Here is a 122,062-nt window from a genome sequence, read left to right on the forward strand (position 1 = left end):
AGGAAAGCCGAAGAATACTGGAGTGGGTAGCCTATCCCTTCTCCAGCAGATCTTTCTGACCCAGGAATCGAACCAGGGTCTCCTGCATTACAGGCAGATTCTTTACCAACTGAGCTATCAGGGAAGCCTCAGCTCTTCAGGGGCTTTCTCCAAAACTCAGTCCTAGAGAGGAACATTCTCTGCCTCCCTGTCCCCCAGGTTCCAGTGTTCTTGCAGCAAGTCCAGTGGGCATGGCCAGGCCAGGGGAGTGAGGCCTCCCTCTGCCCTATGCCTTGTCCCTCTGTCACCCTCACCAGCCTGCGTGCTCCCCTGGGTGGCGGGGAGCACAGCCATTCACAGGCAGGGTTTGAGGGGTGCACACGTATGTGTGCACTGTGTCCACCCCTGTGTGTCCAGCCTCACATCCTCCCCCAGGACTTGAACCTGCCTGGCTCCTTCCTTGGCCCATGGTGTGGACACAAATGCTCAGGCTGGAAGAGCCTGGCCATGCCCCAGAAGCACCAGCAGAGCGACAGCCGTGGAGCAGAGCTGTATGCAGTGCCTGCCCTGGGTCCAAAAGGCAGCCACTCCAGCCCTGGAGCCTCTCCTCTGGCTGTGTTCATGCCAAAGCACTGCTCCGAGAGGCTGTGGAGGAACCAACTGTAGGCTGGAACCACATCACACAGGCAGGCCCCTCACTCTGTGCCCCTCTCAGAGGGTGCCCAGGGCTAAAACAGGAGCCAACATAGAGGAGCTGGGAGAGGGTGGAGGCCCCACAGGGAAGAAGCAAGAGGCAGCCTCCTGTGGTCTGGGAGGAGCTAAAGAGTAAAAATAAAACCCCCAAACCACCTCCTGAGGTCATGGCTGGGGCCCAGGGCACCCAAACCACAGTGGGGACAAGGTCTGCACGTGAGCCAGGCGGGGCGGCGGCTGCCAAGTCCAGGCCCAACAGGGCAAGGGAGGGGATGGACTAAGGAGACCAGCAGGGCTGGGCCAGCTCAGGAGAAAACCCGAAAGGATCAGTGACATCAGGAGCAGGGGCCTGGACAGCAGTCCCACTCACACATCCAGGCTACCTGCTCTAGGTCAGGGGCTGCTCTGTGCGTTGTAGGGCATTTCACAGCATCCCCAGCCTCGTCCACTGTGATCCCACCATGACAACCAAAACTGTCTCCAAACGCGGCCAAATGTCCACTTAAGAACCACTGCTCTGGAGGAATGGTGAGGTTGTGCAGTCTGGAGCCCCCGGGCAGCCTGCCTTCTAGGGGTGCCCCAGCTGGCACCCCCCCAGCGTGGAGGAGGCGGGGGTCCTGCGGCACTCTGCCAGGTGGCTGCCTCCTGGCATCTGGGTCTGTGCCTCTTTGCACAGGCAGCCAGTTGCACCTCCGGCACTCACTGCCCCAGCTGAGCTTCTGACGGACAGAGGCCTTGTCTCCAGGCTCAGCATCTATTTCTCCCCCGCCAGTCAGGGAAGGGTGGGGTGAGCAGCGGGCAGCTCTGCAGCAGGGCTGGAAGGAAACACCGGGAGCAGCTGCTCAGCAGCCATGGGTATCAGCCAAGGGCGGCACTGGCAAATGGAGGCCCTGCTGAGCAGACTGGTGGAGCTGGGGCCAGACTGACTACCAGAAGAGCCTGGTCCACTCCACCCCAGGGAGGCCCCACTGCTGAAGCCCTGGACCTGGGAGCCCTGCCCCACCGGCAGCTGAGGAAACTGAGAGGGAAGGATGCTAGTGTCCTGGTGCTCAGCAAAAACCCCTAGGGCTGGCAGGAGCCCAACCAGTGCCCCCTAGTGGTTACTGGTGGAAGCAGTCCTGCGCTCCCAAAGGCCTCAGGTCCCCTCAAAGTCAGGGCCAGCTTCACCTTCCTGACATCCAACATGTGCATTTGCTCCATAAGCCCATCCCACTGACAGGCAGGGACCCAGATGGGCCCCTTGGCTAGAAGCCTGCTCACCTGGCTGGCGGGCACACACAGGACAGGGCCCACCAGGCTCACTGAAGCATTGGAGTCATCAGTGCCCTTCCAGGGGAACTTCTAGGAAGCTTGTGTCCAAGCACAACCCCTCCCTCCAGATCTGCAGGGAACCCAACCCAGGCCCCAGACACATCTCCATAGCCCTAGTGCGAAGCAGGACAGGGGCATTTCCAGGGCTCAGGAGAGGTGCACCTTCCCCTCCTTGCACATGGCAGTCAGGAGCAAGGCAGACACCTCACCTATGCTCACCTGAGCTCAGACTCTGACCAGGCTCCATGCCTGCAACCCAATCCCCCAAGCCTGGATATGAGAGGCCCAGGCTCCCCGCCTAATCCCCTACTATTAGACAAAACATGTTCCTCTCCACGCAAACAGAATCTGGAATCCCTGGGGGCAACTGGTTCATGATAAGGCTCCAGGCTTCCCCAGCTCCACAAAGGGCCCCCTTTCAGCCAGTCCAACCCTGAACCTGCCAGAGCAGGCCATCCCTTCCTGATGAGCCCCCCAAAGTGGCAGAGGCCAAGGAGCTCACAGCACGCTAGGGGTCCCCTGCTGTAGCTGAGCAGGACCTGCCCACCATCCCTGAGGACAGGCGCCTTTGCTGCCTCCCACCCGTCTGTCCAGTGAGGGCCTCCCTGACCCCTCAACTGTGCAAGTCCACTCTTTTTTTTTTTTTTTTCAATCATCAGGTCCTATAGCAACACACGAGCCACAGCTGGTTGATCCCAAAACCGAAGAAATGGAGTGCTGACTATAAGCTCTGCTCAGGTTTTCGACTGCAAAAAGGGTCAACGGTATACTCACTCTCTAACCCCCAGATGGTCCCCGTGCCATGCTCCCTGATTGTGTGCTCACCAGGGGCAGGGCTGTGACTCTTCACAGATGTCCCACAGCACTGGCTTTCCCTCCTGCAGCCAGGGCACCAGGACAGGGCCCGCTGGGGGAAGGGGCTCTCAATCTGCCCCAGTGGCCTTGGGCTCCTGTAATACCAGAAGCTGGTACCAGCCTTCATCCCAGAACAGCTCACACCAAGCAGAAGAAGGTCCCGGCCAGTAGGGACAGCCGAGTCCCCAGAGCATTTATTATCGTTGGGCATCAGCAGTCACGGGGGAGGAGGACAGAGACAGAAGACTCATTTGCCCTTCAGGTAGATCTTGGGGGTCTGCCAGCCTGGAGGGGCTTCCTTCAGGCCTGCCTTCTGCCAGATGCGCCTCAGGTCTCTCTCGAACTTCATCTGCGAGGGCAGAGGGAGTGACCACCAACAGGTCTGTGGCATAACCACGCACTCCAGCCACCCCACATAGTTACAGCCAAGGGCCATGCTCACCTGCTTCCGTTTCAGACGTGCTTCCCTGACTTTCCGCCGCAGGAACCGGGTCCTCTTGACCAGCTTGCGGTACTTGTGATGATTCATCTTCCGCCGGCGAATCTTGAGCACATTTCTACACTGCATCTGGGGCGCATCAAAGACATCCTTACCACCCTGCTCGACCCCTTCGCCCACCTGACTGGGCGGACACTCATAGAGTTGGGCTGGAGACACAGTCCCTGGGGCCCCAGTGTCCAGTCTGGGTAGGAGGTAGCGAATGGTCAGCCAGCTCTCCAGGGGGCTGATGGACATCTTCCTTGGGACCAGCATCTCCTCAAGTTCCATGTGGACCCGCCTGCCAGGGAGAGAGGCAACCCCACTTGGGCCTGTTGGCTTCGTGCTATAGCAAGGCCTGCAGGCATGCCTGCCCAGCACCCCTAAGACAGGCCAGGGTCCATTGCAGCCTGCAGGAGACAAGAGAGCACAGTTAATTACTGCTCGTGGGGCTACACAACCTACACAGCCATGGGGCCTGTGGAGCAGAACCCCCTGAAGCCCTGCTAACATTCTTAGGCCAAGACTCACCTTCTGTGACATCTGGATGACTACAGGGTTGTCTGTTCTCATCCATCAGAGGGCAGATAGAATGAAAACTACAAGCACAGAAAACTAACCAAACTGATCACATGGATCACAGACTTGTCTAATGCAGTGAAACTATGAGCCATGCCATGTAGGGCCACCCAAGATGGACGGGTCATGGTAGAAAGTTCTGACAAAACATGGTCACTGAAGGGAATGGCAAACTACTTCACTATTCTTGCCTTAAGAACCCCATGAACAGTATGAAAAGACAAAAAGATATGACACTGAAAAATGAACTCCCCAGGTCAGAAGATGCCTGATATGCTACTGGAGAAAAGCAGAGAAAAAGCTCCAGAAGGAATGAAGAAGCTAAGCCAAAGTGGAAACAACGCCCAGGTATGGATATATCTGGTGATGAAAGTTAAAGTCCAATGCTATAAAGAACAATACTGCACAGGAACCTGGAATATTAGGTCCATGAATCAAAGTAAATTGGAAGTGGTCAAACAGGAGATGGCAAGAGTGAACATTGACATTTTAGGAATCAGTGAACTAAAATAGACCGGAATAGGAGAATTTAATTCAGATGACCATTATTTCTACCACTGTGGGCAAGAATCCCTTAAAAGAAACGGAGTAGCCCTCACAGTCAACAAAAGAGTCTGAAATGCAGTACTTGGATACAATCTCAAAAATGAAAAAATGATCTCTGTTTGTTTCCAAGGCAAACCATTCAGTATCATAGTAATCCAAGTCTATGCCCCAACCAGTAATGCCAAAGAAGCTGAAGTTGAATGGTTCTACGAAGACCCACACGATCTTCTAGAACTAACAACAAAAAAAGATGTCCTTTTCATCATAGGGGACTGGAATGCAAAAGTAGGAAGTCAAGAGATACCTGAAGTAACAAGCAAGTGTGGCCTTGGAGCACAAAATAAAGCAGGGCAAAGGCTAATAGAGTTTTGCCAAGAGAACACACTGGTCATAGCAAACACCCTCATCCAACAACACAAGAGATGACTCTACACATGGACATCACCAGATGGTCTATACTGAAATCAGACTGATTATATTATTTGCAGCCGAAGATGGAGTAGTTCTATGCAGTCAGTAAAAACAAGACTGGGAAATGACTGTGGCTCAGATCACGAACTTCTTATTGTCAAATTTAGACTTAAATGGAAAAAAGTAGGGAAAACCACTAGACTATTCAGGTATGACCTAAATCAAATCCCTTATGATTATACAGTGGAAGTGACAAATAGACTCAAGGAATTAGAGTTGATAGAGTGTTTGAAGAACTATGGACAGAGGTTCATAACACTGTACAGAAGATGGTGATCAAGACCATCCCCAGGAAAAGAAATGCAAAAAAGCAAATGGTTGTCTGACGAGGCCTTGCAAATAGCTAAGAAGAGAAGTGAAAGGCAAAGGAGAAAAGGAAAGATATACCCATCTGATAATGCAGAGTTCCAAAGAATAGCGAGGAGATATAAGAAAACCTACCTCAGTGATCAATGCAAAGAAATAGAGGAAAGCAATAGAATGGGAAAGACTAGAGAACTCTTCAAGAAAATTAGAGATACCAAAGGAACATTTCATGCAAAGATAGGCACAGTAAAGGACAGAAATGGTATGGACCTAACAAAAGCAGAAGATATTAAGAAGAGGTGGCAAGAATACCCGGAAGAACTGTACAAAAGAGACCTTCAGGCAGTTTAGTTCAGTCACTCACTCGTGTTCGACTTTTTGCGACCCATGTCCATCACCAACTACCGGAGCCTGCTCAAACTCATATCCATCAAGTCGGTGATGCCATCCAACCATCTCATGCTCTGTCATCCCCTTCTCCTCTTGGCTTCAATCTTTCCCAGCATCGGGGTCTTTTCCAATGAGTCAGCTCTTCACATCAGGTGGTCAAAATGTTGTAGTTTCAGCTTCAGCATCAGTCCTTTCAATGAATATTCCGGACTGATTTCCTTTAGGATGAACTGGTTGGATCTCCTTGCTGTCCAAGGGACTCTGAAGAGTCTTCTCCAACACCACAGTTCAAAAGCATCAATTCTTCAGCATTCAGCTTTCTTTATAGTCCAACTCTCATATCCCTACATGACTACTGGAAAAACCATAGCTTTGACTAGATGGACCTTTGTCAGCAAAGTAATGCCTCTGTTTTTTAATATGTTGTCCAGGTTTGTCATAGCTTTTATTTCAAGGAGCAAGTCTTTTAATTTCATAGTTGCAGTCACCCTCTGCAGTGATTTTGGAGCCCAAGAAAATAAAGTCTGTCACTGTTTCCATTGTTTCCCCATCTATTTGCCATGAAGTGATGGAACCGGATGCCATGATCTTCATTTTTTGAATGCTGAGTTTTAAGTGAACTTTTTCACTCTCTTCTTTCACTTTCATCAAGAGGCTATTTAGTTCTTCTTCGCTTTCTGCCATAAAGGTGGTGTCATCTGCATATCTAAGATTACTGATATTTCTTACGGGAATCTTGATTCCAGCTTGTGCTTCATCCAGCCCAGCATTTTGCATGATGTACTCTGCACACCTTGACAGCGTATTAAAAAGCAGAGACATTACTTTGCCAACAAAGGTTTGTCTAGTCAAAACTATGGTTTTTCCAGTAGTAATGTATGGATGTGAGATATGGACCATAAAGAAGGCTGAGTGCCGAAGAACTGATGCTATTGAACTGTGGTGCTGGAGAAGACTCTTGAGAGTCCCTTGGACTGCAAGGAGATCAAACCAGTCAATCCTAAAGAAAATTCTGGAAGGACTGATGTTGAAGCTCCAATGTTTTGGCCACCTGATGCAAAAAGTCGACTCACTGGAAAAGATCTCGATGCTGGTAAAGACTGAAGGCAGAAGAGGATGACAGAGAAAAAGATGGTTGGATGGCCTACCGACATGAGTTTGAGCAAGCTCCGGGAGATGGTGAAGGACAGGGAAGCCTGGCGTGCTGCAGTCCATGGGGGTCACAAAGAGTCCGACAGGACTGAGTGACTGAACAGGGTTGTTTGTGTGGCCTGGCCCCGCCTCCAGGTGGTGAGGAAGAGCAGTGCAGGTCACCGAGCTGCTAACTCCACACTCCTAACCCAGATGTGTATCCCGACCATCTCCCCCCACAGGGCTTCTTACCTGCCCTGGGAACAGCCCTGAGCAGCTGGGAAGTCAGGCGCATCAGAAACATGGTCTGTGCTTGGCTGTGGCCCCAGGCGATCAGCGGAGCTGGAATACAGGTGTGCGCCAAGGTCACTCTGGGGGCTCTGGTCTCGTTCCGATTCCCGCACCCGGTCTCCCTCGCCACCCTCTCCCACCACGAGGATGCCACTTCGAGTACAGCTTCCTCCCTCAAAACCTCTGCCTCCGAGGGCCCCCAGCTGAGCGACTCTGGGCAGGTACTGGCCCTCCCTGAGCCTCAGCTTCACCCCGGGTCTCCCACCTCTCAGGCTGTGTCTACGATCGGGTCTCGGTCCCCGAGCCCCACCCAGCCGCGGCCTCCAGGGCTGTCCCTGGAGCCCGCTCGCCGCGTCCTCACACAGACCCTCCCCAGACGCCGCAAGGAGGTTCAACAAACCGTACCTTCGCCTCGCTCAAGCGCTTCCGGTCCTTTCCTAAGGCCGCCCGGGCCCGAGCGCGGCCGCCCGCGTGCTTCTACGCCCAGCGCCCCCTAGCGCCCCAAGGCGCCCCACTCCCAATCAGCGCAGGCCCTGCCGGACCCAGAAAGCGACGGTTTCCGGCTGGAGGAACCGCCCCTCCTGCCCCCGTGCCCAGCCCCTCCCACAGCTCTCCGACTCCGCCTGTCCCTCGCGGAGGCTAGAAAACTACACTTACCACAATCCCAAGCGTGTTCCCTCTGCGCCTGCGTGGCTCGAACTCTGGTCGCTCCGCGACAGTCAAGGGTCAGTCGTCCCGGGAGGCCGGAAATGGCGTTTTCCCGGCGACGGAGATGTTGAGGGGGCGACGGAAGTGGCCCTAACTATTGCAGATGCTGGGGCGGGAGCCGGACTCGGAGCAACTCGTCTTGTGGGGCGTCGTCTTCACCCCCGAACCCGCCTCTTAGGGCGGGGAAGGTGGTTGACAGGTGCGAAGTGTTGGGCTAGAGCCGGGGCGCCGTCAGGAGTGACTTGGATATCTAGGACCCGCCACCCCTCCGCTTTGGCTTGCAGCCTCCACTCTGCTAGTCTGGATAAGCGAAGGACGTCTCGCATGTACCGTGGGATGGATAATACGATGCTTTTTGCATGGGTGGAGTGTATATTCTTTCCTTAAAGCAAACAAGCTCCCATGTTGTGTCCATGAGAAGTTTGTCTGAAAACCAGAAGCAGCATGGGGTTGAGCTAAGACCCAGTGTTGTTCCTCAGGGTAAGGGGCTCAGAGGGCCCACTTAACCCGTGTAACACAGAAAGGCTCTGTTGTCCTGAGGTTGGCTAGGATGGACAGGATCCCCAGAATGGACCTGAAGGAACTCCTGCTGGGACAAGGACGTGGGGAGTCTCTTTGGTCCTCCTCTGAGGCTTGCCCTTGTAGGAGGGTGTTCCAGTGAGTCTTAGTATGAAATGGCCAGGCCTAGCCACCCCCAGGCCCCAACTTAGCTAAGCAGAGAATGGAGGATAGGCCAATGGGAGGGCAAAACTGCAGGATCTGGGCCCAGCTCTATAACTGAGTCTCCAGAGGATGTACCCTTCAACCTGAGGGGCAGCTTCTGGTTCCCAGGTTGAAAGGTCTCTAAACCCATCCAGGAGCCTATCTCTCAGCCTCCACAGGCTTTTATGGTTTGGTTCTAAGAGTGAGCCACCTGGACCCTGGATGCTGACCTTGCTGCTTTCATACCTTGGCTGTACTGACTTCAGGCACCTTTCTCCAGGCCACTGGCACCAGGAAGGGTGTGCCTTCCACCCATGAAGAAGTGCTGGTCTGGAGAGAGCCAACACAGGGCATAGACACGCCCCCAAGTGCCTCTGATCTGCACAGAGTGCACACAGCACTTGGAGACAGCCCTGACCCACCCTGCTCACTGGCACCACCGAGCTGTCCTCACCCACTCCCACAGAGGACCCCTCTAGGGTGATGCTCTTTGTCCTTTGCAAACCCTCCATTTACCATGCTGGTAGCAGACAGTTCAGAGCCTCACAAGCCCTCAGAGAGGAGCAGATGCACAGAATTCAGTACAAAACCCAACACAGTAATGAGATCAGAGAGGGGAGTGCAGACACATTGCTAGATCGGTGCTGCAGGCTGTGCAGGGGAGCAAACAATGAGAATGACAAACGACAAGCCCTTTAACTTTCCAAATGTCCTGAGTAGAGAGAATTGTTTATTTAATAACGTAAAATGCATATATAGGAAACTTCTCTAGAAGCTGGTGGCCTGCACTCAGCATCACACAGATAAAAATATACGACTTTCAACACAGATCTACCTTCACATTTTAAAAATCAGAATTCTCTACACGTTTTAAGCTGACAGTTCAAGTTCTCAGTTTTCATATATAGCTTTAACTCGTATTAAACACGTTTATTTACAACGTGGACAGAGTAAGGGGCTATTAAGGCCATTTTCTCATCATGAAACACTGCAAAATACATACATAGTATAACCTAATATAGGCAAAGGTTCAAAAAGTCATTTTCTTGGTTTGACGTAATTAAGTATGGGTTCGGGGGTGAACAGACAGCCTGTCGTAGCACCAAACCCCGCTGCTGGGACACGTGCCCCGCCTTTGCATCTAGCGGGGCTGCTGCTGAGGCGCTGGGCAAGAGCTGGGGGCTGGGCCTGGGCCAGACGAATGGGCACCTTGCCAGCCTCTCCATGCCATCTCCAAATTCATCACACTGTCCAGAGTCAACAACTATATCCAGAAAGAGTCACGCCCCAGGGCCAGCAGCTGAGGTGTCCACATCAAGGGCCAAAGCACAGTCCTGCGGGGACCCCACCCCTCACCTTCGGTGCCTGCTGTGCCCAGGGTGGTCCCGCTCATAGCGATGGCCCGTTCGCTCATAAGACCGAGAACGCTCCCGTCGCTGTTCTCTATAGTAATGACTTTTTTTCTTGTATTTTCCAGAAGTATCCGCCCGCTCCCGTGAGCGGCTCCGAGAGCGGGAGGAGCTCCGGCTCCGGGACTTGTGTGGCTTCTGGGTAGAGTACTTGCAGTCCTTGGATCTTCGGTAGCTCCGCACCTTGGAGCCTTTGTAGGGGGCGCCCCGGTGGGCCTGACGTGGTGGGGAGTCACTCCGGCTCCGAGAGCGGCTCTGTGACTTGGACCCACCAGATGTGGAGCCACTGTCACTTTTCCTGTGAAGGAGACCACCAGGCAGGTGGGTAACCACCCATCCTGACCACTTGAGAGTCAGGAGCAACTGTCCCCAAGGAAAGGCCACACCGCTTCCCCAGGAAACATCCCGGTGCCTGCTGCAGCCCCGTGCACCCAAGCAGCACACACCTTCTCTTAGGGGACGCGGAACGTGACGGGGACCTTGAGTAGCTCTGCTCGTGACTCCCGCTCCGACTTCGACTCCCCTGCCCCTTCGGCAAGCTGAGAATAGGGCAGAGAATAGTTAAGACCTCAAGTCTCTCTAGCCGACCCCAGTACCATCTGGGCACGTGGCTACTCACCCGTTCACCGGACTGTCCGCCTTGGTTTTCTTCACACCCTCCACTTTCCTTTTGGTGTTCTTCACGGAGAGTGGGGAAGGCTTGTTTCCTTTGCCTTCTTTGGGGGATTCCACTAGAATCAATCACAAGAAGTTACAACTCAACAACTGCTCTGGTGAGAAACAGGAATGCCGAGCAAGGTGAGGCCACTCCCAAGGGACTGCTGCTGCCAACTCTGACTTCTGGCTCCCAGCCCACTTCAGGACTTCAAGATGCAGGAAGACCACCTGTCTCACTCGCCAGGCCTCCGGGACTGGGGACAGGCATCATGCTTAACTCTAGGATCTGACAACAGGATCTACTCCTCCAGATTTATGAGACTTTCATCAAGGCAAACTACTTGGGTGAGTTGGGTAATGAGAGCCATTTCAGGAGCCTGTCCATACCCCTTACTAATGAAAACACAAGAACAGACTTCATAGGCGTTCCGTTCTTACTTCAAAGATTGCCTCTTGTTTGCTGGGGACTCTGGAGCCCTCAGGAGTGCTCAGACTAGCTGCAGATGTGATCCAAGAGAACTCAGGGTGGGAGGGCCACCCCTGGGAGGAGACGCTTACCAGGTTTGGGGGCAGGCGAGAACCGCGATGCACTGTCCAGCACCTGGGTGCTGCCGGGCAGCAGGCCCTTGGCCTGTGCCTTTGCCTCATCGAGGGCGTGCCTGCGCTTCTCCACTTCACTCTCCAGGTGAGTCAGATCAACCTAGAAAAGCCAGAGTGCATGATTCAGACCAGATGCTTCCAGTCAAAAAACAGGTGCACACGTTACATGAAAAGACACAGAACCTTTTTCCGAGTATACAGCTGCAGGATTTTTAAGCAGATTTCTTGAATTTCTTCTTCAGTTGCTCCAAACAAAAGAAACCAATGGGGACGATTGGGTAAAGGGATCTGTAAACACAGAGGCCATTATCATTAACCATTCTTCATAGCCAACAAGATTCTCAGGGAAATAAAAACAAGCCTGATGGTCACCAACAAGTAGGCTTTTTACTGATGCCAGTAAACATAACTTGAAGCATAGCACACAGTTTACTGGGGTTGGTGACTCCCCAGGTGGCCCTGCACTGACCTCCAGCGTCCGGGCAGCAAGATAGATGCAGGCACAGGCAATGCTCTCAGGCTGGAACCTCACAAAAACATCTGTGCGAAGGCTGTCATTCATGTAGTTCCTGAAAACCAAACACAGCAAGAACTGAAACCCCTGGGCACGCACATGACACCCGTCTGCACTGTCGAGGTCAAGTCACTACTCCACTAACTAGTCTACGGCCAGGACTTAAGATCTAGACAGTCCTGTGATTCTCACAAGTTCATGGAGAAACGTCCCAGCTGCTTTTTCTGAATACAGGATAGGAAGATAGGGAAACTACTGAAATCTTTTAAAGCTGGCTGAATGTCAGAGAGTACATGTTGCTATGAAAGAGAACCAACTTTAACTTTACTTTTCCCTCTCAACCTTTGGCCTGCTCTCATGCAAAACGCAGTGCCTCAGAAAGACGTCTACTGTGGCAGCTCGACATATTTGATTAAGAACATTTAAATGCTCAAGATCCACAGTGCAGAGAAACATGCAAACTCAAATGAACGGGCTGAGCACAAAGCCTGCGAGGGCCTTTCTGAGACAAGTCGTCCTCTTGCGCTCCTTTTCCTGGAAGAGGTGCTCGCAGCGTGGCTTCTTCCACACGGGAGTCCACTTGACAAGGGGGAAAAACTCCCTTGGGTGCATGGGAACATCATGCAGAGGGCTCAGTGCCCAAAGGGAAATCCTCTTCTCAGGCTTATCAAAGAACCGTTTCCAAATTGTCCCATTTCAATAAGGAGTCTTAAAATGAACATTCATAAAATCAGATAAAAGCAACAAAATACTACAAGTTTCATCACAGTCAGTACATTTTTAACAGCTATCATATTAGAAGATATAAAAATACAAAACATTTGCATTTCTTAAAAGGTTAGAATTCTAATGCTGGCTACATTTTCAGCAATTTCATTTAGATACGTTTTTCTAAGATTTAAAAGACCAAAAGTCAAACCTCACATTAATTTTATCAATATTGCAAAAACACAAGAAAACAGAAAATATTGCAGAGATTCATTGCACAAGAGAACAGTTGAACAGGTCATACATTCATTGCTTCTAACATACCCCAATGATAGCAGGCTACACCCACAAGGGGCAGCCAAGTCATGCTGGGGCCTAACTGATGCACCCCCCACCCTGGTTATCTCTGCCCCAAATCCTGGAGAAGGTGACCTACGAACCCATGGAGAGCTTTCTCAGTGATAAATTCTACATCTGCCCACTAGGAGCACCTGGCTCTTAAGATCCCGCTCCAGGTACCCAGAAGGGACCAAAAAAACCTCGTGTGATGGAGCCAAGGCCGTATGTCCCGAGAGTTGCAAGTAAACAAACATTTAATAAATACAACCATCAGTAACTATTTTGGTTCTAATGAAAAAAACATTTAGTACTCAGTTGTAACATTATTAAACCATTAACTTTTATGTCCTTTAAAAAAAAGTCCTCAAAACATATATTTAAAGTTACTATTTTTAAAATAAGTTACAATATAAACAGTGTCCATGGAATGATTTAAAGATGCACACCTTTTACAAAAATGTGTCAACCCTTAGCTGCTGAAAAGAGCAACTTCAGGACTTCCAGAAATAAATACCACCACCCACACTACAGTCTCAACTCCCACCAGCCAGTTTTCACAGCATCCCCTAGTTTGCTTTTTTTTTAAGAGAAAGGTACTGCATCTTTATTGCACAGGTAGAGCAGTTTCAAATGGACAAAATTCAAGTCAAGACAGTTATCAACTCTAATCAATACAATTACCAAGCACGACAGGATTAACAAGAAGCACAACCGTCAGAGAACCACAGCAGCAGTGGGCCAGCACTAGACTATCGTGCGCATACCACCATCTAGAGCCAGCCTTCGGTGGAGAGCCTGCACGGGGTTGGCTGAGGACGGCCGCTGTCCCCGCACCGAAGCGCTTGGACAGGAGAGGAGAAGTCTTAGTCACTTACCCTCAGAGGCTACCCTTTGATTGAAAGAGTACAGAAAAGAAAAGTCAAAATAGGTTCTCCATTAGCACAGCACAGCACCAGACAATTCAGGCAGCAAAAACATGACCCTTACAGACCTAACTCTATGGGAAAGCACCCAGCACTGAACCGTTACTTCAGGCTTCACTTCTAGTATATTAGCATATTGTTAAAAATCAGTCCCCAAATTGTAGGAAGGCCTTACACCCCGTTCCTCCCATACGATTTGCTTAATTGAGGCAGTGAGAAGCAAGTTCACGTTAGATATAAAACCACTAAGTCCACACTGCCAGCTGTGGAAAAGATCCCGACATGCCTAGTCAACAGCCCCCAAAGGGAAGCCCGCTGACTGCTCTCCTGGGGGGTTGGAGGGGGAAGGGTCACCTTACCGTTCCACCAGTGCCTGATATTTTGGGAATCTGGTTGGATTTACATGGCAGGAACACTGGGCACTTGGACAATTCCAGCCCACAACCAAGTCATGGGACCGACTACCCACTGCCCAGGTGCCTCAAATCAACATACTCCTGCACTGCCCTGCCTGGTCTCATATAACAAGGAAGGTCAACTCACCATGAAGTCTGGACCAGGTGTTGGTTACGCTCACACTCTAACACCTGAAGGTACATAACGATTATCTGGAAGATACGGGTTAGGCAGTTATTACCGAGAACCTTGAGAACCCAGAATTCAGATATTGAGGGTGTCCATGCAGCAAACAAGAGCCTCGTGCTAGATCCCAGGGCTGGCTCCCGTCACACGCCCGGTGCACAGTTCAGCTGGAGGGGAGTTTTTGCTGACGTGCGTGCTCCCTGCTTTTGAGCCAGGCACCAGGGAAGCACGGGAGGACCTAGCTGCGCTGAGCTGCTCGCGGCTGGGGCTCAGGCTCATTCTCATCTTCGACACATTCTCCACGAGTGAGAGTAGCCTGCCTGGAACGTTTCTGTACCCCAGCCGCTAACTTATACAAGGCATGGCATGAGAATACTTTCAGCAAATGAAGAAAAAGGTCTTAAATCTATGGTGAGTAATTTACCAAGATTCTCAATTAATGCCAGAAAGTCACACAAGTGAGAAAGAAGCTATGAGGAAACCCCCAATAAAAAGGGGACATAGAGAGAGGAAAACAGCACTCTGCGTTTGAAGGGAACACGGAAGATATGTGTGCTATCATATGCTCAACTGATACACGCTGTAAAACTGTCTTCCTTCACTTCCAAATAAACAGTTCAGAATTCTTCCAATTCCCCCATAAAAGAAAATAAAGTTATTACTTAAGCAGCTTTAGAAAATCAGCTGTTGACAAAGAAACAGTAAACTGACAAATTTCATTCTTACAAGTTCTTATCACTATTTCTGAAAGCTCAAACTTAAGAGAGATAACTTCCACCTCTTAAAAATATACTATTAAAATTAACATAATACGAGAAGACTGATGACAAAACGGTTATCTTTCAGAGTACAGGTATAAACTGGAAAACCAAATCAGGGACACATTTAATCCTTTGGGGTTCCCAATCTGGGTGGGAATGCAGCAGTCACTTTAGTGGGCTCACATGGCAACTGGGCCTCATACCCACCTTGTGAGGGTGCTTCACGTGGACGCAGAAACCCAGCTCCTTGAGAACTCGCCTTTCCGCCTTTATAATTTGATTCTTTAAGTTAACGTAATCTTGATCCAAGAGGAGAGGCACAGGTTTTCTACAAAGACAAAACACACAATCTGCATAAGAGTCAAACAAAACAGAGTCTATCAAATCCCACAGTGACAATCTACCATACACACAACACAGATGGAGTCAGGAAGTTCACTTCCTTTAACAAAACCACGAAGTCTTCCTCAAACCCCATGCTAACCTACTTATGCCTCAATAACCCTCTCCCTGTTTTCCTTACAGACAATAAACGTGGACTGAAGACTGGAGGGTCTCACCATCTCATCGCACAAAGACTGGACATCCTTTTTTGGGCTCAAGACATAAGCAGATGCACTGTGGATGAATGGAAATCGAAAGAACCCACAGAAGCACGATGCTTAAACAGCCAAAACTGTTCCACAAAGGACCTCCATTACCTGGAGCATTGGAAAGCCTGAGCCAAGGATGCTTCTAAATACCCTACAATGCACAGGAAAGTACCCACAACAAAGACTCATCCAGCCCAAAATGAAAACAGTGCTGAGGTTTAGAACCAGCTCCAGAGCATCCAGGCTGACCAAACAGCCTCTTGGGCAACCAGGAAACCGATGTCAGCTGGACAATAGCCACAGTCCCCTTCCTGCCGACAGTGGTTCCTTCACTGATTAACAGTATCTGAAGGGTACCTCCCAGCTGCCAGGCCTCCTTCTGGGCACAAGTGTAAAACCCCACACCCTAAATTTTGTCCCAGAAACTAGTGTAACAATAACTGAGAAAACACGGAGGCGGATGTCTATGACAGCGCTGATGGACTCACTTTTTCTCTCGCAGATGTCGAAGGCGATGAAACACGTTGATGACGTCCCGTATTCGCCTTGGAGCCTCTTCTATCTTGGAGGCCAGGTGAACACAGGCCATTGACACGTGCTGAAATGTAAGCGACGGGACAGAGGTTCGTTCCAAGGACCAGTCTCCAACAGCTGAAGAAAGGCGGTTAAGAGCAGAGGAGATACACCCGGAGAAAAAGGCCACTTGGGAGAGACCCCTCTATAGCAGGGAGCTTCCCAACACACCCCGCCCCAAATACAGCGAGCACTACAATTGCCAAGACCAGTACTCCTTCCTCTGAGCGATCGGCAACACCACAAACCCAGGTTTCCTGTCAACACGTTTCTGTGGGGAAGAAAGACGGGAAATCTCACCTCCATGGAATGCTTCACAAAGGACTTAGTGTAGAAGAACCGCTGGAACAACACCTGCCCGGTAGCCATGGCCACCTGCACAAGAGAAGGATTCCATCCTTTTCAGTTGCCCACTTCAAGGGTCTCAAATAAAACCACTGGGTTTCGCGAAACTCCTGATAAAGAACCAGAACCTAAAACGTTTTCTGCATCCACAAAGGTTCTTCGCATCCCGCTACCTCGCCTCCTTTATCACCTCTGGTGGGCTGCAGCAGGGGCGCTGCAGGGGCGCTCCGGCCTTGGGTAGGCGCTGGGTCCAGGTCCCGGGCGGGGACACGGAACGGGGTGGGGGCTGAGTTCTCGGTGGGAATAAGGAGAGTGATCCGAGCAGGGTACCAGACGTCAGTAAGGAGTGGGGTTGGGATCCGGGTAGGGGGTCATTGCTGGGCCCGGATTCCGGGCAGACACACGAAGCAAGCTCCGGGTCCGATTCCGGCCCCTCCGCCAACAAAGGGCCTGGGAACCTTCCCGCAGCGGGCGCGGCGGTTACCTCGGCCCGAGGCTCGCGGCAGCTCCCTCACCTGCGGCAGGCGGAGCAGGATGCCGGCCGCCTGGATGAGCTCGCAGCCCACCACGCGGAGGTCGGTTTCCGTGTCGGTGTCGAGGCCACTCGACATGGACGGCGTGAAGCGGAGCTTGTCGTCGGGCAGAAGGCAGTTCTCCAAAGTGATGAGCACCCCGGAGTACAGCCGGTCCCCGATCAACACCCCCTGTGACGCGGGGGCTGTGCCTCCGGAGCCCGGCGTGCCAGCCGGTACCGCGGAGGCCGTCGACCCTGGAGCCCCGGCCCCGGCCGCAGCCGCCATTTTGTGCCGCCGACTCTCTCTGGCTCCTTCCCGGCAGGGCGGCTCCTCCCGACGCTCTACGACCGCGACCGCCCCGCCCCGCCGCGTGCCATTGGTTCGACTGGCGCGCGGCTCGGGGTTCCCTTGTCCCGATTGGCTCTGATGCCTGTCCGTCAGCGGCGATACCGACGACGCAAGTCAGCGCGGGTAGGGGAAGGGGCTCGTTACCCAGTAGGCCCTGCGGCGCCCTGGCGAGACCGTCGTCTCGATCCCGACCCGGAAGTAGTCGCAGGGGCCGGCTCCCGGCGACTTTCCAGGTCTAACCGTTCGGGCGTGTCTTAGGATCCGCGCAGAGACCCGGGAGCTCGCGAAGTTCCCACCGCAGCCCCAGGCTTCCTAGGGGTCAAGCGGGTGCCGAGGGAGGCTGAAGGGGCCCGAGGGCAGCCCCTGATAAGCGGAGCCAGGCGAGACGCCCCTTGCCGCGAAGGCCCGCGGGGCGGGGGTGGGAGGCAGCTCTCCTTGCGTCTTTCGGGCGGGTGGTCCGGGCTTGAGTGGAGCTGTCAGACGTCTCCGAGGCCTCCGACCCTAAAGGATGGGCGCATGCGTGATAAGTTTTCCCAGCCCGCGCCCAGCAGCCACGGGATGCTGTTTCCCTGGTTAATTTGTGGCCGTCGGCACGGTGTTTACTGAGTAGAGGTTTTGGAGTACAGGTATTAACGCCAGACTCCCAAAGATCTCGCCTTCAGAATTGAGTCTAGAGAGAAGAGAGATGGTAGCTGGAAACGTTTAATTCGATGTTCCTACAAAGCACAGCAACTGCAAAGAGGCATGAAGCATGAGTTCCCCCGAGGCTGGCAGAAGAGCCAGGCTGCGATGCGGGGGTGGGAGGGCGCGGGCAGCACGGGAAGGGCTTGGACTTTTGTCTTACCAACAGCGGGGAGCCGTCCGGGGGTTTGACCCTCCATTTCTCATTGGTTGCACCAGGCGCTCTAGGATTAGTGACTGCCAGCTTCTGGTGGGCGGTGGTGGTGGTGGTGCGGGTATGTGTGCCAGAACAGCCCACAGTTGTCTGCCTTCCTTTATCAAGATGAACAAAGGCAGCTCCTCCATAACAGTGCCTGTTACACAGAACATCGTCCCCACGCCAGAGAGCTCCCTGTATCCTCCACCCTGTTGTCTTTCAACAAGAGCTGTTCACTGACGAGGTATGGAGTCAGGCACCGCATACTGTGTGGCAGAACAGGACTCAGCTCTCTGCCTTACAGTGCTTAGTCTAGTGGCCATCACTGAATATAACTAGGGCTAGAGGAGGCTTCCTGTTAGGAAGCCAGTGCAGTAATTGCAGCCGTAAGAGATACTTGCCCACATGAGGATGGAGGGAAGTGGGCAGACTGTAAAGGTTGCTAGGCAATGGGTGGCCAGGATTTGATTGGCCCCTTATTGAGTTGGAGGTGGGTGTGTCTGAGGAAGGACTGGCTTCCAAGGGTTGGCTGGCAAAGGATGGTGTTACACAGGACCCAGTGTGGGAGTTTTGGGGTGAGGGCGGTAAGCATAGGAGTCCGCAGACAGCGACTACTATAGTGGCCCTGAAGAGCTCTCCTAGAGCAGAGGGTGTGAGGGTGAGGTCAGAGTCCTGGAAGGTAGTGAGCCTGAGGTGGGGTGTATGTCACCCAGGGCTGACAGTGTCCCTAGATTGGGGGACTAGGAGATGGTTTTGGTGAGAGTTGTCAGGGAGTGGTGGGGCTGACTAGAGACCCAGTGACAGGCCAGAGCTAGAGGGCTCAGCAGATGAGGCTCCCACAGAGGACCAGAGGAAGGCCCTGTTACTAAGCATGAGGGGAGACACCTCTGCATGGCTGTGGTCAAAAGAGGTGGACAGGGCTGACCTGTGAAGCAGCCTCCATCAGCAGAGATTTCTGGCTTGATTCTGGAACTAATGAAGTCAAGTATTTGGGTGAGAGACCAGAACCCTTACATTAAGGCTCCCCAGGTGATCTGATGGTCACTCCACCTGTGGAGCCTAAGGTGAGCCTGGGATCAGGAGAACCACCCTGCCTGCTGCCACTGCTGGTCTACAGCGAGGGAAACCAGCTGCTGCTCAATGGCTGAAGAGTTGAGCCAGGAGTCCCTACTGGAAACCAAAATGGGGTTGGGGGGCACTATAGCAAGGCCAGGGTCAGGCCTGGTGCACACCCCCAGCCTTCAGGAGAATCTAAGGTTCCCAGGGGAAGCCTCATCCTGGTAGCATCAACACCCAGTCAGGGCCCACCCAAAGCGTCTGTTGATACCAAAGAAGTTAACTCAAACACCACAGAAACTTTATTTACACAATACATACTTTACACAATCCATGTGAGATTTCTGAACCTGTGCCAATGAGGCAAGACAAGTCCTTTTCTCTTGGGCTTGTAACTGACATGTAAATTAACACAAATGCAAGTCAAACCTACAACTGTTGACAAGTAACTTGTAGTCCCTATTTTAGTATTATCATCACAGGGGGATGCTCAAAGGGCCGTTGGTATCAGCATCCCCCTCAGTGGTGCTGTGCCACCCTGGAAAAAATTCCTTCAGGCTCCTTCCCATCCCCCAAGGCAGCAACAAATCCTTCTTCTCGCCTTCTTTTGGACAAAGCAGCCAAAGATTTAAAAGTCTTTGGTTCATAGATGGCTAGATCTGCAAGTACTTTCCTGTTGAGCTCCACCTGGCACTGGGAAGAAAATCATAGTTAAGTATTTTAGCATTTCAGTGAAACATGAAACGACTGAATGCAGCTGATCACCCTGTGATTTCAGTCACCAACACATACTGCTTGAGCACCAGTTGGGGAAAGGGCATTGTGAGTCTTGTCCAAGTAGGACAAATGAGTAGAAGGGAAGGGCGCAGCTCCCAATGCCAGATTCCTGGCCTAAGTTATCCCTTTAAGAAAGGTGGGAGGAGGAAACCACAATTCCCATTGTATAAATGGTGAAAAGCGACACATGGAAAAGGTATGCGAGGCACAGAAGAACAAGGACCAAAACTGGGCATTCTGGGCTTCCCAGGTGGCTCAGTGGTGTGAAGAATCTGCCTGCCAATGCAGAAGACATGGGTTCGATCCCTAATCTGGGGAGATCCCACATGCAGTGGAGCAACTAAGCCTGTGTTGGCCTACTGCCCCTGCCCTACAAAAGAAGCCACTGCAATGAGAAGCCCACGTGCCACAGCTAGAGACTAGACCCTGTTCACCACGACTAGGGAGAGCCCACATGCAACAACAAAGACCAAGCACAGCCAGAAATAAAACTGGGCATTCCTAATTTCCATAAGAGAGACAAAGTCATCTGTTGAGTAAGATAATAGAAAACCAATGGACAGTGCCTGTGAGTCTGAGGTGCAGGAAAAAAAGGGGGGTGGTCTTGTGACATTAAATGCAGCTGTGCAGGAGTGACTCCTACCTAGGACCCCTGTGCAAAGTCCCTCTCCTTTCTGAGCCAGTTCCCCATGAGTAAAATGGAAGTGTCACACCTACACTTGCGCTGAGGATCTCTGTAAAGTGCTAGGCCCACCTGGCACAGGAAGAAACACAGCACCAACTCACCTACTCCCCGAGCTTTTTAAGAAAAAATTTAACTCATAAGAAAGCAGAGGGAGTAGGGACAGACTTCCTGGTGATCCAGTGGTTAAGTCTCTGCACTTTCACTGCAGAGGGTTCAGTTTCATCCCTGGTTAGGGTTAGGAATTGAATCCTGGCTGGGGGGAGGAATTGAATCCTGGCTGGGGGGAAGTTCCATATGTCATAGAGTGCAGCCAAAAAAGCAGAGGAAATGGCATACTGTCTAGATGCGAGTGAGTGAGATGTTCTGACACTTGCTTACTCTAACATTCCAATGTTTCGCTCCACTTAATTATGTTTCAACTTGATCTGCCACCTTGTCATAATTTATTCAACATGAAAAACTTGAAATTAAACTTCAAAGCAAAGTTTTTCTGTTTTTCATTCTTGATGGGGAAACAGCATGATTATGTCTTGGTACCACACACCCTATTACTAATTCTGCTACCAGCAGGGCAATGAAAGCAAGTGAGGTGAACCCACTAGAACCCCACCCCAAGAGTGAAAGCAGTGGGCCCCAATGCCAACTCAAGTCCTCTGTAATCTTGGATTTTTCTAATATTAATAAAGACACCCCTCCCCCCGCCCCCCCAAAAAAAGAATGAAAACCGTGTTAGGCTGCTAACACTTCACGGTGGAGCCTGCTAGAGCATGAAAACTAAACGGGTTGTAAAGACGTTTAATGTCTCGGCAGAACCACATCCTCGACCATACCTTAATCAAATTGAGGATGAATGCTGGGTATTTCAGACCATGTTCCTGGGAGGCAGCTGTAATTCGATTAATCCAGAGCTGAAATGAGAAAACGTAGAAATGTTTGAGAACCAGCTGTATGTCACGTCCACACCTCCCAGCAAAGGTTCTGACTGAACTAAAAAATGTTTTTGTAAAAGCAAACGCAAAAGTCAGTGGCCTATTCAGGCTGCACTGCAAACAACAGTGAGCAAAGCCTGATGCCCTTTGTCCAAATGCCAGCTGTAAAGCTCACATCTCGCACATTCGAGCCGGAATACAAAAATCAGCGGGAGATGCTGGGGCAGACACCGCTCCGGGTGTAGAAAGAATCCATATGTGAGAATTACGACAGCCACTGAGACGGGTGCTACCAGGCAGGGACGGCGCGCTCCCGGGTAGAAGCTTCAGGGAGGTGAGCAGCGTGGAGGAGAGAAAGCGGGGGCCCACGAAGGGCCGGGGTTACATGGACAGGGGCATCCGCTCCAGGGGCATCGAGGAGTAGGCACTGCAGGGAAGCTGCGAGGGCGGGTAGGTGACGCGGGAGCTCTCAGTGTTCAGCAGGCTCCGCGCGCACCGCTGACCCCCGCACATAGCGTCCTGCACAGCCGGCCCCCAGGCGCTACGAGTGGACGGGTGCACGGGAGGGTTCGCCGGGTCGGGGCCACCCACGGCAGCAGGGCGCCGCGGGCTCGAGAGGGCAGAGTGAGGCCGACAGGGCCGCGCTTACCGTCCGCAGGTGCCTTTTCTTCAGACTGCGGGCTCGCGTGCACCGCACGAACGCTCGTGTCACAGCCCTGACGGCCAGCCGGTAGCACCGATTCTTCCTCCCCCGGAAGTGCTGGTTAAGAAACGAGAGAGGAGGCGGTCGGCGGCGCCCACGCACGCCGGGCCGGCCAGGGGAGCGGGGCGCGCGGCACACTCACCCGCGCGTGCTTCAGCACCTCCTGAACCCTCCAGTAGCGGTCGGTGATGCGGTTCCGCAGCCAGAGCGGCGCACTGAGAAAGACCATGACACCTGCACCGCCGTTCACCAACGCGTGCGTTGCTCTGCCGCCACACCCCTCGAGAGCTTCCGGGTCAACTCCGCCCTCTTTAAGGGAACGTCCGGGCCGTCGCGCGTGCGCTTCGGGCCTGCAGTGACAACCCGGTGTACGCATGCTCAGGCTGTGGGGCGCGGCGGTGGAGGAAGGGGTTGGGGCCCTGGTGGGGGCCACCCCGATGAGGCCGGGGGGTGCTCCCGCAGCAGGGTAGCAGAGAGTGGTTCCCTCTGCGGACCCGAGCAGCTCTGCTTTTCACAGGGGGCCAGAGTCTCCATTGGGCCACTGAGCTGCGCACTTTCAAATGATTGGAATGACAGGTTTTATCCTGTGTATTTTGTCACTGTTTTACCACAGGCCAACGCAGGAGACGTCGGTTTGTTCCCTGGATAGGCAGGATCCCCTGGAGAAGGAAATGCAACCCACACCAGTATTCTTGCTGGGAAATCCCATGGACAGAGGAGCCTGGTGGGCTACAGTCCATGAGGGTCACAGAGTTGGACCCGACTTAGCGACTGAACAACAACCACTATATTACCATTATTACAGAAAATAGTGAAGAGGGGCAAAGTGGGTGTGTGCAATTTATTAGTAACTTTTCATTTAAATGTAGTTTTGAGTTCGGTTCAGACGCTCAGTTGTGTCCGACTCTTTGTGACACCGTGGACTGTAGCATGCCAAGCTTCCCTGTCCATCACCAACTCCCAGAGCTTGCTCAAACTCATGTCCATCCAGTAGGTGATGCCATCCAACCATCTCTTCCTCTGTCGTCCGCTTCTCCTCCTGCCTTCAATCTTTCCCACCATTAGGGTCTTTTCCAATGAGTCAGTTCTTCACATCAGGTGGCCAAAGTATTGCAGTTTCAGCTTCAGCATCATCAGCCCTTCCAATGAATATTCAGGACTGATTTCCTTTAGGATGGACTGGTTGGATCTCCTTGCAGTCCAAGGAACTCTCAGGAGCCTTCTCCAACACCACAGTTCAAAAGCATCAATTCTTCAGCATTCAGCTTTCTTTATAGTCCAACTCTCACATCCATACATGACTACTGGAAAAACCATAGCTTTGACTGGATGGACCTTTGTCGGCAAAGTAATGTCTCTGCTTTTTAATGTTCTGTCTAGGTTGGTCATAGCTTTTCTTCCAAGGTGCAAATGTCTTTTAATTTCATGGCTGCAGTCACCATCTGCAGTGATTTTGGAACCCAAGAAAATGAACTCTGTCACAGTTTCCATTTTTCCCCATCTATTTGCCATGAAGTCATAGGACCAGATGACATGATCTTTGTTGTCTGAATGTTAAGTTTTAAGCCAGCTTTTTCACTCTCCTCTTTCACTTTCATCAAGAGGCTCTTTAGTTCCTCTTCGCTTTCTGCCATAAGGGTGGTGTCATCTGCATATCTGACGTTATTGATATTTCTCTGGGCAATCTTGATTCTGGCTTGTGCTTCATACAGCCCTGCATTTCACATGATGTGCTCTGCATCTAAGTTAAATAAGCAGGGTGACACTATACAGCCTCATGTACTCCTTTCCCAATTTGGAACCAGTCCATTGTTTCATGTCTGGTTCTAACTTACACAAAAGTTGGAAGACTAGTCCCCAAAACTCCTCAATATGCATTACCCAAATGCACCAGTTGTTTAATTTGCTCCATTTTTTAATCATTCTCTCTATAGTTGTTTATAAAAACATTAGTGGGGATTTCTTCTGGTCCATTCAAGAGGAAGTTGGAGACAGCTAAATACGTCACAGTATGTTTCCTAAGAACAAAGACATTCTCATACAAATCACAGCACAATGATCAAAATCAGGAAATTTACCAGAAAATAATGCTGTCTAGTCCACACTCATTTCTGTCCAAAGTTCTTACCGCTTTTATCTCTGTCCAGGATCACACTCTGCATTTTTGGTCTTAATCTGGAATAGTTCCTCAGCCTTTCTTTGTCTTTTTTGACCTTGGCATTCTTGAGGAGTACAGGCTAGTTATTTTGCAGAGTGCCTTTCAACCAGAGTTTGTGTGATGCTTCCTTGTGATTAGAATCAGGTTACACATTTTCGGCAGAATACTGGAGAAATTATATTGTGTCCTTGGTATGGGGTGTCAGGGGGCCATGATGGCAGCCTGTCCCAACACAGGTAATGTCAGCTTTGACCACTTGATATGGTTGCCAGGTTTATGTTTCAACTAATACGTAGTTCGTAGGGAAATACTTCATGAGTCATCCCAGGCCTTCCTGTAAGCATGTGCAGAGGCCAGGCAGGAGCACAGAGGTGTACTGTGTCGTGCATGTGAGAGAGGGAGAATGCAGACTGGTCAACATCTCGGCCAGCACAACAGTTCTGGAGCAAAGACTGCCTAGAAGGGAAGCCTTGTGTTGGGCAGAGATGGCCAGACCCCGGCACCTGTGCTGTGCTCAGCCAGCATTGGGGCCACTAGGAGAAGTATGCCTTCAGCTGAAATGCTGCCATGGACTTGAAGCTCCACAAGGTGGGGGTGGGGGGGTTCTTGAATGGATGTCTGAGCAGCCTCTTTGTGGCCAGCAGGTTCTAAGACCACTTGTACTCACTCACTTGGGTGTCCATCATTGACTTTATAACTCTTTCCATATTTATTGACATTCTCTTTAAAGAAGAGCCTTCCCTTGGGGCTCTAGATAGTGTTGAAAGGATGCATCCAGAAGGTGGTGGTCCAGCGACAAGGGAAGTGTTGACTCAGCCAGGCAGAGGGTCAGCACGTGCCAGACCCAGTATGGGCAAGGTCAGCAAAAGGCCAGAGTGGTGGGAGCAGAGCCAGTGCAGGTCCAGGGCCAGTGAGCAAGTCAGCGGCAGAGGCCAGAAACCGAGGCTGGTGAGGATGTATGGCCCCTGGAGGTCGAGGAAGGATTCTTGATGTCCTGGGTACCACGGGCTTCCTCATAGTATGGTGGTCACAGGACAGGACAACGCAGCCTGGTCACCTTCTCAGCCCGGTCACCTTCTCAGCCCACCCTGGAAGGTCACATAGCATGGCTTTGGCAGTGCTAGGGCACTGGACTAGTCACAAAAGTCTGCTCAAAAGGAGGAGACCCAGACTCCAGCTTTGGATGGGAGGAACAAGGGGATCCCACTGGAAGGAGTGCATTTGACAGCCAAGATCACTGGGATATCAACAAACACCATACGCTATGTTTGGTCTACACTCCATGAGAGGGAGCCCCTGGGGGATCATGCCGTAGAATTATGGCTATTGTTCTGAGAAGAGCCCCCGGGAGTCACAGGTTAAACCAGAAGATTGGTTAGGCTGAGGGCAGGAAAAGCTGACTGTTGCTGGCCTGGACGTGGTGGATGCAGTGGGAGAGGTGAGAGTTAGTCAGGCTGGGGGTATGCTCTAAGGTTGAGACCACAGGCTGTGCTGGAGATTGGTTGTAGGTCCATCCTGAAGCTTTTGTTTTTTGTTTTTTTTTTTTCATCCTGCAGCTTTAAAAACCAGCCTGGGACTTCTCTGGCGGTCCAGTGGTTAAGACTCCATGCTTCCACTGCAGGGGGCAGGGGTTCCATCCCTGGTCAGGGAACTAAGATGCTATAGATCCTACATGCCACGCTGTGCAGCCAACAAAGCACAACCATCCTTATTTTGATGGCTCCAGACGTCACTTGAGCCCCACCTCTCCCCACATCTCATCTCCTGTGCATCTGCTCTCCCACCCACCCCTCCACCTAGCTCAGCCTCTCTAGGAGTCATTTTTATGTCTCCCTTTCCCTGGCCCCCCATGTTCAACCATCAGCAAGTCCAGAGGGCTGTGCCAACAGAATCACCCAAATTCTGCCTGCTTCTCCCACCTCCACTGTTGTGCTGCCACCATTTCACTGGTCTCCAGGGTTCCCCCTTCCTAGATATGGTCCACTCAGCACTTGGGGGCCTGGAACCAAAGAGACCATGTCACAGGCACACCAACTCTCCAAAGGTTTACATTATTTTGTGAGTAAAATCCAAGTGTTCCCAGGGCTGCCGCACAGAGACACTACTTTGACACAACTCTCACTTTTGAAAGACAAAATCTGTCCTCTAGAGCTTTTCTTCTAGAAAAACAGAATAAGGGCACTGGTATTCTCTGAGGATACAGCGGTGGGCAATCAGAAACAGCTGTCTCTCTGTATCTGTTGTATTGCAGAGATGACTGAGTGACAGGGAGAGGCTAAAGCCATTGAAAACAGATTCTTATGCCTTATGTCACCAAAGGTGGGGGGCACACCACGCTGCACAGGGACATGGGCAGGAGCACTGGTGTCGACTGGGAGGCAGAAGCAGGGGCCCTGGGAAGGCTCAGGCCTTTATTGGGGTTCCGGCAGGAATGGCAGGGCAGGGCAGGGAAACAGTTTGGGATTGGTTTGTGTGATAATCCACTGGGCCTTGGTGCACAGAAGCATGTGTGGCCCTGGGTGATTCTGGGCAGGAGGACGTCAGCTGGGCACATGAGAGAAGGCAGTTCAGGGGGTGGGTCAGGTGGCAGGGCAGAACAGCTGGCCGTTTGTTTGGCCCCATCATTTGTGAGTGGGCGCCAACAGAAAAACACTGAATCTAAGAAAACACAGTAAGAGCATCAGCGTGCACAGAGGGCACACCAGGGGTGACACACCCGCGGTGGACAGACAAAGCGGAGACCATCGGGTTTCTGTCAGTTCTGTCATGACTCAGTCTCTCCACTGCAGAGAGTGGAGAAGGCCTGAGCTGCAGGGGTGAGTGGCTCTGGGAGTCAGTGGAGCTGCTCCTGGTCCAGCGACACATTTGTTGCTCAGGCTCCAGCCACTGCCTCTGTCTCCTGGAGGAACCTCTGGGCTCTTCTCCCCTGCACCAGCAGAGAGAAGCCTGAGCACACCCTGAAGGCCATGGAAGCCCGGAGCCTTTTGTCCTGCTTTGGCCCTGCCACCCCAGGGCCCTGTGCCCCTAGGACTCCTCTTGTTCTCCACAGAGGGCAGGCCACAGGTCCTGGGCCATATCCCCCCACCGTGTCCGCAGGGTGGGGCTGGCACCTCGGCTCAGCAAAAGCTCTGCAGTGGGGCCATGGCCATGCTCCATGGCGAGATGCAGGGGGGTCTTGTGGAGCCAGCCAGCGGCATTGACCTCTGCACCCCTGTCTAGGAGGTGGCCAGTGACCTCTATGTGGCCTCCCCGGGCAGCATGGTGCAGGGGGGTGAGGCCCAACAGGTCCTGAGAATCCACTTCTGCTCCCCAGGTGGCCAGCAGCTGGACGGCAAGCAGATGTCCACCCGCAGCAGCCCTGTGGAGTGCAGAGCGGCCATGCCTGTCCGTGAGGCTTGGGTCTGCCCCGTGCTCAAGCAGCACCTCCATGTCCTGGAAGAGAAGAGGGCAGGGGCTAGGCTGCTGGCTGTGTTAACCACGTAGCACCCAGCTGCCCTTGGCCTCTCCTTTCTTGACACTGCTTCCTTATTTGGTCACCCTGATGCTGCGAAAGATTGAAGGCAAAAGGAGAAGAGGGCAGCAGAGGATGAGATGGTTGGAAAGCATCACCAACTCAACGGACATGAACTTGGGCAAACTCCAGGAGATAGTGAGGAACAGGGAGGCCTGGAGTGCTGCAGTCCATGGGGTTGCAAAGAGTCAGACACAACTCAGCGACTGAACAACAACAAATAGCACCTATGTGGGCTTCCCAGGTGGCGCTGTGGTAAAGAATCTGCATGCCAATACAGGAAACATAAAAGATGCGTGTTCGATCCCTGGGTCAGGAAGATCCCCTGGAGGAGGGCATGGAACCCACTCCAGTATTCTTGCCTGGAGAATCCCACGAACAGAGGAGCCTGGAGAGGTACGGTCCATAGGGTCACAAATAGTAGGACACAACTGAATCAACTTAGCACTCAGGCATGACACCTGCAGAGGCTCTACTTGGAGACTGCCACTGCCCCCTAATGGTCCTGACTTCCCTGCCGCCCATCCTCCCTGCTGGCTCAAACAGGCCTGCCCCTTGCACAATAAACATTGGTGCTACCACCCGGCTCCCTCCCTGGGCTTCCAGGAGCCAATGTCCAAGGGCGGCGGGGGTTGGTGGCTGGCCTCTCTCCGCCACCCGCTCTATCACTCGGAGGCTGGGCCAGGATTACCTGCCTGCGGCCCAGGCCGGCCGCGACGCCCAGCACAGTGGCCCCCACACCGTCCCGGGCGTCCACCGGCGCCCCTTGCGCCAGAAGGAGACGAAGCGCAGTTGCGCGCCCAGCCGCGGCCGCCACGAGCAGGACGCTGTCTAGGCGCGCGCCGCCGTTGGCTCCCAGCAGCTCGAGCACCGCCATCTGGCCTCCCGCGGCCGCCCAGTGCGCCGCAGTCCAGCCGCGCGCGTCTGCCGCTGTTGGGCCCGGGTGAGGCGCCGCCAGCAGGTGCCCAACCATCAGCGTGCGGCCCAGCGCGGCGGACCAGTGCAGCGGTGTGAGGCCGGCCAGGCAACGTGCATTCGCCGGCGCCCCGCGCCGCAGCAGCAGCTCTGCCACCCGCGACGGCCCGTGCCAGGCGGCTTCGTGCAGCGGTGTGCGCCCCGCGCGGTCTGCGGCTCCGACCTGGGCCCCGCGCTGCAGCAGGAGACGCACCAGCGACACGTGGCCGCGCAATACCGCCAGGTGGAGCGGAGTTCGGCCCGCGCCATCCCTGTGGGGCAGGTATGGGCGGTGAGGGTGAGGGCTGGATCCAGAACCAGGCCACTGTCTCCGGCCCCTGCCCCCTGCTGGGGAAAGAAACTCAAACTGGCTACCTTTGCCCAGGAAGGACCCCCTCTACCCACCGGGAATCCCTGCTTCCCCCTACCACTGAAGGGACAGCAGCCACCACCCCACCAGATACCTGTGAAGATACCTGGTCCTGCCCCCACGGGGCTCACCTCTCCTCCACACTGGCCCCTTGCCGCAGCAGCTGAGTCACCAGGCCCGTGTGACCCTTCCACACAGCCTGCAGCAGGTGCCCCCAGGCCTGTGGGGTGCTGGGCCCCTGTGTCCCAGCTCCCAGAGCCTCCTCAGAGCCCAGATCCAACCACCGAAGTTCCTGCTCCGCCCCTGCCTCTGTCAGGTCCTGCTCCCCAGGCTCTGAGACCCCAGAGTCCATCTGGAAACAACATGAATCAGGCATGGTTGCTGGAGGCCCAGGCTGGCCCCAGTCCAGTCCTCCGGCTGGGGGTCCTCTTTATGCTGTCCTGGCCCAGCCACAGGCCCTTTCATGAAACTCCTTCCGCAGGAGCTGAGATGGGAGATCTGTCCAGGAAGGTAGGTAGCTGGAACTGCAGTTGGGGCGGCGGGGAGAGGGGCAGGGCAGGGAAGTGGGGGCCTCTGGGGGCCAGGCGAACGGCCAGCTCTCCACACTGTTTACCCAGCAACTTAGGGGGAGGCCCTGCCTGCCACAGCCTGTGTCCCAGCAGCCTTCAGCCCCTGCCAACCGCCAGGGCCTCTGACTTGTCCTCCCTCCCAGGAGATAAAGGCCAGGCAGGCAGGAACCTGCCCGTGGACTACAGCTCCTCGAAGAGCACAGCCTTTGATGTGCCACGATTTGCCCCCCAGGAGGCACCCACATGCCTTTCCTTGGATCCCTCCCTCTGGCCCTGCCCCCCAGCCCCACTCCTGTCCCTGCTGGCTAAGACTGGGCCGAGTGGACCGGGTGCCAGTAGCCGGCAAAAGCCAGAAAAACAAGGGTGTCAGCTCTGTGTGCCCTGCCTGCACAGGATGACCTGGGAAGATGCTGAAAGCAGCAGGGCCAGATGACGGGACACAAGCACTCGGGGTGGGGTGGGAAGGGCACCCTGTTGCTGAGGAGAAGCGCCCGTATCCTGGGCACTGGGGGACTATCCCATCCCTCATCAGAGCCAGGGAAGCTCAAAACTCTCCTGGTGGCCTCTCCACAGGCAGAAAGCAGCAAGAGTGGGCTGTGAGGCCTGTCCCCGCAGCCTCTACCACAGCCAGGGCACTGCAGCTTGCTCAGGTGACCACTGGATGTCAGGGCACCTACACAGAGCTGTGCCCCAGGGCCAGAGGCCTCTGTTGGTCTCAAGCATGCAGGGCCCACAGCCAGAGCTCAGCTGTTTGTTGAAAGAGTGAATGATTGAGTGGAGGACCAGAGGAGAGGGCGGGGCTTAAAAGGAGATGAGACAGAGATCCTTGCTGTCTGAACTCTCTCCACCCAAAGGTTATCATCTGCAGCATTTTTTTTTAACCCCAACTTTGTTATCAGAAACATCCCCTGGAGAAGGGAAAGGCTACCCACTCCAGTATCCTGCCCTGGAGGATGCCATGGACTGTATAGTCCATGGGGTCACAGAGGGTCGGTTGTGACTGAGCGACTTTCACTTTCACTATCAGAATAAATAGTTACTGTGAGATCTTCCACGTGTGCGCCAGTGTAAATAGTTCAATTGCACACATACAGGCAGCAGGGCTTGGCATGCACTGCCAGGGACCTCAGCGGATTTCCCGGCCAGAGTGTCTCCACTGATGCTGAAAGCTCAGCTTCTCTGTACACTGGTTCCAAATCAAATCTCAGAGGCAGAGTTTGGGTTGAAGTAGAAAAAGTGAAAGTGATATCGCTCAGTTATGTCTGATTCTTTGTGACCCCATGGACTGTAGCCTACAACGCTCCTCCGTCCATGGGATTTTCCAGGCAAGAGTACTGGAGTGGGTTGCCATTTCCTTCTCCAGAGGATCTTCCAAACCCAGGGATCAAACCTGGGTCTCCCGCATTGTAGGCAGATGCTTTATCATCTGAGCCACCAGGAAAGTCCATAGGAGTTAGCATTTTTAACCTTCAGGTCCAACTGGTCTGGGGTCTACATGCTTATGGGCAGTATTCCATTGTTAATTGTTAACTTCTCCCACAGGCAGAAGTTTTCTGCAAAAACTTAGGGGTTTCATTATCTGCAAAATAACTCAAAGAAATTGTGTGTATCCCTTGATGGGGAAACAGGACCTTGCTCCAAGGCTGCTCCTGATGGTTTCTCTCTGGTCTCCCATTCCCTCCCTTCCCTAATGAACAACGGCTTGAATCTGCCCATTGGAACTCAGGGAAGGTCATGGAGGCTGAGTGAAGGCTGTTCCCTATGATCAAAGAAATGGGGGACACAAAGGCTTTGTGCCCTGGAGCCCCACACGGTGTCACCACCAGCGTCCCTTGAACGAATTGTTCACTGTCACTATCATCGTCTGCATCCCTGCCTGGTGAAAGGGTGCTGGTGAACTTGAGAGACCTGGAGAGTGTTAGGAATGGAAGGGATGAGGTGGACTGTGTGGGAAGGGAAAGAGAAACTTTCCCATCTGGTATCACCCAGCCTCCTTCGTCCAGCTCCCAGACAACCTACTCAGTGTGTAAGTGTCAACTACTCACCTAAGTGCCCTTTAAAATGCTGTAGGTTGTGCACAAAACCCCCAGGAGACTGTTAGGTGCTAACTATATTTTGGTAACATTTGGAGAAATTAGGGTTTTTGGAAGGGCTAGGAATGCTTTTCCCCCCTTACTTGAAATAATGGAGTACACACTCCCCCTGTTTTCAGGATGGATTGGATTCTGACAAAAAGGATGCCTGTGGTGGCAGCTGCCATTATTGAGTGCCTACTGTGTGCTGAGTCCCACACAAGCATTTCACATGCACTGCTCATATGCCTTCTCAACAGGCTTGCATCTGTTGGGGCTGTTTCTCTGATGCTGAGAGGGGCCAGGTGTGGGGGATGAAGCGACCAGGGGGACTAGGGCTGAGAGGTGGGTTGGGTGTTGACCTCTCTGAGGCAGCTACTGATGGGGCAATTAATTGCCAGTTGAGACTGATGAAATGAAGTCATTGTGTGCAGGGGCTGGAAGCGGGGAGAGGGCGGGACCCAGAGGGAGGAGGGCCCAGTGCAGAGTTGTCAGGACAGCTGTGAAGGCTCTGACCAGAGCACGCAGGGGCCGGCAGAGAGACTGGCCAGGGCCAGAGCTGTAGGAACCTGGCAGAGAGAGAGGGTCAGCCTGGCAACAGGGACCTGCCGCTCAAGTGTGGCCCTGGAGACAGATGGTCAGGGGTGCAACTACCTGGGCCAGGGTCCTTTCCTCCAGCTGGGTTCACTCTTCGGTTGCTAGAATCTGAGCAGAGATCTGACCTGGTGACTAGGGTTAAAAGGTTGCTAATCTGACGGGGGTGAGGGGCTTCAGTCCTGCCACGTGACTGCTGCTGTGAGCTCACCAGGCCCACTGCTGGGGGCATGAGTGATCAGGAGAGGGAGACAGAGGAGGATGAGGGAGGAGACCCTTCAGACACAGCACCCATGCTGCCCCAGAGGTTTCCTGACCACCAGGCTTCAGACCTGATGTCCCCAGGGTGGGCAAGCCTGGCTGCCCGAGGCCTGGGGACCCTGCTGTTCCAAGGATGGGCCTTGGCCCGGCTCCTGCTCCACCTGCTGCTGCCTGCAGCTGTGTTCCTGCTGGTGCTGCTGCCTGCAGCTGCCGTCGTGTACCTGGGATTCCTGTGTCACTCGAGGGTGAGCTGAGCCTTCCCTGGGCAAGACTGGGGAACTGTCTGGGGTCCTTGGGAGTGCGGGTGCTCCTCCCTAAAGAGCCCTTTCTTCTGCCAAGCCCCCCACCCTGCCACGGGCCACAGCAAAAGAAGAGCTTTTGTTTGCCAACAAGGGGATGGATCTCTCCCTTCTTTGAGGCCTCTCAGCCTTGTACCAGGGGCCACCAGGGCCTGGACAGCTGGGCAGGGTGGGGAGAGGAGAAGGCTTCCAGGAAGAGGAGATACAGATATTGTCGGATTTAACCAGTCCACAGCCCCCACCCCTCAGGCCCCTCAAAACAGCCCCTCTGAGGATCCATCCTACTGGGGGATGGGTTTCCCCACCTGTGGAATGGGCTATGGCTAGGTCTGGGATGGGGAGGGTATAGGTAGGTGGGCCCCGTGTGCCTCTTTCTGTAGGCACACAGCAGGGGAGGGGGACCAAACGCTGGCTGCAGAAGAGAAGGTTGACACCAGCTGGGGGCACCCCGAGGTAGGGCTTCGGAATCAGATGCCAGCGTAGGGAAGGACCATGGAGAGCACAGAGAGGAGAAAGGCGAAGGTTGGGGAGCCAGCGAGCTATTCTCTGAGCCTCTCCTCAGGGGACTCCTACTCCGGTCATTTACCGCCCGGTCCCCCATCTCCCATCCTCGGCTAGGAAATGTCTGGCCCACAGCCAGCCCCAGCCCCTGCACCCTACCCATCCCCCTCTTCTCTGCCCGATCTCGGGCCCCGCCCCGGAACTGAGACTCCCCCCCCCCCCCCCCCCCGCCACCAACCCGCCTGACCATCCGCCCGGTTCTCAGGTCCACCCGGCGCCCCGCCCCGCGTGCCGCGCGCTGCTGTCCGACCGCGGCTCCGCGGCAGTCATCGTGTTGGGCTTCCTCTCGCTGCCTCCGCTGCTGGTGCTCGCCTCGGCCGCTCGCTACCGCCTGGCACGACGCCTCCACTCGCTGCTGCCGCCCCCTACTTGGAGCCCCGGACCCCACCGCCAGTCCGACGGGGAGAAGCAGCTCTGCGCCTGGGTGTGACCCCAGAAGCCTCTTCAAATCCCGGAGGCCCTCGAACTACCCTGTGTCCCCCATCAGTGGCCCCAGGCTGGCGAGCTCAAGGGTCTGCGTTCAAATCCCTGCCCGGCAAGCGCGACCGCAGTGCTCAGACGTGCCGCGAGGTGGCACCGGACTCCCCCGGAACTGAGCGGCCCTTCCCCACCCTCGCCCGACCCCGCACTCCCCGCAGCAGCCGAGAGGCTGGGACGCCCCCCAGGGAGCAGGGAGATGGCCCTCAGAGAAGGGGCGCGAGGCCAGACTCTGAGAAAAGCGGCCCTCCTGGCTTCTGCCTCTGCGACTGCCCAAGGCTCCTGTGCCCCGACAACGGGCAGACCCTGCGGGCCGCCGTCTGGTCAGCGAGTTGTAGAGCTGGGGAGGCTTGCTCCGGAGACTTCCACACTCCACGGTTACAGAGGTTCAACAGCCAGAGCAGCGGAGTGTGCAGGGCTCAGCCGGAGGCCTGCATCAGCTTAGAGCAAGGGCTCTGTCAGTTCCTCTAATTTTAAGATATTTTCCGTCTTTTGTGTTTTTTGCTTTCAAGCATGTTTCTGGTTTATTCCTTTGGTACACACTGTGTTTGTTTCCCGTTCCTAGGGATTCACATCTTTCATCAGTAGTGCAGGATTCTCAACCATTATTTCTTCAATTCTGCCTCATTCATTCCACATATTCTTTCTTGGGAAACACCTACTGCGTTAATACTTCCTGTCAGTTCATTTCTCTTCTGTGTCTTCCTTCTTGTCTCCTTGTGCTGCACGTGTTTTGGGCGATTTCCTCGTCTTCCTCTAATAGTTCACTAAGCACTGGTTGTGTCCAATCTGCTGATTGTCCTCCTATCCAAAAAGAGCCTAGCGGGCTAGGGTCTATGGAGTCCGGAAGAGTCGGACACGACCGAGCGACTAAACGCACATCTACAAGTTATACTGTCTGTGTGCTAAATCGCGTCCAGCTCTTTGCGACCCTGGGAACACTAGCCTGCCAGGCTCCTCTGTCCATGGGATTCTCCAGGCATGAATACTGTAGTGGGTTGCCATGCCCTGCTCCAGGGGATCTTCCCGACCCAGGGATCGAACCCATGTCTCTTAGGTCTCCTGCATTGGCAGGTAGATTGTTTACCACTAGCGCCACCTGGGAAGCTCAAAAGTTATACTACTAATTTCTTATTCACATCTGATCATTTTGATGGTCTCTTGGTGCATGGTTGTGTTTTGGATTCCAGCAGGAACATTTCACACAGTTATTTTATAGTCTGCACTTAGCAACTACACTTCCTTTGCCTTGGGGTCTAAATCTGTTATTTGTTGTTTCTGCTGACTCAGTAATTGCATGTTGTTTCTTTGATGTTTGTACTTGGTAAGCGTCAGCCCACACCTGTGAAAATTCTGCAGCCATGTCCCTCCAGAGAGGATGCCCTTGTGAGGCGTGCCCAGCCTGTGTCCCTATTAGGGACCTGGTTGGTAGCCTACCATGCACGTGGGCCTGTGGCCCTCATGTGGTGTGGGTCTCCATCCTGTGTTCAGGGAATTCTCTGCTTTCCTGTTTGTTTCACTTCAGCATCCTGGTTTCTGTTCACTATTCTTCAGTTTGTTTATTTATATACTTCTTTTTAGTGTTTCTTGGAGGGGAGGGGGCTTGGAGAGATCTACTTCCTTGTAAGCCCAGCAGTGTATTAAAGATGTGTTTGTTGTAATTTGTCCAGAATCTAGTAATAGCTGGAAGACCTTGGGAAGGTCCTAGCACACTCTGTTGCCAGCAGGACTCCACCTGTGACCAGGAGACCAGGGTCCAGATGTGCCCAAGGTTGAGGCTCAGCTGTGGCTTGAACAGGGCCCGGAGCGGGCCTGGCTCAGGTCCAGCAGGAGTCCTTGGGGTTTTCCAATTGTCTGTGGCCAGTCACACGGGAGCCTGGCTGGCTGCCCCATGCCCAAGGAGAGCTTTCCTGGTCTGAGACCGCCCTCCCCCTCCTGCCTAGGGTCGGGCTGCTCTGGCCAAGCGTTGAGGATAAGGGCTCTCCTGAGGATCCGCCTGGCCCTGGAGTCATCAAAACAACAGCTGGGCTTGGTGGGGGTGGGGAGGCCACCCTGGGGAGCTCAGCTGCTGAGCTGCCTTTCAGAAGGTGGATCCTGGCTTCCCAGGCCTACCCAAGCCCCACATGGCCTCCAGCTGGCCCCGGGGACAGCCTGCCTCAGCTCTAACTACCACCCACTCACAAAAGGAACGCTTGTTGGGGGCTGTGGAAGGTTGATGGAGGAGCCTAGTGGTCTGCTTTGGGGCATTAGCTGTCAGGGTGGGGAAAGTAGAGGGTAGAGGCTGTGAGCTACTGGGTGGGCCAAGATGAGACCCTCACTTTGGGAAAAAAAAAATCTCTGCAAGCACCCTGGCCCTTGCCCAGCCATTGTGCACCTGGCCGTGGGTGCGTGTGCGTGTGCATTGTGTATGGGTATACATGTGTGTGCGTGTGAGGGCTTGCCTACATTCTGTCTACCGGCCCTCACACTCCTGGCGGGGGTTTTTTCCAGACCCCACAGGTGTAGAGTCTGGGCTTTGTGAGGTTTCCTGATCTGCCCAGGGCCGTGTATTCATTCACAAAGTATTTCCTGGCAACTCAGGTGTCTGCAGGCACACCCTGAGTGGTGAGCAGCTAGGAGGGGCCCGTTCTGTCCTCACAACCGGCCCCCTGTGACAGTTGTGAGCCCTGCCCCCACGCAGGCATGTCAGCCAGAAACTGAGCTGTGGTGGGTGGGCTGGGGAGGACTAGGCAGAGCTCCCTGCTGGCTCTGGGGCCTGAGGTCCCTCCCCCTGCCCCAGGGCCTCACTCTCACCCCTGAGGAGCCCCCCTACCAAGGTGTGGACACAAATCTGTCCTTCCCTGCTCTCTCCTTCCCCACACAAGCCTGCCAGGACCCTGCTTGGGGCTGAGACAGGGCATGGTGGTCACTCCCTGTTGCAGAAGTTTCCAGAACAGGGAACCCAAACTAGGGAGGAGGGTCTCGCCTCATGAAGGGCACCACTGTGCAGTTCTTGCACAGGCTGAAAACCCAGGAACAACTGGATGCCCTCCTGCCTTTCTGCCTCCAAGCTCTGACCTTCTGCCTCTAGTCTACAAGGCCTGATATCACCCTCCCCCTGGGCTCTTGCCTCCCCCATGAACACTGCCACTGCCCTTCTGCCTCCCAGGCCTCCTTACTGCCCTCATACATACTGGCAGGCCCTCATCCCGGAGCCCTGGTACTTCCTTTAGCTCCTGCCCACCTGCTCTGACATGACGCTATCATCCAAGAGGAAAAATGAGTAGACACGCATTTTTGCAAGCTTGCCACTTCCCATCCCTCTTCTAGCTTGGCAGGGCTTGGAGGACATGGGCTGTGCCCAGGGCCTGCACGTCCCCAGGGCAGAGTCTGTCATGTGACTGGGCCCATCATGGAGATGAAGGATGAGTGCAGATGGGTTGGCACCCACCCTGTGACCAGGCTGCCCACTTGCCACCCTGGGTGTCGCTGGCTGAAAGATTGGGTAGGGGTTGTCTCTGGGGCCACAAGGGACAGGCTGGGGCACTTAGGAAGTGAAACAATGGGACAGTCAGACCCCCAGGACTGGCCCTCAGGCCCTGGCATGTCCCTGACCACAAACAGGCAGGTTGAGTCTAAAAGAATGTGTGGGTGGGGCAGCAGGGCGAGTGGTGGTAGGCCACCCCCTCCCTCTGCTCTTCCGACTGCTGGGTGTGGTCAGGGGGCCTTGAGCTTGGCCACTCATTCCAGGCCCACAGGAGCTGCCCCCCACTTCCAGTTTTTGTGTCTCCCAGCATGTGTGGGTGCCTATGTGAGATACAACTGACGTGAAAACCAGCAGCACAGGCACCCCCACGGAATGGGGTGGGGCCAGGCCACTCTGCCCCTCAGGCTCTAGGCTGGGGTCAGAGGCCCCGGGAGCTGCCCTTTTCCCTGGGGTCAACATGACCACAGCTAGCTGGGGACAAAAGGCCCTTCTTCTCTGAGTAGGCGTGGATGGTGTGGAGGAGGGCACATTCCCGTGAACTGGCTGGGGGCAGGGGCAGTGCCTTGGAGAGCAATGTTGTCCCTGGGTTTTGTGGATCCCCATCCATCTGCCTGTGGACTGACAGGCATGGTGGGCGAGTTCTAGGAAGTGACGAATGGGGACTCCCTGTCCCTCCTCCTCGTTCCCAGGACACCTGGGTCAGGCAGGGGCTGGCTCCGGTGGAGGGAGAGGCATGGACTGGGGCCAGCTGTGTCCTGGCCCCCTCTGGTCCTTCTCTGCCCCTCCTGCCCCCAGGCCTGTCTTCCTTCAGAGAGGAGGTTTCCAGGCCATTATATTTGTGCTTTCTCTGGTACCTGCCTCAGGCCCAGCCCTGGCCTGGACTACTACACACCCCTGGCTGACCCCCACGTTCCCTAGGAATCTTTGTCTCCCCATGTCTCCGCAGGGTAAAGGAGACTCTCCATGATGCTAACAGCAGGGGTGGTAGAACCAGCTGAGCCACAGGGCAGATCAGGGGGCCTGAAGGACAGAGCTGACCCAGTGAGGGTGGGATGGTCTTAGTCTCTCGGGGATCAAGTCAGAGCTCAGCATGAGCATCAGGAGGGGCTCTCAGCCAAAGCAGGTGTCTGAGCTCAGCCAAGGCTGGCAAGAGGCCCTTGTCACCACTGCCGAGGCCAGGTCCCCTGTCCTTTCTCCCTCTGATGGAGAGCTGAAGGGAGGAGGATGCCTGCTTCCTCAAGGGCTTGAGTAGTGGCCAAGAAGAGCAGCTCAATTTTTCCAGAAGGGAAACTTCCCTGTTAGCCCAGCAGCACAGCCGAGGTGTGACTCTGGGCCCACCGCTGGCCACGAGTGGGGAGGCCACAAGGCAGATCCAGCATGGCCTGGTGCCCTGCTAGTGGGTGCCCAGCAAGGTGAAGGATGAGCCAAGTTGTGTCTGCATGCGTGTACTTGGGTCAGTCCCCCGCTGGGCCCTCAGATTGTCTTCAGCTGCCTCCTCTCACGGCCCCATACCCAGAGCAGCCCTGGTCAGCCTCATCTGCTGGAGGGCTGGGGGCCAGGAGCCGTCCTTCTGCGCGGTACACCCTGAACTTTGGGGGTTCAAGCCCACTGTTGCTCCCGGGGCCCAGGCGGAAACACCATGCAGCCTCTGGTCCTAGCTGAGGCCTGAGGTCTGTGGAGCTGAGCCAGCCCCGTCACTGCCAAGATTCCCGGCAAGGGGGGGTGTGGCAGGGACACAGTTCTCGCTTGTTCCTGCCCCAGCTACTCAGGCTCAGCTGAGCTGCTTCCTTTTTTAGACAAAGTCAGAGCTCCAGCCTGTCTCACAGCCTGGCGTCTCACCTGACAGAAAGGGAGGAAGGAAAACCATTGAGTTTCATCCGTCCTCCGGGCTGAGCACCTCCTGACAGGGGGGAAGGGAGGGGACATCCTGGCAGAGATGGCCTGCCGCCTCCCCATGCGGACCTGTGCCCCGCCACCCTGCACCGAGCTCCTCAGAGAGGAGTGGCTGGGACAGGACAGTGGTGACCCCACAGGAAGGCATCTTAGGAGGGAGGAGGGCAGTCCGGCCCATGGGACTCTGTCGGCCTTGCCTCACCTGAGGGCAAGGAATTTGCCCTGGAGTGGGTAGGGGGGAGGGCTGAGTGTCCCTCAGGATGCCCCCTGCAGGCAGCCACCTCTGCTCTGGTCCAGCCAAGATCCGAACTGCAAGGTTCCTGGTCACAGTGAGTCCCTGGAGGGCTTCCCCAGTGCACTGCTGGGGAGGGTCTAGCCCCAGTCCTGGAGTTTGGCCTCAGCCCTGGCCCTGAGCCTCTTATTGGGGACAGCTATAGGCCCCGCATGGTCACATACGACAGGCCTGAATCAGCCACCCTCAGCTGTATGCCTCTTCCTCCAAGAAGCCTGGTGAGGTGGGATCTTTGTGCCCCCTCAGAAACCCCTCCTTGAATGTCTGAGGTTTTTTCTCCTCTCCCAACGTTCTAAGTTCTGCCCTCCTGATCTTTGTTTTCATACACCTTCCCCTTCCCAAGCCTTGTGTTTGGTGTCACCCTCACACTCTAACACCTCCTGGCTTCAGGGACTCCCAGCGCTGAGGATACATGATACAGCTTGGTGGCTCCCTGCTCTGCTCCTGGCTGGGGAAGGGAGCAGGGGATAGAAGCAGGGCAGACCCCAAGGCCTTACAGCCCAAAGGGAGACCGAAGAGTTATGTGTATACACATAAACATGCCACGCGCGTATGAATGGAGCGTGTGGCCGCGCGCCTGGGCCTCGCGAGCGTGCGCCTCCGCAGAGCCTATGCTCCTCCGGACGCGGGGCAGCGCGCGCGCGCCTCCGAGGGATCTCGGGGCGGGCCGCGGTGGGCGGGGCCTCCAGGGGGCGGGGCCTGGGTCCGACCCGCGCGGCCGCGCGCCCCACAGCCCAGGAGCGAGCGAAAGACCAGTGCAGGGAGAACGCTGCCGTCCCGTCGCGCGCGATGCTGCCCTGGACGGTGATCGGCCTGGCCCTGAGCCTGCGGCTGGCGCGGAGCGGCGCGGAACGTGGTGAGTGAGACGGGCGGCTGGGTCAGGTTCGGCTCTCTGTGCCCGTCCACCCTCTGATGTCCGCGCTGAGCCACGCTCTCCTTCCGCTGCTGTGGGGCCGGGGCGGCTGGCAGGGGACCCCACCCACGTGAGGCGCAGGCCCCGCCGGCAACTCGGCGGGATTTTAGGGCCTGATCGGGGAAGTGGGCGGTGCCAATCGGAGAGACTTGTTCCTGCCTCAGTTTTCCCTTTGCTTGGAATGACCCTTAGACGAAGGATGGTAAGAGGGTTGGTGTCGTTCAACTAGGTTGAGGGAAACTGAGGCCCCTAGGCTAGTACCAGGCCCGAGACACCCCAGGCCGCTGTCTGCTCGTGACCTAGGGGCCCATCTGCTCCCTGGGGAGCGGAGAGCAAGGCGTAGTCGCCTGAGGGATGATCGGGCCCTCAGGCTGCTGCAGCAGGTAACCTGCTTCCTGGGTCCGGACACAGCCGAGGATGGGGCCCAGGCAGGGATGACATCATCTGTAAGTGGGGTCAGGACTCCAACCCAGACTTCTGGACTGTGGGAGAGGCTGCAGTCAGTGCTCTGTCTTCCCCCTGCCTCCTCCTCTGTCCTCAGTCTCCCCAGCTGCCGAATGCCTCCACCCCACCCCCCACCGGTTGCCTTACCTGGAGGGTGAGCTGTGTAGACTACTTCTAGGAAGCCAGGCCCCTGTGGCCCAGACGTATCCACCCACCACTCCTGGGGGCGGGGCCGGACACTGAGCTCCAGCCCGCCTAGATTCCGCTGAAGACAGGGAGGGGTGGGGGCTTGGAGGGGTCAGTTTTCCTTTGCAGTTGAGACAGGAGCCCACAGGGACCCCCTGGTATGTGGCCAGGGTGTAGAACTGGAATTGCTGAGGGTTTGGACCTCCTGTTGGCTTTACTGCCTCTCTCCCCCAGGGGTGCCATCCCAGGACCTTTGAGGTGTAGCTGAGCTGGCCTGGGCTTCCTTGGGTAAAGGCGAGTGCCAGCTTAGGGAAATTTCAGGCCCTGGGGGTTCTGCCCTGGGTGTGGGGCTGTCTGGGGGCCACCATCAGGGGCTGAACCCTCCCCTCTTTCCCAGGCCTTCCGGCATCTGCCCTTCAGGGGGACCTGCTGTTTCTGTTGGACAGTTCAGCCAGCGTGTCTCATTATGAGTTTAACCGAGTTCGGGAGTTTTTGGGGCGGCTGGCGGCCCTGCTGCCCGTGGGTCCTGGGGCCCTGCGTGCCAGCCTGGTGCACGTGGGCAGCCGACCACACACCGAGTTCCCCTTCGGCCAGCACAGCTCAGGCTCAGCCGTCCAGGATGCCATACGGGCTGCAGCCCAGCGCATGGGCGACACCAACACTGGCCTGGCACTGGCATACGCCAAGGAGCAACTGTTTGCCAAGGCGGCAGGGGCCCGGCCAGGAGTGCCCAAGGTGCTGGTGTGGGTGACAGACGGCGGCTCCAGCGACCCCGTGGGGCCCCCCATGCAGGAGCTGAAGGACCTGGGGGTCACCATCTTCATCGTCAGCACTGGTCGGGGCAACCTCCTGGAGCTGTCTGCTGCCGCTTCGGCCCCCGCTGAGAAACACCTGCATTTTGTGGATGTGGACGACCTGCACATCATCACCCAGGCACTGAGGGGCTCCATCCTCGGTAGGTGGGAGGGGGCCTGGGGAACCCCAGCTGGGAATTCGGGAAGAGGGCTGGGAAGACTCCAGGAGGAACTCACATGCCTGGAGGGAGCAGAGGCCAGGGCTACACACCCGGCTTCTCCAGGGACACATTCCAACTGGTCACCACAGGGGTCCCACCACCTGGGCTGAGGTGGGACAGAGGACAGGTCTGAGGAAACACCTTCAGGTGAGGCTCCCTACTGGAGAGTGGGGGGTTTGGTGAGGGCTGAGGGACCCGCGGGCCGGATCTGAGCAGATGTGTCTTGTGGCTATGTGGAGAGGTAGAGAAGGAGGTTTCAAGCCTGAGAGCTCTGCACATGTACCCACCATGCCTGGAGGAAGGGGGAGGGCCAGGGCAGGAAGGGCAGAGAGTGCCCCCAACCAGAGCTGGGTCCCTTCTTTCCCCAGGGGAAGGGGGTTTGAGCAAGACTGCACTGCTGGGGATTGCTGGAAAGGAGGCTGGGCCTGGGAGAGCCTGCTGCAGGGGCTAGCAGCTCCCCACGGACTTTCTTCTGGATCCCTCTGACCCAGCTAGGGAGAGGGACAGGGAGGAGAGAGAGGTGGAGTTAAAGGGCCTGGTCACTGGCAGGGTTTGCTGTAGCCACTGCAAAATGCCAACAACCCCAGGGTCTTCCTGAATTTTGGCCTGCAGTTAATCATCCACCTGAAACCGAAAGGAGTTGGTCTGTGGGTTGGAGGGAGGTAGAGGGTCTTTCTGAAGATCTGCTCCAGGGCACCTGGCCCTGGTGGCCCATGGGTCAGCTGCTGGGGCTGAGCCTGAAGGGGACAGCAGGAGAAAGGGCAAGCAGCTGGACAGGAAAAGCCCAGGGCTGCAAGGCAGTGAGGCAGTAGGGTGGCTCTCCTGGGATTGGGGGCAGGGTCTGTGTGTGGCGATGCGCAAGGGGAGTGCCAGCCAGGCAGCTGGGCACCCAGCGTTCACAGCATCGGGTCCTGACTTAACCCTATGTAGACATCTGTTAGCCTCACCCACCTGCCAGGTCACTGAGATGACCCTCTGGGGCTTGGCATCAAAGCTCAGGAGTAACGTTTGGGGGTCCCACCCTAGAGTCCCCCCACCACACTCTCCTCCAGGTCCAGCTGCCCTTGGGCTTGTCACATCTCTCCTACCCCTCAGGACATTCTCCAGTAGCCTGTCATCTCCTGGCTGAACTGTGGGCCCCTTTTCTTTGACTCTCCAGAGCAGAACTGATCCTTGACCCCGTGCTGGTCACTCGTGCTGCCCGGAGTGGTGGGGAGGGCATCCTCTGACATCATTTTGAACCCTGCCACCCTTGAGTGCCCTTTGTCTAGCCCACTGAGTGGTGGGTGGGAAGTGGCCCGCTATGGTTTGGAGCTGAGGTGGGGAGGGAAGCTCCTGAAGCGGCCGAAGGCAGGGGGGTGGAGGCGGGGTGGGGGGTGGGGGTGGGGGGTGCCGCTGGTTGCACTCACGTCCTTCCTCCAGCCTGGCGCCAGCGCGCTTTGGCAGATCCTTAGCATCTGGTAGGCGTGGCCGAGGCTAGCCTTGCTCCCGGCGCTCCTGCTCCAAGGCTCTGGGAGTCTACCCCGAGTCAGCAGTCAGAGACCCGCGCGAGAAGCCACCTTTGTCCTCTGACCCTCTGCACCCCACTCAGATGCGATGTGGCCGCAGCAGCTCCATGCCTCCGAGGTTACGTCCAGCGGCTTCCGCCTGGCCTGGCCGTCCCTACTGACGGCAGACTCAGGCTATTACGTGTTGGAACTGGCGCCCAGCACGGATCCGGGGGCCGCGCGCCGTCAGCAGCTGCCAGGGAACGCCACGGGCTGGGCCTGGACCGGTCTGGACTCAGACACGGACTACGACGTAGCCCTGGTGCCGGAGTCCAACGTGCGGCTCTTAAGATCACAGCACCTACGGGTGCGCACGCTGCCAGGTGAGGCGGGGCACAGGGCCGGGTGGGCTGGGGGTACGGGTCCGGCTGGGCGCCGCGGCCCCCTCCCGCTCACGGGCACTTCTCGCACCCTCACCCCCACGCCCGCGCAGAGGAGACCGGGCCGGAGCTCATCGTCGTCTCGCACACCAGGCCGCGCAGCTTGCGCGTGAGCTGGGCCCCGGCGCTTGGCCCGGACGCCGCGCTCGGTTACCACGTGCAGGTCGGGCCCCTGCGGGGCGGGGCGGCGCAGAGCGTGGAGGTGCCCGCGGGCGAGAACAGCACCACGCTTCAGGGCCTGGCGCCCGGCACCGCCTACCTGGTGACCGTGACCGCAGCCTTCCGCTCGGGCCGCGAGAGGGCGCTGTCAGCTAAGGCCTGCACGCCCGAAGGCGAGCGCAGCCGTGCCCCGCGTCCCCAGCCGCAGAGGACTGGGGGCCGGGAACCGTGAGCCGGTCGCGCCCGCGCACCCGAGGGCCCCCTTCTCCCGATCCCGGTGGGTCTTGACCCGGGGATGGGATGCTGACCGGCCTTAGGCCCGCGGGACCCCCGCGCAGGAGCGCGCCCCGCCTCGGCGTCCGCCCTCCAGGACGCAGCCTCGCCTCACCTTCCGCCGTAGCTATGGCAGCAGCGCGTGCCGTTGCGACTCCCTCCCCTGCCCGGTCCAGACCTGGGCACTCGGTGGTGTCCTTTGGACAGGATTTAGCGGGGAGATGGACAAGGCGTCAGGGGGCCCGTTGAGAACATCAGACTCCAGATGGCTCTGGACCCAGGGCCACAGGGCGCCTGGGCAGCCGGGCCTCCCACTTGTGTTAGAGGCCAGCACGTCTGGTGGCAAAGGCTGGCATCTGTTTGAGGGAGCTTGGCCCAGATGGCCGTTCTGAGTTCCCACCAGCCACTCGGGTCCAGGGTGGGAAGGGAAGGAGCTGGCTCTGGCCAGGTCCCAAAGTTTTCCTGGAGGGGATAGGGTCAGGAAAAGGGGCGGGGAAGTGCTGGCAGTAGATCCTGTGGTTAACAGCTGGGTGGCTGGAGAGGCAGTCTTCACTGGCATGCTCAGCTGGCTTGGGGGCAGTGCTTTGCTTGCTGGGAACAGTGGCCCTGCCTTCCTACCCAGAACCCTCCTGGGCCCAGCCACAGCCTCTGGGACCCAGGTGGCACCTTTTGGGAAGAATGCGACAAGAGCCTGGCATTCAGGACCCTGGATACCGGAGAGCCTGTTCCTGCAGGGCCCCAAGGCTGGCACTTGCAGAGGGTTTTCCCTGTGCTGGGTGGAGGGCCTCTGTGCTGGGGCAGGGACAGGCAAGGTGCCTCTGGGTGCTGCACCCCAGCCGTCCCTGCAGTGTCCACCTCCTGTCACTCCTTACTGTGCTGGGGCCACCGGACAAGTCCCAAGGGCGGGCAGTGCTGCTGCCACGTGGCCCCACAGGCACCTCCTCCACACCTGTGCTGACTCAGTGCTCACTTTTCATCTTCCCCACTAATGACCCAGCCTTTAAAATAAAATACAATAAATCAGATGTAAACTCAGCCCTGCAGTCTCCTGAGAGTGCTTTCAGTTCAGTTCATTTCAGTTCAGTCGCTTAGTCGTGTCCGACTCTTTTCGACCCCATGAATCGCAGCACGCCAGGCCTCCCTGTCCATCACCAACGCCCGGAGTTCACTCAGACTCACGTCCATCGAGTCAGTGATGCCATCCAGCCATCTCATCCTCTGTCGTCCCCTTCTCCTCCTGCCCCCAGTCCCTCCCAGCATCAGGGTCTTTTCCAATGAGTCAACTCTTCGCGTGAGGTGGCCAAAGCATTGGAGTTTCAGCTTCAGCATCAGTCCTTCCAATGATCACCCAGGGCTGATCTCCTTTAGGATGGACTGGTTGGATCTCCTTGCAGTCCAAGGGACTCTCAAGAGTCTTCTCCAACACCACAGTTCAAAAGCATCAATTCTTCGGCACTCAGCTTTCTTCACAGTCCAACTCTCATATCCATACATGACCACTGGAAAAACCATAGCCTTGACGAGACGGACCTTTGTTGGCAAAGTAATGTCTCTGCTTTTCAATATGCTATCTAGGTTGGTCATAACTTTCCTTCCAAGGAGGAAGCGTCTTTTAATTTCTTGGCTGCAGTCAACATCTGCAGTGATTTTGGAGCTCAAAAAAAATAAAGTCTGACATTGTTTCCACTGTTTCCCCATCTATTTCCCATGAAGTGATGGGACGAGATGCCATGATCTTTGTTTTCTGAATGTTGAGCTTTAAGCCAACTTTTTCACTCTCCTCTTTCACTTTCATCAAGAGGCTCTTTAGTTCCTCTTCACTTTCTGCCATAAGGGTGGTGTCATCTGCATATCTGAGGTTTTTGATATTTCTCCCGGCAATCTTGATTCCAGCTTGTGCTTCTTCCAGCCCAGCGTTTCTCATGATGTACTCTGCATAGAAGTTAAATAAGCAGGGTGACAATATACAGCCTTGACGTACTCCTTTTCCTATTTGGAACCAGTCTGTTGTTCCATGTCCAATTCTAACTGTTGCTTCCTGACCTGCATATAGGTTTCTCAAGAGGCAGGTCAGGTGGTCTGGTATTCCCATTTCTTTCAGAATTTTCCACAGTTTATTGTGATCCACACAGTCAAGGCTTTGGCATAGTCAATAAAGCAGAAATAGATGTTTTTCTGGAACTCTCTTGCTTTTTTGATGATCCAGCAGATGTTGGCAATTTGATCTCTGGTTCCTCTGCCTTTTTTAAAAGCTTTACTCCTTGTCAAAACACACCAGCCCTGTGAAAGGTTTCAAGTAAAATAAAGGGCTCTGGTAGGAAAGGCTGGTACCCCACCTGGTGCTGGGGTGAAGGGGGAGCCGTCCCTTCCCAGCACTGGGTCGCAGGCCACTGTGGCCCTTCTGTGCACCTCCTCTTCAGAGAGCCCAGGCCCTGATTCTTTTGCTGAGACCCCCACCTCTGTTGGCACGGCTACTCCCTCGGCTTCAGTTTGGCTATGCTGCCCCCTGCTAATGGGAAGGGGAACCCCTAATCCAAGCAACTGCAGGGCTGAGAGGTGGTCTTGGGGCCCCAGATGGCAGCTCAGTCCACCTGGCCTGGTGAGTATATTGGGGACGGGGGGTGGCTTCTAGCAATCTAATCTGCCACCATTTTCCCAAACACCTACCTCTGAGCATCCCATGGCGCCCACCCAGGCACCCAGCGCCTACACTACCCACCAGTTCAGTGTGCTTGGTGTTCCTGTGCCCTGCCACCACACACACACACTGCCTGTGTGAGCAGGGTGGGGAGCAGGGCTCAGGTGGTGAATTAACCCCAAGGCAGATGATAGTGCCTGTCCAGGCCCAGCTTGAGGGGCCTACCGGATAGATGTTGTTTCTCCTCCATGTCCCCCCATCCCCTTGAGGCAGGCCCAGGGAAACCTGGCACTGTGGCCTGTGCCACTGAAGGTTTCTGCTTGCATCCTGATTGGTGCTCAGTGGTCAGCTGAGGATCAGAGGCTCCTGTGATCTTAGCAGGAGATGGCTGGTGAGCAGCTCACCTATGGCTGGTGAACCTGAACATCAGGGTCCCAAGGTCCCAGACAGCACTAACCAGGGCCTGGACCCCTCCCCTGGCCTGAACCTGGGCCTGATCCACCCCTGAGGGGCAGGATTTCCCCTGTGGAGGCCTGAGTTCCCCATCCCGATCCCTGGGTGCTCTGCAGGTGCCAGCCCACTAGGCACCCAGAGAGGGCCTCCTTCCATGCTGCACCCACAAGCCCAGCTTGCAGCGCACTGCACAGGCGACAGGAGAAAAGTCCCGAGTGCTGATGGGCGGTTTCCCAGTGGTTCAGTCACACATTAAAGACGAGTGGTGAGCCCCTTCTCCCAAAACATCCTTCCATCCCTGAGAGAGGGCAAAGCAGCTGGAAGATGCAACCCTACTCCCTGCCTTGCCTCATCTCTGCTGGACGCTGAGGCCCAGAGAGAGGAGCCCCAGGTCATCTCTAGGCCTAGGAATGCCTCTCTTGGAAGCCCTCATCTTGAAAGTGCAGCCTTTGCATCATCCCAGGCAGTTCTCAAAGGTCTTAGAGTCCAGGCTGCATCTGGAAAGTCTCCAGGAAATAGCTTCGTCTCGACCCCACCCCTTCCCTCCACCTCCCCTGACTCGCAAGCCCTGGCTCCATGGTCCACTCTGGGTCAGGCCCAAGCTGAGGCCTGCAGGAACTTACATGTGCCACTTCCCAAGGCAACCCCGAGCATCCCCGCACACCTGAAAGTCATGGGCTGGCCCCACAGGGCCAGGTCCATGCAGCAAGAGTGGGCTGGGCTGGGGAGGAGCTGCTGCTTGGGTGGGGAGAACCCTTGAACAGAGGCTCCTCTAGTGGTGCTGGGTAGGCACGATTCTCACTCACGGGTGACTGCTGCTCCCTAATTTGCAAGGATTTCCTGTGTGGGGTCTTCGCTGCAGCCAGAACTTGCCTGATGGCAGGGGTTTGTGAGAGCCAGGTAATGGACAAAGGCCATCTGTGAGGAGGCTGGATGGCCACTGGGTTTGGATCTAGGTCTCCGGGAGGTGGACGTCCAGGAGTGGGTGGTAGGGCTGGCGGTGTCTCCCTGGAGCAGGAGCTATTTCCATGGCAGCAGTAATAAACTCTGTGGAGCCAGGGCCGGAAGCCCAGCCGCCCTGAGAGACGTTTGAGTCCTCATAGCCTCCTGCTGGGGTGAGGGGGCAGTTCAGGAAGCTAGAGGGCGACAGCTGTGTGTCTGTGCTTTTTTCCTGGGATGAAAAATTTTTTTCAAAGTCCATTAAAACAAAAATGTCAGTGGAAGTCACAGCTCTCCCTAGAGGTGAGTGTGGTAAGGTGGGGACCCTCTGGGAGACCCCACCCCACAGGTTCCAGCCCTTGGGTGGGAGGCAGACGCAGCCCCAGCAACTCAGTAGCTAGGGTGAGGTGTGCTTTTGGCTGACAGCAGTGGGCAGGGGGCTCTAGGGACAGCCCCCTTCTCAAGGAGGGAGAGAGGCTGAGGTTTCCCAGGCAGGACCACGTGGGGCGAATGCGACCCCTGCTCACTAACCAGGAATTAAAATCCCTGGCACTCATCACTCACATTTCAGAAGTGTCAGGGAACACACCCACAACAAATTATGTCATCCTAGCCACAGACACGCGAGCCTGGCAGGAAGGAAAGTCCCCACCACCACCGTTCCCCCCAGCTGTGTGCGCAAGCCAGCAGCTTGCCTGAGCCCATGACAGCAGTGTCCACAGGAGCTGAGGCCTTGGCCATTCCACTCTGGTGCCACACAGCACATGGGGTGCTGCCCAGAGGAGGGGGGTGAGAGCCACAAGCTTCTCAACTCACTGTATGCCCAGGGTCCCAGCCAGCTCCCATCTCCCTCCTTCCTCTGCTCCAGGGCCAGCCCCTGCTGGATGAGAGGGCACTCGAGGCCAAGCTGGGTGGCTCTTCCTCCGAGAATCACTCCCGCAGGCGCCACTCACCACACCCCCCCTAGATGATGCTGGGGCTCCGTCAGTGCCATCGGGCTTGAAAACTTGCTTCCAAGTTCTGTCCAGATCATGTAGCTGACCCTGCTCTTCTGGGAAGGAGCAGGCCAGCCAGTGCTCATGGCATGTCTCCTGGCCTCAGCAGAGTGGGCAGGAAGCTGTGTGCCTGTGCTGAAGGCCCCCCAACCCTCCATGCTTCTGGGGATGGCCTGGCTCTACTGACCTCTGTTGGATGAGCCTGTCGGTCCAGCTGTGGGGTGGGGGGCAGATGGGGCGTGGCTCCACAGGGGAGAGGACAGTGTCAGAGCATCTGAGTAGGTGGCCACTCACCAAGGGCAAACGGTGCAGGAAGACGAGGCTGGGGGCAGAGAGCTTAGGCTTGGCCCCAGGACCCTCTCCAGACCTGAACCCAAGACAGCCCGTCTGAGGGCTCGGTGCTCGGCTCTTGTTCACCCCAGAGTCAGAAGGAGGGGCTGCATGGGCCAGAGATCCCAGCACTGCTTTGGTGGGTGGAGTGGGGACCAGCATCCAGGAGCCCAGCCCTGGGGGCTCAGGCCCAGGAGGGCCCAACTGAGCAGCTCTTCTTTCATGGGGGCTGGGGCCTGCCAGGCTGGGGGCAGGCGTGGGGCGTGCATGTGCAGGGGTCCTAGAGACTGAACTAGCAGCACGTCTTTTGGAACCTGGGGGGAGAGACCAGGAGCCAGACAGGCCTGGCTGGATGACAGGGAGAGACCAGCCCCTGCAGGCCCAACTGTCCTAGCTAGGAGAACAAGCCAGAGGAGTGAGGGCCGGGGCCGCCAAGTCTAAGTGGACAGGGGGCTTCTGTCCCTGGGAGATGCCAGGCAGCTGGCGCTGGGAAGCCCTGGGGCCTGACAGGAAGGCTCCAGCTCCCCAGAGGTCTGACCAGATGCACAGACTCGGAAGCCACGCCTGCTATGCAGGCTTTGGGGGCAGAGTCCTCTGCTCTGGGCCTGTGTGGGGCCCACTCTGCTTCTGCTGGCCTGGGCTCTCGGGGACAGCAGTGTCCCCCTTCTCTGACTCAAGGTCAGGCTGGAGGCCAAGTTGCACCTTTAATTTCTTCAGTCTCTCCAGGTCTTCAAAGCTGGAAGACTCCCTCGGGGGTTGGGAGGGGGGAAGCCACAGGGAGCAGGGTGTTGGGGGAATCCCACCAGCAAAACAGCACAGCTTGGCAGCTGAGTGCCCTGAGTTTGTCAACTAAACATGAATGCAGACGGAGGGGACATATGTATACTTACCGCTGATTCACATGGTATGGCGGAAACCAACACAGCGTTGTAAAGCAATTATCCTCCAGTTTAAAAAAAAATAAACACATCAGGTGGAAGGTGTCATCCTAATTTCCCTATTAACTTAGTGTCTTTAGCAAAGTTGTGTCTACTTCCAGCCTAAGACTTTAAGTGACAAACACAAGTGGACTGATGTTCTGCGTGGTCCACTGGAAATCAGAAAGTGTCAGCAGTACTACTCTGATGAGGGAAACTGGAGGGAAGCAGTTTCTTCGCTCCAAGAGAGGGCGTGCAACCACCTAAATCTTAAGTTAGCAACCAATGCTTTCTGTTTTTTAATTAAGCCAAGTTAAGGAAAACTGACTTTTTTGTGAAGCTGACTTTACATTTTTTTAATTTTTAATTTTTAAAACTGACTTTTTAAATGCAGAGCTTTATTTTCAATTATTCCTTGTCATATAAAACTACCAGGCTTCCTTGCTGGCTCAGATGATAAAGAATCTGCTTGCAGTGCAGGAGACCTGGTTTTGATCTCTGGATCAGGAAGAGCCCCTGGAGAACGGAATGGCTACCCACTCCAGTATTCTTGCCTGGAGAATCCCTTGGGCAAAGGAGCCTGACAGGCTACAGTTCATGGGGTCGCAGAGTTGGACATGACTGAGTGACTAACACTTTCATATAAAAGTCCACGTGCGTGTGTGTGCTAAGTCATGTCCAACTCTGTGACCCTTGGACTGTAACCCACCAGGCTCCTCTGTCCATGGGATTCTCCAGGCAAGGATACCGGAGTGGATTGCTGTGCCCTCCTCAGGGGATCTTCCTGACCCAGGGATGGAACCTGGGTTCTTACGTCTCCTGCTTTGGTAGGCAGGTTCTTTACCACTAGCACCACCTGGAAAGCCCATAAAAGTACACAAGCTTGCCAAATGCTGGACTTTGGATGGAACTAAACAGTTTCCTGTGGACATGGACTTCAATTCCCTTCCCCATTTCCTCTTTATCCAGCAAAGCCTGCCAGGAGTGCTACTGGATGTATATTTTCTGGCCGGTTCATAAAGACCTTGATGATGACCAATGAGCGACATCTAGCAGGAAAACTTTGGTTTTTCTCACTTGGGGAAACAACAAACAACAAAACCCTGGCAGAATTATCTTAGAATTTTTTCCCCCTGTTTTTATTGAGGCTTATTGAGGGGAAAGTCCATATGATTCTGGGAACTCTACAAATTCCATCAAGGAAAGAACACAGGGGCAACTTGGACACTGGCCCAAGAAGCAAACTTTGCTAACTTTGGGCACTGCCCTGTGTCCATCCTTGTCTCCATCTGTCCCAGGCCGTCTGGCCTGCACCTTGGTCCCTGAAGCAGGAGCAGGAACCTGGCCTTTGGAGTTCCCCAGAAGTCTCACCAGACAGTAACCAGAGCCAGGACCTTTGGGCCCCGAGGAGCTCTTCTCCCACGAAGGCGCCCTCTGTGGGGCTTCTGGACTCTGCCGCCCCTTACTTCTGGGGTTGGATAGCTCAGTCCCCTCACTTGGGACTTCCCACGTGGCTCAGTGATAAAAAAAATCCGCCTGCTAATGCAGGAGGCATCGGAGTGGGTTCCATCCCTGGGTCGGGAAGATTCCCTCTGGAGAAGGAAACGGCAACCCACTCCAGTATTCTTGCCTGGAAAATCCCATGGACAGAGGAGCCTGGAAGGGTACACAGTCCATGGGATCGCAAAGAGTCGGACAGGACTGAGCATGAACACACCCTCGCATGTACGTCCCCTCTGTTGAGAGCCACTGCGCTGAGACGCTGAAGAGGAGGTTTGGGAGAGCCCTTCATCCTACTGACGGTTGCTGGAGATTGGCCAGGGCCGCGCTTCCGCCCTTCCATCATTTCAACACCGAGACCCAACAAGCAACAGGCCCAGCACTTCCCGCGCCGCCCGGCCCATGAGCCGGCCCGCTTTGCGCTGGACACACCCAACCCGCTCTCTGCCATCCTAGGGAGCCGCTCAGCCAGCGGCGCCGGCACCTACTCTCTGCCCCGGTCCTGCGACCCATCGCTCGCCGCGGGCCGGTTCCTCCCCCGCTGACCGAGCGCCTGTGGAGGACTCTTGCTCCCGCGGCCGCTCCCTCGTTCGGGACCCAAAAGCCTTCCGCTCCAGCACCAGCATCTCTGCTGCCCCCGGGGCCGGAACTCTGGAGGCCCATAGCAACTGGGCCAGCGTCATTGCCACGCTGACGTATTCAAGGGGGCGCACGCGCCCAGCTCCTCAATTTTGTCCCTGATCGGCGCCTGTCACCTGGTACCTCGCCCCGCCCCTCCGACGGCCTGCCCTCTGTGCCTGCCTCTACAATCGCGGCTGAGACACCATGATGTCACGACCCTCGTAGCCAATCCGAGGGTCGCATGGGGCACGGGACCCTCACACGCCTCCATTGCCAGGGAGGAAGGGCCGCTGTTGCGCCTGCGCAGTCTTTGCCGCCGGCTCGAGGCGCGTGGAACCCGCTGTGAGTCCCGCGAGTCCATTGGGCTGCAAGTTCCCGCGGCGGCGGCGCTTGTGGACCATGTCCTGGCTCTTCGGCATCAAGGGTTCCAAGGGCGAAGGCACGGGGCCACCTCTGCCCCTGCCGCCCGTACAGCCCGGAGGCGAAGGCAGCGGGGACGGCGGCGCGGGGGACCGGCCGGGGCCCAAGGACAAATGGAGCAACTTCGACCCGACGGGCCTGGAGCGTGCGGCCAAGGCGGCGAGAGAGCTGGAGCACTCGCGTGAGTGCGGCGGGTGGGCGCGGGCAGGGCGACCGGGCGGGGCGCTCGCGGGCAAGTGGTCTGAGCGATCGAGCAGCAAGTGGTGGTCGGGGGAGGAAACCAGCCTTAAGCGATAAGCCCGCCGGAGCCACCCTGCGTGCAGGGGAAGTTCGGGATGCCCTGACCTTCTGGCATCTTCCCAGCTGCCACGCATTCTTCACGTGGGGAAACCAGTGCCGAGTAGACTCAGAGGGTACGGGCAGCAGGTGGCGGAACTGCACCCTGGTCTCCAGTTACGGCCTCTTTCCGCCTCCACGTGGGACGGCCAAGGCAGGCCAGGTTGGGGATCCGTCTGTGCTAGTTGCTGGCAGTTTTCCGTTTGAGTAGGGAGATGGGTTTGAGTGTCCTAGGCTTTAAAGAAAATGCATCAGGCTTTCACTTATTGTTGGAGAACGTTAGCATTCGAATAGGTGAGGTCTGTAAGCAACAAATAAGGCCGGCCCAGGGCAGCAGATGACCTTCTTGGCTCCTACCCTCAAGGCATCAGCCCTTGACTGCACCTTCACTAAGCCCACGTATTTTCTCCCAACCTTCTTTTCTTCTGCGGATTTGACGATGTCTCAAAAGTCTGGAATATAGCACATGCTGAGAAGATGTTAGTTGGAAGAATACAGCGACTTTCAAACTTTTAAGCAGAGGTGCTGTTTTCTTACCACCCCATGCTGCAGCCTTGTAAGCAGAGGTGAGCAGAATCTTCCTATCCAGGGGTGGCCTGGCACTTTGTGGCTTAGTCTCTGCTCTTCCACCGGGGCCACAAGAACACCCCGCGCAAAGGTCTCCTGCCTGCCTGGTTCTCCGATCCTGGGAGGAACGTTGTGGATATTTAGGCCTGGGCCCAGGGCAGCCTGTTTCCTTAGACCTACCTGGAACACTCCCTACCTCTGAGTGGGTGTAGAGTGTAATAGATGGATTAAGTTTGCAAGATAATAGAAGACAGGCTTGCAGAGGGGCTTGAGAGACAATGACCAGGCTTCAAGACACCTCAGTGATCATAGACTTTTGACATGAGGTCTAATTTCTTAGGTTTGTGTGTGGTGGGGGGTTGGGGGGAGTACACCCTCATTTCTTAGGTGTGTGTGTGGGGGGAGTTCGCCCTTATTTCTTAGGGGTGTGTGTGGGGTGGGGTATGTGTGTGCGCACACATGTGATGGGGGGGCTTCACCCATTTCCTGTCCTCCCTTGGGGAATCTGAAGCCTGACTCTTGGCCCCTCGCACTCACACAGTTGTACAGGCCAGTGTGAATAGCCTGTGGTGTGTCTCAGGGTAGCAGTCGAGGGAACTCCCTGACTTCCTGTCTGCTCATGCCTGTGAGCTGCTCCCAGGTCTCCTGCACTGGCTGCCCCAGAACATGCTCCACTTGGGTCCGCAGGGCCTTGGCCTCTGCTCTCCCACCTCCCACAGTCAGCATTTCCTGCAGAGCTTCCGCCTGCCACCACTTAGAGGCATTGTCTCCTCATCCGTCTCCATGTCTCGTGATGCTGTCCCAGGTGTGAACCCTACTTCATTTTGTTCTTGCCTTCCTTCCTGGCTTCTCTGCTGGTCAGTGGGAGAGGTGTCACCCTGAGCTGCCTGTCCCCTCTGTCCCCAAACCCTCCTCCCCAGGGTGCCTCAGGCCCCTCAGCCCCTCCCCAGGCCTGTCTTCTGGAGATGCTTCCAGTTCCCAGCCAGAGGCCTGCCCTGGTTGGCCTGGGCTCACTCTTGTTCACTCATTGCTCTCCTATGCGAACCGAAGATACCCTCAGCTGCCCCTCACAGCCTGGCCACTGTCTGTGTCCCTTGGGGCCTAGCCTGATGCTGTTGGTTCCCCAGGGCTCCTCAGTCCTCCTTGGACGCCAGAGCAGCCCATTTGGCCTTAAGCTGTGTGCTCCACGTGTTTATAGCATTTTGGGAAGAGTAACTTGCCTGTGGTGGGTGCAGTTGATGCTGGGCCCGTCTCCTGGTGCGGGACGATGTGAGGTGACAGTCGTCATTCTCAGCACTGAGCCCAAAGCTTGTGATTAGCAGGGCTCCTGGGTGCCAGGCCCTGCACTAAGCAGTTTACCTGCTTTCAGATCATGAACTCCTTATTGCCAAATTCAAATTCAGCCATCTCACTCCACGAGTCAGGGGAGGGAGCGCCCGCTTTGCTTGCAGGCTGTGACCAAGCCTGGCTGCCATAGGTCACAGCTTGAGTAAACAAGCCAGCTGCAGGTCCTCCCTAAGCTCTGAAGCCAGACCGAGTGCCTCAGCTGACAATTGAGCCCCATGCTGGGAGCCGGCAGCCCCAGGGGTTATGTTCTAATCAGTGGCGTGTGGGCTGCAACTTGGGGGTGACAGGTCCTGGGATCTGCAGCCTACCTTGAAGGCCTCAAAAAATAAGACAGATGTGGCAGACAGAAGGGTGGACGTGTGGTCCGCAACCTAGGAATGTGGTAGCATCAGAGAGGTGGGCCCACGGGGTCCCCAGCTTCTCTCTGTGCTGTTATGCGTTAGAAGGTTTTTGTGGTAAAGCGTGGACTCTACACTGATGACAGAACTGTGTTACCAGGGGTCTCTTAGGCCCCATGCAAAGGTTTTTTAGAAAGGACAGTAAAAAAAATAAATAAAAAAAAAAAAAGGAGAGTGCTGGGGTCCGTTCTTTTCTAGAACATCCTTGTATTGCCACATATTTCCACATGTGTCCCCTTATGAAGAGCACACAGCTGGAAGATGTTAATTACACACATGTTTCTAACAGATGGCCTGTGAAGACATTTATAACGTCAGCCTGCAAGCGTTGCCTTCTTTCTGGTTTAATCCGCCTTTGCTTCTTTCTTACTCAGGCCCTCAGCTGCCTGTGCTCAGTTGTAGAATAGTAACAGGTATCAAAGGCTCAAGAGAAACATTCACACTTGAAAAATAAATGACGGTATAACCACAGGCTTGACTCTCCTGCTGTCGGTGGACGAGCAGTGGACAGCCTCTCTGCTGGAGCCCTCTGGGGTGTGACAGTCCCCTGGGGGCAGACCCCACATGTGGGTTTTCTGTTGGGGGTGGAATAGACAAAAGTGACAAGATGGGGCAGTGGTCTTCTTAGTGGGGGCCTCTGAGCAAATCTGACCAGGAACCAGCGTGGCCACGCGTGCTTTCAGGTTGAGGCTGTGGTGTCCTTGAGCGCCCCTAGCCCGGGTGAACGCTTGCCTGGTGTCCTGATGCCTGCACGCCCCTCCCCCCAGGACACGCCAAGGAGGCGCTGAGTCTGGCTCAGATGCAGGAGCAGACACTTCAGCTGGAGCATCAAGCCAAGCTCAAGGTGGGTGAGGGTGGGCGCTGGGGGGCTGTGGAGAGGACCCGGGCAGAAAGGAGAGGACACAGGCAGTGGGTGCAAGGTGGGTGCTAGGGGTTGGGGGATGGAGAGGACGGGGTGATCGGTGAGGGTGGGTGCTGGGGGAGGGTGAGAGAACACAGGCAGGCGATGGGCGCGGGGTGGGTGCCCAGGCACCTCCTCAGGGTTGAGGGAAATGGGCATCAGCACAGGTGTGTGGCCTGAGGTCTGCACAGAACCTTCTGGAAGGCAGGTGTGGGTGAGGAGTCTGGTTTCTCAGAGGGGAGCCCCACCCTCACACTGAGCACATAGTGAGCAAATGTGGAAAAGGCCCTGCTCTATGCTCCACCTGGGTTGTTGTAAAGTGAATCAGGAAGTGAGCAGCTAGCACAAGCACATGTCGGGGGGCTGGCACCCAGGAGACTCTCTGGCTACTTTGGCACCGGCCCAGTCCATTCTCCTGGCTTCTCTTTGCCTGTGGGTCTGGGTCCTCCCGGGCCTTGGTGCAGTTGCAGCTGAGCACCTACAGGCCTATGGGGGTGTGGAACAGGCCACATCACTGTCTGGCCCCTTCGGAGGGCCCTCAGAGGGGGAACGGGGGGCAGGAGGTCTGACTAGGCCCTGGCTCACAGCAGCTGGTGTGTCCTGCAGGAGTACGAGGCCGCAGTGGAGCAGCTGAAGGGCGATCAGATCCGAGTGCAGGCTGAGGAGAGGAGGAAGACCCTGAGTGAGGAGACGCGGCAGCACCAGGCTGTAAGAGAGCGGGGCCGGGGAGGGGTGCTCATCAGGGACAGCGCCTGTGGGGGCCCGGCCTAGACCTTAGTTCCTGAGGCTGGGGTATGTTCACATCGCCCTCTCCCTCCCTAGAGGGCCCAGTACCAGGACAAGCTGGCCCGGCAGCGCTACGAGGACCAGCTAAAGCAGCAGGTGAGCACTGCCTGGCCACTCATCTTCCCCAAGGGGGCATGGGGGCCAGAGTCTGGGATCCTCTTGTCAGCAAGCACTGGGTTGAGGGGCGGGAAAAGGAGGGTTCCAACCGAGCTGCCCTGAGGGTCTCCCAAGTGGGACTTGACTGACGAGTGAGTTTGTAGGGGGCATTCAAACATCGAGCCTGTTGGCATTTTAGCTTCTAAATTCAACAGTTCGGCAAAAGGCCCATTTCATGAGGACAGCCGTAGGTCAGGGCCACCCCGAGGCTGAGCTGAGCGGGGGGCCAGGGTTCCTTCCTGCCTTAGGCTGTGCAGCCTGCAGGCCCCAGGGTAACCGTCCCCAGGAGCTTGGAGCCCTAGGAGTGGTGGGGGTGTCTCCAAGGCCAGAGCAGCTAACCTGTTGGTGTGATGTTGCCTGTTTCCTAATCTCGAAGCCCTTCCCTTCCCTTTGTGGCTCCTTCTCAGCAACTTCTCAACGAGGAAAACTTACGGAAGCAAGAGGAATCTGTGCAGAAACAGGAGGCCCTGCGGCGAGGTAGGGCCCTGACCTGGGAGCTCTTGGCCACGGGTCACGCCCTTGCTTTAGGCCTTTCACTCCCCAGGCAGCATCAGGGGTGGGCACGCTGAGACCCTGGGGGTAGAGGGCACCCTGGCTTGCTTGTCCTCTGTAGCAGCCCTGGGTGGGGGCCATGGGCTGAGCACCACCCCTGCCCCCTCCCCGGGCAGCCACCGTGGAGCGGGAGATGGAGCTGCGGCACAAGAATGAGATGCTGCGGGTGGAGGCCGAGGCGCGCGCCCGGGCCAAGGCCGAGCGCGAGAACGCTGATATCATCCGAGAGCAGATCCGCCTGAAGGCCGCTGAGCACCGCCAGACCATCCTAGAGTCCATCAGGTGAGGCCCCGCATGGCAGGCTTCTGCTGGCCCCTTTCCTACGTGGGTGCCCTACTCCTCCCCTGACTGGTCCTTCTGCAGTGCCCCTCGGGGCTGACCTAGGGGCCTCCAGCCACGTGGCACATGGCCTGATGCCTTCTGGGTCATGCCACTGCTCCCCTGCAGGACAGCAGGCACCCTGTTTGGTGAAGGGTTCCGTGCCTTTGTGACAGACTGGGACAAAGTGACAGCCACGGTAAGCGCCTTTGCCTTCTTCCCTGGGGTACTTTCACATGTCAGGGGCTCTGCAAGCCACTGGGGGTTGGCGCCTATGCTGAGTGCTCACCCCTCCCCCTACCAGAAAGGCACAAGTGACTTGGCCTTTGGGTTTGGGGCACTTCAAACGACTCAGCATCAACCTTGGTGGGGCTGGGGGGAGGGCATGGGGGATGCCAAATGCCCGTTTCATCTCCCCGGTGCCAGCCCTTTGGTGCACCGGTGCTGGTGGGCCTGGCAAGACTCCAGGGAGCCAGGGGATGGGATGGACACCACCTGCCTCCTCTGTCCGCTCCAGGTGGCCGGGCTGACGCTGCTGGCTGTTGGGATCTATTCCGCCAAGAACGCCACGTCCGTAGCAGGGCGGTACGTTGAGGCCCGGCTGGGGAAGCCGTCCCTGGTGCGGGAGACATCTCGCATCACGGTGCTGGAGGCGCTGAGGCACCCCATACAGGTAACCACAGGTCTTGGGGGCAAACACCCAACAGCCCCTTCCTCCTCTTCTGTCCAGATGCCACCCTCCTTCTGTGTGCTGACTTGCATTGCCTCCTTGATGCTGCCCCTTGGGCCCTGTGATGTCAGCACTGGGGGACTCTCACCCTGGTCCACTCGGTCTCTCTGGGGGTCTGTCGGGGTGGCCATCCTCTTGAGTGGACTGCCCCCCTGCTTGTTTATGAACTCCTGGGGCTGTGGTGAGCCGTCCTCCTGGAAGAGAAGGCATTGGAGGCAGCCTAGGGTCGACTCCTTCCCTTGAGGGGAGCCAGGCTTCCCCTGCGTCTTGTGGGCTGTGCTGTGAGGTCAGCGCTGGAGGTCAGCTTTGCGGACGGTCTCCCCCGCCGGCCTTGTCCAGGAAAGCTGCTCGCATGCGTTCTGGTGTGACTGTGCCATGAGCTTCGCTGACCCTCCCTACCCTCCCCTTACCCTGCAGATCAGCAGGCGCCTCCTCAGTAAACCTCAGGACGCGTTGGAGGGTGTTGTCCTCAGCGTAAGTGGGGCTGCCCAACCTCCCAGGAGTTGGTTTGCTGGCTCAGCCCAGCTGGGGAGAGTGGCCTCTTGTGCCAGCCCAGGCCCTAAGGAGGGACGGACTGGACAGCAGAGCGCCCCCCAAACCGCTATGTCCCCTGGCAGCCCAGCCTGGAGGCTCGCGTGCGGGACATTGCCATCGCCACAAGGAACACCAAGAAGAACAAAAGTCTGTACCGAAATGTTCTGATGTATGGGCCACCCGGTACGGGCAAAACGCTGTTTGCCAAGGTGAGGGCACAGGTGGGACTGGGCGTGGTGGGGACTCACCTGCCTGGGACACGTGCCCCTGTCCAGCTCTGCAGGCCAGGTGTCTCCACACACACGTGATCCGGCCCTGGTGGCCAGGAGAAGTGGGGTGGAGGGTAGGTGGAGCAGCCCTTAAAGCCCCTTCCCCAAACGCCCAGAAACTGGCGCTGCACTCCGGTATGGACTACGCCATCATGACGGGCGGGGATGTGGCCCCCATGGGGCGGGACGGCGTGACGGCCATGCACAAGGTCTTCGACTGGGCCAGCACCAGCCGGCGAGGGTGAGCCGGGGCTCCTGCTGGGAAAGGGGTCGGTACTTTCCCCACAGCCTGTCCCTGAGGTCCAAGGGCCTCTCAGTGTCGGTGACTTATCAGTGTTTAAGATGAGGGCTCACCAGCCAATCTCTAGTTACTTGCCCCAATGCTGGCACTGGACACGTCCTGATCGGTAGCCAGGCTCTGGGTCCCAGAGGCCACTGGGGACAGTGCAAAGTGTGGGGTTTCCGCTGGGCTGTGCCCTGCCTGCCCTCACGTGGCCCTGCCCTCACAGCCTCCTGCTCTTCGTGGACGAAGCGGACGCCTTTCTCAGGAAGCGAGCGACTGTAAGTGTCTAGAGGCCCCATTTGTCCTGAACTGGGTTGGCTGCTGGGGAGTGGGCAGGTGGTGGCCTGGGCCACATCTACACTTATGGGAAGGTTGTTGGGAGCCTGCTCCACAACCACACTTTGTTCATACATTTCGTTTGAAAAGTGGAAGTTTAGCATCTTTTCAAAGCTAAGCTTCATTCAGTCTTTGAGCTTAGATCTGTGAAGGTCCTTCCATGTTTCTGTCCTGGATGAGGGGGGCCTGACTGTTTGCATGGCTGCTTACAGCCTGACCCTTCTCTGTGCAGGAGAAGATCAGTGAGGACCTCAGGGCCACCCTGAACGCCTTCCTGCACCGCACGGGCCAGCACAGCAGCAAGTGAGAAGGGGTGGCCAGCAGCCTTGCCTCAGCTCACGGGGCTGCTGTGGGGTGGCCTGCCCACATGACCAGACAGCCTCCTGTGTCTTCCCTCCGTGCAGTGGGATGGCCATTTGGGCACTGGGGGACATTTGTGGGTGCCCCTGAGACATGCTGTAGGCTGAAGCCAAGCCCAGTGGCATGTTCGTCCACAGGCCACTGCCCTTGGCACCTCTCTCTGCCCCTGAGAGGCATTGTTGGGCCACCACACCGTCAGGTGACCCTGGGTCGGGCTGGCCCTTCTGGGTTCCTAGTCTTGTACTCTGCATGGGCAGGACCCTTCCAGCCCTCTGCCTGCTGCACCTGTTGCCCATGGAGAGCCCAGCCTAGCTGCTGGGAGGCCTGTTGACTTCCTCCTGGGTTGTTGCCTCTGCTGAGCTGAGTGCCAGGCCTTGGGACCCTGCACTTGATTGGGGAGGGGCAGGGGTCTGTCTCCATCCTGGGTCCCCGGGTCCCTGCCCTTCCTGCACGTGGAGGCTTCACGGCCCTCCCCCCAGGCTGGGCCATCAGTCAAGAGAAGCGGGAAATTGGGGCAAGACAGGGAGGGCAGGTGGTAGAGGGTGATGCCAGTCTCCCTGGTTTTGTGGGCTGAGAAGCTGCCCAGTAGACCCTGCTGGACGGCAGCCCCCGTCTCTTGCCGTGTGTCGGCTGCAGGTTCATGCTGGTCCTGGCCAGCAACCAGCCCGAGCAATTCGACTGGGCCATCAACGACCGCATCGATGAGATGGTCAGCTTTGAGCTGCCGCAGCGGGAGGAGCGGGAGCGCCTGGTGAGAATGTATTTTGACAAGTATGTTCTTAAACCGGCTACAGAAGGAAAGCAGTAAGTGTCCTGCCACCACGGCGCCCCTTGCCTGTCATGTTGGTCCCTCCCCCCAGTGCCCACATGGGCACTAATCCTAACCCTGCCCCTGGGGTTTCACCACGGGGTCCTGACCACCCATCATTGGAGGTTCTGCCCTCCTATCCTGTCCACCCATTGATCTCCTGCCTCCATCCTGCCTTCAAACCCCTCAGATCCAGTCCACACTTGGGTCCTGGTAGTGAGGGGCCATGACAGCCCACTTCTGGACTCTTTGAGCCTTGCTCTGGGCCCCTCACTGCACACACTGGGGCCCACTGGCTGGGGTAACCCTCCTTGCTCGTCCAGGACCCCCCCGGCCCCGACTGCTGTGCTTTCAGGAGCGCTCCAGATAAGCCTGCTCTATTTGTATCCCTCCCTGGGGACCGGATCTCAGCCCCACTGACCTGGATCCGCCTGGCACAGCTGAGCCATCTTCTGTGCTCAGGCAGACTTTGCCAGTCCTTTGCCACCTGTCCCCTGAGTTCTCTTTCCTGGGCCTCTTTCCCCTCTTGCCCCAGCTGATCCCAGTCCCCTTAAGCTCCTGAAGGCACATCCTGACCCAGCAGCAGCCCGGGCACTGTACGCAACCTGAGGAGCTGAGGCTTTTCACAAGAGTTTGAGTGGTCTCTCTCGGGCTTTCAGTCAAGCCCGATGGGGCGAGATCTGCATGCAAAGGGGTCAGGAGTGTTAGCTGCTGTGTGCAGCGGGGGTTCAGGGGGAGAGCACATGGCCCCCAGCCCCCTGGCCAGCGGTGGGGCTGGGAGCAGACTGGGATCTCCCCCTGCCTGTTCCTGCATGTCCTGAACAGCCCCTCAGCTGCCCCTGAGCACAGCTTGTGCCCCTCATCCTTACACGGCCCCCACTGGGGCTCCGTCTTGGGCTCCCCAGGGAAGGGACATGCCCAGGAGGGGAGGAGGTGGAAGGATCACACCTGTGGACATTGGTCAGGGTGTGCCTCATTACAGCAAGGGGCTTGGACGCTCTTCCCTGGGGTTTCCCAGCGCAGGCTCCACCCTGGCCTCCATTAGTAGAAGCCAGGCCCTCACTAGCCTCTGGTCGTTTGTGGGTCTTGTGGGCGCCCAGGCATCACTCGGAAACTCCTCACAGGCGCTTGAAGCTGGCCCAGTTTGACTATGGAAAGAAGTGCTCGGAGATTGCGCAGCTGACAGAGGGCATGTCAGGCCGGGAGATCTCTCAGCTCGCTGTGGCGTGGCAGGTGAGCTGAGACATACCCTGCAGGGCAGAGCCCAGCTGAGCCAGGGACCCTCGGAGTGGTTGGAAGGCGGTTGGGCTGGTTCCTGAGCGCCCACTGGGGTGTTTCTGAAGGGTTTCTGGACAGCTGTGACATGACTGCCTACTTCCCTGCCATCACAGTCCTGGGGCCCCTGCAAGGTGGGGAATGAGCCAGGGCCCTCTGCAGCTTCGCATTTTCTGGCCTCCCTGTTGTCGTTCTGGTCCACATCAAAAGGGGCCCTCTAGATCAGTGGCATGTCCTGTGGCCAACATGTTCACTTCCCAGGAACCACTGGGCTTTGTCTCCAGCCAGGGCCCAGGACAGTCGGTACAGGTGATGGCAGATGGTGCAGAGTCTGGGGCCACAGCCTGGGAGGGCATGGCGCTTCCCAGGAGTTGTCTGTGGGCACAGGACAAAACTGACCTGACGGGATTTCCTTCTGGGCTCCTTGCAGAAGCCCACAGCCTTTAGGATGATCTGCAGGGTAATGAAGGCGGTGGGTGTCCTGGCTTTCAGGACAGGTTTGTGGTGTCACAAGGGCCTGGGGGCAGCGGGATGGTGGCTCTGGGCACACAGGTCAGAGTGGCCCTGGTCAGTCCTGACACCAGGCTTTCCTCTGAGGCATCCCGGTGGCAGCTCCCCGCGTGTGGGGAGGGAAGCAGCCATTTAGCACGTTTCTCCATTGTCCTTGCTGGGTGGAGTGTGCTGAGTGAGTTGTGTCTGTGGCCACATGACAGCCTGGCCACTGTCAGCTGAGCATGAACGCATCTTTTATGAAATTAGGGGACATCTGTTGAATTTGAACATCCTCGTCCAGATACACGAGTGTGTTAGTCAGGATGAACTAGGTTGTGCTGTAACAAACAGCCCCAGATCTCAAACCCCACTGCGGGAGTCAGGGGCTCTTCCCCATGCTGGCCTCAGTCAGGAAGCAGGCCTCACAAGGTTGGCTATTTCCGTGACCAGCAAAGTGGCCAACAACCCAGGCGGCCGGGACAAAACGCACAGCCAGGGCTTGAACAAGTGTCACCTCATGGTTCTGGAGGCTGGATGTCCTGCCTCAGGGTGCCAGTGAGGGGGTTCCTGTTGCTATGAGGGCCCGCTTCCTGGCTGCCACCCAGCAGCATCCTTGCCACTTGCTCACGCACAGCCCTGCAGGAGTAGGGTGCCATTCTGTGACCCTACCTGACCTGACCCGCCTGTTTCCAAGGGCAGCCATGCTGGGGTTAGCACTTCAGTGTGACCTGGGGGAGGACAAACAGGTGGTCCCAGCAGCAGGGGTCCTGGTGCACCTCCTCTCCCTGCTTCTCTTCCCAGTTCTTTGAGGAGGCCATGAGACAGGCCTGCATGTACTCTCGGGTGAGGAGCTGAGGGTCAGGAGACCCGGCGCAAGCGCGGGAGGCTGGAGCCTGCAGGGAGCTCTCCCTGTGTATCCAGTCCCTGGTCAGGTGTGCACAGGGTGTGCCTGGTACTCATCACCACTTCCAACACCACTTCCCGCAACCCCCAGAATGCCATGGGGATTCCATCGCCTTGGACAGGACATGTTGGCATCACTCTTTCAAGTTTGCTCCCCTTGTGGCCCCAGGTGCTTGGGGCTGGGCTGTGGCGACTTCTGACCACCCTACCACTCTCTCCGGCCGGGCAGCCCAGGCACCCGGCATCTACTTCCCGCTTGCTGGTATCGTGGGCTCTGTTGCAGCTGCCGCCCTGTGCCATGGTGTGACGGTCAGGTCTATGCTTCTCACCATCCTACAGTTCGTCATCCATCATGGGAACCTGAACTTTTTAACATAAAATTCATCTTGACCATTTTTAAGTGCACAGCTCAGTGGCATTGAGCACATTCGTGTTGTTGTACACTGTCCCCACCATCATCTCCAGGACTTTATCTTCCCAGACTGAAGCTCTGTCTCCATTAAACACTTGCTGCCATGCCTGCCGCCCACCGCCAGCCCCCACTCCCCTACTTGCTGTCTCTGAGAGTCTTGACTCTTCCAGGGACCTGTGAGGAATCATACCGGCATTGTCTTCTTAAAACTGGCTTCCTCACTGAGCACAGTGCCCTTGAGGTTCATCCGTGTTGTAACAGGTGTCATTGTCCTCGTCAGGCAGCCTGACACCCTGGAGTGCAATGGACATACCTCATGCACCTCTCTGGCTGCAAGTGGACACTTGTGTTGTTTCTATATATTTTAGATATTAACCATTTATCAGACACATGGTTTGCAAATATTTTCCCCCTCTTCTGTGGGTTGCCTTTTTTTACTCTCTTGGTAGTGTCTTGCTTCTGCTGCTAGGTCGCTTTAGTAGTATCTGACTCTGCGACCCTGTGGACTGTAGCCCGCCAGGCTCCTCATCCATGGGATTTTGCAAGCATGAATACTGAAGTGGATTGCCATGCCCTCCTGTAAGGGATCTTGCCGACTCAGGGATCAAATCTGTGTTTCTTGGGTCTCCTGCATTGGCAGGCAGGTTCTTTATCACTAGAGCCACCAGTGTCCTTTGAAGCACAAAAGATTTTAATTTTTATGAAGCTGAATTTTCCTATTTTTTTTCTTTTGTCGCCTGCTTTTAGTGTCACAGACAAGTCATTGCTAAATCCAGTGTCTGAAAGCTTCTCCCCTAAGTTTATTTCTACCAGTTTTAAAGTTTGGAGTTTTCCCAGCACCACTTGTTGGAAAGGCAGTCATTTCCCCAGCGCGTGGTCTCGGCCCCCTTCTTGGAGGTCACTGACAGTATACGTGAGGGTTTGTGTCTGGGCGCTCTGTTCTGTTCTGTTGGGCTATGTCTGTCTTAGTGCCAGTACCACTGTCCTTTAGGTTTTAAAATGAGGAAATGTGAGAATTCTGAGGTTCATGACTGTTTTGGCTACTTGGGGGCCTTTGAAATTGCATATGAATTTTAGGGTGGATTTTTTTTTTAATTTATGCAAAAAATCATCATTGAAATTTTGATAGGGATTGCACTGAATCTGTGGATTGCTTTGGGTAGTATTGGAATTCCAGCTAAATACTTCCTGGATGAGGAATCAAACCACTGTCCCTTGTATTGCGAAACAGATTCTTAACCAATGGACTACCAGGGAAGCCCCTATTTTCTTGCTTTCTTTTCCAGTTGTTTAGTGTTACTATAGAGACCCAAGTGGTTTTGTGTGTTACTTCTGTATCCAGCAACTTTGTTGAGTTTATTACTTTTAAGAATTTTGGGGGGATCTTTAGGGTTTACTGTATGTAATAAGATCACATCATCTACAGACAATTTTACTTCTTCCTTTCCGATCTGATGTCTTTTATTTCTTTTTCTTGTCTAATTGATCTGTCTACAATTTCTAGTGCTATGTTGACCTGAAGTGCTGAAAGTGGGCATCCTTGCCTTGATCCTAGTTTTAGTGGAAAAGCTTTCAGTCTTTTACCATTGAGATGACTTTTGCTGTGAGTTTTTCTTATATGGCCTCTATTAGAATGAAGACATTTTCTTATATTCCTGGTCTATTATTGGTTTGTCATGCCTTATGGCTTGCAGGATCTTTTTCTCCCCTGAGCACATATACCAGGACCCTTGGCAGTGGAAGTGTAGAGTCCTCACCACTGGACCACCAGGGAATTCCCCCTAGTTTATTGTTTTTGTCAAGAAAGGGTATTGGATTTTGCCAACATTTTTTCTCATTAACTGAAACGCTCATGTGGTTTTTGTCCATTTTGTTAATTATTTGCCTAGGTCAGTTTTCCCTAGGTGAGCCATCCTTGCACTCCAGGAATAAATCCCATTTGGTTGTGATGTATAGCCATGTCAGTGTGCTACTGAGTTTGGTTTGTTAGTATTTTGTTGAGGGTTTTACATCAGTATTCACAGAGGATCTGGATCTATGGTTTACATGTGGTGTTTTGTCTGGTTTTGGAAGAGTTTGAGCAACATTGGTGTTAGTTCTCCTTTAAGGTTTTGTGTGTTTTTTTTGTAATGAACTTCTAAATTTTTGAATAAGTCCAAGTTCACAGGAAGGTCACAAGGCCAGCACAGCCCCCACTACACTCTGAATGTCTCACCACATCCCTCAATTCCACTTTAGATTTGATCTCACCCAGAACCCGCCCAGATGCCCATGATATTCCATCCTGCTGTCTCAGGCTCCTCAGGGGGCGCTGTTCTGAGCATGATCCTCACGGTTCGAGGAATGCTATAGAGCGTCCCTCCTTTGGTCAGTCTGGTGTCTCTGACTGGGATTGTGGGACTGTGGAGGAGACCCTAAAGGCGAGGTACCCATCTGGTCATGGCACATTGGGGCATCAGACATCCACACAACATCACAGGGATGTTGGCCTGGATCCCCTGGTTACATGGTGGCTGCCTGGCTTCTCCATGGTGACGTCACTGCATACCTCTACCCGCCCCTTCCCACCATTGGATCCCCTCTGGCTGCCGCCACCCAGCCTGCCTCCTCTGCCATTCTCATGTGTACCTCGCAGGAGGCTGCAGGGGCAGCCCCTCTGTCCTTGGCCTGGCTTGGGTGCTGAGGACAGCCGTGTCCCAAGGCTGGGGCCACCTGGGTAAGCACAGTGACTGGTCATCTCAGACAGTGGGAGCTTGCTCCCAATGCCCTAACGTGGCTGAACCTCCTCAGGGAGCTGGAGAGAAACAGCCAGCCTGGCTTGAGCCCCCTGCTTGGTGGACACTTGAGTGCTATCCTCAGGATAGGCACATGTCAGAGCCACTTGATGGGTGACTGGGAACAGAAGGGATGCTGGGTCATCTGGGTGGCATGTGGCCTGGCCAGAGGACCTGCTTTGGCAGCTGCAGTGCTGTGGACCACACTGGGACCTGACTAGCAGAACTCTGGTTCCCCAAGCCACGTGCCAAGGCTGGGGTATGGGGAATGCAGTGCTGCCCACAGCAGCCCCACAGTTCTGGGAAGCACTGTGTGAGGACAGTTGGGGGCCTGTGAGGGGCAGGTCCCAGTGGACTGTGCCCCATTTGACCCCTGGAGGGCTTTGCTTCCCTTTAGTGTCAGGCCTGTGGTGGTTCTGATGACCATGGCCTGGGCCTGAGGGGAGCTTGGTTATCCACAGAGCAAGGCCTGCAGTTGAGGGGTGGGGCTCCCTCCTGAAAGTAGTCCTCTGGGTTTCTATTTGTAGAAAGTCATTGAGAAACTTAGTGGAGCAGGCAGAACCACGGAATTGAGGGGTGGCGGCCACACTGGGCTGCAGATCTGCCTGTGAGCACGTGTGTGTGGCACACTCAAGTGCATAGGGAGTCAAGGCGTGTGCCTTTGGCATTTCTGTCTGAATATGTGTCCTGCTGAGAGGCCAGGCCCCTCCTGAGTCTGAGCACAGGCCCAAGGGAGCACCCTGGCCTTTGCTCCTGCCTGCCCTGCCTGCAAGAGGGCTTTGGGTTCTGTGGGGTGGGGGGGTCTCTCCAAGGTTGGGGATAAGCAGCAGCAGCAAGGATGGGGCTGGCCTACAGGCTGAGTGGTTCCTGGTGACTGGTGGGCCCTGACCAGTCACCTGGGAGCCACAGGCCTGGCCCCTTCCCTGTGCGGGCAGCCCCTCTGGTGGCCTGAGTCAGTACCCTTTTCTTCGCCAGGCCATGGCATATGCCTCTGAGGACGGGGTCCTCACTGAGGCCATGATGGACGCCCGGGTTCAGGATGCCATCCAGCAACACAGGCAGAAGATGCAGTGGCTGAAGGCAGAGGGGAGCCAGCCGCCAACCCTGCGCACACAAGCTGAGTGAGCTGGCCTAGACTCCCAGGCACACTGGCCAGGTGGCTTCAGCAAGAAGAAACACCGAGGTGCCCAATCTCCTGGCAGTTTTCATCTTCCTCTGTCAGGGGCGAGGCAGTGTCAAAGGCCTCTGCTAGGGACCAGCTGCTGCTTAAGACCTGGGCATCTTTGAGGCAGGGTTGGTTCCTCTGCCCCCCACCTCCAGGCTGGTGCTTGCTGGGGCCACCCCCAGGACACCCTGGGAGATATGTCCCCTGGCCAAGCCCAGATGGGGAGAAGGCACCATTCCCCATGCCCAGGGGCAGCAGCCAGGCTAGCAGCACTGCATCCCAGCAGGTGCTGGCTGCTTCAGCTGTGAACAGCAGTGGCGGCCTGGCCAAGGGAGGGGACCTGACTTTGCCGAGTCCCACCCAGGACCAGAACAACAGCCGTGAGCTGTTCTGCCATGAGCAGAGCTGGTCCCTGTGCAGCCCAATGAGGGTGCCCACCACTCTCTTCCAGAGGGGTGTGCCCCTCAGGTCTGTGGAACCTAGGGTTCGGGAACTAGCCCACCAAGATCTCATGGCCAAGGATGTCCAGCACAGGGGTACTGGCTAGCCCACAGAAGCCACAGCTCTCCCTGACTGGAGTTGGTGTCTTTTTAATCCAGAATCTAATTAAAAAAAAAAAAAAAACTGGCAAATATCACCAAGTGTCTGTCTCATTCCTGCCGTGGGGGTCCCGGGGTCAGAGGTGAAAGAAGAGGCAGAGGCTGGAGCTTTCTGGAGAATTTACTGACCAGCAGGGGTGGGAGTCACAGTGAGGCGCCCGACCGGGGATGCCCTGGGCAGGGTGGCCGCACTTGCCACAGCAGGGTTCGGGGGCCTTATTGCTGGGCCGGGGCCTACCCCGGGCCCCTGCCCCACGCCCCTACTGCGGGCCCTGCGAACGCACACGCCTCATGCACGTGCTCCCGTGTGCAGACGTGGGCGCACCGGGGTCCCACCCCTTCCCTGCCGCGCCTGGCTCCCGGCCGCGTTCCCCTCCAGCAGAGATGGCTCCAGCTCCGGGAACCAGACACATGGACGGAGAGACAGACGCAGGCGCACAGGAGGCCTCCAGCTTCAAGCGGCAGACGTGGTCCCAGGCTGGGCACGCGGCCCCGCCTCCGTCCCAGGTACCGCCGCCCCCGCCCCACCCCGACCCCCTTTATAAAAATAAGAGGAGACAGCACCTTCCGCCGGACGCGCCCGACGGCCTTGGGCGCCCTGGCCCAGGCTGGCCGTCCAGTCCCGTGAGCGTGGGCGCGGTGGCCGGCGGCCCCGCGAGTCCTGCGCGCGGCTCAGAGGTGCCGCGGGCTCGGGTGGCCGTTGTGGTAGAGTTTCTGCTTCACGTGCACCATGTTCCCGGCCGCCTCCTCGAACGGCCTGTGTGGCCGCCGGCCCAGCTCCCGCAGGCTGCACAACTTGGGCAGCCAGGTCCACGAACCGTCTGCGGGACGCGGGGCGCGGTCAGGGGGCGGGCGTGGTGAGTGGGGCTCGGGTGGGCGGGGCTTGGGCTCGGGAAGGGGACTGTGGGCGGGGCTCGGGTGGGGCGTAGCCCCGGCACGGACCGAGCTCTGCCAACGTGCCCGCGCCCGCACTCACCGTAGCGCCGGCCGGCCCTCCAGGCGCGCACGGCGCAGTGCAGGACGCCGTCCATCCACACCAGGAACCAGCTGATGCAGAAGCCGAGTAGCAGCCCCAACATTAGATCGATCTCCTGCTTGGTGACGTTGTCTGTCACGAAGTAATTCTCGGAGGCGTCCACCACAGACTGGTCCCCGTCGTACGGGATCACGTAGTGGACGTGGTGCCTGGGGGCGGCAGGGCGGGCTGGCACCTGTCCCGCGGGGCGGGCGGGGACCCCGCAGTAAGCCGCACCCGTTCACCTGCTGGGATCTTTGAAGCAGCCCTTGTGGGGAGCTGAGGTCGGAAGGGGCCACCGTAATCGCCTGGGACCCAGGTCACTGATGGGTCCCAGGCGGGAGGCTGCCCTGCCCAGTGGGTGGGAGTGTGCGAGGTCGGAGGTTAGCGTGAAGTTCAGTTGCCCGTACGCATACCCTCCTCCCTTCTCCCCCCAGCCCCAGGCTCAGAGGCAACCCCTACAAGGTCACAGGCACACAGCACAGGTAAAGGCGTTTCAGGGTGAGAGCCCAGGCAGGGTATCCCAGCCCAGTGAGAGTCACAGCCCACCTGTGGGCCTGGCTCCTGGTCACTGCCCCCCTGGCCTCTCCCTCCCAACCCTGCAGTCAGCCTGCCCTGTCCTCCAAGGAAAGCCACAAGTGATGAGCCTGCCTTGGGCGTCTGGTCCCCTTTGGCTCCCCATCCCTCGCAGGAACCTCCCCTGCCCCCACTGTCTGTGCTGGAGGCCCAAGGGCACCCCTGGACCTGCCCCACACAGGTCCCTGATCCTGGCATGGGAGCCGTAAACGACCTCCTAGACGACCACGGCCCCTGGCATCCCAGCACCCACCAAGGCTCGGCCGTTCCCCTCAGCCTCCCCTCCCTTGACAGTCCAATCTGAGGCCACTGACCCCTCCAGGCCCTCTCCTGCCTCTGACGGCCACAACGAACTTTCCCCACAAAGCTCTCTCCAGCCTGCCCAGATCCTCTCTTCCTCCAGGAAGCCCTCTGGGCCTAGCAATCCTAGGGATCCTAGGCGAGGTGGCCCTGCCCAGGAGACCAGTACCCAGGACACCAGACTCTGAATTCCAGGTCCTCCACTCTCGCAAGAGAGCTGGAGAAAAGGAGCTGTTGGTCTTGGGTGCCCGTTGCACCCTGAACCCCTAGTCACCCTCACCAGCTGTGGCCCCTCCTCTGGCCCTGAAGGGTCACTGCCACCCTGGGGTCCTCCTGCCTGGTTCTCTTCCTAGTGAGCCTCTCAACTGGCTTCTTCAACCCTCCACCCCCACCAAGTCCCCACCTTCCCCACAACGTCTGCTCCAAGCTCCAGCTGCCTACATGGCATCTCCACGTGGGATCTACAGACACCTCAAACTTGCACCTAAAAATAGCTCCTCCCTCCCCAAGCCCGCTTCTCCCCATCCTCCCTTCAATTACACGTTGACTCCTCTGCCTGTCTCCAGCTAAGAGTCCCTGCCCCCACCTCACAACTGGATATGCTCCATGCCCCCTCCCCTGCAGAGGACCTTCTCAAAAACGGTAAACCCCACAGGTCATCCCTGACCACAGACCCCTACAGCTCCTCCCTCACAGACACCCCCTGAGCCAGCAGGAATCACCCAGCTCCTTCCTCCCAGTGAGGATGGCAGCCCCTTTTCACACCCCTCTGCTACCCCTGGGGATTCCTGGGGCCCATCCCCCTCAGCTAGTCTGGAGTGTGACCAGGCCTGGTGGCGGTGGGGGTCGGGGGGTGCACCTTGGCCGCCACAGCCCCATGAGCAGACCCAGCTTATTTGGCAAGGACTGTCTGACACATGGCAGCCATAGCTCATGTGATCACATTTCACCAATAGCTCTCATTGGTCATCAGTGAGAGATGGAGAATTCTTGACTGCCCAGTGTGTAGCCATGGCCAGCCCCCAGGAGAGGATGCCCTTAGTCACCTGTTCGCAGTCCCATCGCCCTGACCAGGCCAGGCCTTCCGGCAGCTGAGAACACTGAGCCCCGCCTCCTGCGTTCCTGCCTCCTGGGCCCCCATAGGGAAGGTCATCCTCGGGACCACCACTTCCCACCCATGGACAGGGCAGGAAACTTGAAGATGGGGTTGCCAAGGAAGCCAGAAATGCCCCTGCAAGTAAGACGAGGGCAAGCCCCAATTTTACCTGGGGGCCTGGGACCTCCAAGGGATCGAAGGTCATGACCTGTGCCCCCATCGTTGGTCTGGCATCTGCCATTCATCCCCTGCCCCTTGCCCTCCTCCTTCCTCCAAGTCAGGCAGACCCTGGGGGGCAGGTGGGGGTTCAGGTCACCCATGTGCACACGTATTTCTGTGATGTGTACATACATGTGTCCTGCCTGGGCCACGCATGTTGCATGTGTCTACCTGAGGTTGGACGCATGTTGTGTATACACGCCAGCCACATGCACAGGACCCAGCGTGTATACCATGAATTCGGCCCATGAGCTCCACACGTGTGCAAGGGCACACGCGCCTGGGGCCGAGCATGGTGCGTGTCACATGGAGATGCACATGCACTGGGCTTGCACACAGCCCTCCTCTGTGGGCCCCATGGCATATGCATGGTGAGCGCCCACAGACAGCCTATTGGCACGCACGCTCCACAGCATTTATACACGTGTCCTCTGCATAAAATTCTCCATACTGGCATGTGGAAGGCACAAGTGTGTGTGCACTTTCTCTGCACATGGGGTGTACACACAGGTAGACTCCATTGTGGCAGTGCATGTACATGGTTTGTACACAGAGGTCTCATGTGCAAGCCTGTGCCCTGCAGACATTCACCACGCCCACAGGGCGAACACGGTGCTGTATATTGTTACACACATGTACTGCGCATACACATACATGTTGTCAGTGTACAAGAATAGTTTGTACACTGAATTTTATATTCTGTATGCGGCAGTGCATACAAAGCACACACACATGAACACATACACACGTGGAAACACTCAACGCTACAGTTGGGTGACTCTCGTGTTGTTTGTGTCTAAACTGCACATGGGCCTCGCTGCAGCTTGCACTCTATGGGGATTTCTTTTATACCATCCATGTGTACTCTGGACATTACATATGATGCATACACACAACCTGAGCAAATACACACTGAAAACACATCCTGTCTGCCCAGATGGGCCCGTGGTGTGATGTTCTGGCACATATGTGCTGGTCACACTACCACAGCCCTCACATGGAAAATAGGCCTTATAAATGTCGATGGAGCCGAAGCTTGGGCGAGTGCCGTGCACACCTCCGGTGTCCGGGAGGGTCTGGGACCCTGCTCACACTCCAGTCCACATTGGCCCAGTTAGCGTGGAGCTGACCTGCCATTCTTCGGCCTTGGAGTGTGTGCTTGGGGCAGGAATACAGGGACCTCAGGGGGTGTGGCCACCCAGCCGACACTCAAGATGATTCTTGGCCAGCGCACAGCACACGTGAGGGCCATTTACACACCTGTCTCCACCTGCCCTGACGCCCGTGTTCTGCTTCAATACCCGGTCTGCACACACAGGCGTGTAGCATGTTTAGTGAGGCATGAAACTGATCTCACACACATACCCCTAGCTCAGTATGTGTGCACACATCCCTGGAGCAGAAGTGCAGGGCAGGGTCAAGAACACAAGTTCCCTACAGGCCACACAGCCTCGGGCGAGTCCGTCTGCTCAGCCTCTGTCCACTCTCACGGCCCCAGCGTGTGGGCTTCCTGCAGGGCTGAGGGACTGCTGTGTGTGCGCACATGTATATGCACAGACGGTACACACATGCGCGTCTCATGAGAAGATGTTTATTTCATACATGGACATACAAACATGCATGGCCAGGAAGACTCCATCACTACATGTGCACAGAATGGGGGGGGGGTGTCACAAAGTGGGCACAGGGGCCTGGGTGCTCCCCTCCCTCTGCTTGACCTTGAGCAGACTCCATCCCCGGCCTCAGTTCCTCCTGGACAACCAAAGGGGGTGGGCAGATGCCCCTCAAGGGAGGCCTTGCCCACCTTGACCTTCTGCTCCTCCCCCTAACTGGCTCCCAGGAAAGTTCAGGGAAAGAGCTGGGGGCCCCGGGAGAAGGAGGGTGTCCTCTGTGGGCAGGAGCCCTCCCAGGACACCAGGCTGGGCGGCTGCTCTCCTGGCCTCTAGGCCTTGGACTAGTTCTGCCCATCACCCTGCAGGCCCTTTCTCTAAAGGCCATATGGGAGGGGGTCCTCTCCCCTCCCGGAACACCCTGTGCAGATGGAGCCTGACGGGTCCTTCCCCCACCCAGCCTGGCAGAGCCTCGGCAGCGCCCACCAGCCTAGCCCAGCTGGGCCCTGCAGCCCGGCCTGCGTGGGGCTCGCCACTTCCACCGACATGTGTGATCACGCGTGTGCCCCTCTGGGCGCAGACTCACCGGCCACAGTTGCAGTGGCAGACGCGGTCCTCGCCCCGCAGGTGCGGGAGGATGTAGTTGTGGAATCGGTCCAGCAGCGCGTTCATGTCCATCAAGCACGCGATGGCCTGGAAGAGCCCATGACCGGTCAGCGCCGAGAAGCGAGCAGCTGGGCCGGGGACCCCAGGCCGGGGCCGGCGCAATGGGGACGGGGAAACGCAGGGCAGCTGGGGATGGGGGAGCGCAGGCCGCGCGGGCCCGTAAACAAGGCGCAGGAGGGGGAGGCGGTGCGCGGGCGCGGGAGGCGGGAGCGGGTGCGGGGAGCGGGCGCGCGGGAAGCCCCTCCGCTCACCATCACGATCGACGCCCCCAGAATCATGAAGATCATGGTGTTCGCGCTCATGGACATCGGGCGGGGCCGGGCCGGGCCGGAGCGCCGCCCCCCGGCCCCGGCGCCCCCCCGGCCCCGGCCCGATGCTGAGCCCCCGCCGCCTCCGCAGAGGTCAGCCCGCCGCGCACCCACCGCTGCTTGCCGGGGAGGAGGCGCGGGGCCGGTGCGGGGCAGGGGACGCGGCACTCCTGGGGTCCTCGGCCGCCCGGCCCGCGCGCTCGCCGCGCCCGCCGCGCTCCGCTCCGCCCTCGGCCCTGCCTCCCGCCCTGCGCGCGGCGCGGCTCCGGCCCCCTCCCCCTGCGGCCTCCCCCGCGCCCGCCTCCCGGGAGGGACCTCGCCGCCCGCGGCCGCCCGCCCCCGAGACGCCGGCCGGACCCCTCCCCGGGGGCCGCAGGGCCCGCTCGCCCCCATGTGGCCAGGGCCGGCCCTGGCTGCCAGCCCAGAGCCCCGGGACCGCGGGCCGCGTCCCGTCCCGACCCGCCAGGGCTATCCTGGAGAGGCCCGGGCTTCCTTCCGCTCTCCTCCCCACTTCTCAGCTGGAGGCCCCTCCTCCCCGCAGCCCGGGGTCGCGGGGTAAGGGGCTGCGGACCGGCTGGTCGGCACCCAGCCACTATGGCAAGAGGCTGCCTTTAGTGGAGGGGCTGCAGGGCGGCTGCCAGCTAGATCACTCCAGAGCCATCCGAGCCCAGAAAAGGCCAAAGAATCCCCCGTTGCGGGGGTCAGGGCCAGCCTCAGCTTCAGCTGTCCTTAGGGGTCGACCTGGAAGGTCGGAGGCCTGATCTGGCTGCCCCATGATGCTGGGGGTTGGGGAGGGGGCCCTGGGCCAACCTGTCATCTGCAGCCCAGGGACAGCACTGCCTACGCAGGACCACTCCCCCCGCCCAACTCCCTGCCCAGCTTCCTGCAGGGACTTAAGGTTTTCCACTGCTGCAGAAATCAGGAGGGCTCACCAGACAGTGGTCCCAGCTCCCGGGGCAGGGGCTTATGAACAGGAAGCCCTCTGGATGGTGCCAGGGAACACCCCCGTGACCCACATGCCTGGGACTGCTGTCCAAGGGCCCTGACTGGGGGGCCAGGCAACTCAGGATGAAGCCAAGATGACCATCAACATCTATTTATTGGACAATGGCAGGTTCTTTCCCAAAAAGTACAGCCTGTTGCTTTATTCAGGGATTTGTACATTCCAGCCAGTTAGGGGAGCCGGGAAAGGGATGCTCAGTGAGAAGCGGATGTCTTGGAGGTCATGTGCTATCAACTTTTTTTTTTTTTTTTTTCAGTTAAAGAAAAACTATAATCGAGATCCCACTCCTACGTGAAAGTGAGATGGGAAAAACTTGATTGTTTGTGATCTGGCATGTATGTATCTTCTCATTTCATATGTACAGTTTATTGGGTACTGCTACCGTCCACCGGCAGAATACCTACAGGTAAAAACAAATATCAGGGAGGAAAAAGTATTAACAAAAGGAAGTTCAAAAAGATGGCTTCAGGCAGGTGGCGGCCGGGCGCCAGGCGGGCTCAGTAGAAGCAGACAGTGTGCAGGAAGGTCCTGCCGCTCTTCTCCTCGAACTCCTGCAGCAGCTCGTCGATCTCGTTCTCCATGTCCTCCGTGTGCTGGATCTGGAGTGGACAAGAGACCCACCTTGAGCTGCTGCCCTGTGAGGGGAACCCACCAGGGACAGGGACACAGAGCAGCAGCAGCCAGAGGCCAGCCTCAGAGCTCAGGTGAACACGCACTTTAGACACTCGCTGCTGTGCTGTCCCCACAAATGGCAGACCCAACCTGCCCATGTCTCCCCGCAAGGAAGCCCAAAGGCCATCCTGTGCACAGCAGGGTGTTGGGCAGCACGCTGTGCACCCCCTGCCAGCTGCCACTAGTGTCTCCCAGCTGAGGCCCACTGTGCGTGCAGACGTGGTGAGATGGCCCCTGGTGGAGAACCACTGCCTGAGGAGGCGGCGGCGTGACCAGGGGCAGCCCTCGGGTGGCCTGGGGCTGGCCTAAGGCCGAGGCAGCTTGGTGCCCTAGTCTCGGCCTGTAAGCACTACCTCTCCTCTGCAAGCTCTCACAAGCATGACCCAGGTGGGTGTCACGTGTGCTATTTCTAGGATGCGTCATCCCCTTCAGCCCTTTCTCTTGCATGATGGCCAGATCATAAGTGCAACGGCTGGAGCTTCAGCAGCCACCCTGGACTGTGTGACACACTGGAAACAGAAGTTGCGCTGGGCACAGTAACAAGAGAGCAGGGGCCTGGGCCCCTCACACAGCAAACACATTCACACCTGCCTGTCTCTATATTTCTTGGTTAAGCCACTTGTTTTCCTCATTTTCCAATCACTCAGTTAGTTGGCCTAAATGCAGAAACCGCGGGTGAAGGTATGACAAAGCATAGCAGTTTCTCCTTGGATGGGTTCTTTTGCACCACTAAGAGGAAATGTCTGGCTCTGAGCACAGCTACACAGCAGGCGTGAAAGAACCTGAGGTTTCCTGCACAAGGGAGGATGTCCACGGCCACTTGCGGAGGGCCAGATGTCTGGAATGATAAGCCCAGAGGATGAAGAGGACCAGCACCCTTTAACACCATCTCTGGGGCTCCCAAGCTTCAGTAGGTGTTGGAGTCCTGGCAGGAGGCCTGTGTCCATGGAACCAGCATGGGGTACGGTGCTCTCCACTGCGACTGATCAGTCTAAAATACTCAGAGGGGGATTCTCTAGCCAGAACCAATTTGCTGACCCTCATACTTGTGGGCACCTCCGCAGTTCTGGGTTGTAACCTTTGGAAATAATCTGAACATGAACTGAGTGGCTGGTCAGTTTTCTGCTGAAGCCCTGGTGTGCAGGAGGCGGCCCAGGCAGGCTGATACTCACACACTGGCAGAGCTCGCAGATGAGGAATGCCCCCAGCGTGGCCTCCTCATGGTTGTCCTGGATGTCCACGTTGATCACGTGCACGGGCTGGCAGGTCTCCTGCTCCCTGGAATTCAGATCTGACCGTGACAGAAAGACGGAAATCAGAGGCCTCAGAATCAGAGCACAGGAGGGTCTGTGATACCCAACTGCCCTGGCCTCTGGGGACTACAATTAAGGACCGACATCAGGCATCTAAGCAGGCTGCACACTCCCTGCCACCCCGGAGCCTCATGCCGAACACAGCTGTGCTGGGAGGAAAGCTTGTGCTCAAGTGGGACCCCTAGCAGCTTGGTCACACTTACAAACACCAACCAGCCTACGGTGCAGGGGGCAGTAACAATGCCCTCACTCGCAAAGGACCAGGCCCCAGTTCCTCTGCACCATGCATGCTCTTTCCGTGCCAAAAAGACCCTTAACACACATGATGCTGCCACAACCAGGGGTGGTTTTGCCCTGATGAACGCAATTACCCAGAAGGCCACCATCTCCTGCCCCCATCCCCCTCCCAGGACCCACAAAGGTCAAGGGTCCTTTGTCCACCTCTCTGTGGCCTCACCCAACTTCCCCTGCTCACAGGAGCCCACAGACACACTGACTCTTTAGGACCCCATGGACTGTAGTCCACCGGGCTCCTTCATCCATGGGATTCTCCAGGCAAGAGTACTGGAGTGGGTTGCCATGCCCTCCTCTAGGGACAGACACACCAGGAATCCTTAATCAGCCCTGGGCCAGGACCAGGGACCGCCCACAGGAGCTGGGCTGCCTCAGAAGCACTGGATACACAGCAGGGTGGAGGGCATGGCCTTGGTTAGCTCCACAGTGCAGGGTCTGGCCCTGGGGCTGGCTCACCTTCCACCACCTGGTCGTACACTCGCTCTTCACAGGTGAGGATCAGGTCAAACAGGTCTTTGCAGTTCTGGAACCTTTCTGGCCGGGGCTTGATCCTCTTATTTCTGTCCAGCATGTGTAAAATGCCATTCTGCGTATAGCTGAGTACTCGAATTAAGGAACTTTCAATAAAGACCCTTGTCATTAAGTGCAGCAGCCCCACACCCCAGCCAGCTAGCTCAGCACCCCAGGCAGGGCCACCTCCTCAGCAGGAGCATCAGGGTGGTGCAGGTGTGGGGTGGGGATCGGAGGCTGGCGCACAGAATGTGCTACAGTCCCCGCAGAAGACAAGTCAGATGGGGATGAGTGCCCCCAGCTTAGTGTCTGGACACACGCCCCTCAGCCTACCAGGCTGCCTTTAGACTCACACCTTTCCAGGAAGCAGAGCAAGTGTCTACAGCCTTCTCTTCTGTGTCCCCCAGATCATGGATCGAACCCCTGCCCCCTGCAGTGGAAGTGAGTAAGTCAAGTCCCTAATGGCTGCTTTTGTCCTACAGCTTCTTGGCCAACGCCTGCAATGAACCGCAGCCCTTCGGCAAAGACTGAGCTCACATGGATACCCAAGTCTGGCTCAGTCACCGCAGTGAGGAGATCCAGAAACCCATCCAAGAAAGGACACGTCAGTGGCAAGGGTGTCCAGGAGGGAGAAGCCTTGGGTTAACTGAGGGCAGAGTCAAAGAGGCCCAGGCCCGGGTCCGTTGGAGATTGGATGGGACACATGGGTCCCACAGTCAGGGTCTGTGCCAAGTAGGTGGCCCCAAGCTGGAGATGCCTCCCCAGGGATCCACACAGGGCCCCACCCAAAGGCCGATGGCTGTGTCCCTGGCCCCACGGGAGGGCTCGCCACTCCAAAGATGGGGCCTGTAGTCTCTAAAGGTCATTCCGGATAGTGTGGGACAAGCATGTCCCCCACTCTACTCAGGGACACAGATTAGTTGATTTAGGAACTCTGAGTGGTACATTTACTGTCTTTCCCAGATTTTAAATTAAGATAGTTTATTTAAACAAGCTCATATTACTCAAAACACATTTCCTACCATCCTGGATGGTGAAAACGGCTTTTAACATCAATTTAGAGTTTTTACTTGAAAAGATACCTGTTAGCGGGCAGGGGGGGAATGTTTTTGGCTCTGGCCATTTTCTAGAAGAGTGTAATGACTGTGGCACCACACTCTGGCCTGCGTCCCTGGCTGCCTGCTGTAGTTGTGCTGCCACACCAAGGTTGGCCTTCCCAGAACCCAGTCTTTTGGATGCCTGGCACCCATGTCCAGGGAACATGGGCCAGCCTGGCATCCATGTCCTGTGGAACATGGGCCAGGGAGGCCCTACATGGGTCAGGCTGGTGGAGGAGGCGCCTATATCCCCACGCTGGCTGAGACTTGCTGCCAGACAGCCCAGCTTCAGGGTACACCGAGACTCACAGTGACAGCCACAAGAAGGCCACCAGGCACTCAGGAAGCTGCGCATCAGGGTTCCCAGCAGCCCTGCAAAGCCCCTCCTCCTTTCCTTGACCCTCAGGTATTCACAGAGATGACCCAACAGATGAAATTCAGGTGATGTAACTAAGAAAGGGCTGAGTTGAGAGATCAAACCCGCTCCCTGGTCAGTGCAACAGGAGAGGGGTAATGGTGGCCTCTGGGGATATTCTCCAGCAAATATCTGAGAAGCAGGGTCCAGGCCGTGCTTGGCAGGACCAAGGCCAGCATATGCTCGAAGCCCTTGAGGGTGAAGCTGCAAACCACCGGATTCACAGGGACCCAACTGAACTCCTGCTTCATACCTTGGGGGACAGGAAAAGTAGGGGACAGGACAGGGAGAGTCATCTGCCACCAAGATGAAGAGTTTATTAGGGTCTGGCTTCTGAGGGAAGGCCCGCCCATCTGGGGTCCGACCAGGAGGGAAGGACATGTTAGGCCCCTTGGACTACCCCCATGGATCCTCAGGTGGCCAGTGGTGACCCTGGGCCCAGGTGCAATGATGAGCCTGGCTGAGCACAGTAGGTCAAGGGCCAGGTGACCCGCCACAGCAGGGAGCCTCCTTGAGGGAGGGAAGCTGGCTGGGGCCACCCCTGGAGCCCAGACACTTGTCAGAAACTAACCCCTTGACGAGTGTGGAAAGTGAAAGTGAAAGTTGCTCAATCGTGTCCGACTCTTTGTGACCTCTTCTCTAGGCCAGAATACTGGAGTGGGTAGACTTTCCCTTCTCCAGGGGATCTTCCCAATCCAGGGATCGAACACAGGTCTCCCACATTACAGGTGGATTTTTTACCAACTGAGATATGAGGGAAGTCCAAGCAGGCTCAAAAGTCCAATCCAGGTGAACGGAGGTCCTGGTGGGTGCAGGCAGAGAATGCAGCATCCAGGCTCCTACCCCCTCTCCAGCTCCAGTCCTGAGGTGGCGGCCAAGCATCCCCAGCCCCTTGGCCTGCAGACAGTGCATCCCAACTACTCTCACCTGGGGCTGGTGAAGGATGGCTGGGGCGCCTCCCCTGCTGTGTGACTGGCGGCATCTCGGGACAGTGGGGCGGGGGGGTCCTGGGGAAGACAGGAGGGTCTGCCTCCTGCCAAGTGAAGCACAGAGGGTGGTTCTGAGACACTCGGGCGTCTCAGCCATTGAAAGACACACACCCTACTGTCAGAGGAGATGTGCTCTTCAGCAGCTTCTCCATGAGCAACCATGGGTCACTGAAGCAACCCACGGGAGAGTGCCTGGTTCAGGATGGGGTCCTCAGGGACTGTCCTGACAGTGCAATAGAACATAGCAGGTACAGGGTGGCTCACCTCCAAAGTTCCAGAGCAAAAGGCAGGCACACCAATGAGCTGGAGACACACCCGTGGGCACCATGGGCTGGCCTGAAGGCCGCCTGCTAGGGGAGCTGCACCTGCTCATGACTGGAACACCCAAGGGCCTCCGGCCTGTTCTAGGTCAAGGTAGCTTTTCAGAGTGAGGTTTGGCCCTTACACAGGTGTCCTTGGCTCACAAACAGGTTCAGTTGAACATGTGCCTCAACAGCGATTCTCAGAGAAACGGGCCTCAACAATTCACCTGGCAACCATGACAGACGGGCACCCACGGGCAGGGCCTTACTGAGCCCTCAGCAGTGAGGCAGCCGACCCTGTGGAGTGCAAGCACGTGGCTGCTCCTGCCTCCCCAGGAGCAGGTGGGGGTCGACTCAGCTGTACAGAGGTGCCCATCAGACGAGGGCCCAGGAGGGTGAGCCGAAGGGGCTGGGTAGACACAGAGCAGGGCCCTGGCACACAGCCCAGGCCGGGAGCCTGGGGTCCAAGCAGAGATGTACCCGTGAAGGCAGATAGCTGAGGGCGGAGGGGGCAGATAAGCCAAAGTGGAAAAGTGTTAGCTGTTCAGCTGTGTCCAACTCTTTGTGACCCCATGGACTGTAGCCCACCAGACTCCGCAGTCCATGGAACTCTCCAAGCCAGATGCGCAAGTCAGACAAAGGGATTCCAGGGAGGGCAGACACACCGGAAGAACCGGGGTCAGATGCTCCCCTGAAGGGTATGGGTTTAAGAGTGGAGCCCAGACCCCATGTCCCCACTCAGCCCAGAGGCCCACCAGGGTCTGGCTTCCCTGGGGACAGAAACACTTCCCAGAAGGTGAGACAGCTCAGTCTGGATTCCCGCAAATATTGCCCAGTACACGAGATGGAGACAAACCCAGGAAAAGCGGAGCTCAGTACACTGAGAAGAGAAGCAGGGTCTCTGGGAAGAGACAGAACCCTGAGAAGGAGGGAGCAGAGCCAGGGCGGTGCAGCTCCACACCTGTTGGAAAGAGGCTTCAGGATAATACTGTCCACCACCACCCACGTTCACTCTCCACAAGCAGGCTCTGGAGCCCAGCTCTGACCACGCACTGGGGACTCTCGGATCGGGCAGGCGTGGTGACTCGGGCAGGCCCTAGTCTACCATGACAGAAGCTTCACCAAGAAAGGATGTCTCGGTCTAACCACCATGGGAGTTTTGCCAAGAGAGGATACCCTTGTCCAAGCTGCGCCCCGGACACTGACCCGTCAGAACCCGAGGACATCCTGGCCCACCTACGTCAGGACCTCTGCACCTGCACACCATGAGGCCAAGCCTGTCATTTCCTGTTTCAGGGCTGAGCTTGGGATGTAAACCTGGATCCTTTGGCTGGGCTTGCCAGGTGGGCTGCGCCCGCAGAGGACACTCTGCTCAGGCATCCTCCTACCTGACTCGAGTTCCAGTTCTGAGCTCATTCCAACAGGAATGGAAGCTGCAAAACCCCTCATGCAGGGGCCCAATGCTTCTGGGGAAGGTACTCGAAGGCAGGGACCAGCCCCCAGCTGCGAAGCTCAGGCACTCGCTGCCCCGGACAGGTGACAACTGGCTGGCCACGCCCTGGGCAAGAGCTGAGGCTTCTGCAAACCCTGCTGGGCCAAGCATAGCACCAAGGTCAGCAGGACCTTGCACCCCTGGAAGCCCACAGTAACCTCCCAACTCCAAGTCCAGCTGTCTGGAGCCCTGGTCAGCTGCCCTGCTCTTTTCTCTGCTGATTCAAGAGGGTCAAGATTACCCTCAGACCCCTTCCAGTCCTGAGGGAGGCAGCTAGGAGCCCCCTCCCTGCGCATGAAGCCTCCAGGCACGGAGGGATGGGCAGCTCAGTAGGGAAATGGGCCTCCATCTGGGAACAATTCAATCATTTCACTCAAATTTTAGCCTCATAACATAGCGACAACCTTGCCACCTTCACTTTGGATGAGCGCCGAGGCTGCATAGGGCCAACCCTTGCCCGTGGCTTCCCCATGCCACTTACAATCTGCTGTCACAACAACCCCAGGGTTTTGTGTCAAAGCCACTGGCCTGGTAAGGCCCTGTAAAAAAGCACAAACCCAAGAAGCACAGGTGCTGGCCACCAGAGGGCAGGCTGGGCCCAACCTTGTCTCCACGGGACCATTTGTGACAACCACATGCTTGTTAAACAGCCACGTCCCCAGACAGAAGACTTCAGATCACAATGGGTGTCTCAAACCCACGTGCTGCAAACAGGACACCCCGGAGGACAGCACAGGGCAACACGGGAAGTGTAACTGTGCCATTACACCTGTGTCACACGTATTATGTACAGAAAGGATAAAAATCAGAAAAGCACACCTCTTGGACAGAGAGAGTGCTCCCAACAGCTGAAGGCTGCAGGGACCAGAGGGGACCACCCAAGGGGACTGGGCCTGGGCTGGCGGGGCTACAGGCAGCAGGGAAAGGGCAGGATAGACAGAAGCAGAGACCCGGCCACAACTCCCCAAACTGCAACTTGGCAGCACAGCTGCTGTGGTTGGGCCAAAGTCAGTAAAGACTGGACTGGAAACCAGCAAATACATTTCATTTGTAATCATGTCCTACACGTAACCAGCTGCACCACACTATTCACAGGCCTGGGCTCCAGGGCACGGTTGTCCCCATCCCCTGCACACAGAGACACACACACACACACCTGGAACTTGGCCTGGGCTCACAGGTGGGGGTCTGATCAACCAGCACTGCCCCCAGCGCTCCCTGGATGGGCACAGCATGAGGGGCTCCACGCACCTGGCCACCTCCACATGGATCCTGGCGGGGTGAGAAACCACCGTATCTCTTCTTCAAAGGAAATATTGCCACCCGCCCACCTCCACTCTCAAATGGTGTTAAAAACAAAACTGGGCCACCAGAACACAAACTGCGACCCTCAGTGTAACCGGAAGGATCCATGAGGTCAAAGGTCAGGGCCTCATTCTCAAGTCAGCCTGAAAGGAGCAGGTGACAAGCATATCATTAAACCAGAGTTGGTATCAGTAGACTTTTAAATAAGGTCGACTGCTATCCAAATCAGGTAAAAGACTACGTTCATTTGAGAAAAAGCTCAAGAAAATAGAACTTTTAAAAAATAAATTGGCTGGATAAATAAAAACACAATGGGGAATGTATCTTTAGTCTTAAGTGTTTTGTTTTAAATAGACACATACCTGTCCCCAGCTGTCTGTGTGCAACATCATAGGAATGTTAAACTCGAAACAAAAGTAAAAGCTTCAGTCCTAGGTTGGAGCATTTTAGTAATAATTAACTTATTTTTTAAAACTTTTTGAGAAAAAAATCCTCAAATGATAAATTAACTCTACAAACATCAAATCACTTCTATGCAGAATGGTTCAAAAACAGAAGAGACCCCAAGCATTGTACAGTGGGCAGGGGCGGGGGCATGTGGTGACACTCCGGGAGCCTCTCTTCTGCCCATCCACCACCGCCCACCCTCCCAGCAGTGCCAGGCAGATCTGCCCCAAACACTTTGAGTTCCAGGAGAAATAAAATGACCCCCTCCCTCACTGAAATTCCAGTTACTGTTTGAAGCAGAAACAGCCCCAAGCCCAGGGTGGCCCCTGACCCAGACGCCCCCAACTGAGCCCACTCAGAGAGGGTTGAGCTTGGCCCTCGAGACAATGCAATCGGCATGAGAAAATTAACTGTCTGGATAAGAAGACGGTTGGGGGCTGGTCCCAGACGCCAGTGATCACTGCAAACCGACCCGTGCCCAACAGGGCTCCCCTTGGGGACCTGTGGGAGCAGCCAGGGTCTGGAGGTGTCTGGGAAACACCGCAGCCAAGGGAAGAGCTGTGAGCCCCAAGGGCAGGACAGAAGCTGAGAGGAGGCTACGGGAGGAGAGGCGCTGCCCAGTGTCCCCTGGTACCTACAGGACCCTAACCCAAAGGCGGCCCAGCAGAGCCTGTCCCAACAGGTTTCCCGCTCTTTTTTTCTGGGGGTCACGGTGACAGCACATGTCCTGACAGGGTAGCTATGCCCCTGAACATGAGCCAGGGAGATACAGGTTCCATGCCAGGGAAAGGCCCTCCCCAAGAGCACCTGTGACACCCCTCGACCTCCACCCACTACCAGAGTGGACACGTGCTCCAAAGATACCCTGGACAGGTCCCTCACTTGAGAGGATGGCGCTGGGAAGGTGCAGGTTCACCTGTGGACAGGGAATGTGGGGCCGGTGAGGGGAGCACCTGCTGGCAACACAGCTCTGGCCTGAGACCTCATGCGTGCTCTCTCCTCCAGTCCACATCACCTTGAGAAGGGGTCAGTGCTGGAGTGGACATAGCTACACCAGCATCCCAGCTCAGGGATTCATCAGCAGACTCTGCCCCCACCAAGGTCAGAGGAAGCCATGTCCACTGTGTCCACACAGTGCTGGGACCTAGACCCACACCCACCCTCAGCATGCCCATCCAGCCCTCTCCTCCTGCTCCTTGCAGCCAGGCCCAGGCCCAGCCCCAGGGTGGAGGGTAGAACACACTGCTGATGCCTACCCAGCCCCCACCTCATACCCGTCATAGCTCACCAGGATTCCCAGCCAGCTAGCCCTCCAACGCTGGTCACAGGTTACCTGGAGTTCAGACTCCAGATGCAAATGCCACTGGGAGGGGACCAGAGGCTGACTGCACCCCCTCCCCCCAGAGAGCCCTGATCACCCTCACCTGCTGTGGATGCAGGAAGCACCCTTTCCCCATGGCACCCAGTCCATCTCTTCACAGAAAAGCGCTGAGCAGCAGCACGAGGGTCTCCCTTGGGCCTCGGGGCTGGGGCAGCAGAGCCAGGCTGCAGCTCCTGTGGCTGAGTCAGCCCTTCTTCCCCAGGGGCTGGGGATAGACCAGGGCTCCAGGAACAGGTGGCAGTTGTCCGGGGGGTGGGGTGCAGCTGCTGTGTGTCGTCATGAGAACACACTCAGCCCATCAGTCGTCAGGGGGCTGCCCTCCACACATAGGTGTGAGCAAGGCCAAGAGCAGATGGCTCTAGACTGGAGATGGTCGCAGGGTCCAAGATGGCTGGGGCGCTCCTGGAACACACCCTGAGGAACGCTCAGCACAAGCTGTCACGTGGGACTTGCTCATGTTGAAAAAAATATTCATCAGGGTGATTGCAGCCACCCTGCAATGAGCACCTGGCCGGCCCTGGAGGGAGCTCCCAAGGCTGCTGAGCTGCCCAGCGCCTGTCCCACCACTGCCCAGGGCCAGTGGCAGGCAGTCTGGTGCCGAGATCTGCAATGGCCTCACCACCCTGGACACCAGGCAGAGAGAAAACACTGGCGTGGGCTACGGTGTCACCTGCTGTCTACACACCTGCTGCAGGGTGCAGTGACCAGGCCTGAGGCTTCGTATTCACTCAGAAGGGACCCAGCGGGCCACTCAACTTGGGGCATGGTCTGGCAGACATGAAAGCTACTCTTCTGGCCTCATCTATCTTTAAGGCCATTAATTTTAAGCATGAGTGCTTTTCTGAAACCCAACAGCTTAAGTATCAGCAAAACTGGATCAGAGTTTCCCTGGGTACCAGTGTCTGGCTTAGGAACACGTTCCCATGTTAAACAGACACCATTTTCAAAAACCACTTGAGACCACAGCTGCCAACCAGGATGAAATGAGATGGGGTCAGACAGGCGAGTTTGTGTCCAGGCAGGTACGGGGCCAGGGAAAGCGACCACGACTGTGAGCAAGGTGGGCAGGCGGAACATGCCGACAGTGGGGGCCTGAAGGAGCCTGCGGGGCTTCAGGTGCAGAGAGCATCTCCAGGGCAAGGGCCCGGAGCTGGGCAGCCACCCCCCAACACCCCCCTGAGCACAGCACAAGAAGGCGGTTAAGAGTCTGAGAGACCACAAGAACAAGGTTCTGGAAAAGCCTAGGGCCTTGGAATAGGACAGAACTGCCGTGTCCACTGACTTCGAACCCAGGATGGAGGTCTGAAGGCTGTGGGATTTACAATCTTAGAAATCACCTTTATTTTTATCTTTTACCCCAAGAGAACAAAAAGTACACAGTAGAGAAGTGAGTGTAAACATAAATCTAAGGCCTAAAAAACAATGAAATTGAGAAGATGAAAATGAATAGTTAAAAAAAATCTAAACCCCAAAGGTAATTAGTTACAAAAGATCCACAAGATAAACTGGGCAAGTCTGCTAGATACAGCTATACAGGCAGCCTCCAGCTCCGAGGACAAGTCAGGATCTGGGAACATGTTATAGTTACACCAGCACTTCAGCTCACCATTTGGGGAGCAAGTGGTCACACATATTAAAAATTTTACATTAACTGCATTTATAGCCACACATTCCTTCCCATGTTAAGACACATGGTTTTATAATTCACAAAGCAATTACTTGGAACTTACATAAAGATGACCCTCTAAGGAGCCCCAAGGACCCCACCTGACTCTCCTTTCTGGGCGGCCCCTCCAGTGACGGCTCATGGACCCTGTTCATCAGGTCACAGGCAGGCCATCCTTACATTTAGAAGAAACCATTTCTCTTTCCCCAAAGGCGGCCAGCAGGCTGAGGCTAAGCCACAGAGTCCACACAGCCGATGCTGGGAGCCAGGGAGGACGTTCAGTTGTGGAAACTGGCTCTGGCAGGAAATGAAAAAAACCTGGATGCCTCCACCAACCTGACCCCGGAGCTACATTAAAGCCCCACGTGGAACACCAAGTTTGCAGTGGATCAGTTTTTAAAAGGACTCCAAGGCAGAAGGAATAAAGAAATTAAGGTCAAGGGGGAATTTACACTTAAGAAAGGCCAGCTGAGTACCTGCTACAACTTGTACAAACCTCAGGTGTCAGGCAGAAGCCAGTTGCTACAGACCCAAGTCGTACAACCTGACGGGTAGGGGTGGGCCAGAGGCTGTGGGGGCTTCCTGGGTGAGAACATTCTCTGTTTGCTGGTTGTACAATCCTGGGACCCACACACTTGGAGTGGATGGACCTCCTTATAGTCAAGGCCAGGTCCCACCTTGGAGGCGTCCGTGTCTGGGAGGGTGAGGTGAGCCTAGACTTCCTGCACTGCCAAGGACACCTCACCAGGCGTCTGGCTCTACTCACTGGCTGAGCAACATTCAGCAGGTGCTCTTGTCACCACACCTGTCGCCAGGGGCTCGAAGCAGGCAGGCCCCCAACCCCACTCCTGTTTGTGGACAGGACATCAGAATCAAAACGTCTACTTATAGCCAAGTAATTAACACCATTGAGGGCTCAAGCACCACAGGGTCCTCGGCCCTGCCGAGTGTCCTCAGGGCTGTCTCTGTCCCCACCAGCACCTCGGTCTCAACTCCCGCCTCTGCCCAATGACTGGCATTTTTTCTCCCCTGAAAATTTGAACATTTACTGAATGTTGGTTTACATCTTACAGTATTTTCTTAGCTTTGCATTGCAAATTACAAGAACCACCACTTCTGCAACAGCCCCAGCATTCATGCTACAGTCCTGGGTTGTCAGCTAGTCTGCTGTGTCCCAAACACATGGGGACATAGGGCTTCCAGTCCCACTTGTGATCACCAACCTGCCCAAGTCAGCAGACTCATTCTGCCATTCCCTTTATGTGTGGAAGCCCCAGATCCCCCACACTCCCCCTTTAAAGGCCAAAGGCTGACTCAGGAAGAGCCAAGCACTGCATGTCTGGCCCCTTCCCACCCACAGCTAGAGGGCAAAAATCCCACCCAAGTGAAGCAAGAAACCAATGGTCCCTCCCAGAGCCTCAAGAGGGCGCCAACAGGGCAGTCAAAGGGTGTGACTGCCAACAGCAAGGACAGCCATCCCCTGGACACTCCCAGGGGGCACAGGCCTGTGCAGTCACCCTGGAGAAGCATCTGAGCACTCAGAGGCTGGGCCCTGCCCCTTCGTCTCAAGCTACCAGGGGCACACACACGACACCTCCAGATCTAGTCTCGTGTGTGAATGCTTATTCGCAGAGAGCACTCTGTGTGAGATAACCTGAGGTACAGTGACAAAGGGAGCACAGCAAGTGCACTATTACCTGTTTCATTTCTCTTGCTGAGTTTAAGAGCTTTTAAAACATGAATGGTGCTAACTGAACAAGTCTTCAAAAACAGACAAGGTCTCAAGATAAGCCATCAACAGAGTGTTTGCAGTGCAAGTACCAAAAGCGTGGAGTGAGGCTCCCAGCTCTGCCCTGGGGAGCAGCCGTGGCAGACACCTCTGTGCAAGGCCAGGGCGGCTCTCACCGCTCAGATCTCAGGGAAGAGTCTCTACCAGAGCCCGTCACCACCATGGAGGCCAGGACACAATTGGCAGCTCCCTGGAAGTGCTCCTAATTGTTTCTAATGTGGGTTCTGGGGCTTCTGAGAAGGGGACGTGGGTCAGGTGCGCTGGGGGACCCTGGGGACCGTGCAGGGGGCGAGTCCTGGACCCGGGCATCAGTGCCTGGCCGAAGTACTGACAAGAAACACCTGTTTCTGCCCTGATGCTCCCACCCGACGTTCCCCCTGCAACTGGGAAGGAGCAGGTGCAGTGACAGAGCATGCAGCAACCGCCTGCGTCCGGTACTTTTGCTGGAATGGCCTCTGGGGTCCCTCGCACCTAACTAACTTAGAGGTGTACAGAGGACATTCGTAGTTTATTAAAAGACTGCAAGACTGCCAACATGAAGACAGATTTCCACATGGCACCTACACTCCTTCACTTGGAACGTGTCTGGGCTCCACCCCAAGAATCACCATCACTTGAGGTAACGCGAGGAGGCCCAGGAATCTAAAGCACTCGGGATGACCCCAAAGGTCCTGGTCAAAACCCAGCCAGCAGGATGGCCTTACCATCCGCAGCCTGGGATCACGTGCGCAAGAAGCTGGTGAGTCTCAGGGAGCAGACCCAGTCTGCTTTGTGTCTTTCTGCAATGAGATCCTCTCAGATTACCTGCTTCTAACACGCTTCCTCTGCAGCCACCATGGCCCTCTTGTGATCTCCAGAACACCACCAGGGTGGGAGGCACCCCTGTGGACCAGGGCACACCCGCACGCACACCTACCTGCAGTGCGCGAAGCCACAGGGTTCGGGCTCCCACCTTCCTCACCTAAGCTGCTCTAACACCGCACCAGAACCTTAACCGACTGTGTCCACGTGGTCTCCAACCCCTGGACTGTCCCGTAAGCACAGAGACAGAGACCCAGTGACCCCGCACACCTCGCACGGGCCGCCGCATCCCCCGCCTCACAGGTGCCCCTGAGGGGTGCCCACAGCTGACACGTGCCAGAGACAAGCCCTCGGGGTTAAAGGGCAGCCACTGGGATGCAGTTCTTTGTCTTTCCTAAGGAGATCGTTGTACATCTGGTCATATGTGGTTTTGAAATCATAAACGTTTGGTTTGTCGGGTGCTGGTCCTGGAAGCTTCACGTGAGTTCCTGTTCCGAAGGACCGGACGCTGAATCCTCGTTTGCTGAAAGACACAAAAGGACAGAGAATCACAGTTGGATTAAACAAGACAGAAAATGCTAAAACGGAACAGGAAATGGACTTGAACAATTTTGCCATTTGCAGAGAACATGTTCCTCAGTTCTTGTTTTTTTTTTTGATGTGAACCATTTTTAAAATCTTCATTGATTTTGCTACATTATCATTTCTGTTTTACGTTTTGGATTCTTGGCCATGAGGCATGTGGGATCTAAGCTCCCTTGACCAGGGACTGAACACACATCCCCTGCATTGGAAGGTGAAGTCTCAGCCACCGGACCACCAGGGAAGTCTCTCCATTTTTAAGTATTTTATACTCAAATCTTAAAAAATCCTGCAGCACATTACACAAGCTAGATGAAGCCAATCCAAGGAGAAGACAAAGAACCAGTGAACGCCGGGGAATGAGGCGGCTATCTGTGAAAGCCAAGGACAGACACACAGTCAAGTGAAATTCACCTAGAAAACCCTGTCGTCTGACTGTCGTGCGACTCTTAAAGGAAACTGTTTGCCCAGGTTCCCAGCTGCCCTGACACCGGCTTCCCAGGACCTAGACACAAGCCCCAGAGCCCCCAGGGCAGGAGAAGCACCCCCACAATGGCCTCTTGCCTCGAGGCAACGCCTGTGAGGCCTGAAGACAAGGGGATGGCTGAGTGTCTCCTGATAAATGGTCAGGCAGGCAGGACCCGCAAGTCGCACACGGCATTCACGTGGCCCCGTGGCTGTCCTCACTCCAGGGGCTCTGCTGCAGACCTTGTGTCCTCTCAAACTGACAGGCTGGGAGTGCTCAAAGTGTCTGCGTCAAACAGCCTGCTCATCCTCATCTTGTGTTCACACACTGCTGCATGCCCGTGTGGATGCGTCCCTACCCACCGACTTGGTAGCCGACCCCGAGACCGGCAGCGCTGATGTACTCTTCACGGCGCTGTGGGCTCTGCGGCCACCTCTCAGTGTCTCAAGCTTTTTTGTACATTTTATCGTAACTCAGGGGTCTGGCTGCTTCTGGAGCGATTTTTGGTTGTCACAATGGGAGGTCCACAGAGGAGCCAGTGCATCTGGACACTCGAGGCCCAGCACCCAGAGAAGTGCCAGCATGCGGGCCCTCCCCCACCACGTGGGCACCCTTGCCAGTCACTCTCTGCTGAAAGGGGGACGGAGAAGGAAAACCTCACTGGGCCATGGTGCCCATGGGGCGAGACCCACGGTCCCTCCCACTAGACACAGCAGTTCCAGAAGCCCAGTTGAGTCACTGTTCTCCCAGAGAAGCAGGAAGGACCTGCAGGTCACTCAGGGGTGCCACTGTGCAGATGAAGGGTCCAGGAGCACAGTCACCATGCTTGGCACCACAGAGCATCACAGGCATACGTTTTAAAAGCATCTCATCGGGTTTGTGTCTACCAAGCCCTGTCCTTCCACCCCTAGAAGCCCAAGCTGTGCCCCCACCCAAGCCCTGAACGTTGCCCATGATGGAGAACATGGATGACAGCAGAGATGACTGAGGAGCATACTGGGTCATGGCCACTTGAGATGTAAATAGACCTCAAAGAAGGGTGGCTGGAACGCAAGGGCCCCCAGCAGATGCCCGCAGACCATGGCACCAGAATCTGAATCCGTTTCCTCAGCAGGTCAGGAATGCACAATAGAAGAAATGTTTTCTGTCAGAGCACCAACAAGCTGGGGCTGAAGGCCCCCCTGACAACAGCCCAGGGGCCACTCCCTCCCAAGATGGTGACGGAGGATAGGTCACAGCCATGTCCCCACAGGAGCACACAGCAGGGGCCATGCTGGTCTTGCTGGCTTCACGATGGCTGCTACTCCACAAGAACTGCCCAAAACAATCACCTTTTCCTCATAGAGCCAACTCTCCCCATCCCAGAAATACCCTGGAGGGAACAGGCCCACCAGGGAGGGATGTGTGCTATGAGAAGACACATACCCACAGAAACACAGTCCCCAGGGACCTGGGGCTGACTCCAGTTCCCAAACAGAGAGCCTAAGGTGTGACACCATCAGGAAGCAAGCCGGGGGGCTGCGTGAGCACAGCTGCTGGACAACCATCTAAGACCACCCTGGGTCTGTCACAAAGCCACACAGGTGTGCACAGATCTGGGGAGAAAGGTCTGTCCTTTGGTGGCAGCCCTGATTCTTTTAAACATGTCATCTGAGACCAAATAATGATAAATTAATTATGGGAGAGGGCCTGTGAGGTCAGAGTAAGAAATCATGGTTGAGCCCACTTCTCTCAGCTAGCTATCTATGAAGTCGGCTCCAAAAAGGGTCCCAAAAATCATTTTGGGGAACAATGGGAGAAATAAAACGTTTCCCAACAAAGGTACGTGAAAGATTCACTTAGACACAGCTCCTCCATCACTCTTTAAAAAAAAAAAAAAAGGTATCTCTATATCTGTCATTTCCTTGTGGTCATTCTTTTGAAATATTTATCCATTGTTAAAGAACTTATTCCATCCTGAAGTGTGGCTCAGACGGTAAAGCGTCTGTCTGCAATGCAGGAGACCCGGGTTCAATCCCTGGGTTGGGAAGATCCCCTGGAGAACGAAATGGCAGCCTACTACAGTATTCTTGCCTGGAAAATCCCATGGACGGCAGAACCTAGTAGGCTACTGTCCATGGGGTCGCAAAGAGTCAGACACGACTGAGTGACTTCACTTCAAAGAACTTATTTACATGAGCCTAACTCTTAAATCTGGGGCTTTCCTAGTGGCTCAGATGGTAAAGTGTCTGTCTGCAATTCAGGAGACCTGGGTTTGCTCCCTGGGTCTGGAAGATCCCCTGAAGGAGAGCATGGCAACCCACTTTAGTGTTCTTGCCTGGAGAATTCCATGGACAGAGTAGCCTGGAGAATTCCATGGAAAGAGTAGCCTGGTGGGCTCATATAGCTGCAAAGAGTCAGACATGACTGAGCGACTAACACAACTCTTAAATCTAAGTTCAAATTTGTTAAAACGGGTCCAGGTACAACTACTCTTGAAACACATTAATGATATACAGTGAACAAACCTTAGTTTAGCCCAGCAGAAGCAAAGAGATTATTAAAACCCCAATGGCTGAGGTTTTAAGGAAAACAATCACCATTTCTACTGGCGGTAGGTCTGTCGTAACACCTTGATCCAGGAGTATTTTCTGGAGCTTGCTATGTGCTGGGATTTAGCAGCGATCAAGAGACCCAAACCCTCTCCTCAGATACTCTGGGAGCATGGCATAAAGGCACCCTCCAGGACCCAGGTGGCGGGAAGCACAGGACAGCAAAACCATGGCACAGGGGTGATAGCAGAGTGGAAACAGGGTGCCCTGGGGGCCCCAACACATACTGTACTCTGTAATGCAGACCCCAATAGGACCCCAGGATTTGTCAGGTCGGGGCAGTGCAGGGCTGCCACTGAAAAGCTGCCTACAGGGTTTCCAGGAGATGGAGAGGCCCCAGCACAGCGTCTTTTGTGCCCACCCACCCTGTTACTGCTGGGGCAGCAAGTCCAAGCTGCCTGGGTGGGTCATCTCCTCTCCTCCTCTCCTATCACAGGGGAGTCTGAGGTTGGAGTTAGGGCCCAAAGGAAACACTGTCCATATGCTAAAAGTAAACTACCCCAAAGATAACCTGGGCTAATCTTTCAGGTGGCTGACCCCTTACCAGGGTATCTCAGAGGATGCCTGATGGTGTCTGAAAGGCTAGGTGACCCTCTCCCCACTAGAAACTATCCGGCCAGTGCGGGGCAGGGGTGCGCAGCTGTGCCCTCTCACTGCCTCCCCAACTGCCTGAACAGTTAGTTACCCAAACATATTTAAAAATAAAATGAAACCCCCCAAAAGAGGAATTCACTGACAGAAACATTTAAACCACACACACAAAAAAATAAATTCGGCTTGTTCTTCCCCCAGCAAAATGTTCACAAGTGGCAAAAAGGCTAGTTAGCAACAGAAGTGCTCTCTCTTCTAAGCTCACGCAGCTGACAACACAGGCCCATCTTATGTGACTGTGCACAGTGACAATGTGTTTCTTACATAAAAGGACTGAGCGCTATGAAAGTATTCCTGACAACCAAAAAGCTTTAAGGGCCAATTATTTCATATGTTAAATAAATCTTCCAGACAAATTTTTATCAAACTTGTTTTTATAAAGGTATCAAAAAACTATCACTATCAGAGACATACTTTAATTATGTTAAATATTAAGATAAAAAAATGTTAAAGTTAAAAAAAGATAATAGTATCATAGAAAATGCTGAATTTTGGAAAACAGAATTGTTTCAGTACTGATGTATAAAGGTAAAATAAAAAGTTAAAATGAACACTGATCATGAAAACACACAAATTATCAGCATAGGTTACAGGTTATGGTATTTTCCCTATTTTCTAGTGTACTTATTAATCTAATTCAAAGCATTATTTTGGCTAAGACTGAAATCCTAGACCACTGCCAAACTTCTGAAAGTATGACCTGCCTCTAAGTGGGACACAATGTGCTTACAATGATGTCACCTTTACTACAGGTAAAACCATCCATGACTTATTAATCAGCCTAGTTTCTAGCTACACAACGACCCCATGTTTACCCAACACAAATCAACTGCTCACACACCATCACACTTCCAACATCTGCCTGCAATTTCACTGTGGTACAGCCGCAAGCCTGAGATCAACTTCCTGAAATGTTAACATTCCAGTAATGTCACCACTAGCAAAACACTTCTCAATAAATGTTTTCTAGAATTTATTTTACTCCTACCATCCCACAAGGTCAAGTAGAAACCAAGAGGCTTCTCAGCATGAGGTCACAGTGCACAAAGCTTGTGACAAACATACACCGTTTTCCCCACAAGAGCTCCTGCTTGGATGTCCCTGCTCCAGGCCAGCTCTTCCTCCACCCTGGCTTTTCGAAGGTCAACTTGCTCTTCCGGTCACTGCTGGCCTCCCCAGGGTGGGGGCCAGCACACAGCAGGTTTTTAAGATCTAGCACTCGAGTCGTCTCAGCCCCAACACCGCGCTAAGCATTGTTTATCATAGTGAACCCGCCCAACTATCTTTCCTTCTCTGGGCTCGACCTGTTCTCACCTACAGAAGGTTGGTGATGATCCTTAAGGCAGGGAAAATGTTTTAGCTGCTGGACTGATACTATGCTTGGTCTACCCAGTTTCATCTCAATGTTCAGATCCAAACAGAAATCTACCTTCTTCCAACCAATCCTTCTGGTCTTAGTTCTGCCCCCTGAAGACAAAAAGCAAACACAATGCAAAGTCCTTTAAGATCTATGAAGGCAAACATGTCCCCTGTAGGAACCTCTTCTGCCATCCTTAAAGACACGATTTCAAATCCTTCCACCTCCCCAAATGGTCTCCAGTTCACCTTCGCCAAGTGTACCCAGAAAGGAAATATAAAAAAATGCAGCCCAAGGAGCCTTGGGCAGAGCTAACCATCCCTCCCTGGTTTAGGACAAGACAAGGGAGAGTTCAGCACCACCATGGGGAGTGTGCTGTGTCAAGTGGCCCAGGGTTCAGATCCAAGGTACCCCTGGGAGAGGAGGTCTGAGCACCTCCATCCCACTGTGGCTGGGGTCTACATGCTCCACTGAGGACACTGACACTTGAGAGCCCCACCACAAATCGGAGAATCACAGGGCCTCAGCTGCCTGGGCATTCCCCACACCCTGGATCTGGATCCTTCCCCAGCCCATCGGACGTTACTTGTGCATCAGGACTGGAGCCCTGTGTCCAGAACCTTGCTGTTACTCACCAGCTGGGGCTTCTGGCTCTGGGTCTTATCCCCTCACCTCTGTCAGTGTGGACATCTTAAGAGTTGTGAGGATGAAATGACATATGCATTTGTAAAGTACCTGGCACAGAGGGGCTCAAGAGATGACGCTAAACTTCTTTCTTCCACATTTGAAGCCTGTCTGCTTATGTTCCCCAAATCACACTACCCAGGAAGTTACAATTGAAAACAGACTAAGAATTCACTTTAATAAGTTATACAAATCTTTCTTTAAAATTTGAATTACTACAATTAAAAATATAGCTTCCAAAAATCAACATGCTCCTTAACATCCAGAGATAGTTTGGAACAAAAAGTAATTTAATTGGCACCAAAGGGACATCTTAATCTGCAGAGTACAAAGAATAGGAGGCTCTGCAGAAACAGTCTTCCTACACTCCTTTTAAAAACCTAAAGGATTCCCAGGACTAGTATTTCAAACAATTTAGTCTCAAAAGATCAAAAATGATTACCCTAGGGAAATTATGGCTAGCTCTAGAAAATGCCAATCTTTGTTAATACTTATATTCAACTTGTCAGAAAAATACAGCCTGAGCTGACTTTCAACAGGGCAAAAAACTGGATTTCAGTAATAAACAATCTAGCATGCACATTCCACTAACTACATTTGTTTGGTCTGATGGTTAAGATTCCACGTTCCTGATGCAGGGGGCCGGGGCTGGTGCCTGGTCAGGGAACTAGATTCCGCATGCTGCAACTAAGACCCAGAGTAGCCTAAAAAAACCTACATTCCCTTTGACAGTTCATTTCAGAAGTTTTCCTAAGCACAGTTTTATGCAGTTGTAACTAAACTGCAAATGCAATTTTCCTGTTTTCACGATCATACTTTTTTGTTGGCCACGCCAAGGCAGCAGGACCTTAGTTCCCTGACCAGGAATGGAACCTGTGCCCCCTGCACTGGAAGTGCGGAATCTTAACCACTGCTGCACCAGGGAAGTCCCTTATCATATCATTTTTAAATACTTTTCTCAATCATTTTTAACGCCTATGTCTCATGTCTCTACATCTTCTATAAGCTCTCCTACTTGTAACAAAAGTCATTATATAAATTACTTAAAGATGCTATTAAACCTTGTGAATTATCCAAATGGAGAGAATATCATAGTTTCAAAAGTGAAAAATGACATGAAAATTTGTTCAATCTCAATAGCAACTTTAAAGCTAAAGGAAAGGCAAAGTTCTTATTTTGCCCCAGCAGCATGAAAAGATGTAAATAATGCCCATATTGTGAGGAAATGGGAGTTCTGTAAATAGGCACTTTTCTGGAAAGCAGTCTGGCAGAATGTATGAAAATGTAAAATATGCCTACCTTTTGACTCAGCAATTCTACCTCCAGCAATTTATGGAAAGGAAATAACTAGAAAAGTGTACAAAGAGACATGAATGGCACAAGGATTTGGACATTATAAAACTGAGAAACCACCCCACGTCTGTCACTAGGGATGATTACCAAAGTGACTACTGCACAGGACTGCTTGCCTACTCAATCAATTTTGAAACCACTGCCATTACTCAATCTGAACAGATATGTTTAAATCCAATATACTAAAATAAAAGCAGAAATGAACATTGAAATCAAACTACGTTGACATCCTGTGGAGAGATTACAGAACAGTGTTTTGATCTTTCTTAAGTGTGTGTATGTATATACAGAAAACATCCAGAAAGAAGGATGTACACTGAAACAGTACTTCAAGTGATTCTTATCTTCCCCATCTTCTACAGCAAGGATGTTTTGCAACACGCAAACACTATTATTTTAAAAAGGAAGACAGTCCCCCAAATATAAACATCTTAGGAATTAAGATTCATATCTAAAATAACTTCACATTCATGAGGTAAATAATGTATGTTACTCTAAACTTACCTCCTTTGGCTCTCATTCGTGAGTAAATTTGAAAGACAGTAAAATGGCTAAAAGCACACAAGCATTCCTACTTGGTGATTATCTCCAGGGGCTCTTCTCCACCCTCCTTTCCACAGGAGTACCAAGGCTATACCATCTACTTCAAACTAAGGAAAGGATTGTAATTTGCAGTGACTGAGGACTATTAGGTAGGCAAAACTTTAGAAATGATTGAACAAATTTGCTAGAGGAAATTTAAAAACACCTCCTTTTGTAAGATTCCATCCCAACTTTGTTATGCAGAGAAGAGCTTAAAACAAAGAATCCAGAACCAGCCAGAGTCAGCAGAATGAGGTGGTCTCCAGGTCACTTGTTATTCTAACTGAAGATATTAAATTTCATTTTCCTTGAATAATTTTCCATGAATGTGAACTTTGCAGTCTTTTCTTTATATTTACCACTAAAATACATATATTTTAGTGACTCTGAACAGATACACGCAGTTTGGGGATCAGATCAAGCACACTGTAATCCTCCGACTTTCCAAATTTTAAAACAACTTTAAAAATTCTAGTTTAGAAATAAATTCCACATTAATTTGTTAGGTTTCAAGCATACCACATTCGACCAAAAAAACACATTAACTGAATACTGTGGATAGTGTGGTAGATCTTAGGAAAGAATTAAACTCCTAACTAGCAGATCATGGACACCTGGTATGTCCAGCTTCATAAAGAATGAGGAGTGCAGGAAAACTCTGATTTCACTGGGAGAGTCAAAGCTGACTGCGGCGGTAGGGGAAGCGAGGCATGGTTGCCCTTTAAAGTCCAAGTAAGCAAACTTCGGGAGAAAAAGCAATTTCAACTTTATTTTACTATCAAAGATGACATGTACACCTAACTTTTAACTGTAACACAAGGGATCAATCTCACATTCTGTGACGTGCTTTTGAACGAAAAAAACTATCAAATGGGAATAAACTTTTATTAAACGTACACATCAGACTCGCAAAAAGGCAGTTACCACTGAAATATAAACTAAAAGAGTGAAACCAAATTCACGTGTGATTCAGAAATTGTCGACTGGAGATTTTCCAAAGGAGAAAGGAATTCTTTGCATGAGACTTGAAAAATGTAAACAGGAGTAAACACACAAATGTATTAAGTTAAAACAGGCCACTTCCGTGTTTTTAACGACTTGTGCTATCCTGAGGTTCTGTCGTGCCAAGTTTTCCACGTTTGATACAAGGCGACACGCCCTGGACAGAGCCGGGCTGTCCTCTCGTGGACCCTAAGCTTCGGCTTGGAACTTACCACCTCACTGCAGAGCATTTAAAGGAGGTCACTGTTTTCAGATACAGATGTGAGTACTAAGGAGACACGAACAGCATAAGCCTTTCAGGTTTACGAGCAGCTTTCGAGGTTCCCGTCATCCGGAAACATTTCGGCTCACATTCTGCATTTTTCCTGACACTAGGTACATATGGGAAAAACCGGACGAACCGAGCTTTTCTCGAGTCCTCGCAGCACACGGCCCCGGAGCCAATGAGCCCGGACGCGGCGCGGCCTCTTGGCCGTCCTTCGGGAGCCGCCGAATACCGCCCGCCTGGGAACCCGGGATGCCCAGCACCGGTCGGGGAGAACCGGGGCTGGTAACCGCCGCCACCCAGCACGGGTCGGGAGCCGGGATTGCCCGGCACGGGTCAGTCCGAACCCAAGATCCGGGGCCGCCGCCCAGCATGGACCGGGGAGGGCCGGGGCCAGCAACTGCGGCCGCCACCACCCAACACGGGCCAGGAACCGGGACCGCCCAGCACGGGCCGGCTAGGTCCGAGACTAGGAACCAGGACTGCCCATCACGGGCCGGGGCCGGAAGGACGGCCAGTCGGCCGGCGTCCGTGGGGCGCGCTGGGCCAGGGCGGAGGCCCCAACTACCTGAGGATGTTGTGCGCCTCCATGCTCCGGTTCTGGTTGCTCGAGCACACCACCGCCACCCGCAGTGGCGACGACGGCATGGCGGCAGCCGCACCGTCTGCAACTCCCACTTCGGGACTCCCACCCAGCCGCGCCGCTTCCGCACGAGCAAGATGGCGGCCTCCACGCCCGGAAGTCATGACGCGGAAGCGGGGGCGCCGGCGACGTAGCGCGTCAGGACGCGCGGCGGGGGCGTATGTGCGGCGTCCAGGCAGCCTTCCCACACCGCCCCGAACTGCTGGGCCGCGGACCGAGGGAGTCCCCACCCCCTGCTGCCTGGCCGGCGACCGCACAACCGCTTCGAGCGTGAGGGCCAGGGCCCTCACTCTGCCCGGCTACTCGAACTGGCGTCCAGACGTCGCAAGCCGCCGTCGCCGGGACTGACGCGCGAGGCGTCGCGCCGGCGAAAGTGACGTCACGCCCGTCCTCGCCGTCGCCGGGAGTGACGTACGAGGCGCCGCGGTACCTGGGACGTATGTTGAAGGTTGCTGGTCTCTTCCGGCTTCCGTCCTTAGCGTGAAGTCGGCCCGGATTGTTTTCACATCTACCGCCCGAGCCGCCGTGCCTCCACAGCTCTAGGCCGAGCCCCGCGCCCCTTCTTGGATGACTGCCCCAGCGTCTTACTAGCCTCTCGCAAACACTAGCGCGTGGGTGTCCTCTGAAAACCCTGCAGAGTTTGACATTTAAGTGCAGTTGTGAAAGTATTTGCAAAGACAATTAGAAACGAGACGTAGGAGGTGTGAGGAGACCTCCTGGGTTGGGAGAGCAAATTGACTTAAATCCTTGGGTTTGTTTGGAGGCACTGGCACAGTCGTTAAGAATCTGCCTGCCAATGCAGGAGAGGCGGGCTCGATCCCTGGGTGGGGAATGTACCCTGGAGTAGGAAATGGCAACCCCTTCCAGTATTCTTGCCTGGAAAAATTCGACGGACAGAGGAACCTGGAGGGCAGCAGTCCATGGGATCGCCAAGAGTCGGAGATGACTGAGCACGCACTCAGTGCGGACCAGAGGTTTGGGGTCATTAAATGGCGGTGAAACTAGTCAACTCAGTTTTATTGTCCTCCAGCCGCTTGGAGTGGCCACTGAGTTGATGTTTTGCAATGGAGGCGCAAAAAAGGGAGGGGGCAGGGAATGGCGATGTTCCACTATGGATCCAGAAGTGATGAGAAAGGAGGATGTGAAGGGGTGGCAGCAGTGAAAAGGTACTGTGTGTTCTGAATTGGGGATCCCGATGGGAAAAATGCCACTGGAGCCAAACAGAGGTAGAACAGGGTGCTTGAAACAGCGTGTGGGGAGGGGGCCGCATTTTATATCTCTGTAGACTAAGTGTGACCATGGGCACCAGTAGAAGATAGTCTTGCTGTTGGAGAGGGAGAAACAGAAACCAGGGCAGTGAGTGACCACCCTTACTGATGTTCCAGTGTCCTGTTACTACTGATGTTTTCACGGAAGAAAAGGCTGAGAATCAGACCCTTAGAGTATTTAAGGACCCTTGAGCTTGGTGTGGGGGAGGGACAGTGCATGACTGCAACAAGGAATCATTTACTTGGAAAGACTGGGTTGGGGGGCGGGGGGTGTGAGGGACGAATCAGGAGGAAGGAGGGCTCCTCTGCTTTCTATGTATTTAAATGTACGTATAGCATAAGTCTAGGAGGACAGAGCACTGAGGCAGTGAGAACGGGGGCAGTAGGGTTATGGGTACTTTGAATAAAGCACCCTTGACTTTGTAGTTTATGTTGAACATGTATTTCTCTTACACCCACCACAAATAATAGTGCTGTTTACATTTTGAAAACAACACCCCCCCCCATGTGCTTTCCCAATGTAATTCAAAGACATTATGGTCTGACCATCCCAGTGCAGTACTGAGCTCACCTACCTCACATTTCCCAGCTTCCTGTTTAGAACTTAGGGGACTACCAGCTGAAAACTGCTTGTCCGTTACCTTTTTTACCTCTGCATAAGGCAACTTCATACCTCAGGTCTTAGTCCAGGCCCTAAGAGTTGCAGACAGATGTCACGGGCTTCAAGAAAGCTCACCCTCGTCATGTCTTCTCCCCCTGGCCTTTCTATGCTCCCAGTAGCACCCTCAACTTGCTCTTAAGGCTCTGTACAGTTTTTAGCACTCTGTGCATCTCTTTCCCACTGCTTTCACAGACTCTGAGCTCAAAAGGGTTAGGGCCTCCTTTTTCAGCCAAGATGGCTGTGTTGCGTATGCCCAGTGTATTTAGAAATATCATTCCTCTGGAGACACTCACCAATTGCTCATCTAGCAGATACCTGAGGGGGAAGATGCCCAGGTGGGTGACAGAGCGCTCTGTGCACTGTCTGTGCTTAGGCTACCAGCATCTCTTTGAGGTTTAATTTTATACGTTCGTGGCATGGGAACCCCAAGCTGAAATAAAAAATATACTTAGTCTTGGACCATTGGAATCCCCAGGGCTCCAGTATAAACAGGACCCAATGTTCCCTTAGGACATATCCATCACCAGGGTCACACGGGACAAAGAACAGTCCATGAGCAAGTATTACCAATAAAAGACTGAAAGCAGGGTGAGCTCCCACAAGGTAACTTGCATATTCATCAAGCAGGATAATTAATTCCTCAAGAGCTGGAGAATATAGAACAACCTGAGATGGATAAATAAGACAATTTAATGACATATAACTAGACATTTAGAGGGTAGAGTTTGAGAGTTCGGACATGTGTACATCCATGCGCCAGTAGTAACAACAGGCTTCACTGGCAGTCCATTGGTTAAGATTCTGCTTCCACAACAGGGGACATAGGTTCTGTCCCTGGTGGGGGAAGGTCCTGTATGTCAAAAAACAAATAGAATGGTAACATGTATCACCCTCAACAATTGCTTATACCTCTTTGTAATTCCTCCTTGGGCTCCCCTCCACCTGCCCCCCATCTCATCAGGTGACCACTGAGCTGTTTCCTGTTGTATAGATTAGTTTGTATTTTCTAGAATTTTACATAAATGGAATCATAGAGTATGTGCTGTCTTTTTTTTTTGTGGGTGGCAGTCTGATTTCTGTCACTCAGCACATTCATTTTGAGATTCACCAATAATCTTGCACATATAAATAGTTGGTTCATTTCTGTTGCTGAGAAGTATTCCAGTGTATGGGTGTTCCCCATTTCATTTATCCATTCACCTCTTGATGGACACTTGGGTTGTTTCCAGCTTCTAGCTACTACAGTTAAGGCTGCTGTGAACATCCAAGAATGAAACTTCATATGGACATATTCTTTCATATCTCTTCAGTTAATGCTTGAGCACAGGATGATTAGATCACATGTTCAAATGTGTGTTTAACTTCTTAAGGAACTGCTGCCAAATTGTTGGCAAAGCGGATGTACTATTTTACATTCCACAAGCAGTGTTCCAGTTTCTCCACATCCTTGCCAGCATTTGATGTGATTAATCTTTTCAGTTTTAAATGTTTTTAATAGCTGATGTCTCATGGTATCTCAATGTGTTTTTAATGTATATTTACCTAATTACTAATGAAATGAAGCATAGTTTCAGGTGCTTATTTGCTGTTGCTATGTCATCTTTGATGAGGTGTCCAAATCATTTGTGCATTTAACACTGTGTTGTAATTAAGTTGTGCTGTGTGCTCAGTCGCTTTAGTTATGTCCAACTCTTTGCAGCCCTATGGACTGTAGCCCGCCAGGCTCCTCTGTCCACAGGATTCTCCAGGCAAGAATACTGGAGTGGGTTGCCATGCCCTTCTCCAGGGGACCTTCCCAACCCAGGGACTGAACCAGGGTTTCTTGTGTCTCCTGCATTGCAGGCAGATTCTTCACACTAATCTACTTGGGGATCCCCAATTAAGTGTGTATATATATTTTCCAGATATGTGATTTATAGATGTTTTCTCCTTGCAGTCTGTCTTGTTCTCTGATCAGTATCTTTCAAAGTCAAAAGTTAAGTTTGATAAAGTATAATTTATCAATTTGTTCTTTTATAGATTGCAGTAAAATATCTGCTATGAAAAATATACTGATGGGATTAATGGTAGATTAGAGATTAAAGAAGAGAAGGGTATTAAATAGAAGATATACCGATAGAAAGTATAAATGAAACAGAAAAAATGAACAGAATATCAGTGAGCTATGGGGCAGCCTCCAGCAACTGATATACATGGAATCAGTGTCCCCAGTGGGTGGGTTGACACTCTGGCTAGTTGTTAGCGACACTGCTCCTGGCCCTGCTTGAACTCAGGAATTTTGCCTCTGATTCCATTTGTTGCTACCTTTCTTGGCCCAGTGATTCCCTCACACACACTAGTCAGTCCTAAGCTACAGATCTTCACGTCCTCTTCCTTCCAATTTCTGCCCCTCAGTCTCCAGCCACCTTGGCCTCCCAGAGCCGTCCACTCAAGTCAGGACAGTACTTGACTCTGCCTGAGTCTCTCCTCTGTGCTCTGCATCCTGAAAGTCCTCCAGACAGTAAGCTGAAACAGTCACAGAACTCTCTTTCACAGTTCATCTCTTTCCTTTCTCATTAGGGGTCATGGCCCTTCATTGCAGCCAATGTATTTAGAACTGTTGTTTCACATATTTTGTATGGTTTTTTAGTTGCTTCAGGTGAAAGAGTAATTCTGATCCCTGTTACTTCATTTTGGCCGGAATCATCAGATCAGATCAGTCGCTCAGTCGTGTCCGACTCTTTTCGACCCCATGAACCGCAGCACGCCAGGCCTCCCCGTCCATCACCAACTCCCAGAGTTCACTGAGACTCACATCCATCGAGTCAGTGATGCCATCCAGCCATCTCATCCTCTGTCGTCCCCTTCTCCTCTTGCCCCCAATCCCTCCCAGCATCAGAGTCTTTTCCAGTGAGTCAACTCTTCACATGAGGTGGCCAAAGTACTGGAGTTTCAGCTTCAGCGTCATTCCTTCCAAAGAAATCCCAGGGCTGATCTCCTTCAGAATGGACTGGTTGGATCTCCTTGCAGTCCAAGGGACTCTCAAGAGTCTTCTCCAACACCACAGTTCAAAAGCATCAATTCTTCGGCACTCAGCCTTCTTCACAGTCCAACTCTCACATCCATACATGACCACAGGAAAAACCATAGCCTTGACTAGACGAACCTTTGTTGGCAAAGTAATGTCTCTGCTTTTGAATATGCTATCTAGGTGGGTCATAACTTTCCTTCCAAGGAGTAAGCGTCTTTTAATTTCATGGCTGCAGTCACCATCTATAGTGATTTTGGAGCCCAGAAAAATAAAGTCTGACACTGTTTCCACTGTTTCCCCATCTATTTCCCATGAAGTGGTGGGACCGGATGCCATGATCTTCATTTTCTGAATGTTGAGCTGTAAGCCAACTTTTTCACTCTCCACTTTCACTTTCATCAAGAGGCTTTTTAGTTCCTCTTCACTTTCTGCCATAAGGGTGGTGTCATCTGCATATCTGAGGTTATTGCTATTTCTCCTGACAATCTTAATTCCAGCTTGTGTTTCTTCCAGTCCAGCGTTTCTCATGGTGTACTCTGCATATAAGTTAAATAAACAGGGTGACAATATACAGCCTTGACGAACTCCTTTTCCTATTTGGAACCAGTCTGTTGTTCCATGTCCAGTTCTAACTGTTGCTTCCTGATCTGCATACAAATTTCTCAGGAGGCAGATCAGGTGTTCTGGTATTCCCATCTCTTTCATTGTTTATTGTGATCCACATAGTCAAAGGCTTTGGCATAGTCAATAAAGCAGAAATAGATGTTTTTCTGGAACTCTCTTGCTTTTTCCATGATCCAGTGGATGTTGGCAATTTGATCTCTGGTTCCTCTGCCTTTTCTAAAACCAGCTTGAACATTAGGAAGTTCACAGTTCACATATTGCTGAAGCCTGGCTTGGAGAATTTTGAGCATTACTTTACTAGCATGTGAGATGAATGCAATTGTGCGGTAGTTTGAGCATTCTTTGGCATTGCCTTTCTTTGGGATTGGAATGAAAACTGACCTTTTCCAGAATCATAAGTAGGAATCATAAGTCTCACTAAATCCATTTTAAAGAGAGTGAAATGTGGAAACTCATCCTACAGATGTTAAGATCATAATGGTAAGACTAATAGAGGATGACAATAGGAAAAGATAATCAGATCAATGCCTGTAAAGAGACCCATGCATGTGCCGGGATGTGGTATGTGATGTGGGGCTATCCACATACTAGAAAAGGATAGATTGTTTCTGCAGACCAGATTGGGGTACTGATATAAAATGTTGGATCCCTACCTCACACCATATACAAAGGTGCCCTCTAGGCAACTAAAGACATAAAAAAAGTAAAGTCATAAAGCCAGTTGAAAGAAATATTTTATGGGGACCACTTATGTATTCTTTGGGTATGCAAGAATTGCTTAAGACCAAAAAAATACATACAACTTACAGGGGAAAAAGGTCTCATGTCATCAAAATTAAGGTTATGTTTTCAACAAAGGACACTACTGACAATGTTAACAGTATAGGAGAAAATATTTGTGACAGCTAAATGGTCAAGGGTATGTATCTAGAACTATGCTGTTCAGTACATAAACATATATGGATATTTAAACTTAACACTTAATTAAAACTTACAATGCAATTTCTCAGTTACACTAACCACAGTATCCACAATGACTTATTAGTGACTTACTACTGACTAGTGACCACTGTGATTGAATTGTGTTCCTCAAAAGAATAAGTTGATGTCCTAACTCCTGTTATCTGTGGATGTGCCCTTATTTGAAAATAGGGGTCTTTGGATTTCCCTGGTGTCCAAATGGGTTTAACCATCTAGTGGTTAAAAATCCACGTGCCAATGCAGGGGACATGGGTTTAATCCCTGATCTGGGGAGATTCCATATGCCAAAGGACAGCTAAGCCTGTGGGTTACTGCTAGTGAAGCTGGAGCGCCCTAGAGCCCCTGCTCTGCAACCAGAGAAGCCATTGCAATGAGAAGCCCATGGACCTAGCCCTGCTCGCCACGACTAAAGAAAGCCCACATACAGCAACAAAAACCCAACACAACAAAAAATAACATTTTTTTAAAAAGGGTCTTTGCAGATGCAATCAAATTATAACAGATTAAGGTGAGCAATAATACAGTGAGTAGTAGTATTGGTCTCTCAATAGTACAGTGAGACTCACAAAAGGTTTCAGGTCTCTAGCCTCCAGAACCCTGAGAGGACAAATTCCTGTTCTGAGACACCCAGTTTGAGATTTTGTTGGGGCAGCCCCAGGACACTAAGACAGCACAGATAAAGCACATCTTCACAATTTCAGAAAGTCCCATTGGGCAGAACTGGGTATTTGCAGAGCTCTTGAAAACCAAGGGGGAAAAGCCATAGTGATGGAAAGTTGTACAAGAACGTGAATGAGCAGTTCATCTGAGGGGAGACTCAAACAGCCAATAGGACTGGGAAGTGGTCGGCAGCCTCTCCAGTGAGCAGAACAGACTCAAATCCAGTTCCTGCTATGGCACTGACAGATGAGCATGAGATAGAACACAGTGGTGCAGAGCACTTGTGAGACATCAGTAAGTCACAACCTCTCTGCACTGCTTTAGCCATTAAAAACAAGCTGATAATGGTGAAATTAGGTAAGCACATCCCTAAGATCCACGTTCTCTCACCTAGAAAAATCCTCACACAGGTCCCTGAGGAGTATGGACAAGGGTTTTCATGGTGACACAGTGATCAGCATGGCAGCCACCCGTGTTCCTCCAGGGGTGAGGACAAGTCAGCCTGAGGGACACACACTAGAAATTGCACATAATGAACAGAAATGAAATATTTGTGCATTCTGCAGCATGGATAAATCTCAGGGTGTAGAGTTTAAAAAAAAAAAAAAATGAGCAGCACAAGATCAGAGTGGTTTCCAGGAGGGAAGGGAACAGGCATGGGGAGAATTTGCCAGACTGGAATCCTAATTGAGCAGAACAGAGACACCGGGGCAAAGGAAGGAGAGTGCATATAAAAGTTGGGGAGGAAGAGAAAGGCAGGTCCCAGATGTGTGAGGCCATGTAATTAACACATGGCTAACAGCAGAGCTGGGATGTTATAGACACCATCCCAGCCCGCCCACTCCCCACCTAAGAGTGAGGGAAACCTGGCTCTGTTATATGTGACCAAAAGGACAAAGCAGTGACTGACTCACATCCAGACTCAAGAAAATAAGAGGGGCTTCCCTGGTGGTCCAGTGGCTAAGACTGCATTCCCAGTGCAAGGGGGCCTGAGTTTAATCCCTGGTCAGGGAACTAGATATCACATACTGTAACTAAAGATTCCACATGCGAAAACTAAGACCCAGCGCAGCCGAATTTTTTTTAAAAAAGGAAAAAGAAGCAGCATGCTGACATCCCTATAGATAGAGAAGACAAACCAGAAAGACATGCCCAAAAAACAGACATTTAAACCAAATGTTTCATTGTAAGCCAAACAGGAAAAGGATAGTTTTGAAAAAACACCCTGCATCAGAAATGAAGGGGACATTTCCAGACCACTGGAAAAAAATGAAGATTTGAAAAGACAGCCAATACAAGGTAGAAATGAGCTAGCATCTCTAAAATGAAAGTGAAAGTGAAGTCGCTCAGTCGTGTCTGACTCTGCAACCCCATGGACTGTAGCCTACCAGGCTCCTCTGTCCGTGGGATTTTCCAGGCAAGAGTACTGGAGTGGGTTGCCATTTACTTCTCCAGGGAATCTTCTCGACCCAGGGATTGAACCCAGGTCTCACATTGTAGACAGATGCTTTACCGTCTGAGGTGCATCTCTAAAGGAGAGGGAAATCTGGGGCCTTGAAAGAAGACTGCCCGTGGCCCCTGGGCTCGTGCCTTCAGGTCAGGTGCAGCCTGACGCCTCCCTGGAAGGGGGCTGCTACCTTCTCTCTCAGCTGGCTCAGTGAGGACACATTCCCAGTCCCCAAAAAGCTGCAGCGAGGCTGAAGGAGGCTCTAGCTGTCAGCGTCCAGGACTCTCTAAGCTGAAGTGGCCAAACTGCACATCCCCCCGGTCTCCAGTGGCTCCCTGGCTGTCCCTCTGGACCAAATCCAACAGCCCAGACCACTGATCCTGAGATCTCAGGGAAACGCTGGCCCCACACCCTGCCCCTGTGGAGGGATGTTTTGTCCACTGCACCCAATCCTGTCTGCACATTTTTGTGTCCCCTAGCTCATCAGCCCCCAGGTATATGAGGTCCTCACAGGCCAGCACAGATGAAACCGGTTTCTCCTAAGAGAGCAGAGGCCAGAATATCCAGTGGACCAACAGCGCAAGCAGCTGCCTGGGGGCCATGGGGAGGGGCCTGAGCAGGCAGGCAGGCAAGCAAGCAAGCATCTAGCCTACAGGTGTCATTGTCGGGGCCTCAGAGCCAGCCACACAGGGCATTGGGCACGTGTTCACAAAACGACTGTTGATCCCTCCTGCTGGCTGAGTGTGGAACACAAGCTGTGGGGCAGGTCTGGGCACCAGAGGGCGTGCATTTGGTAGCGGAATCTCAAGGACCCCAGAATTCTGAGCAGAATCAGGCTATGCATGCAGCCCTGGGGATCTCGGCCCAGACGCATGTCCAGTCATGGCATGGACAGTAACAGCACAGACACTTAACTCTTCTCTGCGTGGCTGACCTCACATAAGCCTCCAAACAGGCCTCTGAGACTGCTCCTATGACTGTTTCCACTTCACAGGTGAGACAGAGGCGCTGATGGCTGTGTGTGGCTCTTTAAAGGCCAGGCCAGGCCTACAGCCAGGCAACCCTTCAGTGTTTCAGAAGCGGAACAGTTCTTTCTGCCCCACAGCAGAAAAATCACAAGCTTAGGCAAATTGCCTTCAGGCACCAGTGAGGAGGGTGAAGTCCTGACCAAGGAACAGCCATCAGGACCCTACCTCCAGGGCACAGGGAAGACGCGTGTGCCCCCACCAGCCTTGCATGAGTCAGAGAGGGCAGGGGGAAAGGAGAGGGAGGCTCCTCCAGGACATGGTGGGGATGGAGGACTGGGGACTCGGTAGGGCAGAAGCCTGAGTGTCCCTTGCACCCCCTGGGGAGGACCGAGGGGCCACTGGGGAAAGGCGCAGCTTCGGAGATGGCAAGGCTTCAGAAGTGCTCTTCCTGAACACCAGCTCCAGGCTGTTTCCAGAGCCTGTGCTCCCCCACCACTGTGCTGGGCTGGGCACTGGGCCTCTAAGAAGCCCCTGAACAGAGCCCTGCAAAGTCATCTCTGAAGCAGAAGCCTGCAGGTCAGGGCTGACCAGTCTGAAGAATCAGCTGGGAGGACAGGCCTGAGGCTCTACCTGACATGAATTCAATCAGGGCCACAGACCAGATTGGGTGCAGGGCGAGGGAAGGGTCCAGGGCAGACCTCCCAACAACTTCATGGTGGCCCCAGCTCTGAAACCGGCTGCACACAGGAGCTGGAGGCTGGACTGCCCGCCTGTGGAAGATACCTGAGCGCCCTCACAGGTGGCAGAGGGATGCAGAAGGCCCCCAGGAAGCCAGGATGAAGTAAAACCCCTCCTACTCCCAGGGCTGTCTAGACACTGCACTGCACCCCCACCCCCTGGTGGCAGGGATGAGTCACTCCTTAGAGCCTGGCCCGCCCACAGCTGTTTGCTCAGAAGGGTCACCGCCAGCTGCAGAATCTCAAGGACACCCTAGCCTAGGTGGGGGAGGCCCAGGGTGGGGTGGGGGAAGGGCCAGAGGAGCCCTGCTTGCGACCTGTGCCCCCTACCCCAGCTCCAGCACCACGTGGGGAGACCCAGGCCAGGGAGGGGGCTCTCCTGGAGGTGTCTAATTGCAGCTTGTCTTAGCTCGAGTAGATCATCCCTGAGACTGGGCTTTTTCTAACCGCAGCAGTGCCGCCCTGCCCCCACCCAACAGAGCAGGCAGGGAGAAGACGCTTTCCCCAGCTCCCTGGGTGGAAAGGCCAGCCAGGGACATGCCGCCTGTTCCTCTGACACAAACTGCAAGGGCAGCATGCCTGTGCCCCTGGCCTGTGCTGACCCCAGGTGACCTGGCAAAGGGTTCAGGGCCAACCACTGGACTGACTGATGCCTGAGGAGCCAGGAAAAGGGGCTCAACTTTCACCCTACCCCTTCTCTCCCCTGTCACAAATAAGTACACAAAACAGTGGTTTTGGTCTAAGAATGATGGACATTTAGACACTGGTACCAGGCTCACACCTGGCCAGTGCCACACCAGGGGTGGGCAGAGCAAGGACAGAGAGGTAGGGAGTGGGCATTTCGGGGGCACCAGCCAGGCTGCTGGTGTGGGGGTCACTGGTGGCTGCTGGGGTGAGCGGGGAGGAGTTAGCCACAGTGACTCCAGAAGTGCCAGGTCCAGAACGGCCAGAGTCAGGGGCTCACACAGAGCCCAGCGTTGTCATGTGGTTGGTGCCCACAGAGGGGCAAGGCCGGTCTTCAGTCCATGGTGAGAGGGTGGAGGGGCCCGGCAGGCAGCAGCATCTCCAGCAGCTCTAGGAGGGGGTGGACGGTACTGTCCGTCATGCTGTGGTTGAGGCTTGGGATCCAGACCACAGTGGCAGGTCCAGCCGGGCAAGGTTGGCATCTGTCCTGTGCCCTCTGCATACAACACTGTTCTTTCAGACCAGTCCCATCTTCCCAGCCACCTGCCCCGTCACCGAGGAAAGTCCTCTCCAGAAACGCAAAAGGAAAGGGAAGGAACCCAGCCCAGGCAAAGCACCAGCTTCCCCCCAAGGTCAGGGACACTCACCCTGGATACAACAGCTGAACGCTGGGCCGCCTGCTGAGCTAAGCCGTGGCTTCCAGCCTGTCGGATGCTCAAACGAGGAAATGCCGCGGGACCCTGCTTCCCCAGGCCAATCACTCCTGCAAAGCTTGAAGGGAGGGTCCCCAGGGGGCTTTAGCCAGAAGCACACACAAGCTGCCAGCATCGGGGCCACAGATCTTTTCCGACAGTATTGGACGGGTGGCTGGCTCCCGCAATGGGCCGGAGATACTAAGGCACGAAGCTACCTAAACCCACTGGGGCGGGGCGGGGAGGGGACAGGCTCGAGGGCCCTTGAGTTGGTCAAGTACACAGTGACCAAGCCATGACGATAGCCTGGCTTTTTTCCAACTCGGCACGGGCTGGAGGCGCAGGGTGACGGCCAGGGGCTGCCGATGGCTCTTCTGAAAAGGGGCTCTGTGGTCTCACGGCGCCGCCAAAGGCCTCTGGAGAGCGAGGAGAGCCCTGGACAGGGCTGGCACCTCTCCTCAGGCCCAAGGGCCAGTCCCGAACTGGAATCTGGGAGTCAGCTGCTCGGCTGGGAAGGTCGTCCGGTGACTCCAGGCCCTGGTAAGGGCCGGTGCCCCATCCATCTCCAGAAGGCCCTGTGTGGAGGTCCTAAAGAGGGAGCAGGAGCGACGAGGGGAGAGCGGGCCGAGGGCTCGGGGCCTCCTGCGCCCTAGTCGGGCAGGTAGAGCCCGGGCGGGCAGGTGCCTCGCGCTTCAGGGCTGCCTGCGTAGGCCCGGGCGCCCGAAGGCCGGGTGCATGAGGTTCTCGGTGATGTAGGCCACGAGCAGGCAGATGACCACGAGCATAACGCAGATGGAACCACCCACCGCCGTCATGGCCACCACGATCTCCCGCATGCCGGCAGGCTCGGCGGCGAACTCCACACACTCGGCGGGTGCGGCGGGTTCCGGGGCGCCTGCCGGCTCGGCTCGCAGCGGCAGTGGCTGCAGGCAAAGGCGATAGCGCACGCCGTCGTGCACATCGGGCAGCAGGTAGTCGCGGCAGGAGGCGCCGAGCAGCACGCGTTCGCATGGGAAGCGCGTGTAGGCGCCACGCCACGAGCAGTTAAGCGCGAAGGCGCGCACGCGGCGCGCCTCGGCTGGCCCCAGGCGCCACTGCAGCAACACGCTGCGGTTGCGCAGGACGCTGGCGCGCAGTGAGCGGCCGGCCGAGGCGTGCGCTGCGCAGCCGGGCGCCTGGCAGCGGAAGCCGCGCGCGGGGCTGCGAAAGCACAGGCGCCCGCCTCCCGCCTCGGGGCCCTCGGGCAGCACCTTGTAGGGACACCAGGGCGCGTCGGCCGCCGGCTCCCAGCCCGGCGGCGTCGGGGCGGCCGTGGCGCAGGGCGGCGGCGCGCAGGCGGCCAGCAGCAGCAACAGCGGCGGGGCGCGCATCCTGCGGCTGGGCCGGGCGGCGGCGGGGCGCGGGCTCGCGGGCGCACGGGCGCGGGCGGTGGGTCACGCGGGCCGCGCCACCGCTCCCCGCGCTCGCCCAGCGCGCCGCGCCCTCCGCCGCCGCCCGCTCCGACCCGCCCCCGCGCCCCGTGCGCGCTCGGACCGGCGCGGCGGCGGAGGCGGGGCCGCCCCACGTCCCGCCCCCCTTAACCCTCGCTGGGCCGCAGCCACCCGGAGATCGGATCTCGCAGGAGAGGGGGCGGCTGCGCGAGTGGGGCGGGGGCCGGCTGTGGCCAGCTGCGCCGAGGCCGCTGTGCCTGTTGGCCTCTCGCCGTATGAGCGCCCTTCGGAGCCCTGCCACTTCCCGCCCTGCCAGGCCTTTCTAGGGCTTTTCCGTGGCTTTGGCAGACTGGGGTCTCGAGTCGTGGCCCACGGGGGCAGCTCCGCGACTCTCCTTGGCCATGCCCGGCGAGAACGCGGTGTGACTCTGGGTAGGGAGAACCAGAGGTCTGGAGCGCGCGCGGCTTCACGCCGCCTCATCCCAGACCCACGGTGGTGACCGGCAAAGAAAGGGTCCCACATGCCCTAACTTGGAAGGGGTGAGGATGGAAACGCCCCCCCCCCATCCCCCGACCCCAGGCTTCTGCTCCTTGAGAGGTGGACTGCGCCGACCTGGGAGGGGCGCCAGCGAGAAGAGGCTTCCTCATCTGAAAACTATTCATTCTGCACCAAAGAGGCAGCTACAGGGTGGACCACTCTAATTTTTCCCTCGGCTTCTCGCAGATAGGGCCCTGGGGCAGCCCTCTGGATCTCCGAGAAGAGAGCAGGAATGCACAAAGGGAAGAACCCTCCACAAGCCCACCGGATGCAGCGGGCGGACCTTACTACCCTGGGAAGGAAGGGCACACACCTTCCCCCACTCCTGTCTTCAGCATGGGCCAGAGACCGGGAGCCGCCCCTGTCGGTCCGGATGCCTCTCAGGGCCAGGGGGCCCCTAGCCAAGCCTGCCTGACCTGACTGGATGTGAAGCAGGAGCGCCTCACGTGCAGGGAGCACAGCTCTGAGCAGCGAGAGGGAGGGGTCCCTGGCCACTGTCCTGTGGACCCTGGTCCCCTCGCAGCCCCTTCCAAGTGCTACTCTCACCTGAGGACACGGGAGGGACAAGGTGGTCTCCAGCACTCACTGAGTCCTTGCTCTCCATGCACCCGCCCATGGAGCATCCTACTTCCACCCCCCTCACCACTTCCTGGTCATCCCGCAGAATTCTGTGTCAGCACTGGATAGCAAGACCTCAACCGGAGCCTGAAGCTAGGGGTTAGCGGCCCCCTACCCAGGCCCAACACTCCTGCCCCTCAACACCAGGCCTCTCTGGCTCCTTCAGATCCAGAGCAGGGTCTCCCCAGGTCTCTACACCTACTGGGGTAGGGTTGGGGTGAGAGTTTAGAGAGAGGCACCCTGGCCCTGCCTCTGGCTTCTCCCTCTGCAGGTGGAGATGGGGCTGGGTTCAGCCTCTTGCCTGGCGTCATGGGGGACTCAGGAGCTCCCCCAGGAAGGCAGAAAGTTACAGTGACCCAGGGACCCCCACATCCTCACCCTCAGCTTCCTGGGGCCTGGACCAGCTTGCTCACACCGGGTTTCCAGTGGGAGCTAAGGCTGCTGCAACTGCTCTGCCCGAGGGGTTAGTTGTCAGAGGGGGCCATGGTCCTCTGGGCCAGAGAGCCGCCAGGTAACCACTTCACCTGCCCACACCTGAGACAGGTGGAAAAAGGACTGTTCAGAGCTTTTCCAGCTGATCGGGGGTGAGGGGAGAAGTCCAGTTAGATCCAACCTCAGATGTCCCTGGGGAGTCTGGTGCCCATGCCCTGAGCTTGTTCTGTGGTTGGGGGCTCACACACCAATGCTGAGCTTCCTGGTCAGGCAGCTCCTGGCTGGAGGGATGGGCCAGGCATGAGGTTGCGGGATCTGCTGTTTCCCGGTCTGGGCTTGACTCTGCAGAGCATGGTCTGGGCAAAGAGCAGGTGTTGGGGGAGGGGCGTGTTCTGCTCCTATCCAGGGTATGAGGAGCTGCTGCAGGCTTGGGGTGGGGGCAAGTGTGACAAAGCCCTGCTTCCCAGCAGAGGGCTCTGGGCTGGTAAAGCAAACAAACTCCCCAGAAATCCACCCTTCACCTCACATCAGCCCCCACACCCACCTCTGCAGCTGTCCCTGCCAGTGGCCACCAGGGTTACCATCTCTAGTTCTGCAAAGTCCCGGTCCTAGGGCTCAGCTCTGCAGAGGGGCTGGAACCCCGTCTGTCACCAGCCACAGCCTGTGAGGAATGTAGGTGAATTCTGGGTCCCTTCTCCTAGCCCCACAGAGATGGCCCCTCTCAGATCCTGGATCCACCAGCCCTGAGATCCCCTCGCCAGAGCCCCTACCTGACAGCCCCCAACCCAGAAGCAGGAGCTCATGGAGTCTGCAGGAGCAGCTGGAGCTTCTGTCATTCTTTCCCCACTAAGGGAAGGGGAGGAGAAGTCAAGGTCAGCACCCACAGCCCTCATGTAGCCAAGTGTGGCACCGGTGGCCTCTCTCCCACCAGAAAGGGCAAATGGGCAAGACTGCAAAGACCAGAGGGCCCGTCTTTAACCAACTGTCCACCCATCATGATTGCTCCCTCCCCACAAAGAGACCCTGCTTTGGCTGGAACCAGCTTCCTGAGCATTCCCACTGGAGACCAGAGGACAGGGCCTGGGCTATGCAGACATGGAGGCTGGCTGCTGGGCACAGGGAACAGGGGAGGGTCAGCAGACAGAGAGGAACCAGCATGTGAACTGAAACCAAACCCAACACCCCCACCCCCACCGTGTCTTAGGCGGGTAGCACCTGCCTGCCCCACGTTTGTTCTGCCTTCCAGTGCCAGTGCCTCCGTTTTCCTTTTGGGGGCCTCCATTCTCCACTCTCAGGCTGTGGGCCTTTAGGTGGGTTCACCCACCTTACCCAGGTGTTGGCAGAGCACCCAACCTGGCCAGTCAGACCATCCGCCTGGCCGGAAGGCCTTTGCTGAACCTCACAGAAAGTGTGGTTGCTCCCTTGGCAAGGGTGGACATCCAGCTGCTGACTGGAGGGTGTCTCGGGAAGAGCTGGTCTGTGGATGAAGCCACCGCCAGAGAGAGGCAAGAAACCTACCAGAGTATTTGCACCAGGTGTCTGGATCCAACTTGTCTGAAGCAAGCCCACCCTTGGACTTCACAGTCATAGAGGCCAGGAAAGCCCCTCTTGTGTAAATAGTAGAACACCAGTTTTCTGACCATTGCAACTGAGTTCCACAAATGCGTGGCCTGCGGGCCCCGCTGACCTCCCCAACTTGACCTTCCACCCTCCACCCTCACCCCTTCTCTTTCCAAGAACCCTAGGTCACTCCTTCTGCCTAACATCTCCTCCCTGAACATATGAGCATCTTCCCTCAGCCCTACTTGCCCCTACCCTGACTGGGGTCCGGGGGCCTCAGACAGCAGGGTGGGCAGCCTGGCCCGCTGTCCCTTGGCTCCAGCTGTGAGCTGTGGACACAGACTGAACAGGGGGCTGAGCTGCCTGCGAGGGGCCAGCAAGGCAAGGGGGAGGCTATGGCCCGTGACTGTGAGCGAGAGCACGGGAAACAGGAAGCCGTTTCTGGGCAAGGAAAACATGGCTTCTCAGGTCCTCTGTTGGGAGATCCAGCTGGGGCTGGCCCTAAGGACGTGGCAGGCAGGGAGGGAAGGCCTCCATCCAGCCCCCACAGGTCCAGCTCAGGCACACTTCCCTGTTTGAAGCTCCACTTTCTGGTAGTCAGTATATTTGGTGGCTCAGATGGTAAAGAATCTACTTGCAATACAGGAGACCCAGGTTCAATCTCTGTGTCAGGAAGATCCCTTGCAGAAGGGACTGTCAGCCCACTCCAGTATTCTTGTCTGAGGATCCCATGGACAGAGGAGCCTGGCGGGCTATAGTCCATGGGGTCATAAACAGTTGGACACAACTAAGCAACTAACACTTTCACTTTTACCAGCTGCGTGGTTATTTCCTGAAAGTTCTTTTTAAATCCGCTTAGAGGAGACTTCATATCACGACCACAAATAGAAGAAAAGTCAGTGTCGGATGGTCTTGGCTTCCTGCTTGGAGGCGTCAGACTGACCATCTAAGAGTGACCCCAGAAGCCTCCATGAGCTTAATTCTCTCCACATGCCACCTGCCCCCTCAGATCCCTGGAGGCTGCTGGTCACCCATGGTGTCCCTGTGGTCCCTGCCCCTGCTCGGGAAGGGGCATCCAGGGGAGCCCACCCAGCTCACACCTCATGTCGGGGCCGATCTCCAGGACCTGTGGGAAATGCTTCTACCCAGAGGTGGTGCTGGTGGGGTGGTTGACCAGCCTGGAGCAACCACAGGGGCTTCCAGGAAACCTCTTGGGGGGACTTCTAGACAGGGTGGCCCCCTGCACCCCATCAGCATCCTGAGAGAGCAGCTGGCGTGGGGCTCCTCAGACTCCGAGCACGGAGGGTCATGGGATGAGCAGGTGACCAAGCTGTTTGGGTTGTCTGAGCAAGAGAGGGTTGGGGCGGCAACTGCCCTCCTGGGCCTGTGTGTTCATGGGAACCACCCTCTCCACAGCCTTGGCATCCCTGGCTGGGTCCTCGCTTCCTGGGGCCAGCCTCTGTTCATGCCCCAAAGGACCACAGAATGACTGCTCCTGCGGGGTGGGGTGGGGACCTGACATCCGAGGAAGGGGGCCTTTTTTATGGGTGCAGCACTCTCCTCTTGGCAGATATGGGCTCTGAGAAACAAGTTGTCAAGCCCAGGTTGGCCTCTGTGGGGCCATGTTTCTCATGATGCAGCTGGCCGCCCTCCTCCCCTGTAGGACCCAAAGGTGCCTCCGCCACTGGCCGGACAGCCCGGGCTTCTGGGCAGCCTTTGGGGCCCCCCAGCAGCTCATCCTCAGCCAGTGACCTGAGGGAGACCACCCACACCTTGTGGGGAGGGAGAGTGCAGGGGACACTAGAGAGAGGACCCCCACACACCACCACTGGGGTGTGTCGAGAGCCTCTGCACAACTCACTGCCCAATTTGCCCTTGCAGCAAGGTGGCTGGGGCGGCCCTGGCACCCACCCACCCATCCAGCACCCAGCCCCAGCACCCACCCAGCCCCGGCACCCACTGAGCCTCTGCACCCAGCCCCAGATGTCTCCCTACCCAGAACCCCTGCTTCTCTGCTCCCTGAGGACAGAGATGAGCTGAGAGGCTGCAAAAATGTCCCCAGGGCGGCATAGCAGTGGACTGGTGCCTGTTTTCTCACCTGCAGAGGCGGGGGGTAAGTTCTGGCCTCCAGGAGCCCCTAGCAGGGAGCTGGCCCGCAAGACTTGGAGCTTGGAATGGCCGGCTTCTCTGGGCCTCCAAGGATTCTATAAGAGGACAGCACATCGTGGACTATTGGGGCAGACCCGGTTCCCGGGCTCCCAGGACATGCAGGATGGGACCTGGCCTGGGACCTGGCTCCCTTCCCTCCCTAGAGTAGACAAACGGAGAGCCGGCAGTATGCAGGGCAGCAGTTGGGCCTAAGCTTGCCTGATCACAAGCTTGGCAACTGGCAGAGGCAGAACTGAGGCTCAGGATTCCATGAGCCTGGGAAGTGGGGCAGGTCCCACCTGGGGGATCTTCCCTTTGGAGGGACCCACAGGGCTCCCAGTGGGTCCCTCCTCCCAGAACAGATCAGCACAGGCATCAGCAGTATGGCAGTTTTTGCTGGGAGCACACTGAATTGAGCAAAAAGAGGTGTTGAACAGAGTGGAGAGGGGCTCCAGTGAGGAGGCCCATGTGTGAAGTCACTCAGGTTCCCTTTGGCCTGTTTCTGCTTTTGTACAGAGACCCTCTTGGAGTCCATTATGGCCGGGAGCCCCAGGGAGGCTGACGAGGGCTGAGCCTCACTGGTCAGTCTGGGCTCAGGGCATCAGCAGATCTGCTGGCCCTGAAACTATTCAGATGTCCTAGGAAGTTGTCCATCTTGTTTATGTTTCCAGACTTATCGGCATGAAAATTCCCACAGTGCTCTTGCTCCCGCAAGAGATACAATTATATTCTTTTTCATTCCTAACATAAAAGAGAAAGGTACCGCTCACCATGTATGGCATGTGTTTAGAAAGGGTCTGCTCTGCGCTTCACTAATCTCAGCAAGTGTGAGCTCTGTAGGCCCCTATTTCTGGAATGTTAACCAGGGCGATCCAGCCTCTGACCAGCTTAGTTCCCAGCTGCTGGGGCAGGGGTGAGGGGAGAGAGGTTTAAAAGGGCAGTGGGAGGGAGGCTCAGCCGCCCCTGACCTGCTGCGTCCTCAGAATGTCTGATTCTGAGGACATTCATGTCCCTCCTCTCCAGTCAGTGTGGTGAACGGGGAGAAACTTCTGTTCTTCTGATGCTATAAAGCTGCCCCCACTCCCCGGCTGCCTGCAGGTGGCACAAAGGCACCTCTGCGACACCCGGACTTTCAAGAGTGGACCGATGTCCCCGCAGATTCAGCCTCCTGAATCAGGGCTTTGCCCTGATAACACTGAGCTGACATCCCTCAGTGTGATGAGTCGGCCTGGCTTCTGTGGGTGTCCACCTTGCTACTCCATGGCCAGGAACGAAAGGGTGACAGTGCAAGCCTCAACCTCATCTTTAAATTCTTGCAAACTAGATCTCGGCTTCAAGTGTGGCTTTAGCCACAGGTGAGTATGTGGCTAGGGTTAGGGTTAGAGGGCGATCTCCTTGCTTTTGATGAGTATGTGTGTGTGTTAGTCACTCAGTCGTGTCCAACTCTTTGCGACCCGATGGACTGTAGCCTGTTGGCTCCTCTGTCCGTGAAATTCTCCAGGCAAGAATAACCCTTCTCCAGGGGATCTTCCTGACCCAGGGATCAGACTCAGGTCTCCTGCATTGCAGGCGGATCCTTTACGTCTGCCACCAGGGAAGCACTTTTGATGAGTATATGAATCTCATATTAGGAGATGCAGAAGAGATTCATTCAAAATTAAAGTCAAGGAAACAACGAGGTGAATCATGCTTGAAGAATATAACATTACTCTGCTCCAAAGTGTCTTCAACCAGAAATTATCAACGAAGTGAGAAATTCTTGGGAATGTGAAACAGTTTTTTTAGGCATCTGAAACATTTACTCATATTGTTTATTTTACTGCTGCATGGTTGATTTACGGTATTAGTTTCAGGTATACAACATAGTGATTCAACACTTTAATGGATTTACTCCATTTAAAGTGATTACAAAATAATGGCTATATTTTCCTGTGCTGTACAGTAAATCCCTGTTGCTTATCTATGTTTATACACAGTAGTTTGTATCTGTTAATCCTATACTCCTGTCTTGCCCCTCTCCCGCCCTTCTCCCCACTGGTAGCCATTAGTTTGTTCTCATATATGTGAGTCTGATTCTGTTTAAATGTATCCCCTAGTTTGTTTTATTTTGAAGTTTCCATGTACAGGGAATTCCCTGGTGGTCCAGGGGTTAGGTAGGACTCAGTGCTTTCACTGCGGGGACCCAGGTTCAATTCCTGGTTGGAAAACTAAGATCCTGCAAACTTCATGGCCAAAAAAAGGCATCACATATAAGTAATAACATGTGGTATTTGTCTTTTCCTATCTGACTGATTTCACTAAGCATAGTAATCTCTATGTCT

At 55.2% G+C, this 122,062-nt stretch overlaps 11 protein-coding genes and 1 long non-coding RNA gene across 29 annotated transcripts; 4 read left to right on the forward strand and 8 right to left on the reverse strand.

The window, feature by feature from the left end:
• Positions 1-2,996: 2,996 nt before the first annotated feature.
• AURKAIP1 (aurora kinase A interacting protein 1) lies at positions 2,997-7,490 on the reverse strand. 8 transcript variants are annotated; one of them, XM_086344044.1, is made up of 4 exons: positions 7,436-7,490; positions 6,992-7,081; positions 3,281-3,617; positions 2,997-3,187 (listed from the first exon to the last, which is right to left on the reverse strand). In XM_086344044.1, the coding sequence occupies exons 3-4, from the start codon at positions 3,605-3,607 to the stop codon at positions 3,086-3,088; spliced, it is 429 nt and encodes a 142-aa protein (XP_086200170.1). In that variant the 5' UTR covers positions 3,608-3,617; positions 6,992-7,081; positions 7,436-7,490; the 3' UTR covers positions 2,997-3,085. The 8 variants fall into 8 exon arrangements, with proteins under 8 accessions (XP_086200170.1, XP_086200163.1, XP_086200165.1 ...); XM_086344037.1 differs by having other exon boundaries at positions 3,281-3,726; XM_086344039.1 differs by having other exon boundaries at positions 3,281-3,726; positions 7,398-7,452.
• Positions 7,491-9,134: 1,644 nt separating this feature from the next.
• CCNL2 (cyclin L2) lies at positions 9,135-17,265 on the reverse strand. Of its 3 annotated transcripts, none has more exons than XR_015143310.1 (11): positions 16,960-17,265; positions 16,400-16,474; positions 16,015-16,124; positions 15,141-15,261; positions 14,134-14,198; positions 11,576-13,556; positions 11,290-11,394; positions 11,065-11,206; positions 10,469-10,580; positions 10,296-10,388; positions 9,135-10,147 (listed from the first exon to the last, which is right to left on the reverse strand). XR_015143310.1 is itself a non-coding variant. In XM_086343994.1 (11 exons), exons 1-11 carry the CDS (start codon positions 17,242-17,244, stop codon positions 9,793-9,795), a joined length of 1,563 nt encoding a protein of 520 aa, XP_086200120.1. In that variant the 5' UTR covers positions 17,245-17,265; the 3' UTR covers positions 9,135-9,792. The 3 variants fall into 3 exon arrangements, 2 of the variants coding, with proteins under 2 accessions (XP_086200120.1, XP_086200121.1); XM_086343994.1 differs by having other exon boundaries at positions 11,576-11,675; XM_086343995.1 differs by having other exon boundaries at positions 11,576-11,675; positions 16,929-17,265.
• On the forward strand, positions 9,918-16,578 carry LOC147356476 (uncharacterized). The gene is made up of 2 exons (XR_015143316.1): positions 9,918-10,851; positions 15,459-16,578. It is a non-coding gene; the product is annotated as an uncharacterized LOC147356476 (long non-coding RNA).
• Positions 17,266-19,519: 2,254 nt separating the features above from the next.
• On the reverse strand, positions 19,520-22,617 carry MRPL20 (mitochondrial ribosomal protein L20). The gene is made up of 4 exons (XM_086344046.1): positions 22,477-22,617; positions 22,281-22,391; positions 21,533-21,610; positions 19,520-19,933 (listed from the first exon to the last, which is right to left on the reverse strand). The coding sequence occupies exons 1-4, from the start codon at positions 22,561-22,563 to the stop codon at positions 19,760-19,762; spliced, it is 450 nt and encodes a 149-aa protein (XP_086200172.1). The 5' UTR covers positions 22,564-22,617; the 3' UTR covers positions 19,520-19,759.
• A 4,272-nt stretch (positions 22,618-26,889) lies between these two features.
• ANKRD65 (ankyrin repeat domain 65) lies at positions 26,890-29,703 on the reverse strand. The gene is made up of 4 exons (XM_086343998.1): positions 29,459-29,703; positions 28,695-29,229; positions 27,603-27,924; positions 26,890-27,418 (listed from the first exon to the last, which is right to left on the reverse strand). The coding sequence occupies exons 1-4, from the start codon at positions 29,701-29,703 to the stop codon at positions 27,264-27,266; spliced, it is 1,257 nt and encodes a 418-aa protein (XP_086200124.1). The 3' UTR covers positions 26,890-27,263.
• On the forward strand, positions 29,691-35,821 carry TMEM278 (transmembrane protein 278). 2 transcript variants are annotated; one of them, XM_086344048.1, is made up of 3 exons: positions 29,691-29,837; positions 32,886-33,068; positions 33,889-35,821. In XM_086344048.1, exons 1-3 carry the CDS (start codon positions 29,691-29,693, stop codon positions 34,111-34,113), a joined length of 555 nt encoding a protein of 184 aa, XP_086200174.1. In that variant the 3' UTR covers positions 34,114-35,821. The 2 variants fall into 2 exon arrangements, with proteins under 2 accessions (XP_086200174.1, XP_086200173.1); XM_086344047.1 differs by lacking the exon at positions 29,691-29,837 and having other exon boundaries at positions 32,109-33,068.
• A 4,721-nt stretch (positions 35,822-40,542) lies between these two features.
• On the forward strand, positions 40,543-45,763 carry VWA1 (von Willebrand factor A domain containing 1). Its single transcript, XM_086343997.1, has 4 exons — positions 40,543-40,667; positions 41,752-42,309; positions 43,961-44,239; positions 44,350-45,763. The coding sequence occupies exons 1-4, from the start codon at positions 40,601-40,603 to the stop codon at positions 44,685-44,687; spliced, it is 1,242 nt and encodes a 413-aa protein (XP_086200123.1). The 5' UTR covers positions 40,543-40,600; the 3' UTR covers positions 44,688-45,763.
• A 7,670-nt stretch (positions 45,764-53,433) lies between these two features.
• Positions 53,434-69,880, forward strand: LOC147356481 (ATPase family AAA domain-containing protein 3). Of its 6 annotated transcripts, none has more exons than XM_086343990.1 (17): positions 53,434-53,722; positions 54,329-54,443; positions 56,873-57,033; positions 57,697-57,798; positions 57,913-57,972; positions 58,440-58,509; positions 58,701-58,866; positions 59,032-59,101; positions 59,420-59,575; positions 60,050-60,106; positions 60,250-60,375; positions 60,552-60,676; positions 60,945-60,996; positions 61,287-61,357; positions 62,051-62,218; positions 63,347-63,455; positions 69,054-69,880. In XM_086343990.1, exons 3-17 carry the CDS (start codon positions 56,989-56,991, stop codon positions 69,201-69,203), a joined length of 1,527 nt encoding a protein of 508 aa, XP_086200116.1. In that variant the 5' UTR covers positions 53,434-53,722; positions 54,329-54,443; positions 56,873-56,988; the 3' UTR covers positions 69,204-69,880. The 6 variants fall into 6 exon arrangements, 5 of the variants coding, with proteins under 5 accessions (XP_086200116.1, XP_086200119.1, XP_086200115.1 ...); XM_086343993.1 differs by having other exon boundaries at positions 56,957-57,033; positions 58,409-58,509; XM_086343989.1 differs by having other exon boundaries at positions 56,957-57,033.
• Positions 69,881-69,945: 65 nt separating this feature from the next.
• Positions 69,946-76,124, reverse strand: TMEM240 (transmembrane protein 240). 2 transcript variants are annotated; one of them, XM_086344011.1, is made up of 4 exons: positions 75,576-75,904; positions 75,245-75,351; positions 70,819-71,027; positions 69,946-70,663 (listed from the first exon to the last, which is right to left on the reverse strand). In XM_086344011.1, exons 1-4 carry the CDS (start codon positions 75,630-75,632, stop codon positions 70,515-70,517), a joined length of 522 nt encoding a protein of 173 aa, XP_086200137.1. In that variant the 5' UTR covers positions 75,633-75,904; the 3' UTR covers positions 69,946-70,514. The 2 variants fall into 2 exon arrangements, 1 of the variants encoding a protein (XP_086200137.1); XR_015143315.1 differs by lacking the exon at positions 69,946-70,663 and adding an exon at positions 72,780-72,964 and having other exon boundaries at positions 70,891-71,027; positions 75,576-76,124.
• A 588-nt stretch (positions 76,125-76,712) lies between these two features.
• On the reverse strand, positions 76,713-102,279 carry SSU72 (SSU72 homolog, RNA polymerase II CTD phosphatase). Its single transcript, XM_086344021.1, has 5 exons — positions 101,210-102,279; positions 91,488-91,631; positions 79,371-79,510; positions 78,480-78,598; positions 76,713-77,234 (listed from the first exon to the last, which is right to left on the reverse strand). The coding sequence occupies exons 1-5, from the start codon at positions 101,386-101,388 to the stop codon at positions 77,133-77,135; spliced, it is 684 nt and encodes a 227-aa protein (XP_086200147.1). The 5' UTR covers positions 101,389-102,279; the 3' UTR covers positions 76,713-77,132.
• Positions 80,389-81,459, reverse strand: LOC147356484 (uncharacterized). Its single transcript, XM_086344013.1, has one exon. The coding sequence runs from the start codon at positions 81,315-81,317 to the stop codon at positions 80,406-80,408; it is 912 nt and encodes a 303-aa protein (XP_086200139.1). The 5' UTR covers positions 81,318-81,459; the 3' UTR covers positions 80,389-80,405.
• A 10,093-nt stretch (positions 102,280-112,372) lies between the features above and the next one.
• FNDC10 (fibronectin type III domain containing 10) lies at positions 112,373-114,522 on the reverse strand. 2 transcript variants are annotated; one of them, XM_086344024.1, is made up of 2 exons: positions 112,972-114,522; positions 112,373-112,714 (listed from the first exon to the last, which is right to left on the reverse strand). In XM_086344024.1, exon 1 carries the CDS (start codon positions 114,384-114,386, stop codon positions 113,709-113,711), a length of 678 nt encoding a protein of 225 aa, XP_086200150.1. In that variant the 5' UTR covers positions 114,387-114,522; the 3' UTR covers positions 112,373-112,714; positions 112,972-113,708. The 2 variants fall into 2 exon arrangements, with proteins under 2 accessions (XP_086200150.1, XP_086200149.1); XM_086344023.1 differs by having other exon boundaries at positions 112,373-112,820.
• Positions 114,523-122,062: the final 7,540 nt, after the last annotated feature.

Source organism: Bos grunniens, chromosome 16, assembly GCF_055505025.1.
Source record: "Bos grunniens cultivar Pamir isolate PY7600 chromosome 16, Bosgru_T2T1.0, whole genome shotgun sequence".
Classification (NCBI taxonomy): Eukaryota; Metazoa; Chordata; class Mammalia; order Artiodactyla; family Bovidae; genus Bos; species Bos grunniens.

Coding starts and splice junctions, on each gene's coding strand:
- FNDC10 (XM_086344024.1), bottom strand. CDS start 114,386: ATGCGCGCCCCGCCGCTGTTGCTGCTGCTGGCCGCCTGCGCGCCGCCG.
- SSU72 (XM_086344021.1), bottom strand. CDS start 101,388: ATGACTTCCGGGCGTGGAGGCCGCCATCTTGCTCGTGCGGAAGCGGCG. Junction 91,632..101,209: donor GAGGCGCACAACATCCTCAG/GTAGTTGGGGCC, acceptor TGTGTCTTTCAG/CAAACGAGGATTCAGCGTCC. Junction 77,235..78,479: donor TCTGCGAGCTCTGCCAGTGT/GTGAGTATCAGC, acceptor TGTCCACTCCAG/ATCCAGCACACGGAGGACAT.
- AURKAIP1 (XM_086344037.1), bottom strand. CDS start 7,043: ATGTTTCTGATGCGCCTGACTTCCCAGCTGCTCAGGGCTGTTCCCAGG. Junction 3,727..6,991: donor CAGGGCTGTTCCCAGGGCAG/GTAAGAAGCCCT, acceptor TGTCTCCTGCAG/GCTGCAATGGACCCTGGCCT. Junction 3,188..3,280: donor CACGTCTGAAACGGAAGCAG/GTGAGCATGGCC, acceptor CTGCCCTCGCAG/ATGAAGTTCGAGAGAGACCT.
- TMEM240 (XM_086344011.1), bottom strand. CDS start 75,632: ATGTCCATGAGCGCGAACACCATGATCTTCATGATTCTGGGGGCGTCG. Junction 75,352..75,575: donor TGGGGGCGTCGATCGTGATG/GTGAGCGGAGGG, acceptor GGGCTCTTCCAG/GCCATCGCGTGCTTGATGGA. Junction 70,664..70,818: donor GAGGGCCGGCCGGCGCTACG/GTGAGTGCGGGC, acceptor CGCGTCCCGCAG/ACGGTTCGTGGACCTGGCTG.
- TMEM278 (XM_086344048.1), top strand. CDS start 29,691: ATGAATCAGGCATGGTTGCTGGAGGCCCAGGCTGGCCCCAGTCCAGTC. Junction 29,838..32,885: donor TGGGAGATCTGTCCAGGAAG/GTAGGTAGCTGG, acceptor CCTGACCACCAG/GCTTCAGACCTGATGTCCCC. Junction 33,069..33,888: donor GATTCCTGTGTCACTCGAGG/GTGAGCTGAGCC, acceptor CCCGGTTCTCAG/GTCCACCCGGCGCCCCGCCC.
- LOC147356481 (XM_086343988.1), top strand. CDS start 53,521: ATGTCCTGGCTCTTCGGCATCAAGGGTTCCAAGGGCGAAGGCACGGGG. Junction 57,799..57,912: donor AGACGCGGCAGCACCAGGCT/GTAAGAGAGCGG, acceptor CTCCCTCCCTAG/AGGGCCCAGTACCAGGACAA. Junction 61,358..62,050: donor ACGGGCCAGCACAGCAGCAA/GTGAGAAGGGGT, acceptor TGTCGGCTGCAG/GTTCATGCTGGTCCTGGCCA.
- CCNL2 (XM_086343994.1), bottom strand. CDS start 17,244: ATGGCGGCTGCGGCCGGGGCCGGGGCTCCAGGGTCGACGGCCTCCGCG. Junction 16,475..16,959: donor TCCTGCTCCGCCTGCCGCAG/GTGAGGGAGCTG, acceptor TCTCTTGTGCAG/GTGGCCATGGCTACCGGGCA. Junction 11,395..11,575: donor TTGCTGCCCGGACGCTGGAG/GTCAGTGCAGGG, acceptor CTGTGTTTACAG/ATCCCTTTACCCAATCGTCC.
- LOC147356484 (XM_086344013.1), bottom strand. CDS start 81,317: ATGTCCTTCCCTCCTGGTCGGACCCCAGATGGGCGGGCCTTCCCTCAG.
- ANKRD65 (XM_086343998.1), bottom strand. CDS start 29,703: ATGCCTGATTCATGTTGTTTCCAGATGGACTCTGGGGTCTCAGAGCCT. Junction 27,925..28,694: donor CCGGCCTGGGCCGCAGGCAG/GTAATCCTGGCC, acceptor CTTCTCTTCCAG/GACATGGAGGTGCTGCTTGA. Junction 27,419..27,602: donor AGAGCTTTTGCTGAGCCGAG/GTGCCAGCCCCA, acceptor CTGCTGGTGCAG/GGGAGAAGAGCCCAGAGGTT.
- MRPL20 (XM_086344046.1), bottom strand. CDS start 22,563: ATGGTCTTTCTCAGTGCGCCGCTCTGGCTGCGGAACCGCATCACCGAC. Junction 22,392..22,476: donor AGGTGCTGAAGCACGCGCGG/GTGAGTGTGCCG, acceptor TTTCTTAACCAG/CACTTCCGGGGGAGGAAGAA. Junction 19,934..21,532: donor TCATCCTCAATTTGATTAAG/GTATGGTCGAGG, acceptor TTTTCTTCCCAG/TGCCAGGTGGAGCTCAACAG.
- VWA1 (XM_086343997.1), top strand. CDS start 40,601: ATGCTGCCCTGGACGGTGATCGGCCTGGCCCTGAGCCTGCGGCTGGCG. Junction 42,310..43,960: donor ACTGAGGGGCTCCATCCTCG/GTAGGTGGGAGG, acceptor CACCCCACTCAG/ATGCGATGTGGCCGCAGCAG. Junction 44,240..44,349: donor ACGGGTGCGCACGCTGCCAG/GTGAGGCGGGGC, acceptor ACGCCCGCGCAG/AGGAGACCGGGCCGGAGCTC.